We start from the raw sequence: 127,157 nt of genomic DNA, 5'->3' as shown, positions 1-127,157 counted from the left end.
AAATGATGATTGTTCCTAAGTTATTATTTTTATTCCAAACCCTACCAGTGTGGATCCCACCAGCCCACATGTCAAAATGGCAAAGAAAAATTAATAAATTCACATTTCAATCAGATAGAACCTTCATTAAAAAATCCCTGCTGTATCAGCACCCAACTGTTGGAGGATGGGGACTTAAACGGCCTTGGTCCAGTATACCTAAAGGAGCGTCTCCACCCCCATCATTCTGCCCAGACACTGAGCTCCAGTCAAGGAGAAAAACAACTACCAGACTTTTAGAAGACATCTGAAGGCAGCCCTGTTTAGGGAAGCTTTTTAATGTTTAACAGACTATTGTATTTTAATATTTTGTTGGAAGCCGCCCAGATCGGTGGGGTATAAATAATAAATAATAAATTATTTATTATTATTATTATTATTATTATTATTATTAGCTATTACAATGTGTGTCAGCTTAGCAATACGATAGACCTAATGTCTGGTAATGAAGGAATGCAATAGAACAGGCATAGGCAAACTCCGGCCCTCCAAATGTTTTGGGACTACAATTCCCATCATCCCTAACTAACAGGACCAGTAGTCAGGCATGATGGGAGTTGTAGTCTCAAAACATTTGGAGGGCCGGAGCTTGCCTATGCCTGCAATAGAAGAAGTTGGAGAATGTGGAAATAGACGGTATCCCTATAAAAGTAATACCTCTTTTAAAAGATAAACTAAATTCCCTACAGAAAAACACATTTACTTACACAACTTTTAAAATTTGGACAGAATGGGCAAAGCTCTTTGTCCCAGGCACATCACCCATAATGCCAATACAGTTGCACCCAATCTTTACAAATAAATATAAAACCTATAACATAGAAGGGTGGAAAGAAAAACAATTATACTACCTGAAAGATTTTTACAAAAACGGACCGTTAATGAGATACAAACCCAATAGGGAAATCCTCAAATAACGTGACCATTAGGACATCAACTAAGGTCATTTCTAATAAACTCTGAGATTAAAACTAAAGCCAACAATTAACGTCATATGAAAAAATAAAAGAAGAAGAAGAAAAGTTTGGATTTGATATCCCGCTTTATCACTACCCGAAGGAGTCTCAAAGCAACTAACATTCTCCTTTCCCTTCTTCCCCCACAACAAACACTCTGTGACGTGAGTGGGGCTGAGAGACTTCACAGAAGCGTGACTAGCCCAAGGTCACCCAACAGCAGCATGTGGAGGAGCGGAGACGCGAACCCAGTTCCCCAGATTATGAGTCTACCGCTCTTAACCACTACACCACACTGGCAATGAAAGGATTAATATCATCCCTGTATAAATCAACTATAGAGGCATATTTCCCTCCCCAGAATAATATGAGAGAATGGGAATCAAATTGGATTTAGAAAGTGATGAAGAGGCATGGAATGGATGTAGATTAAAGCCCCGTATAAATCTATTTCAGAAATGACAAGAAAAAGCCCTCCAAATAACACACGGCTGGTATTTAACACCTAGACGCCTAGCTTATATAAAACCCAACAGCTCTTCTATGCGTTGGAGAGGGTGTCCCACTATTGGGACATACACACATATGTGGTGGGAGTGAAATTCTGGGAAAATGTCTTTGCAGAGATATCTATGATTACAAGGCAGACAGTACCTATGTCCCCGGGACTGGCATTGCTTAATTTGAACTTTCAGGACTCACCAAGAATTAGAAATAAAGATCTTATAACACATTTATTGACCGTGGTGAGAATGACCATAGCTAGAACATGGAAAACATTGCAACTGTTGACCATGGATAAGTGATATGAAGCACTCTGGCAGACAGCTTTGTTGGAAAAGCTAACATGGAAACTGCAGGTAGCAAGAGGCCAAAAGAAAAACAATAACTTCTATGCATTATGGGGCGATTTTATTGAACACACCGGTAGTGAGGCACATTGGGAAGTAGTGTTTGGGGTGGGTAACAGAGTTTGGAATTCTTGAAGTATACATTTTAACCTTTGTTGCAGCTATAATGTATTCCTTCCTTTTAATGAGATTGGAGCACATGATGCATTATTTTATGGTTTGAAATATATGTTGTAGCAAATAAACTATTTTTAAATGAATATATAATTTCTGCACAGTAGTCAAGCCTATAACATCTAGGCTTTCAATGGAATAGTGTGAAAAGGTAATTTTGTCCATCGTCCTGTTCATCCACTGACACCTTCCCACTACTGAACCTGCATGAAACAGAGCTCATATAGGAAAAGAAATTGTGGCAGCACAAAATCCTGTGTTTAAAAAGACAACACATTATGCTTCACTAGTTTTACCCTCAGTATATTAACTTTTACCATTTGCATAGAGTATGTTCAATCTCTATTTCTAAAACTACAGGCTAATGCTTGCATTTAAACTGGAGATTACACAGCATGATCATGTAATAATTGTATTCACATGAGCATCTGAAAGTGCTGCTGGCTGCTAAATCTTCAATACCTTTTAATAGATCAAGGCGACAACTACAATCACAGTACAGAGGCACACTTACGGTCATTAAGTTCACTGGTTTACAGAACACATAAAGGTAAAGGCAAAGGACCCCTGGCAGTTAAGTCCAGTCGCGAACAACTCTGGGGTTGCAGCGCTCATCTCACTTTACTGGCCGAGGGAGCCGGTGTTAATCCGCAGACAGTTTTTCCGAGTCATGTGGCCAGCATGACTAAGCCGCTTCTGGCGAAACCAGGGCAGCACACAGAAACACTGTTTACCTTCCCGTCGGAGCGGTACCTATTTATCTACTTGCACTTTGATGTGCTTTCAAACTGCTAGGTTGGCAGGAGCACATAGCTTTATGTTAAATTGTTGCCAAAGTGTGATACTTTCCTCAGTCCGAAATAGACTGATTAGTCTGTGGATCTAGGTGTGAGCATCCTTATAATAGCCTATGGAACATCTTCCTCATGGGCTGAGGCAGACCCCATCCAGATTTCTTATCTGTCTGATCATGGCTAATCCTAAACAGTAGCTGGTTTATACTACTTTTTCTGTAGCTCCCATCCCAGCAATACCCAAGCCCCAAGGTGCCAGTACATAACTAACCTTATCTGCAGTTGTAATTTATGTGGTGTAGCATTGTGTGCTATATCTGCCATCAAGGGTGCCAACTTGAATAAAATATTGGGGGGACTCAGGTAAGCCCTGCCTTGCATAATCAACCACAAGACACAATGCACATACCATCTGAATGGCAATGCCCATAAATTTGGGGGCCCTCAAATATTTTAGGGGGGGGGCAAAGGGACCTCAGTTCCTAGGAGTTGGCTCCTATGTCTGCCATTAACTTCACAAACCAACCACACTATGGGACACAGCACTGTGGGAGCTACAGCTTTCTATCTGCTCCCTGAAGATACAATGCATGTGCTTGTGTAAAACACAAGACCTCCACATTTTCTAAAACTCGCCACTTTCCTTCCTTCCTTTCTTTTGAAAACTTGCCATTAAAATATGAAAACAGAACAATGCTGCTGCAACTGAAACATCAGCCAGAGTGAAAGTAATGCCTATGGCTCATGTCCACACATCAGCACACACACACACACACACAAAACCCTTAAGAGTCAGAAGAGCAGCAGCCATTGGCTCAAATTATTCCAAAACTCTGAAAGGGAGCCAGCTCAGGCCAGGGAAAGCCTCCACTGATTATTTTGCCAAGGCTGCTTTGAGCTCATAAACATGTGATGACTGATGGGTGGCGAACCTTGGCACTCCAGATGTTTTGGAACTCCAACTCCCATCATCCCTAGCTAACAGGACCAGTGGTCAGGGATAATAGGAGTTGTAGTTCCAAAACATCTGGAGTGCCAAGGTTCGCCACCACTGGTATATAGGAACTGAGAAGTGCATCCAGGAACATAAACCCAATTTATTTTACAGAGGATAGTTCCCTATATAAATGGAGAAAAGAAGTTGGAAAAAGGTAAGGAGATTGTTGGGGGCACAATATTACCTAGAAATCTACATATTGCCATGGTAAGTTTGAGGCTCTCCATCTCACTCTTAACACATCTAACTTTCAAAAGGAAGGCAATCATTCACAGCCAATGGGCTGCGGGTGTGTTTTAGGGAAAAAAGAAGCTATAACAAAAATCGAACCTGCCAAATAATGTGAAAGTATGACAAAAGCACTTCTTAAATTGTCAAGAGATCCTATCAAATACCCTTAAGTAAGTGATGAAAATTAATACTAAAATCTGGCACCATACTACATAGCCCTCTGCCGCTGGATCAGGCTAGAGCACGAGACAACTATGAAATTTCATAATAGCAAGCCAAGCTTTGCCTAGCAGGAAACTGACTTCGCATTAGTATAGTGTATGAAAAAAGATATGTTAACCTGAAGTGTGTCAATCATAATAAAACCCTAAAGCAGTAACCTAAAACAGGCAAAAACAAGTTTTGGATTTCATTTCAAATCCACCAGAATAGCCAGGTTTGTCAAGGTTCATGAACCTCTTCTTGAAACTGGGCTCATTTTCAATAAAACTTGGACTGTTATCCAGGAAAGATGGGGCCAAGCTTGGAGTCAATTTTGAATAAAGTTCAGGTGAATCAGGAAATATTTTTGCTGTGAGGTAGAAACTGTACAAGCCTTGGAGGCTTCGCTTAGTTTCAGCCTGAACCCAATGAGTTGTTGGCAGTGTTTTCCCTTTGGTTTTTGAGTTTCAAACCTGAAAGGAAAATGGCCCGATGAACTCAAAAGCAGGCGCCAGAAAGCTAAGGGAAATTAACTCCCTACAGCAAATTATTCCCATGCAATAATTTGCATGAATCCTGCATGCAGTTTGGATAGATGTTTGGAAATAGACTTGTGAGCATTCTCTCGCATGTGGCCAACTACACACAGAATTCTTTCCTAAACTGAAATCGTGTCTGCAGGAAATTTTTGTCTTCTGTGAATTGGCCCTGAGTGAGACATCTATCTGATGACTTGTGCAGCTTTCAACCTGCTGTCATCATCTGCCTTGCATTTCATATATAAAGCTGAAAGCATGGACCCACCAGTGTCCAAACCAATTGCCATCACAATTTGACGTGCCAGAAATCACGTGGGCTTGAATAAAAAACTTCATAGTCTATAAGCTGTTGCTTAGCTGCATTCACCTTGGCTAGCCCACCAGCTGTAGCCACCTCACACTCTGATCAAAGACAGGTGTGCCTACAGACACCTGAACAGAGAGGTAAACATGGAGAGGCTGATCTATGCAGATCAGCTGAGGAGGTGGTCCTCTCCCTGCTCATCTGAGGACCGGGGAGCAGGCACTTTGAACCTCCATCAAGGCAGTGAGCACCCCAGTAATGTGTCTATTTTTTCGCCACTCCCAAAACCTGTGGGGTCCTGGGGAAGTGGAAAAACATTGCTTAGGGAGCCAGATTGGGTCCACGGTCAGGGTTAGCAACTCCTGCTATATTGTATATACAGTGGTACTTCGGATTACATACGCTTCAGGTTACACACGCTTCAGGTTACAGACTCCGCAAACCCAGAAATAGTGCTTCGGGTTAATAACTTTGCTTCAGGATGAGAACAGAAATCGTGCTCCGGCGGCGCGGAGGCAACAGGAGGCCCCATTAGCTAGTGGTGCTTCAGGTTAAGAACAGTTTCAGGTTAAGAACAGACCTCCAGAACGAATTAAGTACTTAACCGGAGGTACCACTGTATACTAATGAGAAACTCATTTTCCAAGTGCTGATCCTTATGTAGCCAAAATGCACAATTCCTGCACAAAACAGTTATCAGGTTTGGGGAAGTCTTAAGGTTTGTTGAACTATATAACAAGCTTTAGGGGAGAATCCTAAATGGGGTGCATCCAAAAACTGTTGGTGCAAAAGGAATGTTTACACACACACACACACACACACACACACACAGAGGGGGGGCGGCGGGGTATAACAGGATTCCTGGTTGCCAAGATTCAAGTTTGGGGCAAGTACTCTTTGGTGAGAGAACCCTAGCAGAGATTAAAAATCACAAAATACGCAACAAACTAAAGCATGGAAATATAGGTTGTTAGGCCTTTAAAACAGGCCTTGCAAGTTCCTTACAAAGTTTTCCACTTCCCTTAGCACGGAAAAAGACCACATTTGGTAAGATAAAAATTGGTTTACTTACAAACTTTTCAGATGTCCGGTTCATGCATCAGTCAGACAAGCTGCACAGGCAGTAAAACTTGGTTTAGTTACAAAGTGGCAAAAGCTCCTTAAATGATTGGTATAGGAGCACCAGAAATGTTTGTGAGAGCCATGCAGCTAAGCTGGAGCAAGCAGCTGAAGCCTCTTCACACAGCTGAACTCCATCAGGTAGATTTAGAGGAACAATAGGCTTGATTACTCCTTTCCTCCCAAGGTAAGGGAAGTCAACATAGCTAAGCCAGCAGGATAGGCTTACTCAGTGGTATTAACCCCTTAGTGTATTCATTAACTTAATCATGTTAGCTATATGAAGCTGGTTATCCCACAAAAACTGTCATATGAGAACTGTGCATCCTTAGTCGCCATGGATCACTGGGAGTCTGTTAAAGAAAGTCTGGAATGGAGCATTCTGCCTGGCACCCTGATCAGAAGCACTCTGCAACATTTTGTGATGATTTTACACCAGGGGTAGCCAACCTGGTGGTGTTCAGATGTTTGGAATTGCAACTCCTATTATCCCCAAGCAGTGTGTTGTCCAGGCATAGGCAAACTCAGCCCTTCAGATGTTTTGAGACTACAATTCCCATCATCCCTGACCACTGGTCCCGTTAGCTAGGGATGATGGGAGTTGTAGTCCCAAAAAACATATGGACGGCCGAGTTTGCCTATGCCTGGTGTTGTCAATTATCCGTGACGATTGGAGTTGTAGTCTAAGCCATTTGGATGGCACCAGGTTGGCAACTCCTGCTCTATACCAGATAAAAGGGAGAAAAATCAATTGTTACTGAGATCATTTTCAGTGACAGTTCCATGACCACTGCAACATCATCTTCTGGCTCTATCTCATGCACTCAAATTCCTCACTAGAGTGACATTGATTTCAATATATAGGTCAAATGTAATGTCACAAAGGCCGAAGAAAATAACTCAAAAAGATGGCACATTCCTGGCAGGGGTTGTGATATTAAAGCCAGCTGGCTGAAAATTATTGGGGGTGTGTCAGTTTCGTACAAAGTTTGCTATCTGTCATGTTTAGACGTGATGATGGCTATATATTGTGTCTTCTGAACACAATGAAGACATCTCTGTTAAGAACCAAGGTTGGTTTTTTTACTCTCTTTATGTATGCTGCTGTGCTGGTACAGTTATCATTATGGGGGTAGGCTGGGTGAATAGGATATATTTTACATCAATCAGCTTGCTTCAGATTAAAGAACACATGCATTAAAAGGGCTGATTATGTTTCACTTCTAGCAGGCGTGGTGATGACTCCATTCCCATGAAATCCCTGCTGCCAAACAACTGGGAATCAGACTAACAATCATTATTTGCTATCATAGGACAAAGTTTTCTCAAGTGTCCATTAGCCATAGGAAATGGGCCTGTCAGTTTTCGATGTTTCCTTCAAAAATATGTACTCAGCTCTCACTAAGAATGCCGGCTGGCTTCATACTGAATTGTAAGGAACCCCATCAATGAAATGATAAATCATGGTACAGAATGTATATATGATTCTATGCAAACTGTGCATTTTGAATGGAAAACCCATACAACTAACCCATCCCTACCTCATCGTTGCTTTATATGCTTCTTATCCCTATAATTGAGACCATGTGTTATTCAGCAAACAATAACTCTATTACTCATGGTTCTTGTTGGTTCATACTTTGTAATGAAAGTGATGGGAAGGAGAATAATTTCTTTTCTTTTTGGTATGTTAACAACTCTAAATTATTAGGGTGGGAAGCAAATGTCAATGGAACATGAAAGTTTTTGGTGCATTATTCGCATTTGCTCATGCTTTCAAATCCACTGTGGCTTATTAGTTCATGGGAAAGATGACAGAGAGAGAATAAAAATCAGAGAATGAATCCAGGATCAACAACTGGCTTCTATAGTAACAGAGAAAATTGGAGCGGGTGGCTGAGAGGTGGCAACATAGAACAAGGAGCTGCATATTGTGGGGAGGGAGGGGACCCAAAAAGGAGATATCCCCCTGAGAGATACACTGTCCTTTTGGCACAGTACATTCAGCAGAGAAAGTACTGTCCTGCACGTTGTTTAAAGGGCTGAGATCCTGAACCCTCTGCTTCTAAAACTGTTGCTTTTACTCTGAAATAATTCTCCCTGGACTTGAATGCTGACAGAAAAATTATCTACTAAGGAGGAATGTTTGTTCTCAATTTACTGCAAGGGAGTTCAGGCCTTGCCCATGGGCTTTTAGGGATGATGGTCTTCAACTGAAGGTTAAAAAGTCCCATAACTGTGACCCTAGATTCCCCCAAGTGATCCATCCATTGGTGCTGATGTTCCCATGGAAAAATAGAAGCTTAGGTCCTTACTAGAGAAGTGAGCAGAAACATTTCATGTGCCAGTCAAATATAGTCTCCTTTCCTTAGATTCTTCCTTGAAGGTAAGAAAACTACTGTGGGGGTTGGTGCAATATCCGGGCCATGAGTGTAAACTGGGAAGAGGATGGTTTAAATTGCCCTTCAGCTACAAATTCACTAGAATCTGGTCTTTTGACAAACCACTATTCTCTCAGATTCCCATCTAAAATAAAAGGATAATAGTAAAGGCTTGCCCTACAGGGCTTTTTTGAGAATTGCCGAAAAATTGTAAGTGTGGTGAGATATAGAAAATATAAATATTATCAAATAACAATTGAATTTAAAAATTGTTACGTAAACTGCTGTTTCTATGGAGGTGGGAGTGGTGGGAGTCCGTAGCAGAGAATCGCCACTTCCTTAGCCCTGGTAATGCAAACACTACCATCATGGATTAGGCCATAGGCCCATGTAATCTAGTAGTTTCCATTGGTACTTAGTAAGATGTATCTGGGGAACTCATAAGCAGGATATAGGTTACAGCCTTCCCCAATTCTTTGCCCTGCCTCTGGACATGAAGGTTCCATTTAGGCTAATATTAAGGCATCCCCAACACTAATTCAATGTTCTGCCAATCCCCTATAAACCATGGACCCTAACAGCTACATCAACATTATAAAAAATACGGTTTTCTTGCTATTTTGCACAGAGGATTCCACAACGTTTTTTCAGTGTGTGGAGAAAGATGGTTGCTAGCTGAAGCATTATTAACACTGAAGGATAATCACACGTTCTTGCAAATTTGAGACTCCGTTTTCAACTCCACTAACATCTATGAACGTTATATTAATTGAATTGTGGCTAACCCCAAAACCCGATCACAGCCTAATACGTAGTTATGTGGGAACTCTGGTTTCTGGAAGAATTCCCAAACTGCTTGGGTGTGTCCCATATGTCAAGAATTTGGCAGAGACAGAACAAACTCTGATGCACCATTGTCCTGTATGCTCTCTGGGACATTGCTTAGCAGCAGTGTTGAACAAAGCATGAGAATGACCTCTTGCAGCAGTCATTAAGTTGGAGAAAAGAGGTTAAAGGAAAATAAACATGCCTAGCTCTGCCAGGAACAGCCCTCAGTGCAGCTCTGACACAACTGCATTCCAGTCCATCACATATATTCCATACTACATATTTAATCTGTTCTAGCAATCCTGGATTTCATTAGACAGATGTACAAATAAATCGGTATTGTTGCAATGCAGTTTGAAATAATATGGTCAGACATTGCATGTCCAAATCTGTCAGACTGCATAGAAATACATTTTACAGAGTTAAAGGAAGTGGAGTATGTGGGTGAGGTGGTCGTTTTGGCTTCCAGAAGATTGATGACTGAACTACGGTAGTTCTGCCAACTCTAAGGGCATATTGTCAAACTAGGTTTTTATTAAATGTTTGTAAATCATCTTGACACTAATGTAAAAAGCAATTAATAATATGTATCTCAAATTTTATAGAAATAGCTGAACTGCTGTTTCCCAACTCATCCCCAACCCATTAGTTATATTCCTTATTCTTCCCTTCTTCTGTCCTCCATATGTCCACAGCCTTAGCATCTGAGTAAATTTGCTCCTCTGAGAGGTACATTTTAAACGAAATAAAATGCCAGACATCCTCTTCTGCTCCAACACACATACACACTCTTTTACACACTTACACACACACAAACACAGAGGGAGTACTGCCCCATGGGGAGGTGGTGGAATTACCAGGGTGGAGCACTTAGAGGCAAGGGTAACAGGGGGTGCTGGAGGTGTAAATGACTATTAGACTTTGAGAAGTTGGTATCACTGGATCAAGTGTATCAATTTTGTTGAATAGCTTTAATTGGATTTTGAATAAATGTTCAATTACTTGTTACTGTTTTGAATTTTATTGTTTAATCTTTCTGAGTGGGTCATGCAAACTGCTATTCTGAATAACGCTTTTCGTAGGGTGGGGGGCACTGGGGGTGAGTTTATGGAACCAAGGTGGCGGCAGCAGCCCAGAAAAGTAAGGGAACCATGGCTTTATGGCCTTCTGCTTGGCATCTAGTCAGGATGATGAAATTGCGGCTAGTTGGCAATCTTGATTTTTGCTTGACAATAAATAACTTGCCTCCCATTCAGAGGATATGGCAGATGGTCTAGGGGTGAAGGAATAAAATATGAGATCCATACCATGGCCTGTCTCTTTTTCTTCTTGGAAGTAAATGCCTATATTATCAGAAACTACCCTACAATCTGACACAAGAATGGGTTGTGGAGGTATGGTCCAAGCACAGATGGCACAGTAGGGTCTAAAGTGCATTGGCTGAATCTGACTGGCTGAAAAGGAAATGAAAAGCTTTTCATCCATCTAAGACACATGGTTATTTTGTCTTGCACAATTAGAGACAGCCTTTCCTTTTTCTTCTTTACTCTGGCTACAAATCTGTAAACCACAAAATACTCATGTTAGAAGAATCCACTGAAGTGATTTTTATGATTGTTCAGTTTTCATTATATTTTGTTTTGTCCAATTTCACCACAATCAACAGCAATCAAGAGACACATTTGCTTCACTTCAAAACATGCCAGCTTCAGTTGTTAACTGGATCATTTAGTTGCTGACATTTTTATCGTGCTGTTCCAGGATTCTTGAATTGTTTAATGTATATTGTTTTTAATTCTAATTAAGCAATAGGAAAAAACACTAATGAATCAACAAATTTTAAATGCAAACAACAGTAGCATCAATGGTCAACTGTAGCCAGGTAACTGCACACATTCTCAACTAAACCCCTTTCTAAACAGATGGGTCTTGCATGACCATCTGAAAGGACAAGGCCACTGAAAAAATTCCATTTCCCACTGCAGATGTGCCTGAATCAAGGGAAAATTTCAGAGCAGGCACTTCACAAGGCAGCTAGACTAAATAAAAATATCCAGGTATCCAGGTCTTTATTATTTTTTGTGAACCCTGTAATGATTGAGAAACCCACTGCATTATATTTTCCTAGTGCTAGAGGGGCCGCAAAATACAGTAGAGGGGCTTCTCATAAAGCGTAGCCACCAGTCTTCTACCAAGCCACTGTACTAAGTGCTTGTTAGAAGACCAAATATGGTGCATCCCAGAAGGCTCATTCATCTAGAGACCTTTCCATGCCTTGTATTCTGACATCCACATAGACTTTGCACCTTGAGGCCCCCAAGTGCACAATCTCTGCTAGGAAAATGAAAACCTAGCCATGAGAGGACCAGTGCAAGGGCAGCCTATTGAATCGTCTGGGTGCTAAAGCACAGAGGGGTCTCTGGAGAAATGGAGATACCCAGGTAGGGGAGTGAAAGCTACACTTCTGCTATGAAATATTTTACACCCTGTTCTAATCAACAGTGTCCATAATAATATGATCGTTATTATCATTATTACTATGACTTAAGACTTTAGCAAACTGTTCCCTTTTCCTTACCACTTCCACCAGCGTATAATAGTGTAATGAGGGTAAATAGTTGTGCAGCTACTTCAGATACCTGAATGGTCCACAATCATTTTTTTAAAAATAAGCAAAACCTGGGAAACACTGAACCAAAGCATTCACTTTAGTTTCACTTGGGGTCACAAATGTATGCAAGTTGAAAATGCCAGGCCTGCCAAAAAAAGCACGCTGAACTCGAACCAAAGAAAAGGACACTGTTATTCTTATGAGGAGATATTTGACGGGGCAGGAAATTGGCAGGGTCATAGAAGTTTACTTAATACTGAAGCTCATTTAACTGTCCTGAAGCCAAAACACAATGACAGCAGACACTAAGTACCTGTCTGAGTAGTTACAAGAGTCCCAGCCAATACAGAAATTGAGAAATATTCACAAGGATTCTCATAACTCTGCCATGTTTCTGTAAGTAGATTAGTTTAGCGTGCAGGGGTTGAACATATTCAATATCATGACAACACAGAAGTTAAAAGCTGGGGGTGGGGTGGTAACATTCCTCTTCATTGCAATTTTCCATTTGTGTTGAAACCCAGCAGGGGAAAGAACCCACAGGCTTCTCTCCTATGCCAGAAGTGATTGTACAAAAGGCTCAACCTTCCAAATCTTATTTCAATTATGGGCATTGTTCCCCTCCTTGACATTATGCTTTTGCCAGCTTTCACTCAACTATTGTTGCATGTTGCTTTCCATCAATGTAGTCCCATTGGGAGTTATCAATGATTAATTACATACAAAAAGATCTTTGGGGGTGGGGCGGGGGATTCCTTTGCAGAAGTGTGTGGAATGTTAAAAGAAAAGGCTTAAAGTGCCATCTAGTGGTTCATTTGCTATACTAGAAGAAACACCCAGCCTGCTACTGCTTTTGCTGCCTGTTTAGGAATGCAAAACAGTATGTCCAGCAACCAGCAGCTCACTATACATGACTAGAGGGCTACATTCAGCTGGGAGGGTCACAATCATTCATCTGGACATCATCAGCATGGACATGTTTAGTTTTATTATAATTTGTTAATTGCCTGATTCAGGGTGGCCTCTGGGCCACTTACAATCAAGCTTAAAAAATACAAAAATGTTTTGCATAACACAATAATTATTTCAATTATTGTGTTTAAAACTATACAAGTATAATCAAGCTTAGGTGCAAAGGGACAGCTTTGTAAACCAGTACTGCAGAAGAACTTCCAAGGTCTTTTAACAGCCATGCTATGACAAAGGGTAGCAGCCAGTATTAAACTAGGGCTGGGGAGGCCAAGGTTCAAATCTTCACTGTCTTACCCCATAAAAAGTTGTGTCAGATACACTATAGGAAGGGAGAACCATGTATGTCACTGTGGACTCTTTTGAGAGGCAGGATAAAAATGTATTAAAATAAAAACGCTAGTTCATAAACCTGTCCCTCTGCAGTAACCCCCCCCCCATTGTTAATCATTTGCACGTTGCCTTGAGCTAAAGATCTGTAGATGGTAATAATATTGAAAATTAGACCTAGCTATATACAATTTTGTTTCCTTTGATTCTCAGACTGCCTATGCCGGTTAAAAAGCAATGTTATCTGTTGGTTTATATTTTGTATATTTACAGTTAAGTCATGTTTTAAGTGATTTGTTTTCTCAACTCTTTACACTGTGGTGGCTCAGGATGACAAAATTAAATGCTGACATAAGTAAAATATTGCTAGGCTGCTAGTTCAAGCAGGATGCACTTGGAAGCCACTGGGAAACAAGAGCAGTTAGAAAGCTTAATAATTCTTCAGTGTTTATATTGGAAAAGTTCAGCTTGAGGTGAACTTGAAAGCATTACTTTCCCATTGAGGTAGATGGATTTTTCCCAGATCCTTCCTGGCATGGGTTCTGCAGTTTCTCTTCAGCAAAATACTAACTTTCTAAAATAGGTTTTGAAACATGAATCATAAAGCAAAATGTTTTGTCTATCAGGTAGGAATAATTTAAGATGCTTTCCTTTAGCAGTAGCTGAACAAAGGTACATGATGCTCAACAGCTAGTCTTAATTCAGAGAATCAGTTGTTGGGTTTGAAGGGACCCAAGGGTCATCTAGTCCAACCCCCTGCAATGCGGGAACTGTAACTAAATCATCCATGACAGATGGCCATCCAACCTCTGCTTAAAAACCTCCAAGGAGAGTCCACAACCTCCAAAGGGAGACTTGTTGAACAGCTCTGTCAGAAAGTTATTCCTGAGTTTTAGTCAGAATCTTCTTTCTCGTAACTTGAAGTCACGGGTTTGAGTCCTACCCTCCAGAGCAGAACAAGCTTGTTCCCCCTTCCATGTGCCAGCCCTTGACATATCTGAACATGGGTATCATATCTCCTCTTTTCCAGGCTAAACATACCCAGCCCCTTAAACTATTCCTCATAAGGCTTGGTTTCCAGACCCTTAATCATCTTGGTTGCCCTTCTTGGCACACATTCCAGCTTGTCAACATCCTTCTTAAATTGTGGTGCCCAGAACTGGACACAGTATTCCAGGTGTGGTCTGATCAAGGCAGAACAGAGTGGTACTTTTCCTCCCCATGATCTGGACACTATACTTCTAGTTTATGCAACCTAAATAACATTAGCTTTTTTTGCTGCTGCAACATGTGACCCCCTAGATCCTTTTCACATGTACTGTTAGTAAGCCAATAATTCTCAATCTGGTTCTTCCTGCCTGTGTGCAGAACATTACATTTTGTTAGCTTGGGGGCAGTTCTCCAATCTGTTAGTTATTTTGAATTCTGACTCTGTCTTCTGTGGCATTAGTTACCCCTCCCAGTTTAGCATAATCTGCAAATTTGATAATCCCCTCAATTCCTTAATCCAAGTCATTTATGAATATGTTGAACAACAGGCCCAGGACAAAACCCTACAGCATCCTATTAGTCACTTTTACCCAGGATTAGGAACCATTAATGAGTACTCTTTGGGTTTGGTCAGTTAACCAACTACAATTCTACCTAAATTACCTCTTTTAACCCACATTTTACAAGCTTCCTTGCCAGAGTATCATGGGGGACTTTGTCAAAAGCCTTACTGAAATCAAGATACATTGTGTCCACAGCATTCCCCCGATCCACTAAACTTGTAACTCCATAAAAAAAAAGGAATGAGATTTGCCTGACTTATTTTTCAGAAACCCATACTAGGTCATGATTGTAGCATCCTCTTCTGGTTATGTTAATTATCTGTTCTAGCACATTGCCTGGTATTGATGTCAAACTCACAAGTCGGTACCTGGGTCTTCTTTTCCCCCCCTTTTTGAAGATGGGGACAACATTTGCCTGCCTCCAGTCTGCAGGGACCTCACCTGTTCTCCAAAATTCTCAAAGATCATAGAAAAAGGCTCTGAGATTACATTCACAAGCTCCTTTACAGGTCCTGGAGATTGGAATTCACTTAAACTAGATGTTCCCTTACTACCTCTTTTCCTGTCTTGGGCTGCAGCTCCCGCCTTACTTCATTTATTTGGTTATCACCAGGTTGGGCATCACTTTCCTTTCGGGTGACGACAGAGGCAAAATAGGTGTTGAGTAGTTCCACCTTTTCTATCTCCCAACAGCATTTCTCCATGCAAAGACCTAACATTTACTTGTTCTTCCTCTTGCTTCTGACATAGTCGAAGAAACCTTTAATTTTTAACCTCTCTTGCAAGCCTGGACTCATTCTGAGCTTTAGACAGCCTAACCTTCACCCTGCAACTGCTGGCTACTCGTATATACTGCTCCTTTGTGATTTCCCCTTTCTTCCATTTCTTGTACATGCCCTTCTTACATCTCAGCTCATCTGTAAACTCCTTATGCAGCCACACTGGTTCTCTTAGACGCCTCCCACTTTTCTTTGTTGGAATTGTCTGCATTTAGGCCTTCAACTGATATGGAGAAAGGCAGTTTTGTTTAATTGGAAATGTGGGTTGGAAAGTCTGTTGGCACAGAAAGGGGCCATGAGTGGGATACCCCAGAGGAGACAGGGGTTGGGAACTGTTGCTAAAGTCATCTGGATATCCTGTTTTCTTTAAAAGGCATTTGGTTTAAGTGGAAATTCTAATTGCTCTCCTCACTGCTGTGTTTTGTTCATTTCATTATGAAGATGTTAATCTGCTTGTTGGAACTGTTTTATGGATTCTGTGATTGTTGAATATTGCCTCTTTTCTTAATTTTCATTTCTATTGAGATTGAATTAACAAAGTATTGGTGAAGGCAGATTATAAACACTTAATAGTCGTTTCTCAAAAAGCGAGTCAGATGGTCAGTTAAGGACCCAGACATAAATAGTATGCATTCCTAAACATATTCCTCTCAATATTTCATTCTGAGTCAAGAACTGGGTGGGAAGCATAAAATCTGATGAGCAATTTCTGTGTTGCATATTAGTTTGAGAGATGCGGATCACGTCTGTTGCACCTAGGAATAGGACCATTTATGTTGTGGTATCCCATTACGTAATAGCCTCTCTAGACGTACTGGCATCACTGTTGGCTTTTAGAATAGAGTCGTTCATATTCTAGGCATTTGCCAGGTGATCATTTTATTATTTTCTTTGCTTCTTGCTGATTTCATTTCAGTCTTTATTTTAAGTGTGATTTTATAAACTGTTTTTTTTGTTATGACTTCACTGATATTTTGTAAGTAATTCTGTGAAGAGCTTCAAGTGCCTTTTGTAGTCCTTAATAGTTTTCACTTGAAAAATTCCTCTGCGCTCTACTAGCATGATATTGACACCTACTGAACATAAGTAGGCAGAGAATAGTATGTTGTAACACATATTCAAGTTATTTTCCTTGAATAATGGTTGCAACTTCAGCAACTCTGTATGAACAGAAAGCAAGTCTACAAAAAAAAAAGTTTTATTTATACAAAAATGCTCTATACAAAAACAATGGAAATGAAATCATTTACTACAAGTAACAGCTATCCTTATTTCTGGCCAGTTGATCCAAAACCTCCTGAGCCACGTTCTGTTTCATCCAAAACCTAAAAGATAGATATGTGATTAATTTCTCAAAGTCATTGTCTCTTGTTCCACAATTTTGAAAATCATGTGACCACCACAATATATTTCATGTTTAGGTACAAAATTTAAAAAATGCAGTGGATAGTGAATGACAAACTCTTGTGCTAAAGTATAATTCAGTAGCAAGCAGGATTTAATTCCTCTCCTTCCTTTTAAAAAGAATAAATCAGCTGTGGATACAAAGTATGTGAAGTTCCTTACCTGGACTTCTTCAAGCTCAGGATAGTAGATGCGCTCACAGATCAGCTGGGCAATCCTATCCCCCTTTTTAACTTCAAAGCCAAGTAAAAAGGGTTTAAGAATTCACAGTATCAACACTTTAAGAACACTACAGTATAAATTATCCTGCAATTCTATGGCTCCTTACTAAGCATATATATTAACTCAGTACATGTGAGCTACGTAATCAAGTTTTGAATTAGCCGCCACTACGGTTGTAAACCAATGTTCTAACAGCTATACAGCCAGTTAGCATGTCTGCGTGAACCAACTATTAATTTTAGAAGAAAACGTGATTTAAAATCAGTCTGATTTAAAACCAATCTACCCTCATTCAGTCCTCCCAATCACTGACTAGACCTAAATTTGCTTAGCAATGCTGCCTGCATCCTGTTCCATCAGACTATGTCTTGAATCCATTACAGTGGTACCTCGGGTTAAGTACTTAATTCGTTCCGGAGGTCCATTCTTAACCTGAAACTGTTCTTAACCTGAAGCACCACTTTAGCTAATGGGCCTCCTGCTGCCGCTGGAGCTTGATTTCTGTTCTCATCCTGAAGCAAAGTTCTTAACCTGAGGTACTATTTCTGGGTTAGTGGAGTCTGTAACCTGAAGCGTATGTAACCTGAAGCGTATCTAACCCGAGGTACCACTCGGGTACCTCGGTACAGTCTTCATTCATCTTCAAAGTTTGGTGATCCAACTTCAATTTAATACATCACTATGTATTATTCTGATTAAATATTTAACTAGATGTATTACTGAAGTGGAGTTTTGTTTCACCACAAACTCTAACATTTTTAATAACATCTTGAGCAGTAATTTGCTGCTGTAGCTAGTGATGTTAAATTCTTGAGAATAATCTTTTGGAGAATATTCTCAATGAATGAGAATATTAGAGAATTTTCATTAGTTAATATACATGTTTAGTCATGGATAAACTTGTTCAGATGGCAATCAAAAACTGTATCTATACTTTTATTCAATGGGGCAATACAGTGAATTCACATTCTTCAAAAAATAAAAATAAAGAGACCTCAACTGTTTAAATCAAGACCACCTCACATGCAGTTACGCATAATTGTATAGGCCTAGGTACTGTATAAAGCATTAAAGCTACTTTCTGGAAAAACAAAACAAAACACTGTATGGCCAAGGGTACAGAATTGCTAAGAATAAGGTCACACCAAAATAGAAAAAGGGCTATTACATATACTTGAAATACATACGAATTAAATTGTTCATCAAATTAAATGAATAGCATTTTTAAAACTAAAATAAAAATGTTTTCTGTAGTTGACATCTCAGAACTTACAATGGTGAATGACACAATGCCCAGTAATGTAACTGGATCAAAAAAATTACTATTCATTACTTACACTGGCAATATCACAGCTTGACTTATTATTTACTATATCTTTTAAATGTGGGTTGTAAAACTGGTTCTTACATTAGAATTTACAGTTTGTGGAGAATATTCTCTGGAGAATTTTCTAGCAGAAAATATTCTCTAGAATATTCTAGCAGAGGATATTCTCACCTCACATCACTAGCTGTAACAAGAGGACTATTGAACCTGAAAACACAAAGCAATACTGTAGAGAAGTTCTGCTATTTACTTTCCCTTGGAGATGCTTCTTAAACTCCAGGAAGAATGGTCATCTTCTAAAATACAGACCAGGCTAACTGCACAACCCTAGCATATTGAAACTCCTTTTGTAAATGAATCACCAAGGCTAAAATAAGGCCGCAACCAGCTCAAAGTTTTAAACTACATTAGATCTTTCATATTGAGGACTGGAATGTTTACATGTTTCTAAAAAGGACACAATAAAAGAGAAAGCTTTTTTAAAAAACTACAAAGTTCAGGTGGATATCTACACTTCAAAGTTTAATTCTTACCTTTAAAAGGTTCCTTTCCAAAGTTAAATAGTACAACACCAACATTTCCTCTGTAATCCTCATCAATAACCCCAGCTGTAATACATAACATCAGGTAATGTAAGAAAGTAGATGTTTTTCATTATACATTTATTAAGGAATTCCACCTTTTACTTGACTGCTAGGAACACCTGAATATTGAAATAAGAAACTGATTTGGATGCAACCGGTATCACACTGAAGTGGGCTAGTTCAGATGTAACATTTATGGCTCAAGACAAGAAAGGGCACTGGGTCTGCATGCTTACCTTCATCCTTGTTGGCTAGCTTTGATGCTTCAAGGCCTAGTCTCTTTAAATCAGGCTCTCCAGATGTTGCTGGACTCCAACTTCCACCAAAGATGAGTTGCAGTCTTCCAACATCTGGAGGGCGCAGGTTTCCCACCTGCTTTAAACCACTGTTTTATGTTACACCCAAAACAGGCAATTATTGCTTAATGCCAAATTACAAACCACAATAGAAGGTGAGGGGAAGAGTTCAGGCCAGATAACTTGTTTCCAGTTTAATAAATAAAGTATTCTTTCTTTAACCAGGTTTAATACAACAGCACTGGTTCAATATCAAAACTCCAGCCTTAAACTTGCAGTTAGTTTCAAATTCTATTCTGCAGCAGCAGTGGTCATAAAGGCCATTTATAGTGTAGAATTGTTACAATTTTACTTTAAAGAGGGGCGTGAAGGGAGCCACTGCTGGCACTTCTTACATAAACAGCCTTGTCTTCTCAGTACTGTACAGTGGTACCTCCAGTTGCGGACAGGATCCGTTCTGAAGGTCCGGTCAGATCCTGAGGTTTCCGCAACCTGAGGACCGCTTCTGCACATGCAGCGAAACCCAGTAAAATACTTGCGGGTTTCCCTTGCGTGCATCCCTAAGTTTACATAACCAGAGGGTTTACGTAAACAGAGGTACGACTGTATTAATACAAATTAGCAAAAGCTACAGCAAGGGAAGTTCAGAACAAGTAGACAACTCTTTCCTATTTCCCTCTACTTGTGTCAAAGCAGCTAAAGTAGATAATAATGGGCTGCTCAAGGAATTTAACAGCAAACCAAATAAAACCATGTAACAGAATACAGATACAGTGGAACCTTGGGTTGCGAACGTGATCCATGCAGGAGGCACATTCACAACCCGCCGCGTCTGCGCACACGACGTGATTTGGCGCTTCTGCGCATGCGCCAAAACCTGGAAGTAACCCGTTCTGGTACTTCTGAGTTCGGTGCAGTCCGTAACCCGAAAACGTGCAACCCGCGGAAGTTCATTGTGGGTGTCAAGAATATTAAGGAATAAAATGAAAATCTGTACTCTCCCTGCCAGATTAACAATATACATTTTGTTGAAATCCTTCATTCCAAAACCACACACATGCAGATTATGGAAACTTCCATAATGGCTTTTTCAGAATTACAATAACCTTCAACTATTATTGCAATGACAAAGTTATGCAAATGGAATGGTCAAAATGGGGCCAAGTTAGATGTGGGTATGTAGCATAAAGTGTATTTCCCACCTCAACTCCACGTGGTCCCCTAGTAATTCAGCACTAAATTCTCTCCATTTCGTTATACCACAAATGTTGCATATAACATGTGCTTCCTTTAAGTTGAAAATGTTATGAAGTAAAACATGCCTCAGGGTCTTTGGGCACCTCATAGCCTCATGAGAGTATATGCTTCAGGGACTACCTAAAAATCACCACAGTAATGAGATTTTGCAGTATTTTGCAACTAAAGCTATGAATCTAGGGTTATGGTACACATAGCAGCATAAATGTCAAATCCATGTTAATTTCATGCTCTACTGAAACAGCTAAAGTAGTTTGTTGAAGGCTTGTGTTGAGTGGCAGTTGCAGCAGCGGTGGAAATAATATTAGAACAAGCCAGTTAAAGGTTTTATGAAGCGAACTTTTATTCCTGCAAAGTAGCATGAAGCTAAACCTCATTTGACTGAGGATGCAAACACCTAGGATAGAGATCTGATTTATTCCATCTACAAATTAGCCATATTAGATGTCTCAACTGCTTGTGAACACAGCTGTCACTTTCAACAATATATGTTTCTACTATCAAATACTAATATATGATAAAGCCATCAAGTGTTAAAAAGTGTAAGAAACAAGTGACTTACCGCCAACATCTATGAAGTGGTTTGCGGCTAAACCAGAGCGAGGAGCTAAACAAAAAGAAAGGAAAATAGTTTTTAAAAACAAAAAATCAAAACTAATTTTTTGTAAAATGTACCTCCATGGCAAGTTGTTCACATTTCACAAATATTTCCAAAATGTTTCAATTAACAGCATTATATAGTTTCTTTCAGCAATAAAATAAAACACAAAGAGAGCCAGTGTGGTGTAGTGGTTAAGAGCGGTAGTCTCGTAATCTGGGGAACCGGGTTCGCGTCTCCGCTCCTTCACATGCAGCTGCTGGGTGACCTTGGACTAGTCACACTTCTTTGAAGTCTCTCAGCCCCACTCACCTCACAGAGTGTTTGTTGTGGGGGAGGACCCACTTTGAGACTCCTTAAAGGGACTGAAAGGCGGGATATCAAATCCAAACTCCTCTTCTTCTTCTAAAATAGCTTTAATAAGAGAGCTGTCTTGCATTTAGAATAATTGTTTGCATGGCTGCACTCACACTAGTGAGCATTATTAAGTGACACATATGGACATGGCTAACTTGGTTAAGGTAGCCAGGATTAAGAAGGAACGCTCTATCCACACTTCTTGTTCAGTGTTGTGGTATCTGGTGTGGTTATTCCCAACTTCAGTAGAAACCTACATTGCTTGACAAAACCGCTACAGTACATGTTGCAATCCTTTTCAGTTAAGGTGGGGAAAAAACATTTTAGCCCATCAGTGTAGGTTTATTACTCATTTTATATAAGCAAAAAGGTACTGCAATCATACAAGGACGTTAAGCATATACAAAAATTCTTGAAGGACTGGAATACAAATGATGTGTTGAAGCAAGTTGCAACTCAAATGAGTTCACTTCTGTGCTGGTACTAAGCTCAGGACAACTACAAAAGGAAACACACACTAAATTTGCTTTCATTTATTGAAGCTAAATGCCCACTGAAATGTTTTACAGAATCACATCCCAAAACCCTGATCTGTTAATAACATGGAACCAATAAGGGAGGCAACCCTGGATTTAATCTTAAGTAGAGGTCTGGACCCTGGCAAGAGGTAAGCATTGTTGGACCAGCTAGAAATAGTGATCATGGTGCTATCACAATTCACCACTTATGTAACTGGACAAGAAGTCTTTAACTGATTTCCAAAGAGAAAATTGCATTTGCAGACCCAACAAATTTTAGGACTGGACTTTATGGGTGATTTTTGTATAATTATCAGATTTCCAAATGCAAAGCAACAAAAAAACCAGGCTTCAGATACATAAAAATTAAGGTGTTCCAAATTTAGTTTTACATAAATGAATTTATTAATATGGCTGCTAAATAAAGCTTTAAGAGAGGCTACTAAAAAGTTGCCCTAGGCTGCAAACCCGTAAGTACCTTATTTTTCCGTGTATAAAACTAGGTTTTTTTCCTTAAAAATGTCAAAAATTAGGGAGCATCTTATACACAGATACCTCTTCCCCCATTTTCTTAAATCTGAGTCCCCCAAAATACAGGGCGTCTTATACATGGGGCATCTTATAGACGGAAAAATACAGTACTTATTCAATACAAGGGACTATAGAACTAATGTACTCCTGCAGGTTTCGCAGATCATTTCCAGGAAATACTTATAGAGAATTTACATTCTTATTGCATAGTTCTCAGGAGAATAGTCTTAAGAAGCAATTTGCAAGATTAGAAGCTTTCTGTTTTGCAACTTACCTACTCGACCATAACATCCAGAAGGAAGGGCAATCTGAATGTCTGTTTTCACTACAGCCTTCCCTGAGGCAGGGATTTCAATGTCATATGCACTAGAAAAGCAAGCAAATTTATGTTATTACCAGAAGAAATACCAGCATTCAGACCAGCATTCAATTTCTAGGCATAACTAGCCAGGTGTTCTGGGAGCTCACAATGACTGAAGGGAATGGCCTTCCTCTGCCATTGGGCCCCAGAATGTGATGAATCACATGTGTCAAAATTCCCTTTTATACATCAAGGTATTTTCTATCTGGTCACTCTAGCTCTGAAAAACAAGGAATTGTATGGGCTGTAAACATTTCCGATTGGGTTGCATGGTGGAAGGTGGAGATAAGGATAGGTCCTGGGTGCAAATAAAAATTAAAATAAACTGAAGACTAAAATTGCCCTAGATAATTGCAGCATAAAGATAGTAACGCCAGGTTAGCAATCTAAAGGGGTGCTCAAGGCTACTGTTTTGCACTAAAGCCTGCCTCCAGGCACATGAAAATGAAGTCACTTTGTGCTCTACGACCACCCCATCTCAGATTAGGTGATGTGTCTCTCAGGCAGGTTTTGAGGAGTGCTTGAATTACCGGGGGGGGGGGGGGAGACCCCCCAGCTATTAGCCACCTTAAGCACCACAGTGAGGAAATGCAAAACAATACATTTAAATAATAAGTATCTTTTTGTGACAGACCCATAGCTAATGACTGCAGGAGGAAGAAACAATTTAGCCAAAATTCTAGAAATTCAGGGATGGGATTTGTTTCATTTGGAAAACCCCTACTTGTTTAAGGGTGAATTCTGGACACAATGGAGATGTAAAAGATGTGGATCATCATAAAAGATGCAGAAGGAAATGATTAATAATAGGACCCACAAACGGAAGGATGGAAGCCCAGGAGATTCCTTGGAATCTTGTTTTTATTATTTATGTTTGATATATCTTTGCCTTTGGTCAGGGCCCAGCCTGACTCCCTCCTCTGGCAACCTGCACAGAATTTTGCTTAACGGTTGCCATTAATTTGACTTTAATTAATTTTTATAATGGAATGTTTTTAGAATGTTTGATTATTTGATTGTTTGATTATTTAATTGTTGTTAGCCGCCCTGAGCCCGGCTTCGGCTGGGGAGGGCGGGATATAAATAAAATTTATTATTATTATTATTATTATTATTATTATTATTATTATTAAAATTTTAATTTGAAAAACCAAATAAAATTTTAATAAAATAATAATTATTATTATTATTTTCACCCTGCCCATCTGACTAGGTTGACCCAGCCACTCTCGGCAGCTTCCAGCATATACCAAAACATAATTAAGCATTTAAAGCTTCCCTATACAGGGCTGCCTTAGCCTGTAAAGGTAAAGGGACCCCTGACCATTAGGTCCAGTTGCGGACAAACTCTGGGGTTGCGGCACTCATCTCGCTTTATTGGCTGATGGAGCCGGCGTACATGTGGCCAGCATGACTAAGCCGCTTCTGGCGAACCAGAGCAGCGCACGGAAACGCCGTTTACCTTCCCGCTGGAGCGGTACCTATTTATCTACTTGTACTTTCACGTGCTTTCGAACTGCTAGGTTGGCAGGAGCAGGGACCAAGCAATGGAAGCTCACCCCGTTGCGGGGATTCGAACCGCTGACCTTCTGATCGGCAAGTCCTAGGCTCAGTGGTTTAACCCACAGCGCCACCTGCATCCCCTGCCTTAGCCTGATCCATCACTAATTCACCCAGTCCTCTTAAAGACACAAATAGCAGGTGTGGGGCTGAATGCACCGACTCCTGACCTTGATAAATGGGTTGTGGCAACTCTCTCTCCCCAGCCTGTTCTTAAAAGTGAAAAAGGCTCTTTCCAGGATTGTTAAAACACTGAGAAGCAAGCAAGATTCAACCACTATTTTTTAAAAAATACTGTTAAATCACTCTGAGAAGCAGGCAGAATTCTAGCACTATACATTTTATATTGTTGAACCGCTCTGAGAAGCAAGCAGGATTCAAGCACTATTTTTTTAAAAAAATATTGTTAAACCATTCTGAGAAGCAAGCAGGATTCGATGACTATATATATTTTTACATTGTTAAAGGACTCTGAGAAGCAAGCAGAATTCCAGCACTATATATTTCTTTATATTGTTAAACCGCTGGGAAGCAAGCAGGATTCGAGCACTATATATATATTTTATATTGTTAAAACCGCTGAGAAGAAAGCAGGATTCGAACCCTCTCTCTCTCTATATATATTTATCCATTGTTTAGCGGCGGCGGTGGGCCAAAGCCCTCTCCCTCACCTGTACAAGTCATAGCCCGCAGCCCGGGAGGAGCCCTTGGAAGGAGCGGACGCGTTTTCCGACAGCTTGGAGAAGCGGAGTTTCTCGCCGGGAGCCTCGCAGCCGGAGACCTTTGGCCTCTTGCTGGGGGAAGAGGCGAGGTCCGCTTCAGAACAAGGCATGTTGGGCGCGCGAAAGAGAGAGAGAGAGAGACACAAAAAGGCGGGAGAAACGGAGATAAGGAGAAGCGGTTAATCCTGAGGAGAATGAAGAAGAAAAGCCCGCGCTTTTCTCCTCCCCGCCTAACCGCCTCCCTCGCGCGCGCGAAAATTTCAACCAAAGCACCAATGGGCGCGCGAGGGGGGCGGGGCGAATGAGGGAAAAGGATGTGCCGTCAGTCACTCTTGTTTTAGAAGCAAGAGATATGGCGGGGGGGGGGGATATAGAGGAGCCCAAGCTACCCTCACATAACGACTTTCCGAGTTCGTAGTGGAACCCACCCACTTCCATTCATCCTTTTCTCCTGGATAAAGCGGAAGCTGCCCAAATTAGAAAAATGAATGGAGAAACCATTCTAGCGGAATTGTGGCGAGATAGCAGCCTGCCCTCCACCAGCAATAATAAAAAAAACCCTGCTAGCACGTTTGTAAAAGCTAAGCAGAGTCCGGTATGGGTTCGAATTGGATGGCAGCATGTTGAGATTCCTGCATTGCAAAGGGGTTCGACTAGATGACTCTTAGGAATCCCTTCCAACTCTACAGTTCTCCCCCCTTCCGCAAAAAAAGCAGCTCCATATTGGGGAGGGGGTGAGATTTGATTATTAGAATCAGGTCAAATAAATATATTCGTTTAAAACTATTGTTTTTAAAAAAGCCCACCGCCATTAGAAAGAAGACCCAAGTTAGTAAGCCTATGCACATTTTACATGGGAGGAAGTCTCCACTGAACACGATGGTGCTTACTTCCAAGTAGGCATCCATTGGCCAGTGTGGTGCAGTGGTCAGAGTGCTGGATTAAGACCAGGGAGACAGGGGCAGCGGTTTTTAATCTCTATTCAGCCACTCACTGACCTAACCTAACCTACCTTGCATGCTTGTTGTGAGGATAAAATGGGGAGCAGGCAGCTGAAGCACCTTGCATGACTTGGAGCGAAGCTTGGAAATTAATAATAATAATAATAATAATAATAATTTTTATTTATATCCCGCCCTCCCCAGCCGAAGCTGGGCTCAGGGCGACTAACAACAATAAAATAGTGCAACATTCTAAAAACATTTCATTATAAAAATTAATTAAAATCCAATTGATGGCAACCATCAAGCTTAAGTTCTGTAAAGATTGCCAAAGGAGGGAGTCAGGCTGCACCCTGACCAAAGGCCTGGTGGAACAGCTCTGCCTTGCAGGCCCTGTGGAAAGATGTCAAATCCCGCAGGTCCCTAGTCTCTTGTGACAGAGCGTTCCACCAGATTGGAGCTGCAGCTGAAAAAGCCCTGGCTCTAGTTGAGGCCAGCCTAGCCTCTCTGTGGCCTGGGACCTTCAGGATGTTTTTATCTGAAGACCATAAGTTCCTCTGTGGGACATACCAGGAGAGGCGGTCCCGTAGGTACAAGGGTCCTAGGCCGTATAGGGCTTTAAAGGTTAAAACCAGCACCTTAAACCTGATCCTGTACTCCACCGGGAGCCAGTGCAGCTGGTATAGCACCGGATGAATATGATCTCGCAGCGAAGACCCCTTAAGAAGTCTCGCTGCAGCATTCTGCACCCACTAGAGTTTCTGGGTCAGTCTCAAGGGCAGCCCCATGTAGAGCGAGTTACAATAATCCAGTCTGGAGGCGACCGTCCGTGGATCACAGTGGCTAGGTCAGGGCGAGAGAGGTAAGGAGCCAACTGCTTAGCTTGGAAGAGATGAAAAAATGCCGCCTTTGTTATAGCTGTAATCTGCACCTCCATGGAGAGGGAGGTATCAAAGATTACACCCAAACTCTTAACGGACGGTGCTGGCACTAATTGCATCCCCGCAAGAGATGGGAGTTGCCCCCTCAATCCCATATCGTCCCGTCCCGGCCAGAGGACCTCTGTCTTCGAAGGATTTAACTTCAACCGGCTCCCACGTAACCATCCAGCCACAGCTTCCAAACATCTGATCAGTGTGTCTGGGGCCGAGTCAGGATGGCCATCCATCAACAGATAGAGTTGGGTGTCATCGGCATACTGATGGCAACCCAGCCCAAAACTCCGGACAAGCTGGGTGAGGGTTGAGGAGGCGCATAAAGATGTTAAAAAGCATTGGGGAGAGTATCGTACCCTGAGGCACTCCACACACCAAGGAGTGGCACGATGACAATTCCCCCCCAAGCACCACCCTCTGTCCCCACCGGAGAGAAATGAGCGCAGCCATTGAAGGACTGTGCCCCGGATCCCCACGTCGGCTGAATGAATGCACTAAATAAATAAAATGCCCTTCCTGGCGATCAGATACCGTTTGCGCTCACATCCCACTTGCTGGCTTGCCATCTGATTGGCTGCTGTGATCCCAGGATGCTGGACTAGAATATCATGGGCCTTTGGCCTCATCCAGCAGGGCTCTTCTCTGTGTGTTTTTACATGGGTAAAAGATGCGTTGCTTGCAAGGCGCAGCCGCTTCTCAACCTAGCCTGCCTCACAGGGTTGTTGTGGAGGGTTCAACGAGGAAGGGGGAAGAGAACTATTTAACGCCACCTTGGGCTCATTTCGAGAAAAAAGTGGGAAACAAAATTGCAATGCAATGCAGTATGAAATGGAGTCCCATGCTGCTGCCCAGTTATTACAGCTACGCTATAAAAAAAACCAACTCACACAACCCCTCATTGTTTGCAATGGGGAGCTTTTTCTTCCTACATTCCTAATTTTGCAACCAGGAGAAATACAGCAAGACTAATAGATTTCTAGCGCAAACTCGTTTCTGAGTTTATTTAGGGAGCAATGACTTGGGTTTTTGGGGGGTGGAGAACAGGGGTCGAAATGAAATGAAATGTACACCTTGCACACTTCCCCCTACTTTTCCCAGGCTTATCTCTTCTCCCTCCCCCCCTTCCATGCCTAGTTAGTACGGTCCCCAAGGCTGAGGGAGCTCCTTGGTGGGAGAAACCAATTTCCCCAAAAGGAGAGGGGGAAAGGGGCGTTTCGCCCCTGCGGGTTCGGCTGGTCGACCCCTTCCTCCCGAGAGGGAATAATGGCGGCGGCGGCGGCGGCGCCCTTTCTTTCGCTTTGGCCGGCACCTCTTGACTCTTTCCCTTCTCCCGCCCCGCTCCTTACTTGCTCCTGAAGAGCAGCCGGAGGAAGCGCCCGGCCATGGCCGTCGCCTGCAGGCCCGCGTTCGGGCTTCACCGCTGACCCAGCCGTGGCGTCACCTGCCTCAGCCAAGCACATGCAACCCCTCAACCCACCGCCAGAGGGCTATGGGTTCTTTGGACTACATTTCCCATTAGCCCTTCCTCTAAGCTCTGCCCCATCCCATACTCTTGAGTTTGCTCTTTTAGTGAAAGGTTATGAGTCATGGTGTAAAGCAGGCTTCCTCAACCTCGGCCCTCCAGATGTTTTGAGACTACAATTCCCATCATCCCTGACCACTGGTCCTGCTAGCTAGGGATCATGGGAGTTGTAGGCCAAAAAACACCTGGAGGGCCGAGGTTGAGGAAGCCTGGGGTGCGTGTGTGAACTTGAAGGTGCTAAGGTTTTTTAGTTGCTATTTTGTTAATGTTGTTCATATGCTGCTTTATAGATATTAAATTCCGTATGAATTTGTTAATCATGACTTGCTGTAATAGCGATGGAAGAATTGTGTGAAGAGGTGTGGGACATAGCTGTTAATGATAAATTAACATTTATTCATCATGATTTTCGACCGGCTGATGGGAAAAGGTTAGATATGCAGAAAAAATGATTTTGAGGAGATACGGAACGTATTTGTAGAATTTGTACTGTTGAAACGGAAAGGGACCAAACCATTGCAAGAGGTGTTGAAATTTTGGAGGTTGGATAGTTACCGTGGAATGGTCTTGGTGGTGGGGTGCACATTTTTATTATTATTACTTTGTCAAAAGGAAAAGTAGTGATCAGCTTATTTTTTTAGTTGCTGTTTTGTTAATAAATTACAATACAAAAAACACTGTTATTTGTTATTTTATATAATGTATACTGTATTTGTGATGTTTTGTTATGTTTTATTATGCTATTGTTATTTATTGCTTGTAAGCCACTTTGAGATTCATTTGAATGAAAAGTGGCATAGAAGTACAATAAATAAAATAAAATAAAAACCTCTTTCGACTGCATGATGAGCTTCTAACATTGTGATCGGATTTCGCTCTCCTGCCAACCCAAATTCTTAGAAATGTCAATGAAACAAAATCATGGAATTTCAATATGTAATCCACCATTTATTAGTTACCTGTCACCATTTATTCATCGCATCGCATTGCATTGCAACCCCACCTTTCTTCCAAGGAGCTATACATAGTTTTCTTCCTTCCTGTTTCCTCCTCACGACAACCCTGTGAGGTAGGTTAGACTGGGAGGCAGTGACTGGCCCAAGGTCACCCAGTGAGCTTCTTGGATGAGTGGGGATTTGAACCCTGGTCTCCCAGGTTCTAGTCTGCTACTAACCCAGTGGTTCCCAAAGTAGGTGCCAACCCTTAATGGCGGTGCAATTATCTAGGGGAGCACAAAGTGACGGGTGCTGGAGGTGTAAATGAGTGTCTTTTAATTACCTTTCCCCCCCTAAGTGCAAAAGTTCAAAACAGGAAAAGTACTCTGACCTCTTTTAGTAGCAAACCCCAGTGTATTCAATGGGGGCTGTTTGAAAGTGTTCTTATGATTGTGGTATCTGAGCAACGTAAATAGAACTATTATAGAGCAAAATTATTTTAATTGAGAAAAGCTACCATATGCCTTTGAAGAGCATTTAAGCCATCTTAGATTATTAGCAATTTAAGATGACTGTATTATCAGCAGATACTGTTGTGAATACACCTTTAGACTTCATTTGAAATGTCACAGACTGTTTTGCATTTCTCCCCCTCCCCCCCCCCACAGGTGTATGTATTGTTGGCACCTGTCTGTTTCGAGAGACAATGAAGTGCGCCTCCGGTGCGAAGTCAAACTTTTGGAGAATCACAGCACCTGCTGTGGCTGCAGAGACCAGCAACTCGTAACTGTTACCTCCTGTGTTGTTATTGCTGCAATAGCAGCACCAAAGTGACCTCTCTGAGGTGCAAGCCTGGACAGTGTGTATGGAGGTACTGCTCAGACGACAAAATCATCCCCCTCTGCCTCACTGATGTGGTCCAAAGGAAAGCACAGTGCCAGATTCACCTATAAGCCAAAGAAGCTATAGCTTAGGGCCCCGCTCTCTTGGGGGGTCCCAAAAAATTTAAAGGAATAAACACCTGGATGTATATTTCCAAAATATAAGATAAAAAAACAAATAAAATAAAACCTACATACAGCAACAGTGTTTTGTGTTGTGTAGGCTCCTATGATGTAAGTAATGGGCTCCGCCTGCTAGCCTGCTCCCTAAAATATCACTGGTTTACTCATTTCTGTATATAGGATGCCTACATGCTGCATGGACTGGTTGCATGGCATATATTCAGCACAAAAAACAGCGATAATTTGTTGTTGACAAAGGACAGCTGAACATATAAATGGCCCCATTACCTTCAGTAGCTTAGGGCCTCATCAAACCTAAATCCAGCCCTGGGAAAGCAGAGCAATACACTTGGCACCAGCTTGGCTGGTGGCTTTAGTTGAGATCTATTTCCACCCACCCACAATTTTTTCTCACACTCTACTGGCAGGAAGCTTTCTACCAGTGTGTAGATAGATTTCAGGCAGCTTAAATGCTGCCCCACCTGTGTACCTCTTGGAGATTCCTTAACAGTCCTCAGCCAACTTTATGGTGGCTTTAGGTTTGCTTTCTTACAGTGCCACCCTAACTCCTGCCAGGCAGAGGTGGGGCTTGATGGAATGGCACAGGCAATGCCAGACCTCCAGTGCTTGTGCTGACCAGGGCAAAAAGTGATAGCCGGGGGCAAGAAATGTTCCTAGGCTGGCACAGTGAATTGGCATGGATCTAGCCTGTTGCTGTCACGGGACAGTCGCTGTCACGGGACAGCAAGAGGAGGTTAAGGGGTGATATGATAGCCATGTTCAAATATATAATATATATAATACATAGAGGAGGGAGAAAGGTTTTCTGCTGCTCCAGAGAAGCGGACACGGAGCAATGGATCCAAACTACAAGAAAGAAGATTCCACCTAAACATTAGGAAGAACTTCCTGACAGTAAGAGCTGTTCGACAGTGGAATTTGCTCCCAGGGAGTGTGGTGGAGTCTCCTTCTTTGGAGGTCTTTAAGCAAAGGCTTGACAACCATATTTCAGGAGTGCTCTGATGGTGTTTCCTGCTTGGCAGGGGGTTGGACTCGATGGCCCTTGTGGTCTCTTCCAACTCTATGATTCTATGATTCTAAGAATCTGCTGGCCACTCTAAGCAGGGATTGGAGGCTACCATTGGGGCCAAGTGCATTGGGGTACATTTGCCAGGGGAGCTTCCTTGTTGCCGATGGAGCTTCCCTGCTGGCACAGCTGGGCTGGGCTGGGCTGCATAGAGAGAAACCTCCACTCCATCCAAACCCTCTCCAACATGGCAGATTAGGGGTTTGTATTACTTACCCAGCTATCATCCATAATACACCTACAAAGGAGTAAATTCTATTGAACATGGAACAATTTCCCAGCAAACATGCACAGGATCGTACTGTTTGTCTTTAAGATGCTACAGGCCTGCAACAGGCTACCCCTCACCCGGAGTTTGATGTTAATGGTAAAACAGAAACAATACATCAAAACATGCATTGTAAAATCATTGAAGTCATATTTTAATTCACTTTAGTTGATTTCATGTTGAAATATTCAACATATTGTTGCAAGTCCAAGGAAAAAGTATTTTTTTACTAATCAGATCATACTAGAACACATTTAAAATATTTAATATCAAACTCATTTCAAGGCCCTGTGGAAATTTATCACAAATGCATTTCATTATATTCCTTGAAATTATAAATCTAGAATAATAAATGATGCTGTTCAGATGAAATCTTAGAAAATTTTAAAGTGGCATTTCATTAAATTTGACTTGAAACCTACAGAGTTGATTTAGTATGATTGACATTCATCTCTTGAAATTCATTTTAATCTAATGTAATTCTTCCCCAAATAATTTGGGGAGGAGGCGTAGCTGGATATAGCATCTGCTTTGCACCCAGAAGGTCTCATCTTAGATCTCCAGGAAAGGCTGAGAGAGACTACTATCTGAAATTGATTACAGCATCTATCTGTTGATTAGAGCGTTGTGCTGATAATGCCAAGGTTGCAGGCTCAATCCCTGAATGGAACAGCTGCATATTCCTGCATTGGAGAGGGTTGGACCAGATGATTATCAGGGTCCCTTTCAACTCTACAATTCTATCATTCTATGAAATCCAGGAGAGCTGCTGCGTCAGTATAGACAGTAATAAGCTTGATGGACCAATGATTTGACTCAATATAAGACAGCTTCTAATGTTCCTATTATATTGGTTGGAAAGGACTAGGACCACATCCAAATCTCCTACCACTGATGGAAAACAAACAACAGTGAAGGTACCTTGTTGTGGTGTGGCAACTGTACTACATGAAAAACAGGTGAGGTTAGAAGCTCTATGCGTTTCTTTTTTCACCTTAGTTTTCTCCCTGCAAATTGGTTGTTATTCCACAATCTTTGGGGTTACTGCAAGTCTGCTGAGACCTCTTCTGCATTGGTATTGCAGTTTTGGCTATGTAAGCATGAGCACAGGAAGACTCAGCTTGGTTTTTAGTGTATATAACTATATATATATATATGATTTGGATTTGCTGCCAAATGGTGACATCCAAGTGATTTTTTCAGTCGTTGAAGTGTATGTTGTAAAGTGTCAGATCCTGGGACCCTGTTGCTCTTCAGCGTTTGTAAAAATACGTTTGTGTCACTGATATGTACAAAATGCATATATTTGATTCCAGGTTTTGCTTGCTAAGAGTAGAACGTTAGCACGTTTTTGTGGTTGCCTCGGATGAGCAAAACTGGAGGCAGGTTCCTTGAGAGAATTTCTAACCAAGCCATATAGAGGTAATCAGATATAATTCCTTTTCTTGCTACTGGTAGAGTCCTGTTGAATGGAATAGGATGAAAGTATTAGTAATATTCTTCAGTAATGCAGTAATATTCCCCTCCAAATAACATATCTGAGCCTTTTCCATCCCTGAATGTCATTTGAAATGACCAGTCATTACTAAAGGGGTGCCATTTTTCGCACTTTTCTTGCTCAGATTAAAAAAAGTACACTTAAAAAGAACAATCAAATAATGGCACAAAAATCTTAGCTAAAAAGTCAACAAAAGCCTGTACAGGACATTACTTTCCTTCCCATTAACAACTTCAAATACAGGGCCTTATAGACACCAGTGAACCACTGAACCACTGTACTTTGTCCTTGAGTTCTTGCTTAGAAATTTCCTGGTAAGGTTTGCCTTGCTTTCTGAACAAATCAAAATTAAATCTGTGTCACTTACAGAACAATCAGATTAGCAGCCCTAGAATGTTCCTGAAGGAGTTCGTTCAAACGGACCTGGCGGTAGCTCTGTTTAAAAAGAAACAAAATTTACTGCAATAAAAAAAGCTGGAGGTCTTGACAGATGACTTAAAGCAGAGTTTAGTGATCATAAAAAATCCACACAGGTCAGACTTCTGTAAGTCATACTTTTTTTTTTTTTTTATAATAATTTTTATTAATTTACAACAAAGTATAACAAACAAATAAAATATGTTTCACATTTCATATTTCAGTCTCTTAGTTCTTAATTTAGACTTCCCTCAGCTTTTCCGCAAATCTTTCGTAGCCATATTTAAATTTTCGCATTTCCTTTTTTACCCATTGCCATTTAAATATATTTTTCATTCATCTGCCTTTAGACAATGTCTCTCAAATGTTCACAGTGCTCTTTTAAAACCTTCTAGCGTTATTTGTCCATCACTTAGGCTCTCCAGATATTTAACAAATTTCCCCCAGTTTTCTGTAAACTTTTGGTCTCTTAGGTACCTAATCTTTCCAGTCATCTTATCTAGTTCAGCATAGTCTAACAACTTAGACCTCCATTCTTCGAGTGTCGGCATTTCTTGTTGTTTCCACCTCTGCGCCAGTAGCATTCTTGCTGCAGTCACTGCATATTGAAAAAATTTACTGTCCTTTCTCTTAATTTCTTTTCCTAAAATACCGAGCAGAAAGATCTCTGGTTTCTTTGTAAAAGTGTACTTCAAAATCTTCTTCAATTCATTATATATCAGTTCCCAGAATTCTTTCACTCTCTTACATTCCCACCACATATGATAGAAAGAACCCACATTTTCTTTACATTTCCAACACTTATTACAAATCTTATACATTTTTGCCAGTTTTACAGGTGTTATATACCACCTGTAAAACATTTTCATCACATTCTCTTTCAGTGACATGCATGCAGTAAATTTTAAATTCTCTTTCCATAATTTTTCCCACTCTACCAGTTGTATATTATAGCCAAAGTCTCTGGCCCAATGGATCATAACCGACTTTACCTCTTCATCTTTTAAATTCCATTCTAACAGCAAATTATACATTTTTGAGAGGATTTTTACCTCCTTATTGACTATCTCAGACTGAAATGTCGAGACTTTATCTGTGTACCCCCATTCTCTTGCGTCTTTCCTAAACATCTCATTCACCTGATAATAATGCAACCAGTCATAAACATATTTTTTGACTTGTTCATATGGTTTCATCTTCCATTTTCCTCCTTCTTTCACTAGCAATTGGCTATACGTCGCCCATTCACCTCTCATATTGGTTCTTTTGACACTCATGACCTCTAATGGTGATAACCAGTGTGGTATTTTAGGTTCTAATAGGTTTTTATACCTATCCCAGACTTCTATTAATGGACCTCGGAAGATGTGGTCTCCAAAACCTTTATGTACTTTTTTCTTATCCTTCCACAAATACGCATGCCAACCAAATCTATTATCATATCCTTCTAAATCTAACAGTTCCTTATTCTCTAGTTTTATCCATTCTTTCAACCAGCAAAGACATGATGCCTCATAATATAATTTCAGATCTGGCAGGGCAAAGCCTCCTCTTTGTCTTATATCTGTTAGAAGTTTATATTGTATTCTCGGCTTTTTGCCCTGCCATATGTATCTTGAAATCATTCTTTGCCATTCTTTAAATAGACTCATCCCCTTAATTATCGGGATAGTCTGGAACAAAAATAACATTCTTGGCAACACGTTCATTTTGATTATGGAGATTCTTCCCCATAGTGAGAATTTCATTCTTGCCCACACTTCTAGGTCCTTCTTAATTGCATTCCACACTGGTATATAGTTATTTTGAAATAGGTCAATATTTTTCGGAGTTAGCCATATTCCCAGATATTTCACTTTTTTAACCGCCTCTATCTCCAATTGTTGTTGCATTATTTCGATTCCACTTTGATCCATATTCTTTACGATCATTTTGGTTTTTTTCTTATTTAGTTTAAAGCCTGCTACTTCTCCAAACTTGTCCATCTCCTCCACCACCTCCTTGGCCGTGATTGCTGGCTCTTCTATTGTTACCACCAGGTCATCTGCAAATGCTTTAATTTTGTATTCGTTTTGCCCAATCGTTACCCCTTTTATGTTTTCATTTTGTCTTATCGAATTCAGAAGAACTTCTAACACCGTTATGAATAATAATGGCGAAAGTGGGCATCCTTGTCTTGTTCCTTTAGAGATTTTCAATTCTTCTGTTATAACATTATTTATTATAAGTTTAGCTCTTTGTTCTGTATAAATTGCCTTTATTCCATTGAGGAAATCTTCACCTATTTCCATGTATTCCAGGTTTCTCAACATAAAGTCCCAAGCTATATTATCAAATGCTTTCTCTGCATCCACGAACATCATCATAGCTTGTTTATCAATCCTGACAGACAGATATTCCATTAAATTAATTACATTTCTTATGTTATCTTTCATCTGTCTGCCTGGAAGGAAACCAGCTTGATCTTTGTGGATATAGTCTCGTAATATTCTTTTCAGTCTTTTCGCAAGTATCCCTGCGAATATCTTATAGTCTGTATTCAACAATGATATCGGTCTATAATTTTTAACTTGGGTTAAGTCTGAGTCCTGTTTTGGTAAAAATGTAATAAATGCTTCTTTCCAGGTTTCCGGGATGTCTCTTTCTTTTAATATGTTGTTCATAACTTCCTTCAACGGCGGTAATACAATAGATTTCATTTCTTTGTAATATCCTGCGGTGAATCCATCTGGCCCTGGAGCTTTTCCCCTTTTCAGATCTTTTATAGCTTCCTTTATTTCCTCCTCATCTATTGGGGTATTTAACCACTGCTTTTTCTCAGTCGGGATCTTTTGCACCTTTTTCTCTTTAAGATATCTCTCGATTTTTCTCAAATTGTTTTTCTCTTTCTTCTTATATAGTCCTCTATAATAGTCCAAGAACCCCTTTCTAATCCTTTTCGGGTTGACTATCTCTTCTCCTTCCACCATAATTTTGTTTATTGTACTTTGCTCTTTCCTTTTTTTGATTTGCCATGCCAACCATTTGCCGGATTTATTCGCATGTTCAAAGTTGTTTTGTCTCAGTCTTTTAATATTCCATTCAACCTCTTTATTTATTATCATTGCAAATTGGCTTTGTAATATTTTAATGTTTTCTCTTGCCTTTGTGTTGTTCGGGTGTCTGATTAATTTCTGTTCGTTGTCCATTATTTGCTTCAAAATTTCTTTTTTCTTCTTTTCTTTGTTTTTATTCTTAATTGAATTCTGTTGAATAAAGAATCCTCTCATTACTGCTTTACTTGCGTCCCAGACAACATTTATTTTTGTCCCTTTATTACAGTTGTCCACAAAATATTCCATCAATTTCTTCTGTGCTTTTTCTGTTACTTCTTGGTCGTCTAACAGATAGTCATTCATCCTCCATCTGAAGGATCTTTCTTCATAACCTTTCAGTTCCAGTTTTATTGGACTATGGTCGGAAATCACCTTCGGTTGAATTTCAATTAGTTGGGTTCTTGGAGTAAGTTCCGTTGAGATCCAAATTTGATCAATTCTAGACATCGACTGGTTCGGTTCCGAATAATAAGTGAATTGTTTGTCTAGTGGGTGTCTTAGCCTCCAGATATCTATCAGATTCAAGTTTTTAATCATCGAAAAAAAAGATTTTGGTAGTTTCCCATCTTTGCTTACTCCTTCTCTATGTCTGTCCATTTCTAGTGAAACCACTCCATTCATATCTCCCATTATTATTATTTTTTGATCCATATATTCAAATAATTTTTCTTCCAAAATTTTGTAGAACTCAGTCTTGTTTCCATTAGGTGCATAGATCCCGACTATAATTAAATTTTCTCCTTGCCATTTGATTCTAACCGCAATTATCCTTCCGTCTTCATCCTTGAATATTTGTTGGGCTTCAATTTTGTTGTTGATGTAGATGACCACCCCTCTTTTCTTTTGTTTGTCTGAAGATATAAATTCATTTCCCAGTCTTTTGTTAGTCAGTATCTTTTTCTGTCTTCTTGCCACATGTGTTTCTTGTAAGCATATTATATCTAAGTGTTTTTTCTTCAAAAATTGTTCAATTCTGTTCCTCTTTTTTTTGTCGTTCATTCCGTTGATGTTCCAATTCCATATTTTCAACGCCATGTCTTCCAAATTTTTAATTTTAATAATTTTTTATTATTTTTACAATTTGGCTTCTTCTTCCTCTTCCTCTTCTTCTTCGTCTGTCTTCTTCTCCTTTTCTTCTTCCTCTTCCTCTTCTGATTCACCTGTTGCTCCTTCATCCACTCCTTTATCCTCTTCTTTCTCTGATTTCAACTCTTTGTATTTTCTTAGGAATTTTCCCATCTCTTCTGAACTTGTCAGTCTGTGTCTTTTGCCTTTATATGCGAATGTTATCCCTTCTGGGAATTCCCATCTAAAGTCAATCTTGTTCTTTTTCAGTGTCTGAACCAGTGATTTATAAGTATCTCTTCGTTTAAGTAGTCTAATTGGAACATCTTTGAATATGATTATATAATTCCCATTAATATTCAGTCTTTTTTCTCTATTCTTCTGCAGAATTGTATTCCTCATGTCTCTGTCTTTAAATGTAATTAGGCAATCTCCTACAAATCTTCTTGCTTTTGTTGATTTTACTCTCATTCTGAATGCATTTTGCACCGTTTTTGCCATTTCTTCAACTGGAATCTCTAACCATTGTGCTAACTCTGAAATCAGTTTATCTTTTATATTCTCTCCCTGTGTTTCTGGTACCGATCTCAATCTTAAATTCACTTCTCTCTGTCTGAGTTCATTCATAGCAATTAAGTCTTTCATGTCTTCCTGTGCTTTACTTAATTCACTCATTTCCATTTTAATTTTCTCTTCTTCCTTTCTGACATCCTTCATTTCCATCTTTGTCTTCTTCATTCCTTCCTCCAATGATTGCGTCCTTTTCACCACCTCTTTCAGTTGTCCTTTCAATTCCTTTACTGTCTCATCTATTTTTTTATCCACATTTCCAATTTTATTATCTACATTTTCTAATTTTGTTTCCAAATTATTCTGGCTTTGTTTAATATCCGCAAACATTTTTAAAATCTCTGTCTTAAACTCTGTTTCCTGTTTGGACCCCTTTCTATCCGATGGTGTCCCTTCCATCCCCTTCTTCCCCGGATTAGACATTGTATCTCAATTTATGTCCCAAAATATCAACAATTATTTCCAAACAATCAATTTAAGTCCGATGATTAAAAAACAAATTTTTTAGATTTCTAAATTTTAGTTCATCAATAATTCATCAATAGTTCATCAATTATCCATTTTCTTCTTGCCTCCAATCAGGCTAATCCTTTTTTTAAATAGAGCAGATTATAAATTAATCCTTTTTAAATAAGGCAAATTATAAATTAAAATAAATTATCTTCTTGCCTCCATTCAGGCTAATCCATTTTGAATAGAACTTCCTCTTCTTGCCTCTACTCAGGCTAATCCACTTTTGGGGCCAAAACAAATTTATAAGTCCTTCAGATTCCGGGGGCCCAGTTGGAATCAAATCAACAACTTTTTTTTTAAAAAAGACAGAAATAATCAATTCCAATTAATCAATCGGTACCACAAAGCACTTCAGAGTGGAGCCAAACGGTGAAAATTTTCCAAAAAGTCCAAAAAATGCCAATCGTGGCAGAAAGTCCAAAAAAAAGAAAAGGGAAATAAAAACAAACTGCTATTTCTTTATTCGCCACCAGAGGGTGTAGCGCATTGGAGTGACGTAGTTATCACAGCAGGTAAATTTCTTAAGAAAATTAGTAGTTAATTTAACTTATTCCCCCAAAAATAAGTCCATTAAAGATATAGTCAATTGCTTAACAGTCCCAACTTTCCAGTCCGTAAATATTGTTGCTTAACAGTCCCAACTTTCCAGTCCGTAAATATTATTAACTTTTGCCGTTTATGTTGTAGAAAATGCTTAGTAAATAGTAATGGCGGCGGGGGCTTCTCTTCCGTTCCGCAAACTGTTGTTCCGTTCAAGCGATAGAGTCACGGAAGCACCCCTTTAAAAATATTAATCCCCCTCAGTTAAACAGAAAGCCTCTTTTTTTTTTTTAATTAATATTTGTCTTCTGTTCCCCCCTTATTTTCCAATTATTTAAGGCTTTTAAAAGTTTCCCGAATATCTTATGGAGGGAAAGGAACTATGACCGCCAGGGTGACTCACTTTCCTTTGTTGTCGCTCTGCCCATAACGCTGCGTCCTTTCGATTTCGGCTGCCGGCTGAACTCGGAGAATATTAAACTTTTACTCCCCGGGACTTCCTTATTTGTTCCTTGCGCCTTATTGTTCACTCTAATTCCGGTGCCGGGTTTTCAGTAATTTTGAGAGCGAAGCGCTTCCACGGCAAGCTCGGGGCTTCGCTATTTGGAGGTAGTTAATGGCGTCCCTCGACCCGCTGGCCCGCTCCGCCGTTCTCTTCACTTCTTACGAAGCTACCTGACGGCCGGGCGAGCCGCTTCTGGTACCGCCGGGAACCTGACCTTCTGGACTCCCACCAGAGGTGCTTTTCGGGGGCTACTGCGCCCTGTAACCCCCCTGTCCCTCCAAAATAGCCTGGGATTTCCCTCCCGGAAAAATCCCCGCTTGCGACGAGATCGCGCTCCACCGGAAGTCCCTGTAAGTCATACTTGGTCTAAATTATATGGGCTGTAAATTGGGAAGCATTAGGTTTATGATTGCTTGAGGAAAACCTAAAAAAAAAAAAAAAAAAAAAAAAAACAAACCCCTGAAACATTGCATATTCCGTTGTCATTGCCATATTAATATGCACCAAAAATTATTTTTAGTCTGCTGCATAATGAAATACTGATGGCTATAAAGTATAGCTTTACTTAAGAGACATGAAACAGTGAGATTAATTTTTAAATCTCTTAAAACTCGTTTGTTGCATGTTTTCGGGTTGATGATCCTACTGAAGATCAACAATTTCCCAGTTTCCAGGGGCACCTTTTGCAGAGAATCCTTTACTTATTTGGAGGGAATATAGAATATAATCTACTTTCTCTATAGAATGCTCCCTACCCAGATGACACAGCATATTTCCTAACTAAGTTTGCCTGGGCAATGATATTGCTTGCTTCTTTTTTTTCATTTTTAATTCCCCCCCCCCCCAGTAAAAGAAAACATTTCTGCCTCTTACCCCCGCCCGCAAAAGCGATTTTATTCCATGGCTTCAACATTTCCAGTAATTTTACTTTTCTGCTTCCCATTTTGTTACATTCAATAGCTGCAGCATATCTATATCAGCAATTTACAGAGCAGCCCCATGCATGTTTATTCAGAAGCAAGCCCCGCTATATTAAATGGAATTTACTTCCAGCATAAGGGTGGATAGGATGGTGTCCTTAAACTGAATTCTCACTCCCTCTTTCCAAGGACCCTTGGAGTAACGTTGTTCTGTTAGGGACTTGAAATGTGATGCAGACAACCCATAGCCCCCTCCCCAAATTGAAGTTCCTGGGATTCTTCAGAACAGGGGACCTTTCTTAGCCCAGTAGCCCACATTCCAGCATGGGCAACCTCCCAGGCCCTTATTCCAGTGACAGGTGGGGCTACGTGTAAAAGCAAGCAGAGCAATTGATATCTGTGTCATTGTTTAGTAGATAATATTCCAGCCGTGCAAAAGGCAGAGGTTTACCACACACACACACACACACACACACACACACACACACACTGTCTCTCTATCCTCCTTCCAGGAAAACCAGAAGCATTATTACAGATCATAGGCACATTTCAGTCCAGCAGAAGCACTCAAGGAAGGTGTGGTCTGTGCAAAGGTGGGTGGCCTGCAGAGAGTCCCACAGGCCAAGTGCAGAGGCTGGGTAAAGGTAAAGGACCGCTGGATGGTTAACTCCAGTCAAAGGTGACTGTGGGGTTGTGCTCATCTCGCTTTCAGGCTGAGGGAGTCGGCGTTTGTCCACAGACAGCTTTCCGGGTCATGTGGCCAGCACGACTAAACCGCTTCTGGCGCAACAGAACACCGTGACGGAAACCAGAGCGCACAGAAATGCCTTTTACCTTCCCACCACAGTGGTACCTATTTATCTACTTGCACTGGTGTGCTTTTGAACTGCTAGGTTGGCAGAAGCTGGGACGGAGCAATGGGAGATCACCCCGTCGTGGGGATTCGAACCGCCGACCTTCTGATCGGCAAGCCCAAGAAGCTCAGTGGTTTAGACCACAGGGCCGTGTAAAAAATGGTAAATATTTCATTGCGCATATGCCCTTAGTGTAGTGGTTTATTATTGTCGATTGGAACCAGGCCATCCCGAAACATTAGAAGCAGCGTCTTTAAAGCCTGCATGCCATCTTGAGTCACCTCTGGACAGATTAATGCCATAAATAAACAATATCATCCATGTTTTGACTAGTAGCAGTGCACCTGCCTTAATTCTATACAAGGGGTTCAAATTAAATACTGCTTTCTGCCAAACTTCACCATTTGAAGAGATGCTCGCCAATTCCCTGACTGCTAATGAAGCTAGGTTCTCTTTTTCCTTTGTGACCTACCAGATTTGCCTTATTGTTCTCAGGTAGTGCTTGTGCACAATTTTCCTTCTCGACTCGCCATCCCACAATGTCAAAAGTAATGGCAGGTATTGCTCTTTACCTTTTCCTTGACTGCTTCCAGCTCTGCATCAGTGATTTTCCACGGTGCCTCTCTCTTTAATTTCTCAGCAGTTGTTAAATCTTTGCAGCTTTCATGAAGGCGGTATGGTTCAATCATCTCTTCAAAGAATTTCCAGCTGGAACAGAAATTATAAAGGAGGCATCACAGCGGGACTCTAACTCATTATTTCACAGATATACCTTAGAATGGGATAGACTCTGTTGGCTTTGGAATTGTGGCTGAATTTCATTCAAAATCTTTAGACTTCAGGCATCAGATTTTATGCTCCGTTATATATGAGCAGCTTCATTGTGGAAACACCTTGTCTAGACAGGTCTGCATTTGTCACTGCTAAGCTTTTTATCTATCTTAACTGTAAAATAAAACATAGCAGCAAAGTATACTACATTCATTTCTGTGTACACAAGAAGAAAACAAGAGTTTTCTCTTTTCCTTGTTTTGACTCCTGTTGTTTGGCTGTATTACTAAAACCAGGCATAGGCAAACTTCGGCCCTCCAGGTGTTTGGGACTACAATTCCCATCATCCCTAGCTAACAGGACCAGTGGTCAGGGATGATAGGAATTGTAATCCCTAACATCTGGAAGGCCGGAGTTTGCCTATGCCTGCTAAAATTGTGGAGGAAGCAACAACAACAACAACAAAAAGGTGGGGGGGGGGAGGCCACAATCCAGCATTTGGGCTACGTATCAATGTGCATCTAATTCTGTCTTGAATTGCGACTATAGTTTGTCAATAATAGCTTTTCAGAGATATGAAACTGGCATGTGAAGTCACAAGTCATTATGCCACAGGTATTGATTCTTAGTGTCCTGCCATGGTCTCTGGTTAAATTAGTTTGTCAGATTTTCATTACACTCAGATTTGTACCATGGTAGAGCCCAAACAAGCCCAGTGCAGCAGAACATGGGTGTAGTTTGCTATTACTGTAACGTCCAGTGCATGTGACAGGACAGAAGGCCCTACTTTCAAACTGCTAGGTTGGTAGGAGCAGGGACCAAGTAACGGGAGCTCACCCCGTTGCGGGGATTCGAACTGCCGACCTTCTGATTGGCAAACCCTAGGCTCTGTGGTTTAACCCACAGCACCACCCGCATCCCTACTCAGAACTAATCCACATTGAGTTCAATGAAGCCTACTCCCAGGTAAATGTTATAGGATTACAACATTATTATTGTTGTTGTTGTTGTTGTTTTTTAAAGCTGCTCTTACCTTTCTTTGTTTGGTTTCATATTGATATCACCAATGATGTGAATGTCAGCAAACTTTATTCTGAACTTGCTTAAAAGTGAAGCCATCCTGAAAACAAAAGGAAAGGTGTATTTTTAGCGTTGTGATTCAGAATGCTGATAAATAAATAACTAGTTAAAGAGTCAAAATATAGTAAAAGTGCATTAATTGGTACTTCTCAGTTATAGAATGTGGTGAATGTGGTAATATTTCTGGGTTAGCGGGGTCTGGAACCTGAAGCGTATGTAACCTGAGGTACCACTGTATAAGCTTTCATGTGCATGCACACTTCTTCAGATACCACACTTCTTCATGTTTTGTAACACTGAAAATATTTCCAAACTACGAGGTAAGAGGATAAAGCAGGTTTGATACTACAGTGGTACCTCAGGTTACATGCACTTCAGGTTACATATGCTTCAGGTTGCAGACTCCATTAAGCCAGAAATAGTGCTTCAGGTTAAGAACTTTGCTTCAGGATGAGAACAGAAATCGTGCTCCGGTGGCAGCGGGAGGCCCCATTAGCTAAAGTGGTGCTTCAGGTTAAGAACAGTTTCAGGTTAAGAACGGACCTGCGGAACGAATTAAGTACTTAACCCGAGGTACCACTGTACTACTAATATGTAGAATTTATATAGCGCTTCAGATAGCTCCACATATTGTCTCAGTAATTCTTAAAAGGACCCTGTAACAGGCAGTTAGGACTGATAATACAAGGTCATCAACAGAAATTTCCCTCTCTCTTTCTCCTCGCCTCATGCACAAATAATCTTTATAAGCAACGAAACCTTAAGCAGAACATTAAAGCTATACGTACATTAGCTTTTCCTCTTCCAGGCGAGTGACTTTTCCACCAGTAAAAATCCTTAATTTACAATCTTTCCATTTTTTGCGGAGGGTGAGCATGTAGGGAATTAGGAGTATTAACCCTGCATAGACAGATTTTATTAAATTAAATATATACCAAAACTAGAACAACGTGTAACAATAAAAAGCTACTTTTATTGCTGTTAAAATTGTGTTCCCCGGTTTTTTAAATTTTTCAGATAATTGGTTATTTATTTTTATTTTGCAAACCCTACCTTGACTATTCAGTCTCCCCCATGCCACCACTGTGTGATGTTCCTTTCAGCGACTTACCTCCGTCATCAAACAGCCACCACACGTCAATGGTACCTTTCCCTTGCTTTTTTTTAAACTGACTGCTGGCTTCCAGCAACCGCTGATTGAATTCCCCAACATGCATCGAAGAGATTGTGCTAATGCTGCTTTCTGAAAGGAGAGGACATACTCAGAGCCTTTCTGCACAATCACCGAAAGTGCTCCACAACACACCATCTTAGCACTTGGAAGGCAGTTAAGTACAATGGAAAATGCTTATTTAGCCTTTGAGCACTTCATGGATCATACATTTAAGTTACATAACCCAGGGGACGGAGCATGGATTTACTAGAGCGAAGTGAGTGAGAACCACCCTCTTTTGTTTTCAAATAACTTGTTGCTACTTTGAATTATGTTTGGTTAGTGTCATTCAGTTGTTCAACAGGCTGTGAGATTAGGGGCTTGAAATGTGGTGAGTTTGTTCTTTGCCCACACTGCATTTGAAGCTGCCTTTATGCGGGATGTGATACATAGATAGCAGTCAAGTACAACATTCCTTGTTTTCCTAGAATGGACATGCAAGGGGATGTTTGGTTCAGCCAGTCGGAACTTCCTGTTTCCTTCTGGGTAGGGACATACCTCTTCTTGCATGTGACTAGAGGTGGGCGTGACCGTACCTGGGCAGGTAACAAACCCACAAGACACGCAGCCCTCCTCTCTCTTTTCCATCTTCCTTTCGTTGTGTGAACTGCAGTGACTGTCAGGCTGCAGTCACTGGGATTAACCCCCCATATGGGGTAGATCCACATGTACAGTGGTGCCTCGCAAGACGAAATAAATTCGTTCCTCGAGTCTCTTCGTCTAGCGGTTTTTTCGTCTTGCGAAGCAACCCTATTAGCAGCTTAGCGGATTAGCGCTATTAGCGGTTTAGCGGCTATTAAAGGCTTAGCGGCTTAGCTGCTAAAAGGCTATTAGCGGTTTAGCGGCTTAGAAAAAGGGGGTGGGGAGCGAAAAAAAATCTCAAGACTCGCAAGACATTTTCGTCTTGCGAAGCAAGCCCATAGGGAAATTCGTCCTGCGAAGCACATCGAAAAACGGAAAACCCTTTCGTCTAGTGGGTTTTCTGTCTTGCGAGACAGAAAATGTCATGCACGTCAGGTGAAGAGATCCCTGCTCCCTCTCTGATGTGTCTTATACACAGAAAAGTACGGTACTTGACAGTTTTTGTTGCAACAGGCTAACATGGATACCCTTGGGTTCCCTTCTGAAATTGGTTCTTCGGGAAAACTAGTTGGTGACCAATAAGCTATTATGTATTTTGTCTTTCAGCTTCAGGGCTTGCCTTTTTTGGGTATAGTCTTTGTAATGTTGAGCTTGGCGGCTCTTCTGAAGTATCTCTGGATGCCGCCATTTCCTTCTTCAAATTCACTGTCCTTAATGGTAGCCTCTAGAACTTGCCTCTCCTGCTCCAGCTTCTTCAATTCCTCTGTCAAAAGAAGACAAGACTGTCAATAATAATTGCTTGTGAGTTGAGAAAGACAAATAAGATCCAGTTAGGTCTGTGGCATTTGAACCTCACTGAATGAAATTGCTTTTCATTGGCCACATTACCTTGCATTAAATAGATCCTTAAAGGTAAAGGGACCCCTGACCGTTAGGTCCAGTCATGGCCGACTCTGGGGTTGTGGCGCTCATCTTGCTTTACTGGCCGAGGGAACTGGCGTACAGCTTTCGGGTCATGTGGCCAGCATGACTAAGCCGCTTCTGGCGAACGCCATTTACCTTACCGCTGGAGCGGTACCTATTTATCTACTTGTACTTGACGTGCTTTCAAGCTGCTAGGTTAGCAGGAGCAGGGACCGAACAACGGGAGCTCACCCAGTTGCGGGGATTCGAACCGCCAACCATCTGATCGGCAAGCCCTAGGCTCTGTGGTTTAGACCACAGCACCACCCATGTCCCATAATAGATCCTTACGCAGGAACAAAAAAAAATGTTCTTCAGAGTTTCTTGTGTTGGCTTCTAAGCTCAATATGCTAATAATGCTAATGTATGCAAAGTTAAACTGAAAGCATGGTCAATGTCCAGCACAAATCTTTCATTTTTCTGTTTTGTTTCACTACATTCTGGACAAGTACTCCTGTGTAGAGATGGGAAGGAAACCTGGAAAACCCCCGGAAAAAATGGAAAAAACCAGATTGCCCCCCGGTTTTTCCAAAGCTGTTCTTTCCGGAAAAATTGAAAAAAAACCAGTTTGACATAGTTTGAATATTCCACACACACACCCCCCCCCCATTTTTCTGGGAAAAATGGCTTTGGGGGGAAAGGGGGGGAAACTGGGTCCCTCCCCCAATTTTACCATTCCCCCCCCCCCAGGCCTTCCCATCTGTACTACAGTGGAAAGGGATTTGGGCTACAATCCTATACGCACTTATTTGGGACTAAACCCCACTGAGCTCCATGGGAATCACTTCTGAACAAACAGATACAGGAATGAGCTGTTTGCAAAGTAATGCTGTGAATAAGGTGATACAGAAAGTATACCTAGTTCCACAGAAAGGACAGTGGCAGAAATATAATTTCCTTTCAATTACATTCCCATGTAAATATATGGTTTTGGCATGATTATGACCACTTTCATATTTCATCAAAATTAAAACACAGGTGAAGTAAAGACTGTCCTTTTTAAAAAAAAGAAGTTGTAGTTGAATGTGAACAGACCAATTTTTTTTACCCATTTCCAGTCTTCTACATAAATTTACTCTAGATCTGTTCAGAATGTTGGGAGTTCTTTGTTTAAGATTCTGTTGTAATTTATTGTTCCTCTTATCTTCTTTTTCTTATTTCAGTTTCTTAGCATTTGGAGTGTTTTACTCTAATGGTACAGAATTGATACCTGCTATTATTTCATTGTAATCTTCTAGGATGTATCTCAGATTAGTAACAAAAAACCAACATATCAGCTAGTTTCCTCACTATTTTTAAGCAAGAGATTATAACAGGTAGTTCCTCTGGAGACAAGCCAATGAATAGAACATTGTTCTGTCCTGAATTCTAGCCACGCAGATCACGGGATTATTTGGCTGAAAAAAAGGTTTGATTTTCTATATACACAGCAAACAAATCAGCTGTATTTGTCCCTCTGTCCCAGTTTGATAAGAGAGAGATTTGTGTGCGTACAGAGTAAGACCCACCTTAAATACTTCACTTAGACCATTAATATTTGTGGGTGGATTCTGAGCAATTTGAGGATAGAAACTGTGGCTAGAAATGAGGAGAGGCAGCAGGTGGCAGCAGAGAGTTGCAATTTTGCATTATGATTGCAACCAAATATTGATTTCAAGCTAATCCTTGAAGATCAGCGATGGGAATCTCGTTGCTCTCCAGATATCTGCAGATTGAAACTATCTTCAGCCTTTGCCAGCATGGCCATTGGTCAGGGATGGCTGAAGTTGCAGTCCAGCCACACCTGGAGCTTCACAGGTTCCTCATCTTAATATTTCCCTGCCCTGCTCTTAATATTTTTTGGGGGATCTTTCCCTTCTGGAAACCCTCTGGAATGAAAGGCAAGACCAACTGATTTTAAAAAAGGTAAAAGACCCCTGGACGGTTAAGTCCAGTCATTGGCGACTATGGGGTTGCAGCACTCATCTCGCTTTCAGGCTAAGGGAGCCGGCTTTTGTTCACAGACAGCTTTCCGGGTCATGTGGCCAGCAGGACTAAACTGCTTCTGGCGCTACGGAACACTGTGACGGAAACCAGAGTGCTGAAGGACTGTCTCTTTAAAGCCCTTTGCTTGTCTATGGGGCAGGTTCAAGGAGTGCAGTTTGAGAGGAGTAATCTGGGCTGAGAATGATGTAGGAACCTGGAGCTGAAACTCCAGTAGACTAGGGTAGTTGGCTCTAGCGACCTGTCCATGGTGCTGAAAGCCTTGTAACTTTGTGTCCTTGTTCACCAGGTCTGGATCTCAGATTATATTCCTCTGCCAACCTGCCATTCTATCCTTCACCTTCCAACATTCTCATCCCAGGGGTCTTGATCATGGATTGGGATACGTTTGCATGTTCATTTCCTGTTTTTACTAACTGTTCCTGGCCACTTCTGGGATCTTACCCAGCTGTCTGTGGGCTTATCCCACAGATGATGATGATGATGATGATGATGATAATAATATATCTCATTTATACCCTGCGGGTGTAAATACCAGCACAGGTGGTGCTGTGGTCTAAACCACAGAGCCTAGGACTTGCCGATCAGAAGGTTGGTGGTTCGAATCCCTGCGACGGGGTGAGCTTCCGTTGCTTAGTCCCTGCTCCTGCCAACCTAACAGTTCGAAAGCATGTCAAAGTGCAAGTAGATAAATAGGTACTGCTCCGGCGGGAAGGTAAACGGTGTTTCCATGTGCTGCTCTGGTTCACCAAAAGCGGCTTAGTCATGCTGGCCACATGACCCAGAAGCTGTACGCCGGCTCCCTCGGCCAGTAAAACGAGATGAGCGCCGCAACCCCAGAGTCATCCACGACTGGACGTAATGGTCAGGGGTCCCTTTACCTTTACGCTGCCCATCTGGATGGGTTTCCCTAGCCACTCTGAGTGGCTCCCAACAGAATATTAAAAACATGATAAAACATCAAACATTAAAAACTTCCCTAAACAGGGCTGCCTTCAGATGTCTTCTAAAAATCAGATAGTTGTTTATTTCCCTGGTGTCTGATGGGAGGGCATTCCACCGGGCAGGTGCCACCACGGAGAAGGCCCTGTGCCTGGTTCTCTGTAACCTCACTTCTCTCAGGGAGGGAACCGCCAGAAGCCCCTCGGAGCTGGACCTCAGTGTTGGGGCTGAACGATAGCCTGCCAGTTCTGATGTGAGAATTTCCTCAAGCACAGGAACATCTGTTTTCTAAATGGGGAGTGCTTTGAACATACAGTGAAAATTGCTGTGCACCTGGGGAGTATTCACCTACTATTACTTGGTGATCTGAATCCTGACAAGATTCCCCCCCCCCCCAAATTGAGTGCTATCTACTGAAATCCTTTCTCTGACAATTCTATGGGGACAGCACAGCTTTCTAGCCCATTGATTATCATCCCCTCCTCCACTTTTATGTCTAGATTTCCATTTGATTTCTTTTATCGCAAATATGGGGCATAAAATCCGCCAATAATTATACACATCTTAAGAGTTCCCAATCTCCAGAGAAGATAATTAACCAAATCAATGGCCATGCCATAAAAGTAATTGAGCTGGTGCGTTTGGAAACTAGTGGAATTGTTAAGGAAATGTGCTTGTTTACAGGAATAATGCCTCTAGCGCAAGAATTTTGTGAAGTTCAGTTCATTAAGCCAGTGTGGTGTAGTGGTTAGAGCGATGGACTTGTAATCTGGTGAACTGGGTTCGATTCCCCACTCCTCCACATGCAGCTGCTGGCTGACCTTGGGCCAGTCACACTTCTCTGAAGTCTCACAGCCTCACTCACCTCACAGAGTGTTTGTTGTGGGGGAGGAGGAAGGGAAAGGAGAAAGTTAGCCGCTTTGAGACTCCTTTGGGTAGTGATAAAGCAGGATATCAAATCCAAACATACCTTGAACCAGGAGGACTTGCGATATGTCAAACCCTTGGCTTATTCGAGCAACAACCACACCAAAGTCAAAGTCAAATGCATCGCTGGAACAAAATATAAATGTATATATGCATATAAATTGTTTTAACACAGCATTGGAACAGTGACAGTTTACTTGGACATTTTTCACAAGCAGTATGAGAAACAAATGGATTTCTAAAGTTAGAAAGTCCATTTTGAATCCTCCCCCCACTCTCTCCTTTAACCATCAACAGTGCTTTGATTTCCCAGCTTTTTGGATTCTGATATATAGAATATATGAAGGAGCATTGCAAACATTGGATTAGCACTTGTAACATAATTTGATAAAGGGTATTGAAAAAGGAGATTTAATAGATTGGATAAAAGTATTTAGTCGCAGAAAAGAGAAGAGAAAATGATTGGAAACCAGGGAGAGGAGTGGGGGGGGGGGGAGTCCATAGGTCGGAAGAACCCCTATAAAGATATTGAATTCATTATGGATTAATGCAAATAATATTGTATGCTAAAAAAATTCTAAAATAAAATATATTAAAAAAGATTCTGACCAGTTCCAGCTCCCAAAATCACTGCCATAGCCACCTATAGAATTCCTGCTTCTATCCTTAACTGAACTATGTTTAAACCTCTACAAGACCTTATGCAGTTCTTTTGTGAGTGTATGTTAGCACAAAGGGTGTGAGCTGGTTTCCAGTAACAACACCAGGAAAAAAACACCGGGGATAGGGCACAGAAGTGGCAAAGTATATTTCTAGGTGTGCAAGAAATAAAAATAACAGTACAGTAGTACCTTGGTTCTCAAACACCTTGGAACTCCAACCCCGAAAACACAGAAGTAAGTGTTCCGGTTTTTGAACATTTTTCAGAAGCCGAACGTCTGATGCGGTTGTCGGCTATTGTTTCTGGGGCGCCTGCACCAATCAGAACCTGTGTTTGTTTTTTGAACATCTCAGAAGTCAAACAGACTTCTGGAAAGGGCTAACTTTGGTGCTTTTGTTTTTGCTATTTATTTTGCGTTTTTGTTTTTGAGGCCTTTTTGCTTAATTTGTTTTTGTGACTGTGTGGAACCCAGTTCAGCTACTGGTTGATTGATTGTGTGACTGGAAATGGATAAAAGCCCCCCCATCCAAACAATGACTCATCAGTGCAGGTAAGAATTTTTTTTTTTTTAATTTTTATCATCTACAATACTATCTTATTTATTTTATAGTACAGTGCATTGATTATTGCTTTCATTTTATGGATCAATAGTCTCGTTAAATAGTAAAATTCATGTTTAATTCTGTTTTAGGGGTTGTTTTTAAAAGTCTGGAACGGATTAATCCATTTTGCATTACTTTCTATGGGAAAGCAAGCCTTGGTTTTGGAACGCTTTGGTTTTGGAATGGAATTCTGGAACGGATTAAGTTTGAGAACCAAGGTACCACTGTAGTAGATGCAGAAGGAAGATGTTGCTTTAAAATCACTGTTTCCCATGGGTTTTTTTAAAATCCACAAGTGGAAATATCTCCTCTGCATTTTCCTGCCAGTGAAAAAGCTCCATCAGTTGGGGTTTTTTTGGGAGGGGAGAGCAGGAGGGGGGGAAATTATGCAGTTTATCTGTTCCTGCCACTCGTCTGCTTGGGCTCTGTATGCCCAGGTTGTTCGGGGTTAAAAAACAAATGAAGCAAAATGCAGATGAAAGAATATTGGCAGTCCCTGCAACCTGTAGTTTGAGCCATGGAGGGAAGCACAAAGTAGATTTTGCTTGAGATAAATGCCTAATCAAGTTATTTTGCTGTCAGCCATATGGCTCTTTCACGGAGAAACCTTCCTATTTCTTTTCCTTTTCTTAAAAAAATAACTTTTATTAAATTCCAAATTTTACATTTCAAATTAAGCCAATGAAGTCAATGAATGTACGGCAGAATAAAAGAAACCTTCCTATTTCAAGGCATGTGTAGGTTAACAAATTTAAAATAGTTTGAAACCAGCTTAATGGTCACGGTTAATTCCAAGAACTTCAGGAATTGTAATTTTGTGAAGTAGGCAATAACTCTATGCTGGCCGTCCTATGCTATTGGTGAAATTGCAGTCTATAGGATTCTTTTATTGGGAGCCATGGCAGTTAAATAGTTTTGAAACAGGCTTAAAATTTGTAGTGTGGCCATCAAAATACATGCTTTTAATGGCAAGCATGATGACTCTTTTGCTCTGCACACCAATATGCATGTGAAGGAGAAACTGGTTTGAGGTTGTAGTCCTAAACATCTCATGTTGTTGGCTGGGGAGGCAGTGTAGGACATAATGTTATAATGTGTGTTTTCTGCCACGTTGCAGGTCCCAGTTTTGACCAACCAGGTGGGAAAGCTGTTACCAGTAGCTGTTACCACTAGAAGCAGCTTAGTCATGCTGGCCACATGACCCGGAAGCTGTACGCTGGCTCCCTCGGCCAATAAAGCAAGATAAGCGCCGCAACCCCGGAGTTGGCCACGACTGGACCGGTCAGGGGTCCCTTTACCTTACCTCACTGTGTGGTCCAGTGCTTGAAACTGGAATCCTCAAGTTTGATGGTGTCTATATTTGTTGTGACACTATTCCAGTGAATCTCAAACTTGGGTCTACAGCTGTTTTGGGACTACAACTCCCATCATCCCTGACCACTGGTCCTGCAAGCTATGGATGATGGGAGTTGTAGTCCCACAACAGCTGCAGACCCATGTCTGAGAAACACTGCACTATTATTGAGAGATGGCAAACAGTTCCAGTTGTGCCCCAAAGCAACATGCTAAATTCTTCAACTTACTGTACGACACCCATGTAATTTTCAACTTCTACTGCGGTGGCTTCTTTCCAGTCCTTTTTAAATCCAAGCACCAAAGTATTGGGTCTCATCCTGCCCAAGCCGGAGGCCTAGCAATATTAAGAAGCAGTGTTTAACAAGATGCATGTGCAAGGTTCATCCAAAATGAGAAATAATGGCAAAAGATAACTGAAGTAATGTTCTGGAGGGATTTGAGATTAAATTACATTTGGTGAGTGTCCTTCATGCTTGTACCCAAGCAGCACATATAAAGATTAGCTCTAAATCATCTCGGCTGTAAATGGTTTTTAGATGACAGAAATGTAGCTTTGCTAAATTAGCATACATTTGCATTTTTTTCTGATGCCTGCTCATTAAAACGATTTAATAATTTAAGATCAACGGAGTTTTCATGTTACTGTTCATGTGCTCATTTTTAACATGATAGCACCAGGTTTGCAGCAGCACCCATTATGAAAGCATGGCATGAGATTCCTGTAAAGAGTTCTAGTATCTAAGACTAGATCCTTTTATTCAGGTCCTTTTATTTAATTTACTGGTGCAGTCCTAAATACAATTACTTGCAAGTCCTATTGAGCACAGCAGGACTTACTTTGAACTTGCTGAATCAGGCTGCAGGATTCCTAGCATCCTAGGAAATAATTCACACCTAGCTGAGCACATTTAGGGGGCCAGGATTTGTGCGTTATTGTCTGGAAGTCCACTCCACTTCACCGTGGGGAGGAGTTGCGGTGGACCATGTGGCTACCCACTCTGCTCCAGGAGCGGGCATTGCCCAGAGGATCCTGGCCACGTCAGCAACCAGCCAGCCAATCTGCTGGCTGGGGGCATGGGTGGGCATGGCTGGGACCCATTTAAATGGAGGTGCAAGCCAGAGAGCTCCAGGAAATGTTTAAAAGGCTAGCTGAGAATGTCAGATCTTTGATGCCCCTAAATGCATAAGTTATTTAACCTTATGTGCTGAAACTGGCAACATCTGATGGAAACCAAAGCATGGCTCTCTACAATCAAGGCCTGGCTGAAAGTCCACTATAGAACAACATTTAACTCCTTCTTAACCTCTATGCTTGAAGAATGCATCTCATCCAGATGTATAGAGCAGGGACGTCCAACTCCCAAGAGACTGCGATCTACTCACAAAAAACTGGCAGTGATCTCCCCCTTTTTGGGGGGCGGGGGTCAGGTCATAGTTGATTAGCTTTTTTTAGGGAAGAAAGTCAAAATTGTTGACCTTTTTTGGGGGATCAACCAGTTGATCACGGTTGGCCAGGTGGACATCCCTGGTATAGAGCAATTCATGACAAAATCCATAGTTTGGCCATTGCTCTCTAAAGCCTTGAAGCATGTGACGAAAATCACATATTCCAATTAATCAAGCAGCGGCTCTATGACCATGACAGTGCTTGCTACCTCATACTCTGAGATCTTGTTCTCCAGAGTTCTCCTTAGGTGTCACAACATCCTACGGAACCTGTACCAAATACCTAAAGAATTTACTACTCCCGTCCCATTGAAGAGCCTTTATGCTCGCGAGATTAAATACTTTCCCTTCTGCAGTGACTAAAGGCGGATTCTCACATACTCCATATCAAGCCTGTTTGCATGCCTGCAACCAAGAAGCACCAGATTCAATGGACCACATTCTCTTAGATTGCTCTCTACACAGTAGACCTCACCATCTGATGCTGAGCAAAATGTTGGATCTCCAGCCCACAACTCCGAGAAGAAGCTAAATGAGGTTCTCCTGGCAGATTGGGACAAAGATACCACTGCTCTGGTAGCATCCTTTTTAGCCACAATTTTACCCAAGGGTTCCCAACGGACTATCCCTTCGGGAAATAGACTGAGCATAGCAGAATATCTAAGTGCACATGACCACAGTGTGACTCTTTAACTCTCGACAGCTTCACCCTTGTCCCTTTAATTATCCCAATGATTTGAAACGTTTTATATTGTGATGCCAATAAAGGTATTTGATTTGAATGTAACATTCAGTTCCATACAGAGACAAAGAAGATGAGCGTTATTATCATTTCATCTATTAGATTTCACCTGTGGTGCTGCTGTGTATTTAACAGCTCACCTGGTAGCTATAGGTAGCCAGAAATTCCATGCAAGCGAGTAAGAGGGCTCACAGAGGAAGGATAGATCGTTACATCCCTGAAACAAATACGTGCTCTTCCAAGCCAGTATTCCCAGCATGTTCTCATTTCTGTCTCAGTGATGTCTTCGGTGGCTTGGTAATGTACGCAGAACGGGAGATGATCTACAAGGATGTGCTTTATGGGGAGCTGGCTTCAGGCACCAGGCCCATTGGCAGACGAAATCTGCATTATAAAGATGTCTGCAAACATGGCACGAAGGCTGGCAGCATTAACCCCACTATGTGGGAATCCCTTGCAGACGTCTGCAGTGTATGGAGACAGACAGACAGATTGTGTATACACAGCAGTAACCAGAGGAGAATGACTGCTGGGGGGGAGTGCAGAGTGAAAAAACACCATGGTGTGTCTGTAACAGTGAAACCAGATGCCTTCATTTGTTAGGGCTGCCATATGTCCGGGCTTTCCAGTGAATTGGGCTGCAAAAATGGCGTCTGGGTGGATATATCTTTTTGCTGAATTGGATTTTCACTTTGGGGGATATGGCAACCCTATCATCTGCCCCATCTGCAATAAAACATGTCTTTCCCATATTGGTCTCTACAGCCACAGCAGGCGCTGTGACTCTCCAATGGAGAGTTTATCCTCAATGGCACACTCTTCCATTGTCTCTCAAGACAGACAGATGTCAACATTGAGTCTGCACGAGCTGCAGAGGAAGGAAAGGGTCTTTCCTTAACAATTGGCATGGAAGTGCAGCTAGGGAATGGGGAGGAGAGATAACATTCTTCTGAAGTCATCTTTTAAAGTGTGGGGGGAACAAATGACTCCATCCCTCCTCCACAAGTCTACTTGACTGTAGGTACTTAAGAGGCTAGTAAACAATATATCAGTGCTGGCTGTGGAGGAGCAAGCCAGTGGAAAATTAAACAAAATTGCAGGCTATTAACTTTTGTGGGATGTAATCCACTGGGAGCAGTCAAATACAACATTCCTGGTTTTGCTAGAGTGGACATGCAAGGGAATGTTTGGTCCAGCCAGTCGAAACTTCCTGTTCCTCCTGGCCTGGAGCATCCTTCCTTTTGCATGTGACTAGTAGGTGGGCCTGACCTTTCCAGACCTGGTAAAATGCCAAGTCATGTAGCCACCTCCCTTCTTTTTTGTCCTGCCTGCCTCCTGCTTCACCTGGACTGTCAGCCAGAAGTCCCTAGGTTATTGCCCGCATGGGGTAAACCTGTTTGTACATATTTGCAACTTTAAACCTAAAGCCTGCCTTCAGGGATCATGCTGTGCTCTGCCTGATCGTGACTAAAACTACTTTTTGTTACTTATGAACAAGACTGTTGTGTCTTTATTCTTTTAGGAGGGATCAAAGGGGTCTTAACTGGAATAATAGAACATATCTCAATCTGGGCAAGCCAGATTGAATTGCTTATTATCTTATGAGACTCACATGAGTCTGCAACCAGCTTATTGCTGTGTAAAGCCAGTGTGGTATAGTAGTTAAGAGCTGTAGTCTCGTAATCTGGGGAACTGGGTTCGTGTCTCCGCTCCTCCACATGCAGCTGCTGGGTGACCTTGGGCTAGTCACACTTCTTTGAAGTCTCTCAGCCCCACTCACCTCACAGAGTGTTTGTTGTGTGGGAGGAAGGGAAAGGAGAATGTTAGCCGCTCTGAGACTCCTTAAAGGGAGTGAAAGGCGGGATATCAAATCCAAACTCTTCTTCTTCTTCTAAAGGGGAAATGCACTCTGCTGTATAAAGAAACTTTCTAGTGCGAGTTAGGAAGGATAATATTAATCAATATATCCTCTCCTGTCACCCACAACATCCTCACAACTTTAGCCTGCTGATATGTTTGGAGATCTAGGATTATGTTGAAGACTAGTTCACAACGTGCATGTTTATCCTTTGAAGACTGCACCATCAACTAATGACTTGGATACCATCACAGATCTTACATTCCAGATAAAACTTTAAGGTCTTGTTTGTGTTTGTAGCCACTGCAATATATGTTGGGGCCTCACTTGTTCCTTTTCTCGATATAAACATCTGCCACACAATGTGGATAAGATAAAGAAACTGTTGCTGTATGACAAATGAATTGCAGCATGATGTTATAACACACAAAATATTAGATGTAATGCAATAGAACTTGTTTGGGTAGTCTCAGGCGTTTGTGAGACATCCTTAAGGCATCTCCATTTACTACAGGGCCATTTAATATGGCATTGATTAGTTTCTTTCATAGCTGCATAGCCTGGACCCAGAATTATTTCTGAAGTAAGCCATAATACAGAGAGAAAGAGAAAGAGAGAGAGAAGGAGGGGGGTGCCTCCAGGATTCACTCTGCCTTTACAAGACGTTATCCACATCTACACAAGCATTCTTCACAAATAAAGAGAAATTCTTCACCTAACGGAGGCTGCTTTGAAGTCATGCTCATTGCATGTGCAGTGCAAATAAAGAGCTTACTTGGAGGAGACTTTTGACTCCATCTCTAAAGCTGTCGGCTGCCACTGCAGCATAAAAGGCTTTCCTTTTGTTCTTTGTCAGCCAGGCCTGCTTGGTTGCCATGCCGCTGTTCATCTCTGTAACGCACAGCTTGCGTGGGCCCTGCGTGACACAATAATATATTAGGGAGAGGACTTTGTATTATGCATCGCACAATAGCGCAATTTTGAAGGAGTAACTGAATCTGCTCTGCGAGGGGGGATGGAAGGAATGTCAAGGAAGGGGGAAAAAAAAACACACACACACATTTCCACAAAGGTTCTGCAGAGATTCAACCTTTTGAAATGAAACCTGCTGCCAACATCACTCATTTTCTATTTCAAGGAGGGGGTAAGCCTGTTAACACCACTTAGGTATAGTGAGAGCTGACAGAAACAAGTATGAAAATATAATTTGAGAAGAGGGCCCCGTAGCTCTTTGACAAGGGGCAGGAAATAGCATGGGGTTAACTCCGTTAACAATCTAATGATCTACATTCTGGAAATAATTGTTTTCAATTGGCAAACCACTTTTTTTTTAACATAGTGTTTATGCAGTAAAGTTCACAAGTTGGCATTTGGTGGGGGGCATGGCAGCCTGTTTTAGGAATGGTGAGTGCCAAGTGGTGAGTGCCAACACAACAGCTAGTTCACAAGTCCATTCATCGAGTGCTGGACTAGGGACTCAGACATCAGGGCTCAAATCCCCTCTCAACTATGAACTTCGGTGAACTTGGGCCAGTCACTTTCTCTTAGCCTGACCTACCTCACAGGGGTGTTGTGAGGATAACATGGGGAGGAGGAGAAGCATATATGCTACCTTGAACTCCTTCAAGGAAAAAATGGGATATAAATCAAATAAATAACAACAACAAAGTCAGTTCCCAGCAGCCTTGTTCTGTAAAAGATAAACATGTGCTCATCAAGCCCAGTTGCAGCTGGCTATGACTAAAAGCTTCAGGTGAATATTGCATTACTTTCCCCAGCTTCTAAGGAAGACAGGGAAGTCCTACAAAAAGCACCACTTGGGGCTGCATGACCTTTTTGCAATGGGCCTTAAATACATGCCAGGTTCCTTGACTGTTAGTTCCATTCTTAAATTCAGAATAAGGCAAATTGGATAATTTGCCATTGGAATAACTGGTTTGCAACATAGATTTTGACTATAAATTCTTTTTTCAGGTACAGCGTAAGTAGTATTCTTTACACGGGAATTGGGCTGGTGTTTTTTTTTAAAGACACCCAAGTACCGTATTTTTCATTCTATAAGACGCACTTTTCCCTCTTCAAAAATTAAGGGGAAATGTGTGTGCGTCTTATGGAGCGGATGCAGGCTCCTGGGCTTCAGCGATAGCAACGCGAAGCCTCTGAAGCGCAGAGGGAGAGCTCCCCCGGCGCTCCGGAGGCTTCACGTTGCTTTCGCTGAAGCCGCCTGAAGCCCCTGGAGTGCAGTGGGAACTCCCGCTGCGCTCCGGAGGCTTCAGGCAGCTATCCGCAAGCCTTCGGAGTGCAGCAGGAGTTCCCACTGCGCTCCAAAGGCTTGCGGATAGCCACCTGAAGCCTGGAGAACGAGAGGGATCCCTCTTGCTTTCCAGGCTTCGCTTCGCTGGAGAGTTTCCCCTCTCTGTGCAGCGCCCCTTCAGCGAAGCGGGAGGAGAAATGGAAGGGGCTCCGTTTCTCCTGCCGCTTCGCCGAAGGGGCGCTGAGCAGAGAGGGGGAGAATTTTTCCCCCCTGTTCTCCCCCTCCTATGGTCCGGTGCGTCCTATAGAGCGAAAAATACGGTAAGTGTAATTGTGCAGTCTTTCTGGGCATGATGGGAGTCCTGCTTGCAGAATACCCCTGTTTCATCTCTCTCTCCTTTTCGCAGTTACACATCTCAGAAGTTCATCGTGTCACATTTTTTATTTAGCCAAGGAAACTAAGCTTGCATTAAATCTCTAAAGAAGGAAGGAACCAGCTAAAATGCTTACACTAGCACAGCATGCTTATGTTAAATGTTGGTAGAAATAAAAATATATCAACACCCCCCAAAAAACCCGCTTGCTGATCTGAAACTCTTATAAATCCTAATTATGTGTCCCCACTGGAATAAGCAATAAAACTTCCATTGGCTTCAGCTGTGTAGGTCAGCTGGGTGGAGCAAGAGCATCTAGCTCCCGCTTTGGACTGTGCAACAATCCTACCCTGTTTTAATTATTTAGGAACAATCTCATGAAAAAGAGCATCTCATGAAACTTGCTGAAACTGCCCTGCTATTTGAACTTGAGTCTAATATCTGTGAAAACAACAACAAGTACCACACTAGTCTCCAAAACAGATGGCTATTGACCTTTTCTTTATTCCAGAGTGTATTCTAAAATTAGGAAAATTTAGCATTTAAGCCCGCATCATATAAAACCCATCTTGACTTACTAACCCCGTTTGGGGCTCTCTGGGGTTGAGCGGTCTTTTTCTGAAGCATTCAAATATGCTTTGTTTGTGGTTCATGGTTGTATTTAGTTAAATAGTTTGTTCGCTTTGTATATTGTCTCGGACATTGGTCATGAAAGCTCCTTTGTGAGGCCCTTGTCAAGAAGGTAAGATTGCAATATTTTCAACAAACCAAATTGAAATTAAAAATATACCTGTAGGCTATTTGACATGCCCTTGTTGGCAGGTGCTTGCCATACATCAGGAAAATTCAGGTGTAAAAATGGTGTCGGGGGGGGGGGGGGATTTTGCCGAATCGGCAAAATGTCAGGGAAAACCCGGATGTATGGCAACGTATGGCAACACATTGGAAAAAGCAGCGGAATCATCTCAAAAAGCTTAAAATAACTATTTTTGGGGTAGGTTTCTCCCCAAAAGCTCAACAATGCAAGTTTGCTCCCCCCAAAAACTTAACAATTTTTGAAATATGGCAACACTATCCACACAGCAAGCACTTCATGCACAGCAATTGGACTGGGACTGTGCTTCTGCAAACTACCAACGATAATGTTTTGTGACAGTGTGGGGGCAACCCACATCACGAACATATGGACACAGGAAGCTGCCTTATACTAGTCAGGTGATTGGTCCATCTAGCTCAGTACAATGGTACCTCGAGTTACAAATGCCTCAGGTTACAAATGCTTCAGGTTACAAACTCCACTAACCCGGAAGTAGTACCTCAGTTTAAGAACTTTACCTCAGGATGAGAACAGAAATTGCGCGGTGGTGGCAGCAGGAGGCCCCATTAGCTAAAGTGGTACCTCAGGTTAAGAATGGTTTCAGGTTAAGAACGGACCTAAGTTCGTAACTAGAGGTACCACTGTACTGTCTATGAGAATGGCAGCAACTCCAGGGTTTGAGACAGGATATCCCCAGGCCTACCTGGAGATGCATCTGTGTGCAGAGCAGATGCTGTCTCCAAGCCTCTGATTAAGACCTAAATTTCCACCCAGAGCAGCTCCCATTTCAAGTTGACTTCATGGGGGCAGCCATTTTCTGTAAAGCACTCCTTAGCACACGTTGATTGAGCTTACCGTGTATACTTCACAACAGATGCAGAGACCATTGTTCTTTGTGAATGAATGTGCAATGTCTAGCAAAGCTGGTCTCGTCATGGGTTCTCCAGTTAATACTATGCACTGAGGCCTGTGAAGGTGGAAAGAGGTACATTAAGTTTGGTGGTGCATACATGCTCAGCAACCACTCACATCCAGCAGAGACCTTACCTGAAGTTTTTCACATGATCATCCACCGTAGTTAATTCCAATGCAGAGTCAATGGCATTAATATAGTATACCGCCTGTGATGATGAACCCCAATTTACATCTGTTGTGGATAAAAAAATATTTCATATTGTATCATCATTCATTTTTTCCAGCCATCCTTTCTTGACAACCATGGGAAGAGCTTGAGTTTTGTATGTAGGATGGTGAACAAATTCAGTGCATTTACTTTAAAGAAACTTCTAATAGCAGAACACTTTTTAAAAAGAGAACATCTTTGCTTTCTAGCAGATCTTTCTACTTAGTGTGGTTTACTGTAGTTCAAGGAATGATTTTAAAGAACAAGCCTGTGCATGACTACTCAGAAGTAACTCCCACTGACATTCACAGGTAAGTGTGAATACGTTGCAAACCATGCAGTACTTAAGGAAAAGACAGGGGGAGAGAGTGAATTGGAATAGCAGTGACCAGAACACTGAGGCTACCATGTCACTAGCTAAGAAGCCACCTTGGCTTTCTTGTTTTGAGCCTGTTACCATAGCACCTGAGCGCACAGAACCAGAGCCAGGATCTGAGGCACCTAATGTGTCACATAGTACCCTGCTAGTCCAAGAGCACAGGGAGTGTGCCAAGCAGGAAATCGTGGAATAAAGGAGAAGGATTGGCCATTTAGGAGCCTCTAGTTCTCCAAATAGGGATGTTGGTGGCACTGTGGGTTAAACCACAAAGCCTAGGGCTTGCCGATCAGAAGGTCAGCGGTTCGAATTCCCGCAACAGGTTGAGCTCCCGTTGTTCGGTCCCTGCTCCTGCCAGCCTAGCAGTTCGAAAGCAGATCAAAGTGCAAGTAGATAAATAGGTACTGCTCTGGCGGGAAGGTAAACAGCGTTTCCGTGCGCTGCTCTGGCTTGCCAGAAAGCGGCTTAGTCATGCCAGCCACATGACCCGGAAGCTGTACGCCGGCTCCCTCAGCCAGTAAAGTGAGATGAGCGCCAGAACCCCAGAGTTGTCCGCAACTGGACCTAACGGTCAGGGGTCCCTTTACCTTTACTTTTAATTATCCAAAAGGTGTAAAGCTTAGGACAGGTCCTTTACTAAATTTACCATATATCCTGCCCTTATGCCCAAAGGAGTCAAGGTAGCTCACTAGGAGCTCTCCATGGTGCTGCAGCAACCAACTTGCCTTGCCCCGTGACTCCCAGAGGCAAAGAACAGAACATCCGCCTTTTACTGTACAGTGGGTTCAAGATACGGGTTGGCTGCCAGTCCCAGACCCAATCACCTTACTGTTGCATAGCATGAGGAGTGATTTATCTGGAAAGAAAGCTTCACGGCAGGTTCACCTCCAGGATATTATAAACAGTATTATTATAATATAGTTATGTTTACCTTGGCAGGACTTAAGGCTGCTTACAACATGCATATAGAAAATTTATAAAAACCATACCCATAATTATAATAAAAACAGCACAGCAGCAGCCCTTTCATTAAAAGCAGTCAGTTCCCAAAAGCTTATTGGAGCAAGAAAGTCTTCACCTGCCAGCGGAAGGACTTACAGACTCAAGCAAGCCAATTCATCCTGAATTTTCTGTTCCTTTTTTTAAAACATTGCATGGCAGAGCCACCCTCATCCATAGAATTAATTGCTATATTCATGCCATTTGCCTGCGTTGATAGTGCCATTATATAATTTAGTCAATAGGAGGCACTGTAATTAATTGCATCTTAGTGGAGTTGGGCGTTTCTTCTCCCTGCTGTGTTCTTATTAGAAAAATAGGGACAATGAAGTTCTTCTTTAGCTTCCTAACTGGGTTTTTCCTCCAAGCCTTCCACGACACTGCCTGATTTTCAGAGTCTTTAGACCCTCCTACCACCTGAGGCAGAAGTAAGAGCCATCAATAAAAAACAACGAAGGCATTCGGGATTTTAGCCGAGCTGTGATTGGGGAGGAGAATGTCTCCTGTTTCCCTAAGGTGAACAAAAGGAAGAAGCACAATCAGAAATTCTTAGCTTTAGCATTCACTCTGAACGCAGAAGTTTGTTTTTCAGTCAATGAACTATGTTAGTCCCGACTTTTCTTATCACTGCCTCCCAAATTCTGCAGCTCCTGGAAGCTCATAGGTAATAGATATAGCTATACAGGTTAATTACAGGTTAAATACAGATATAGATACAGATAGATAAATTCTGATTACCTAGGAGAGTCCCATAAGTATGCAGAAAAATCTTGTTTTTGAGTGGCCTCAGATTGATGTTGCTTTCAGACTATGAGGCACTCAACTACCTAATTTCATTTGTAAAGGAAATGGGGGGATGTTTGTGTGTGTGTGTGAGAGAGAGAGTGTGTGTGTGTGTAGTGATGGCTTTCCATTTGCTTTTCGTGTTTTGTGTGACCCTGACACATGACAGTAGTATTTCCGTGATAGCTAGAAATATGTTGTTTTTACAGGAAAACAGAGACTCGTGGAAATTATCGCAGGTCTGAAAAAGAAGTATTAGAAGCAACCACCATCATCTATTATTTATCTTGCAAATACATACTTATTCAGACAGAAGGGGGGTTTTTTTGCCCTTTGTTCATTTGGATAAGTGCTTTTGTACTGTACATTTTGTGAAAATGTAGCACAAAGACTTCTAGGTTAAAAGCACAAAGAGAACAGGTGGTTTTAGCTGATGTGTTGCTCTGCAAAGGAAGAGCTGTGCTGTCCTGTTCATAAAAGCCTCATTTGTTTAAAGACACAGTTTTTCAGAAGCTGATGAACTGTCTCCTTGAGGAGACAGAAAGTGTCAGATGAAAGTGTCAGCAGCCACCCGGCAGATAGGATTAGGAATCTGAAATAGGATTGAATAATATTACCAAGTATTTTTTGGAATACATGTTTCTGTGTGTGTGTGTGTGTGTGTTTCTACTGGGGCTGGATTAAACGCACATAAGGAAGAGCAGGAGAATGGAGGCAGATTAGGGGAAAATTTAAAGCTGTATCATCCTTTTATATTCTAAAGTATATATCTGCTTGGGACGCGGGTGGCGCTGCGGGTTAAACCACAGAGCCTAGGACTTGCCGATCAGAAGGTCGGCGGTTCGAATCCCTGTGACGGGCTGAGCTCCTGTTGCTTGGTTCCTGCTCCTGCCAACCTAGCAGTTTGAAAGCACGTCAAAGTGCAAGTAGATAAATAGGTACCACTCCAGCGGGAATGTAAACGGCGTTTCCGTGCGCTGCTCTGGTTCGCCAGAAGAGGCTCAGTCATGCTGGCCACATGACCCGGAAGCTGTATGCCGGCTCCATCGGCCAATAAAGCGAGATGAGCGCTGCAACCCAGAGTCGGTCACGACTGGACCTAATGGTCAGGAGTCCTTTATATATCTGCTTATAATTATCTTGAAATTATGGCAACAAGTTCATATATTTAAACATGGACCTGCCTCAGTCTCGTAGAAGGGAGTAGAGAGTCTATTTTTTATAGCAAAAAGAGTAGTTGTGAAACATTTCAACAGTAAACAAGATTCTCTAATTATGGGGATCTCATTTTGACACAAGACTTTATCATCCTTGAGTTTTACACACCAGATCCCCCCCCCCCGTCTTCCATTCTTAAGCATTATCTCTCTTATTTTTCCGCCCTGCCTTACCTGGCTTCTTGTACGTCACGTAAATATAAAGAAAGAGCTCGACAGCGTACGTGATGACAGCTGCCCACCAGTTGATGACGAACATGACTCCACAACACAGAATCGCTCCGAAAAGGGACACCCACATGTTGTAATACCTGAAAGCAGGTCTCCAACCTGCAGAAATCACAAATGGACTAAGTCAATATTAAGAAAGGCCAAGAAAATGGAAACTGTACCTACGAGATTAATGGTCTTGTTTGTTTATTAAATTTATGTATTGTGTTTGCATGAGGACATGCCCTTACTCCCCAAGTTGTTATTGTAGAGTGTGAAATAGCAAGAGTGCAAGTCTTGTTTAGGGACACGGGTGGCGCTGTGGGTTAAACCACAGAGCCTAGGACTTGCTGATCAGAAGGTCGGCGGTTCGAATCCTCGCGACGGGGTGAGCTCCCGTTGCTTGGTCCCTGCTCCTGCCAACCTAGCAGTTTGAAAGCATGTCAAAGTGCAAGTAGATAAATAGGTACCGCTCTGGCGGGAAGGTAAACAGCATTTCCGTGCGCTGCTCTGGTTCGACAGAAGCGGCTTAGTCATGCTGGCCACATGACCTGGAAGCTGTACACCGGCTCCTTCGGCCAATAAAGCGAGATGAGCGCCGCAACCCCGGAGTCGGTCACGGCTGGACCTAATGGTCAGGGGTCCCTTTACCCTTTAAGTCTTGTTTGTTGTGCTTGCCAATGGAAAGAACTGCTAGCAGAACACATGTGCAGCTGTAGGAGGAAATATACTTTGAGGTTGTTCCTAGAGATGTCATCCACTCTATTACAGTGGTACCTTGGTTCTTGAACTTAATCCATTCTGGGAGTCCATTCGACTCCTGAATCTGTTCGAAAACCAAGGCGCAGCTTCTGATTGGCTGCCGGAGCTTCCTGCACTCAATCAGAAACTGCAGAAGCCGCATCAGATGTCTGGCTTCCGAAAAACATTCACAAACCGGAACACTCACTTCCGGGTTTTCGGCATTCGGGAGCCAATTTGTTTGACAACTAAGCCGTTCAAGAACCAAGGTACAACTGTATACTTAAAAAATAAAAAATAAAAATCAATTGGTGTCAAACTATATTTGCATAGTTTTGTAATTACAGTGGTACCTCGGGTTACATACGCTTCAGGTTACAGACTCCGCTAACCCAGAAATAGTGCTTCATGTTAAGAACTTTGCTTCAGGATGAGAAGAGAAATCGTGTTCCGGCGGCGCAGCGGCAGCAGGAGGCCCCATTAGCTAAAGTGGTGCTTCAGGTTAAGAACAGTTTCAGGTTAAGAACGGACCTCCGGAACAAATTAAGTACTTAACCCGAGGTACCACTGTACTTAATCCGTTCTGGGAGTCCATTCAACTCCCGAAACCATTTGAAAGCCAAGGTGCAGCTTCTGATTGGCTGCAGAAGCTTCACTGGAAGCCGCATCGGACTTTCGGCTTCCGAAAAACATTTGCAAACCGGAACACTCACTTCTGGGTTTGCGGCATCCGGGAGCCTATTTGTTTGGGAGCCAAGCTATTCGAGTACCAAGGTACCAGTGTACCAATAGCATTTGGAGGATATATAGTAATTGGTCCTGGGGTTCTTGCCGGGCTGGGCCCAGTCTGCAATTGTTTTGCTCTGCAGATAATTAGGGGAAGCCTGTCTTTTCAAACCTGCACTCTGATCAGGCAGCAGCATGAGCACTGATGGGAACAGAGTTAAGATATATATTTATGCCACCACTGTGGTTTCACCCATGCTGGAAAGATGAGAGCTTGTTTCTCTGCAGCTGAAATAAATGTCTCCATGTGGTATAACAAGCGATTTGCAGCTTGTCTGTGACTAAAAGGGAAGTAGAGCTGTAAGCTCTGGCTTTCGCTGAATTGGCAAGGAGAGGATGCAAGTAAAGGGCACACTTTATTTATTTCCTTTGTGGTGGATCACTATTATAACAGCCACTGAAAAAGAAAATCTGAGTGACGGCCTTTTCTTCTAAAAATGATATGTAGCTGCCATTTATTAAACAGGTCTTATGGAATAGCATTGTGGTATGTCAAAAAGGCACCGATATTGAGGTTTGGCAATATGCAAAGCATATACATTTAACTGATACATTTTTAATGGATAATTTCTCAACTAAAAACTTAACAGTAAAAAAAGAAGAAGATAAAATCAACTAATGGAAGATAAAGTCATAATGTATTAAACTTAAAACAACTGTATTGAACTTAAAAGTTCAATCTCTTTCTTGCACCTTCGGATTGGATAATTTCCTCCACCTTTCTTTGATTTGCAGTGGGCTGTGACAATCCACACCTCCTCCAATCTTTACAAGACTAGACTTTAGTCTTAAAAACTAGAGAGAAAGAGAGAGAGAGAGAGAGAGAGAGAGAGAGAGAGAGAGAGAGAACACTAGCCCTTTCTCTCATTTTCCCTTTTTCTTTCTTCAGCTTTCAAGTCTCAGTTCACAAAAATTAAGAGGACATTTTGTTTTGGCATATGTGGATATAATTAGAGAAACCAGAATTTTTTTTTAAAACCCCAGGTTTCCCCCCGTTTCCCCCCCAAAGCTGTTTTTTTCTAGAAAAATTGAAAGAAAGAAAAAACAGTTTGATATCGTTTGAATATTCCACCCCCCAATATTTCCAGGGGGGGGGAAATGCTTTGGGAAAAAATGGAAAAAACCTGTCCCTCCATTTTTCCGTCCCCCCCCCCCCGGACTTTTCCAGGCCTCTAGAGATGTACCAAAAACCATATGAGAAAAGTTTATATAACTTGTTGCCTACCATCCAATGCTGTTCACCAGCTTGTAGGATAATCTTCCCAGTGTTTAATAAACTAATTTTGTTGACTGGATTTAGTGGGGTAACGTCTTGAATACAAAACTTTAATTTATTTTCTTTTAAGATATTTTGTTTAGCACCTTTGACGGAGAAGCATGGTTAAATAATAAACTGAGGGGAATGTGGGCTGTTGTGGCCGTGTTTCACTTGGTAGACCACAAGTTGTTCAACCTCGGTATTCCCTTTCTGTCTTCTTAGTCATTTCTATCAATCTAAATAAATTGAATAGATGTCCACTAAAGCTTATCTCACAATATATCAGGTTAGGCTATAAAGCAGTGGGATGTTTTTCTTCTAAAGTAGTGAAATATTTTGTCTTCAGCAAATGCAATACAAATCTGCCAGAAGTTCTTTTTAAGAAGGAAAACGATTGTTGCAATTTATACACAAATAATAATAAAAAAAACCACAACGGTGAATTTCTGGGCTATCTTCCCACAAACTCAGGTTACTTGCCTACACCGGGGACTTCTATACATTATTTTGGAAATTGGCTAAAGTGTGCAATACAGGCAATAAGTTGCCGTCATAATGTTAGTGTCAGGACCACTTTCTCCTAACAGCACAATGGTTTGAAATACGACATACATGATAGATAGAGCAGAAAATAGAAAATGAAACACGAACCTGGAGATTTTGCATACGATGCATGGAAACAAGAGAAATTGATAAGCGCGTACGAAGCCAGGAAGAAGTTGGAGATGATGGGAGCAATGGTGTTCAGCTCAGCTGTAGGGGGAAAAGAATCACAAACTAGATGTTAGCTGTGCAGGTATCTGAAGAGAGTCGGTTTTAGATATTGGGGTCTATCAAGTTGATGAAATGGCAAAATTAGCTGGGAAGCTCAGGAATCAAGAAGAGCAGAAATTTAAAAAAAAATGGGAAATGTTTATAATGTACAGTGGTACCTCGGGTTACATAGGCTTCAGGTTGCATACACTTCAGTTTACAGACTCCACTAACCCAGAAATATTACCTCAGGTTAAGAACTTTGCTTCAGGATGAGAACAGAAATCGTGCTCCGGCGGCGCTGCGGCAGCAGGAGGCCCCGTTAGCTAAAGTGGTACCTCAGGTTAAGAACAGTTTCAGGTTAAGAACGGACCTCTGGAAAGAATTAAGTACTTAACCCGAGGTACCACTGTATATACAAAATCATTGTAAACAGGTCAAAACATCAGCAGGATTTAAAATACACTTGTAATGTAACAGAATGTTTAGATAACTTAGGAAGATGAAAAATTGGAGAAGTATTGATATGCAGTTGAAAATAGAATCAAAAGGACCCATGGATGGGATGGGGCGAAGTCGGGAGATTAAGAGCAATCTTGATATTTGGATTTTGTACTTTTTTTATGTATGTCTATTTTCTTTTTTTCTTTTTTCTTTTTCTCTCTTTTTGAAAATCAAATAAAAATATTATATACATATAAAATAGATATTGGAGTCTGCTAACTGGGACTGCTGGAAGCTGGAGGCCAGTTTTCCCATTCTCAAGGGCCACAGTTTTCCCGTTCTTGGGATAAGGTGTGTAAAGAATGGACAATTCCATTCATTATCTGCTTTTTCGTCTTCGGAAAAACTCCAGTACACTAGGTATCTTGGCGGTGGAAATTACTTTCTTTTCTTATATTGAAGGTGTATCTACCCTAGACCATGTTAACTGTCATGACTTCACCCAAACCATTATGGGAATGGTTGTTTGCTGAGAATTTGCTCCCTTAAGGTGTGCATTATTGCAGCTTTCCCTAACTGGTGGCCTTCAGACATTTTGGACTCCCAGGCAGCATGGCCAAGGGTAAGGGATGGTGGAAGCTGCGGCCCAATAATATTTGGAATACATTTGGTTGGGCAAGGCTACATAACTGAATTAACAAAGTGCATTAGTGCAATGTCTGGTGTGTCTTCAATGTCTTCTTACACACACACACTTTCCTGCATATCCCTTGAGAAATGTTCAGGAGGGTTGCTTCACAGCAGCACGCAAAGGAACTACATACCAGTTTAGAAACTACTGTATTGTTATGATATTTGATGAATTTAACAGCAATAATATTTGATGAATAAATTTAACAGCAGTAAATGTGTACATATGTGTGTGTATAATAATATTTGATGAATAAATTTAACAGCAGTAAATGCGTACATATGTGTGTGTACACACACACACACATTGTGTATTTTACGTATATTTTTATTTTGGGGATTTTTTTTTTAAAAAGGTGAAACATGAATAAATCATGATTAAACTCTGAATCTGGGGCAGAAATATTTTGTACCAGAGTTAGTTTTACATCCAATGCAGTCCCTCCAAATGCCCCTATTTTCCAGGGACGTCCCTGATTCCGGTTTGTGATTTGATCCCAGAATGTCCCACTTTTCCTTAGGATGTCCCTATTTTCATTGGATAAATGTTGGAGGGCATGGAGTCAGATGACTCCCGAGCCGTCTGAAGGCAATCCTGTACAGTCATACCTTGGTTCTCGAACGCCTTGCGAGTCTAACGTTTTGGCTCCCGAACGCTGCAACCCGGAAGTGAGTGTTCCGGTTTGCGAACATTTTCTGGAAGCCAAGCATCTGACACAGCTACTGCGGCTTCCGATTGAGTGCAGGAAGCTCCTGCAGCCAATCAGAAGCCACGTCTTGGTTTTTGAATGTTTTCGGAAGTTGAACGGATTTCTGGAATGGATTCCATTCAAGAACCAAGGTACAACTGTATAGGGAAGTTTTTTAAAAAAATGTTTAATGTTTTATTACGTTTTTATGTAAGTTGGAGGCTGCCCAGAGCAGCTGGGACAACCCAGTAAGATGTGTGGGGTATAAATAGTAAAATCATTATTATGGAATGGGACGTCCCTATTTTCATCGGAGAAATGTTGGAGGGATGACAATGCATTTCTTAAATACGTAAGGATTGTCAAGGCTTTTTTTTGTTTTGTTAGCATTCTCCTTAGAAGAGAGTTGACATGGGGTGCACCTAGATCAAAAAGCCTCTTTTGTGCAGTGACAAAGCATCATGTATTCAAAATAGGAAGCCAGGTACAAAATGAAACATTACAAGCTGGGATCGGTTATGATCAAATGAGAAGGATTGCAGCTGAAATCTCCCAGGAATCAGTACTGTGAACCTGATATGAAGGCAAGTTGAATTCGCTGTGCTAATGGTTTGGAACAGTAGGCCTTTGATTTGTGTAGACAGGTTTTTCAAAAACGAGACTTATGCTACATTGGGGAAAGTGCCTTGAAGGGCAATCGCTTGATTTCTTAAGGTATTGAGCTCCTTGAGGAAACTGCAGATACTGAGCGACTTTGACATCAAACAAAACCTTTACGAGAACAAAAAACTTCCTTGGGTTCACTTGTTTCACTCTATTCAGCTGCCTGCCTGCCTGCTATTCCTGTTGGATAATGGGGATTTTGCCGCTGTCTGAATTCCTACTTGTCTTAGGCACCCTAGGCCTTTAAAGCTCTATTATGCAAGCCTTATTTATCTAAAATGAGATGGATCTGCGACTTTTCAGTATATGTCCAATGGAGTCTTTGTGTCCTCATTTCCCTAGCCCAATTATGTTTACTGGTCTCTCCATTAGGATATATCCAGTGCTTTTCCCCTCAAAAAATGTTTAGGGGTGCTCTCATTTTGACTCAAGAAAATCACCATTTTATAGTTCAAATCGGGGGAAATAAATACAGTAAATGGACAAAAGTACAAAGATTCACAAAATGTTTAGGGGTATGCATCCCCCGGCGTCCCCCCCCCCTGAGAAAAAGCACTGGATGTATCTGCTCACAAACCAGCAGAAGATTATTTTGTGCTGTCTGAAGCAACTCTGGTACATCACCAGTAGGTGATAACCAAGGACAGAGCTGGGGAACATGCGCTTGGACTTGCTTGTCAGAAAGTGGTGATGTAGGTTATGACCTGGTTCTTACAAGTGTGGAACAGGTGTGGCACCTGTAGAAGCGACAGTTCCACCGATTGAAGTGGTCAGGTGGGTGCATGTGGCGTTAAGATGTTCAAAGTGGTAACGTTGTGCATTAAATGTATGTTGTGAACGTGGCTTAAGAAAGGACTTTAGCAGGCTAATCTCAAGCAGTTCTCCTGACTTTGATCAAAGCTCTGAGCAGAATATGCGTTAGCAATCAATGTCAACAAAAAAATGTATGCCCTTCCTTTTTATACGTATGCCTTTTCCTTGCAATAGGTGGTGATTCTGTTTGTTTGCTTGTTTAGCCTAACAGTTGAAATAGCATTTTCTAGTGGTGGGGTTGTGAACAAATTATTTTTTTTTGGGGGGGGGGGGATATTTAAACCAAAATTTGTGAAAAAAATGGAAGCCTTTCTTCTAACGCATTTTGACAATTGACATTCCAAATGATAAGAGGAGGGTTTTCTCATATGCAACAACAGCAGCGAGAATGCCGACTGCTAAAAATTGGAAGGGGGAGAAAATCCCTATGAAGGAAGAATGGCAAATTAAACTATGTGAATACTTGGAACTAGCAAAAATGACAGAGGTAATCAGGAATCAATCAAACAAAATTTTTTTAAGGGAGCGGGATTGTTACAGAAGGTATTTGGGAAAACATTGTTCCCAAACAAAAACTTTAATGTGTTCCGATTAAAATTTGCCAATAAAGATAACAGATATATAATGTATACTATGTAAGATAAGTGATTTAAAGGAAAATAAGGACATAGCCATAAAGATAATGAAGAAGTAAGGAGCCGCAATGAGGTGGAGGGAAGTCATATTCAAAGAATCTAAGACTTTAAGGCTTAAGAATTAATGTGACAGTATTATTAGATGTCGAATTATTTTGGTTATTTTTGTGTGTAATTTAATCTGTCTTGAAGAAAGAATGGAAAATCTGAACAATTAATTAAACTAAAAACTCAACAAAGAATATATATATATATATATATATATATATATATATATATATATATGAATAAAATAGCATTTTATGATATGGTTCCAAAGGAGGTTTAGGGTTGATAAAGGGCAGGGGGCGCTATTAGTGAAAAAGTGCTATTTGTGATATACGCACCTATAAGAATAAAGGCCATGGCAATGATGAACGTCAGAACGTATCCTCTAATTGGCTCGTTGTTTTTGCCATATCCTTTGGCGAAGAAGTGGAGCGCTCGGTAGATGTTATCCTTGCAGAGAGCCTGTCAAAAGAGCAGAACTTAGTTCAGAAAGGTAGGGTTGGGTTTGTTGAATGCAACAGAAAAGTTACAGTGGTACCTCGGGTTAAGTATTTAATTCGTCCCGGAGGTCCGTTCTTAACCTGAAACTGTTCTTAACCTGAAGCACCACTTTAGCTAATGGGGCCTCCCGCTACCACTGCACTGCTGGAGCACGATTTCTGTTCTCATCCTGAAGCAAAGTTCTTAACTTGAGGCACTATTTCTGGGTTAGCGGAGTCTGTAACCTGAAGCGTATGTAACCTGAAGCGTATGTAACCCGAGGTACCACTGTACTTCAAATGTGAAATGTAAAACACAGGGATGGGTGGGAGGGATAGATGACACATTAACTCCAGCACTGCCCTTTCCTGGGAGCCAGCATAATTGGTTTCAGAAATTGCCATGGTATGGGATGCAACTATGCAGCAATGGCAAAAGCACACTGTTCTGGTAATGTAAAAATTGGCTCTCAATTTCATCACAGTGGGGTGGGAAGCCTACATCTTTTCCAAGAGTGCCTTATTGTAAACCTGGATCTGGCTGGCCATCAAATAGGTACAGCATCTGTTCAAGTTGTTCAGCCCGCAACAACTGCCATGTGGCAACCATTCATTGCCCTAACTCTGTGTATCAGACCCAGCTGGTTCAGTGTTGTGGCAGCCAAGGATATGGGCAGGAAGCTTTTTTAAAAAAAAGTTGTGCAAGGCATTCTCATGCATGTGGACCAACTGATTACACAAAAACAAAGAACAAGAGAGATTGTGCTTTTGGCCTTACCTGGAAAACCTTGGGCGCGCTAACAAGCGAAGTGAGGGCTGATGACAGGGTTGCAGAAAATATTCCGGCAGTGATTAAAGGACCAAAACCTGAAACCATGCTCATGACCTTTTTGTGGGGGGAAACACACACACATGAAAGCTGTGAAGCTCATGTAAGCAAGGGTTCAAACACAACATCCCAATGTTTCCTGTTGCCGCATTGATGGTAATATATGTTAAAGGTAAAAGGTAAAGGGACCCCTGACCATTAGGTCCAGTCGTGACCAACTCTGGGGTTGCGGCGCTCATCTCGCCTTACTGGCCAAGGGAGCCGGTGTACAGCTTCCAGGTCATGAGGCCAGCATGACTAAGCTGCTTCTGGTGAACCAGAGCAGCGCACGGAAACGCCGTTTACCTTCCCGCCGGAGTGGTACCTATTTATCTACTTGCACTTTTGACGTGCTTTCTAACTGATAGGTTGGCAGGAACAGGGACCGAGCAACGGGAGCTCACCCCATCGTGGGGATTCGAACCACTGACCTTCTGATCAGCAAGTCCTAGGCTCTGTGGTTTAACCCACAGCACCACCCACGTCCTTCCCTATATGTTAGTACTACCCTTTCCAACCTCTTCTTCTCTATTATCTTTTAAGTCACCCATTAAAAACTCAATGCGTCTGTACCCAGCACAGCAAATTAACTGTGGTTGTCAAGAAAACCATTTTCCTGGTAATGGAGAAGACTGTTCTGTAATTCAGGCCTGCCCTGCTCTCACTGAAGCCATAGGCAATATTTTTATCTCTTTTGCAAATGGTGCCATTCAGAAACAGCATCATATTAAGAACGAGATGTTCCAAGGAACAAGTCTGCTACATTTTAAAGAGTCAGTGATCTCCATGTCCTCTAGATAGAAGCCTTCATGTAATAATATCAAACCCAGACTTTATTCTTCAGATATTGAAAGATGGCATGTGCCAATAGATTAAGGGACAGTTTCTATCAGCAACTTTTCAGAAGCAGTTCTGTACCTGTTTAAGGTGCAGAGCTCTTCAGGTTATCTTTGCCACGCTACTAACTGGAGAACCAAAATGGCAGATAGATAATTTAACTTTGGTTAGACCAATATTTGATGGAGGTGTAAAGAATTACTAAGTGTGTGTTTCTAATACATATATTTTAAATTGTTTAAAAGAATGAGCTTCCAGGCTCACACAATGGTTCATGTAGTGGCTTGTCTTTATGTTCTGCATCATTTAGAATGTAATTTAGCAGTACACAGGTAGGTCCATTGCTCTGCTTTGCATCTATTCAGAACCTAAACTTGTGAGGAACCTTGCCTTTTCCCATTCAATTCAGATGAGGTGGCAGGTCTTAGGAAAGTTAATTGAAAAATTGAGTTTTTATGGCATTGTCCCAAAAAATGGCAACAATTTTGGGGTCTTCCTAAAAAAAGTTCAACAACCTTTGGGGTGTCCTGTTACTTTTTGAAGTATGGCAACCCAGGCATCCTTTTGCACAAGCACAATTACACCCCCCCCAATTGCAGTGAGTTGAGAAGCTGTGGGGAGCATGAGATTCTGTGTACAAATTGGAACTCCTCTGGGTGCATATCTAATACAATCTGTGGTGGGACAAAGGTGCTCATCTGATTTGCTGCTGCTGCTTACCTGGAGGGGCAAGGCAGTGAGCAGGGCGATGTGGTGCAAACTCACCAGTGGTGCCAATCTGGTGCTTCTGCTTGTGCATTTGCACCACAATGCCCTCCCCTCCCCAAACCTCCCCTTCTCAGCAAGGAATAGCATCTCCCCTCCCAGGAAGTCAGGTAAGTGCCTTTGCCCCACCCTGCCATCTCCTCCTGATAGTTACAACAACCTCCTGAAGCCATGCAGTAAGTCTGCAATCCTAAACACACTTATAAGCAACTGGTCCCCATTTGGAAAAAGTGAGGTTTACTTCTTAGTGAAGATGCATGATACTGTGTTGTGAAGCTCTTTCTAGGTGGTGCATAATTGGAACTCTTTTGAACCTCGAAATTATTCACTGACCCATAATCACATGTCTGGGTTTTGCACTACATTCTGCTAGTTCATGCATAGTCCAGAGAGGGTGAGCCTTTCTGGTTCTAGTTAGAAACATCCTGGGCCATGATCATTAGAGCCTTTACAAACCATCCAATATTGAATGTTGCTAAGGAATCTAGGCAGCTGTCTTAGGCCAGGTCAGACTATCTGTCAATCTAGGCTTTTATTATCTATTCTGCTGTTATCATCAACTCTGCAATTATATGATTCTGATGTGGGTGGCGCTGTGGGTTAAACCACAGAGCCTAGGACTTGCTGATCAGAAGGTCGGCGGTTCGAATCCTCGCGACGGGGTGAGTTCCCGTTTCTCGGTCCCTGCTCCTGCCAACCTAGCAGTTTGAAAGCACGTCAAAGTGCAAGTAGATAAATAGGTACCGCTCCGGCGGGAAGGTAAACGGTATTTCTGTGCACTGCTCTGGTTCGCCAGAAGTGGCTTAGTCATGCTGGCCACTTGACCCGGAAGCTGTACACCAGCTCCCTCGGCCAATAAAATGAGATAGCGCCGCAACCCCAGAGTCGGCCATGACTGGACCTAATGGTCAGGGGTCCCTTTACCTTTACCTTTATGATTTTATACCACTACTAGCTGTACATTTCTATCCCACCTTTGCTCCAAGGAGGTCAAGGTGGCACACGTGGTTCTGTCCTCTCTCCATTTTACTTTCCCAACAACCCTGCGAGGTAAGTTATGCTGAGACATAATGACTGGCCCAAGGCATCCCAGGGAGCTCCATGGCTAAGAGGGGATTTCTGCCACCCTGGCTCTCATATGCTACAGTTCTGCTTCCTGACCTTTTAGGTAAGCTGGTATGTAAAACACTGTCCAGGTATGTTAATTGCCACATCAACAGCAGAATGGATTGACTCTCATTTCAGGTCATGTATCTTAGCTGGGGTGTTAATAGAGATATTGCAAAACCACACAATACACTCTGCTGTGTGGTTACGCTTGTGTTCGTTTGTGTTATTATATATATAGTATGCAGCTTTCTGGGTTGTACAACACACATATGATTATACCAATTGCATAATTAGAGCTCTTTTGAACCTGGAAATTATTCATCAGCCCATAATCACATGTCTGGGTTTTACAGCTGGAGAAATCATAGCCCAGGGCACAAGCAGATGATCCATTGCAATTCATTCCGGAAACAACTGTATCATTGACGTTCCCCGTAGCATCACGTACGACACAAGCAGCTGTGGAAACAACAGCATATTATTATTTCCCTCCCTTGTGACAGGGGGAGAATACTTTCACCGTGCCGCGTAGATCTTCAATTGCTTAATGCTTTCCCACCTCTATCATCTTGGGGCGGTAGGGTGCCGTTTCCTTCTGATCACTGTGAATAATGCCACTATTCATTAAAGCGGCGTTATTACTGCTCTACGTTTTGTGCTCAAGCCCAGTGTACATTCAACAAATTAGGACATGTGTGAAATTTGGAAATGCCCAGTGCCTGACCCACACGGGTTTACTTAACCTTAAGTGGCATTTTCAGAACCTGAAAGGTAGTGGGGATCGTAGACTTATGAGACAGAAGATTGTGAGAATGATAGAAAGTTCTATCATGTAGCATGTTCTGCTATACTTTAAAAATAGTGCAGATAGCTTGCCCTCATGCCACTAATTTCACAAAGCAACTATAATGGGCTCCAGGTATCAGATACACAACCTAATGAGAACATAACAGCATCCGAAGTTCCCTGCTGGATCAGGCCAGGGCAACATCCTGTTCTCACAGTGGCCGACAAGATGCCCATGGGAAGCCTGCAAGTGGGATCCAGGTGCAATAGCACCCTTCTCTCCTGTGGTTTCCAGCAACTGGTATTCAGAAGACTGTCTCCAACAGTGGAGCATAGTCATTGTGGTCAGCAGCCACTGAATGTCTCATGGAGCCAATGTGAGCTCAGTCTTCAGAGCCCTCTTCAGGCATGGAAAGGAGATGGGAGTGCACAGCATCTCACCTTCCAATAGGCAGTGTAAAGACTCTGGATTGGCTGGGTCAGGTAGATTCCAGGAGCCTGGCCTTCTGACCTTGGCTGTCACCCTCATGCCCTGCTTAGTAGAGGTAAAGGGACCCCTGACCATCAGGTCCAGTCATGACCGACTCTGGGGTTGCAGTGCTCATCTTGCTTTATTGCCCAAGGGAGCCAGCGTACAGCTTCTGGTTCATGTGGCCAGCATGACTAAGCCGCTTCTGGCAAACCAGAGCAGCGCACGGAAACGCCGTTTACCTTCCCACCAGAGCGGTACCTATTTATCTACTTGCACTTTGATGTGCTTTCGAACTGCTAGGTTGGCAGGAGCAAGGACCGAGCAACGGGAGCTCACCCCGTCGCAGGGATTCGAACCACCGACCTTCTAATCGGCAAGTCCTAGGCTCTGTGGTTTAACCTACAGCGCCACCCGCATCCCACTCATGTCTTGCTTGGATGGCTTTAAAAGAGGATTAGGCAAATTCATGGAGGAGATGGCTATCAGTGGCTGCTAACCATGATTGCTATGTTCAAGTTCCACTGTCAGAGGCAGTATGCATCAGAATACCAATTGCTGGAAACTACAGGGAAAGGTGGAGAGCGTTATTGCACTCAGGTTCTGCTTGCGAGCTTCCCACAGGCATCTGTCTGGCCACTGTGTGAACAGGACGCTAGATTAGATGGGCCTTTGATCTGATCCAGCAATGCTCTTCTTACTTATGTCTGGTCAACAGAGCAGGGACTCCTGCTAGCTGCTCTACAGGCTGCAGCTCAAACCACCAGCATTAACAGGGAAGACTTGTAAGCTGGAAGACTTTTATCCCAAGACTGGATTCAAATACAGCTGCTCTCAGTTCTTCCTGGCTGTGCAAGTAGCCAGCTGATCCGGCCTTGTGGAAAATTATCTTCCCTCCTTTCAAAGATGGCAATCAGCTAGTCCTTGAGAAAACCAGAACCGGTTTCTCTTGTCTTATCAACACATCTGATTGCCCTAATGGCAGTGATGCAAACAGGAAGAGGCAAGATGAAGGAGAACTGTTCTTTGACAGTATTTTTCCTAACTCGTTCTGATGGCGCTTGTAGTTTTCCGTAAGCCAAGCTCTCCATATGATGAAGTCACAAGTTCAACACAGTGGAATAGTTCAACTCCTTGAAATTTTCCTAGAAAAGTAGCCTCTTTAGCTATTTGTGAATCCATAGTTGATCCAATTCTATGCAGTGAAATGAGGAATGTTGTTTTCAAGTTTGTGTTTTTACTTACGAATAGACATCTGTTTTACTATATAGAAAATCCATAAGATAAACAAATAATGAGGGTAAGTGATGATCTGAGCACAAGACTTTAAACGTACCTAAGACTATTAATTACTTTGGATTAGAATGCAAACATATGCTTCTTATTTACCTGCACAGATTGCTACACCTACATAAGCAATCGTTGTAACCAGAATGGCCAGCATTGTTCCTTTGGGTATAGCAGCTTGTGGATCCTAGAATATTACAATAGAAAGACTGCAATGAATAGTCATTAAATACACACACACACACACACACACACACACAGGGTTGCATATCCTCTGCATGTTTGCGTTCACAAACAATTCTGTTACAGAATTTAAGTACTTTTAAAAAAAAAAATATGTTACTTGTCCTTGGGATAATGTGACAATAAGTCTAAAATTGTGTAGGTAATTTGGAGATTTTGTGCAGGGATGTTTTATATGGACATGGTTAATGTGCTGTTTAATGGGCATAGTTGAGCATAATTAGGGGAAGGGCAGTAGCTCAGCTGCAGAACATCTGCTTTGCATGCAGAAGGTCCCATGTTTCCAGTGGTGTAATGGTTCAGCGCATCTGGCTGTTAACCAGAAGGTTGGTGGTTCAAGCCTACCCCGGCAGTGCTTTTTTTCTAAAAAAATATTTAGGAGTACTCTCATTTTGACTCAAGAAAATCACCATTTTATAGTTCAAACTGGGGAAAATAAATACAATAAATGGACAAAAATACAAGGATTCACAAAATGTTTAGGGGTATGTGTACCCATGCGTACCCCTAGGAAAAAAGCACTGGTACTAGGACTGGGCAGTTTCAGCTTCCAAGCTTTTTGACTCTGGCGTAAACTACAAACCAATCATTTTTAAGAAACCCAAGTGAGATTTCCTACCTGAAAGCCTGCCAGTCAGTGTAGACAACACTGAGATAGATGGACCAGTGGCCCGACTCATAAAAAGGCAACTTCTTATGCTCTTCCTATGTTTCCTGCACTGAGTGGATTTAATGAAAACTGGGGCTGGGGGGAATAGAGGTCAAAAAGGGAAGCCCACCAACTTCCTCCCAAGCCATGCAGGTAACATATTTTGTATGTTTAGATTACCTAAACACTGATGGAAACCTGGCACTGCCTAAAAGCAGTAAGGCATAAGGATACGTGCGGAAATGACATTCAGATTTCCACCCGCATTTTTGCTCCCCATGTTGCTACCCGCGTGACTTAACTTGAAAGGTTGTAAGTCCTGTATTTGTCAATGTGGGCTGCAGTTTCCGGAGTCAACATGTGACTGTAAGAATCAACCGCTTTCATCATTTAATAGAAAGGCGCCCAGATGCCGTTCCCTAAAGGCTTAGAATGCAGAAGCACAAAGAGTGGGAAAATGTATTTATAACCAAATAGGAGTAAAATAAAAAAGGGGGGGCGAAATGGCTTGCATCTTAGATGTTTCTGTGCTTGCACCAAAAAAACTTTTACAGTATATGATACTAGGCAAGTGCTAGCTAGTTAGCTCTTCATGCAAATCACCTTGTAGTAATGTAAAACATAGCTGTGTGAAGGACAAGCCTGAAATAAAAGGACTGATCCTTTTGCTAAGCCTAACCCAAGCCACTTTGGAGAAAGAAACACTGCATTTCCCTCTAGGGCCTCCAGTTGTAAATTTGAAGTCCGCCGCATGTAGAGTTTTTATGAATTAGCAAAGCTGTGGTAATAGGAATTACATAGCTCATTTCGATGTGCAGTACCCTGATAATGGGTCCATTAATATTCTGCTTCTAGAGTTAGTGAAGTGGCCTTTTAAATTTCATAGTCCGTTTCTGGAAGACAAATGTAGTTAAATCTGTGTAGCTGGCTGTTTCTTCAGACAATACAAGTGGGGTGCTTAGCTTAGAGGGTCCAGAAATATGTGCAGAAATTGTCTGCTTTGCACCTCTGCCCTGAATTGTTTGTGGGAAAGCCAGACAACATTTGCTATTTATTGAACGCTCATTCTGGTTTGTTTGTGGAGAGGTTAGATGACATTGTGTCAATGAAGTGTTATCCTACACTCCCCAGTGGCATTTTCCCATCACTTTCCTTATCACAAAAAAGTCTCGTCATTGGGGGAAGTGGGTTTGTTGCACATGAGCTCCAAATCAACACTAATTGTGCATTTTCCAGCATGTGACTAGAAGCGGCTGGAGGATGGATGGTGACTAACAGATTGAGGTTGAATCCTGACAAGACAGAAGTACTGGTTAGGGGGGACGGGGCAGGCAGGTGTGGAGGACTCCCTGGTCCTGAATGGGGTAACTGTGCCCCAGAGAGACCGGGTGTGCAGCCTGGGAGTCATTTTGGACTCACAGCTGTCCATGGAGGTGCAGGTCAATTCTGTGTCCAGGGCAGCCATCTGGTACACAGGCTGAGACCCTACCTGCCCGCAAACTGTCTCAACAAAGTAGTGCAGGCTCTAGTTATCTCCCACTTGGACTATGGCAATGCACTCTATGTGGGACTACCTTTGAAGGTGAACCGGAAACTACAACTAATCCAGAATGTGGCAGCCAGACTGGTGACTGGGAGTGGCTGCCGAGACCACATAGCACCAGTCCTGAAAGACCTACATTGGTTCCCAGTACGTTTCCGAGCACAATTCAAAGTGTTGGTGCTGACCTTTAAAGCCCTAAACAGCCTTGGCCCAGTATACCTGAAGGAGCATCTCCACCCCCCCATCATTCTGCCCAGACACTGAGGTCCAGCTCCAAGGGCCTTCTGGCGGTTTCCTCACTGCGAGAAGTGAAGCTACAGGAAACCAGGCAGAGGCCCTTCTCGGTAGTGGCTCCCACCCTGTGGAACGCCCTCCCATCAGATGTCAAGGAAATAAACAACTATCTGACTTTTAGAAGACATCTGAAGGCAGCCCTGTTTAGGGAAGTTTTTAATGTTTGATTTTATTTTTAATATTCTGTTGGGAGCCACCCAGAGCTGCTGGGGAAATCCAGCCAGATGGGTGGGGTATAAGTAATAAAATTATTATTAGTGTTTTTATTATTCTATCCCTCCTGAAAATAGTAGTGGTGAGGAAACAGCCCTAAGTTCCAAAGGTGTTGTACCCATTTTGCCAGGAAGCATGCAAGCGGAAGTTCTAGATGTTGGACATTCTAGATGTTGCAACTCAGCTTGCAGAACAGGGGCTTGTGCCTACCTCCAAGTCTCCAGAGATATTGGCTCCTGCAAGAATTCCAGTGGCTGCAGGGAAAAAAATGGCAAACACAGAGAAAAACCCTTCGTCGCCTCTGAAATCTGGTCCGAAGTTTTCTGCAAATATGGAGGCTGCAAAGGCAAAGTGAAAAATCACAGTGAAGTTTCGAGGCTGTGTCACTGACTGATATTCTATATCTTGCAGAACCCCCTTTCGGTCTCTGTCTTGTATATTGGGCAGGGGGGACATTTGGCCCTCCAGACTGAATGGTTTATGTCTTGTATTTCTATGCCGCTTTTCATTCAAATGGATCTCAAAGCGGCTTACAACCAATAAATAACCATAACATAATAAAAACATAATAGCACATCGCGAATACAGCATACATCATATAAAATAATTAAGAAATTATCAATAAAACAGTTGCAATCTATTAAAAAAAAACTTAACAAAACAGCAACTATACAATAAGCTAAACCTCACAATCATGGCAAGTCATGTGATTAACAAATCGATGCAGCATTTAGAATCTATAAAACAATTTTAAAAACATTAACAAAATAGGAATTAAAATATAAGCTAGGCCCTAAGATGTTAAAGGGACGCGGGTGGCGCTGTGGGTTAAACCACAGAGCCTAGGACTTGCCGATCAGAAGGTGGCGGTTCGAATCCCTGCGACGGGGTGAGCTCCCGTTGCTCGGTCCCAGCTCCTGCCAACCTAGCAGTTCGAAAGCACATCAAAGTGCAAGTAGATAAATAGGTACCGCTCCAGCGGGAAGGTAAACGGCGTTTCCGTGCGCTGCTCTGGTTTGCCAGAAGCGGCTTAGTCATGCTGGCCACATGACCCGGAAGCTGTACGCCGGCTCCCTCGGCCAATAAAGTGAGATGAGCGCCGCAACCCCAGAGTCGGTCATGACTGGACCTAATGGTCAGGGGTCCCTTTACCTTTTAAGATGTTTAGTTCAGATGTTGCGGAACTAAAACAATGAGCTGATGGTAGTTCGGTAACATTTGGGGGGCCTAAGTTTCCCCTCCCATGTGGTATAAGAAGTCTAGGCTCCCCTGATTCATTGAGAAGCCACGATTTGTGGTGGTATGTGGCATAGGGGGAGGAACAGCAGACTTCACTCTGTGTGGCTGAGCATGTTTCGGTATGCATCGCCTAGCTGCTGGGGCTGCCGAGTCTACTTAGGAAGAAGATCTAATTTGTCTATGGCCAGGAAGTCACCTAGCTATGGCTCTGCATATGTCCACAAGCAAAAATGACCAAGACCGCCTGCCGCATAGATCCTCCTGATTGGATAAGAGTCTGAAAACTTCCTGTGCAGTCATCATGTAATGGAAATTTGTATTTAGTCTGCATCTATAAAATATGACGTTTTTCTAAGTGTTAAAGTTAAAGGGACCCCTGACCATTAGGTCCAATAGTGGCCGACTCTGGGGTTGCGGCGCTCATCTTGCTTTATTGGCCGAGGGAGCCGGCGTACAGCTTCCGGGTCATGTGGCCAGCATGACTAAGCAGCTTCTGGCAAACCAGAGCAGTGCACGGAAACGCCATTTACCTTCCCGCTGGAGCAGTACCTGTTTATCTACTTGTACTTTGACGTGCTTTCGAACTGCTAGGTGGGCAGGAGCAGGGACTGAAGAACGGGAGCTCACCCCGTCACGGGGATTCGAACCGCCGACCTTCTGATCCGCAAGTCCTAGGCTCTGTGGTTTAACCCACAGCGCCACCTGCATCCCTCTGTTGAGGCTATTATTGATTATTTTTGTCATGGAAAATTTAATTGCTTTATTCTCTTTGTAAACTGCTCTGAAGATTTTTTTTACAATCAAGTAAATATATATTTTATGAAATAAAATACATGGATAAATTTGCTGGTGGTTGGTTTGTGCATTGCACAATCTAGAGGCCTAGATGCAATGCAGTAGGCACCAGGTTGTCACTGATGAACACAGAGGCAGGTAAATAAAATGCAAAAGCACAGCTGGTTATTGTTTTCAAGTCAGTTACTTGGGTGCAAGCTTATGCCCAGTATATAGGTAAAGGTAAAGGTAAAGGTAAAAGACCCCTGGACAGTTAAGTCCAGTCAAAGGTGACTTTACCTTTACCCAGTATACAGAATATGCCTCATGCAATTACTTTATGTAAGATGCTAATATAGTCCCTGGGATACTGCCAGGGAGACAAAGTCCATCATGACTCCACGTCGTCTCCGGACATCCATTGATCTCCCGTAGACACGCAGTATCATCAATTAGCGACACGAGCTCCAGAAATAGCTTGCCACATTCCAGAGCCAATGCACACTCTATCAGCAGATAACGCACAGCGAAAGATGCACCCAGGAGAGCATTATTTACAAGTTTATTTCTGCGTTGATCAGAACAAAGAAAAACATGACTGCCTGCTTCAGTGTTCCGGCAGAGAGAGAGAAGAAAACAAAGACACAACAGAAACATCCTGTGAAACAGGAAATGCACAGGCTGTGACACAAACATCCTGCTCCCTTTTAAGGTGGAACGGAAATATCCTAACAGTATGTCAGTACTCAGTACTGTTTGCTGCAGGAGCTCTGCTTTTCTGCTGAAAAAGAAACACTTGCCTTGATAATTGAAAAAACCTCTAGCCTTCTTCTCATTGTTGCTTGGAATGACGGTTCCAATGAAGAAATTTGCAATAGCAGCAAGAAGGATAAATAGAAGAATAACTTGGGCCTGTAAAGCCAAGTTAAGAAATTATTTTTGGTAGAGGACTTGCGTTCAACATTTGCTTTTCATAAGCTACTTCATGATATTTGTACAGCTTAAAAAAGTTGGGAGCCAAAACACTAAAAAGAGAGTTAGTCACATTTTTAAAAGTCTCATTAATTTCAGTAGGTGCTAAGGATGAGGAATATTTTCAGCAGCGTGGCACAAAGAGTCTCTCCCATACTCAACTCTTTGACTTCCTGGCTGGTAATTGCAAAGGCTGGCACAAGTAACAGGAAGTGGGAATCTGTGATTTGCATACCCTCCAATATTTCTTCAATGAAAATAGGGACGTCGCATTCCATAATGATAATTTTACTATTTATAACCCACACATCTTACTGGATTGCCCCTGTCACTCTGGGCAGCTTCCAACATATATAAAAACACAATTTAACATTATAAAAAAACTTTCCTATACAGGATTGCCTTCAGATGGCTTGGAAGTCAAATAACTCCATACCTTCCAACATTCATCCAAAGAAAATAGGGACATCCTACCATTCCTGCCAACATTTCTCTAGTGAAAATAGGAACATCCTAAGGAAAAGTGGGACATTTGGGGATCAAATCAGAAACCAGGGTGGCTTCTCTAAATGAGGGACATCCCTGAAAAATAGGTGTAATGATTTCTGGCAGGAAAGCAAGTCCTGATAAGAAGTAATGACTCTGGCAATTTTATGTATGTTTATTTACAGAAAGACACATCCAGAGCCCGGCTTCTCGCCTGCTCACATTTACATTTGTTGGTCAGTCTGAAGTTTTGCCCGTCCCACAGCAGGAAGGACACCAGACTACCACCTTTCCCCTCTTGCCCTTTTGTTGCCTTCTGATTTTATCCAGATGCCTAGAACGGGGACTGAAAGGCTCCCCCTCCTCCCCACTTTCACTTGACACAGACTCAGACCTCTGCTTATCTGCTGGTTGCCTAGCAACACTCTGGCCGCCTTCCAACTCTCCCTCTCCTTGAGAGCTAATAGAGCCTTCTCCGGAAAGGGGGGTCGAACTGCGCTTGCTCGATTCTGTCAGCTAGTTCTCATCTGCAGAGTCAGTCCCTCGTTCACTTAGTTCAATCTCTGAGTCTAACTCATCCCCTGTGCTCTGGGGGGCCACATCTCTACTCCTCGTAGCAAGTGGTAGCTGTGCGGTGTGTGTTTGTGATCTGGAATGAGGCTGTGGTGTGGGAGAGGAGCCTGGAGCCTTTCCCCAATCACCCTCTCAAAGCTGCTCCTTGCCCCATCATGGGAAAGGGACAGCACCTAAGTTTATCCCAATCAAATAAACAACTCCAACCACGGATCCCTGCCATGTGGTCTAGCTAGTCTGATTAGATGTTTCAATGCATTGAAACAAGCAGCACTAAAATGAATGGTGGTGCATAAGAACATAGCCAAATGCCTGTCGGAAGCATGTACCCAACAGCAGTCTCCCCTCCTTCTGTTTATAGCAACTGGTATTCAAAGGCAGTGGATCTAGAACATAGCATTCACGGCAAATAGATGTTGATAGCCTTCACTAATCTAATTTTAAAGCTATTCAAGTTGGTTGCCATCATTGCTTCCAGTGGCAGTGAGTTCCACAGTTTAACTACGCACTGCACAGAGAAATATTTTCTTTTCTCTATCCTGAATCTTCTGATGCTCGGCTTCATTGGATTGACAGGAGTTCTAGCATTATGAGAAAGGGAGAAAAACATCCCAGGCATAGGCAAACTCTGGCCCTCCAGATGTTTGGGACTACAACTCCCATCATCCCTAGCTAACAGGACCAGTGGTCAGGGATGGTGAGAATTGTAGTCCCAAACATCTGGAGGGCTGGAGTTTACCTATGCCTGTCCTACCCCCTTCTCTATAAAATTCTATCATGTTATGTCTTCCTCTCCTTTTCTCTAAACCGAAAAGTCCCAATGCTGCAACCTTTCCTGTTGTCCCTTTGTGCATTTTTCTACCACATTCCTTTTCATTGGGTGGAGGTTTGCTTGTGTGTGTGTGTGCGCGTGTGTGCATGCGCTACTTCGGTTCTTGAACGTCTCCGTTGACAAACATTTCGGAACCCGGATGCCGAAAACCCAGAAGTCAATGTTTCTGTTTTTGAGTGAGCCTTGGAAGTCAAACATCCTGCTGAAATGGAATACTCAGGATGAAACAGTAAAATCCGCTATGATTAAATGGGCACAAGATGTTGGTCATAATATAATGATGGCTGACTGGGAACAGTTATGGACCACTGGTATGAAATTCATGGCATCTAATGCCTTAAGAGAGAATATTATGAAAATGATATACAGGTGGTACATGACACCAGTCAAGCTAGCAAAAATCTATCATTTGCCTGATAATAAGTGTTGGAAATGTAAAGAAACTGAAGGCACTTTTTTTCACCTTTGGTGGACGTGCCCAAGGATTAAGACCTTCTGGGAAATGATCTATAATGAAATGAAAAGGGTGTTTAAATACACCTTCCCGAAGAAACCAGAGGCCTTTCTCCTGGGCATGGTCGGCCAACAGGTGCGAAAGAAGGATAGAACCTTTTTTATGTATGCCACAACAGCAGCAAGAATACTTATTGCACAGTATTGGAAGACACAAGAACTACCCACCCTGGAAGAATGGCAGATGAAGGTGATGGACTACATGGAATGGCAGAAATGACCGGCAGAATCAGAGACCAGGGAGAAGAGACGGTGGAAGAAGATTGGAAAAAATTTAAAGAATATCTACAGAAATATTATAAGATCAATGAATGTTAGATGACATCGGATTGAATGTAAAAGGTTATTAGTAATAAAGTGGTGAAGGAGCATAGAGATTTCAAAGGTCAAAAGTTGTAAAGATTAAAAGGTTTAATATATAAAGACATCAGGGAGATTAAGAGATATCAGTATTAAGATATTAAGAATAAGATAAAGATTGGTTTAAGATAGAGGGAAGGGATTTGCTGATCAAATACAAGATCTGGAATACAGTGAGGGGAGGCGTGGGGAAGTCTGGGAAATAAGTAAATGCAAGGAATATTATGAAGTTGGAATTGTTTTTATTTGTTTTCTCTCTCTCTCTTTTCTTTTTTGCATTGTTGTTTTTTGTTGTTTTATACTTTTGTATTTTTGTATTCTTTTGCTGTTGTTCTCTTATTTATGTAAAAACTCCAATAAAAAATATTATAAAAAAAGGAAGTCAAACATCTTCCACTGATTTTCTCAATGAATTTGCAGAGAGCCCTTTGCGCCTCGGTTTCTGAACGTTTCGAAAGTCAAATGGTCTTCCAGAACGGATTACATTCAAGAACCGAGGTACCACTCTGTGTGTGTGTGTGTGTGTGTGCGCATATGTATGTGTGTGTGTGCGCGCACACACACATATCTTTGATATTGGATGGGGTATTTGTGCATTTTGTACCTATATCTTAGTAAAAACGGGCCGTCGACACAAGACTCTGCAGCAAAACCACCTTGGCTTCCACAAAATCTGAGCATTCGCCTTCTCTAAACAGCTTTAATATTGAGAATGTTTTACCTTGGCTTCCCATTCCATACCCGCCACAGAAATGCCCAAAAGAAGGACTACTGTTATAGCACCAATTATTCGGATGTCGTTGGTTGCATCAACCATGATTGCGTTGCTGTTCTGGGGGGAGGAAAGAGTGAGAAAGAAATGATTAAGGATATAGTTTCTGCAAGATAGTTTCTGGCAGCAACATAAAGCAGAAGGCAATGACTAAAGAGGGATTCTGTACATTCCATGGGTAATGAGCCCTGAGTTTCACATTTCTTATGACGGTTGAGCCTCTGTCGTCAAGGTTATTGGCTTGCTAATTAGAACCCTAATTCCCTTTAGTAATTTCGGAACTCTTAACAGCCCTGTAAGAAACATTTCTTTGACCTGGTAGTAGTGGAGGAAAAGCTTATAAATTAGAATTTATGACACATTTAGGGAGTTCTAATTCATGAATAAGGTTGCCGCTTAACACATTTATTAGACCTATGATCGTTATTTATTTTTTTAAAAAAGTTGTTAGCCAAGGTTCCCTTGCATAACCGCATGTAAAGTCTTGCCAGCACGTACCTTGAGCAGCTCCACGACGGTTTCTGCAAATCCAACGACGTACATGGCTACTGCCACGGCATTGGCAAAGGCAAAGATTAGACCAATGGAGCCCCCAAACTCAGGTCCTAAACTTCTGGAGATGAGGTAGTAAGCGCCACCTGTCAACACAGAAAAGAGATTCTTTGAGCACATTAACAGAGCTGCCCAAGAAATTTGGGGCTCCCCAGTTAGCGCCACATATACAAAGGATCTCCTGCCTAGTTGCAGAGGGTACAACTCCTATATTGCACACTCTCCATTGTATGCGATTGGAGATTTCAACCTTGGGCATCATCAGCTATGATGTTGCAAAGGATCCTGGGAGTATCTCTCGGGTTACAAGCTGCTTTGTTGCCCCCTTCCTAAGAGTATTGCTGCCCCATACTAATGCAACTCAAGCTGTTGGGCTAGTTCTACATGTGACACCCAGGGATGGGGACAGTGGCGTAGCGTGGGGGGTGCAGGGGGGGCCGGCCGCACCCGGCGCAACATCTGGGGGTTAGGGTTAGGGGGCGCAAATCCACGGGTTAGGGGGTGCAAATTACTTGCCTTGCCCCGGGTGCTGACAACCCACGCTACGCCACTGGATGGGGAAGCTGTTTTTGGACTCCAGATGTTTTTGAACTTCAGTTCCCAGCAGCCCCAAGCAAGCTATCCCGTGGTCAAGCATGATGGGAGTGGTAGTCTGACAAGAACTGAAGGGTCTTTGATTCCCCTGCCCTAAAACAACTTATCCAGATTGTAACCTTGTGGGTTATATAAGCTTGCTGCTTTCTCAGTCTGTCAAACAATATATAGTTCTGAAACTAAGGAACTATATATTTCTTAACTTTCTTTCTCTCTCTTTTAATCCATCTTCTATCACTCTCTCTTTCTCTCTCTCTTTTCACCTTTTTTCTTCCTTTGCCTCTGGATCTATGTTTTTTATTTTACATAGATTAGTGTTTTAGTCTGGACAAAAAAGACCTTTGATAATAATATTGATTTTTAAAAAATATAAAATCCAATAAAATTTATTAAAAAATAGAACCAAACAACAATATATATTTCTATTTAGGCAACAGCTAAAGTCCTGAAGTAATACTAAGAATAATAAGAATAATGATGATGATGATGATAATTTATACCCCGCCCATCTGGCTGGGTTTCCCCAGCCACTCTGGGCGGCTCCCAACAGAAATAATAATAATAATAATAATAATAATAATAATAATAATAATAATAATGCAATACAGCACCAGACATTAAAAACTTCCCTAAACAGGGCTGCCTTCAGATGTCTTCTAAAAGTCAGATAGTTGTTTATTTCCTTGACATCTGATGGGAGGGCGTTCCACAGGGCGGGTGCCACTACCGAGAAGGCCCTCTGCCTAGTTCAGGGCCTTTGAAGTCTTAAGGTTTTTTTCCAAATGAATGTACAGTGGTACCTCGGGTTACATACGCTTCAGATTACAGACTCCACTAACCCAGAAATAGTGCTTCAGGTTAAGAACTTTGCTTCAGGATGAGAACAGAAATCGTTCTCTGGCGGTGCGGCAGCAGCAGGAGGCCCCATTAGCTAAAGTGGTGCTTCAGGTTAAGAACAGTTTCAGGTTAAGAACGGACCTCCGAAATGAATTAAGTACTTAACCCGAGGTACCACTGTATTTAGGATTGAGTTGGGGGGACCAGGACTGCAGAAATCAAAGTCTAAAGCCTCACTCAGCCATGGAGCTCACTTAGTGGCTGTAGGACAGTTACTATCCAATAGCCCAGCCTAGGAAGATATTTTGCCCTCTGGATATATTGGACTACAACCCCCATCCTTCTGACCATTGACCATGTTGGCTGAGCATGATGGAAGTTGTGGACATGAAAACCTGGAGGGCACCATGTTGGCTACCCCTGACCTAGCCTGCCCCTCAGTGTTGTTGTGAGGGTGAAGTGTTGCACAGCTAATCACGAGTGTGCTCCCTGGAATTCCTTGGACAGGTAAAAGTGTAATAATAAGGTGAACAAACCTGTACTGTCCCAAAGGCTTCCCCAACCACATTGCAATCCAATCAAAATATCCCGTGAGAACTAACTTTCTGCAGACAACAGATTTAAACCACCAAGCTTCTTGCAAATGTGCAAAAACAAATGCTAAAACTGAAGACAACCTCTCACCTGGTATTGTGGGTGGACATACCAAAATCCAAGACCGGAAGACGTGGAGAAATATGGATCTGGAGCCTGAAAAGCTGCATGCACTACTCTGATGATTAGGCAATAGTACAAGAACCGGTTTCTAATATTTGCATCCAGCCTAGCCAGTCCTGAGGCTGCATAGGTAAAATGTAAAGGACCCCTGGACGGTTAAGTCCAGTCAAAGGCGACTATGGGCTTGTGGCGCTCATCTTGCTTTCAGGCCGAGGTAGCCGGCGTTTATCCACTGACAGCTTTATGGGTCATGTCGCCAGCAGGACTAAACTGCTTCTGGTGCAACAGGACACTGTGATATGGAAGCCAGAGCGCACAGATATGCTGTTTAACTTCCCTCCGCAATGGTACCTCTTTAGCTACTTGCACTGGCGTGCTTTTGAACTGCTAGGTTGGCAGGAGCTGGGACAGAGCAACGGGAGCTCACCCCGTTGCGGGGATTCGAACTGCCAACCTTCTGATCGGCAAGCCCAAGAGGCTCAATGGTTTAGACCACAGCGCCACCCGCGTCCCACTTGAGGCTGCATATTACAAGGATCATTGCTATGCACTCCCCTCTTTTTATGTAATTGCAATCATACTTGGTAAAAGGATTTTGGCCTTTCGCAGGCATACCTAGTACATAGATCAATCTATTTGGAATGCACTCCCACCGGAGGCAGTGATGGCCACCAACCTAGGTAGCTTTAAAAGAAGATTAGACAAATTCCTGAAGTTATCAATGACTATCAGTAACTACTCGCTGCAATGGCTATGTTCTACCTCCACTGTCAGAGGCAGCCATGCTTCTGGGATACCAGCTTCTGGGAATCACAAGTGGGCAGGGTGCTTTGGCAGCCAGGTCGTGCTTGCCAGTTTCCCGTAGGCATTGGGTTGACCACTGTGAGATCATCATGCTGGACCAGATGTGTTTTCAGCCTGATACAGCAGGCTCTTCTTATGTTCCTATCTATTTTTTATTGTAGTTACTCATAGTGTTCACCAGTGAGGAAACTTCTAGGGAAGAGCTCTTGTCAGATTACTATTATTAAAGCCAATGATTTGGCTAGAAATGTGGTTGCTCCTCAGGAATAATCACATGTGGTCTGAAACATGGGGAACATGGAGAATGACATCCCCATCCATCTTCTCTGAAATGGCACACCTGGGATTTCCATATGTAAATATTCTTCATAGGGATTTTCTGCATCTGCTTTGTAGAATCACCAAATAATGGATTCAGAAAGAGTCAGGAGACCCAATAAGATAAACCCTTGGTTTGCAGCTTGCAAACCAGGATTATCTCCTAGTGCCAGTCCGATTCATAGGAATCCTCATGAGCAGGTACTTTGTGGAAAGGCACCTGCTGAATAAATAGATACTTTAAGTACAGATACTTTAAGTACATGCACCTTTCCTGCTTGGCAGGGGGTTGGACTCGATGGCCCTTGTGGTCTCTTCCAACTCTATGATTCTATGATTCTACCTCCTTCGAATAACTTTCTCTGCTTCTGAACAGCTACAGAGTTGGGAATGTTGTCCTAATATCAACCTGCCTTTCTATAAGGCAAACATTTTGACTGCTAGTTTCAATAAATATGGTGAAATTACCCTCTCATCTAATTTGGCTCTCCTAAATATCCTAAATATTGGTCTTTTTCTCTAGGTTAGGCTAACCAATTAACATCAAGTAACGACCCTGCCTCTTCTCATCCAAGCTGTCTCCCATGCTTCAGTTGAGTCCTTGATACTTAGTCATTTAACTCCAATTTATTTGACTTGGATGGGCCAGCACAGTTATCACTTTTCCAGAGATACCTATAGTCTTCATTTGAAACACAAAATTGACTCACCTCCTCTTACCACTCCATTTGTACATATGGCAGACATGGAGATACCTGTTAAAGTTGTAACTACCACACTCAGGCAAATAACTACGACTCCAAGACCTGAAAAAATCCCAGAAAAGATGTTTGACCCTTGGTCATATAATTCATGCTAATTATATATATATATATATATAAAAGAAACCACCGTTTTCTAGTAAGAAGCCACCATCATTCATGGAGAGGGAAGAGGTCTGACTGGCTCTGTTAAATACCTGGAATTCATGTCATCAAGATAAAGAGTAAGACCCTGGACATTGGTGGAGCGTGCCAGAACTAATCCATGTTCTCAAGAGACTTTGTAAGTTAAGGGAGTAAGAAACAAGTTAATGAATCCAGTGATCTCCACGAAGTTTTACATCTTTAAGCAATCTGGATTGCCATGTCCACTGAAGAAAACCTGCAATGTTCTGAATACATTTTTAAAAAAAATGAAAGAGAAAAAGAACGAAAGCATCTCCAGGAAAATAAGATGATTCTGTTTCTCCATCGGTCTCAGACAGGATCATCTGACCTTTGTGAACTGAACGTTTTGATTCAGGAAAAAGATTAAGAATCAGTAAATTATAGTGTCTCAATACTGCTGATTATACTACTCACCTTCTGTTTCCTTTGAGTCTACTGTCCACTGTGCTGTTATTTTAGGTTGAGGAACCCTTTGACTTGTCTAATAGTAAGACAATACATGGGGAACTATTTCTGAACACCAAGAGTAAGAGGGCTGGGGAGAAACATCCTAAATATATTTTTTTACCTCCACGGACAAAACCATTAGTTGCTATTGCAGAAGTTGATAAGCCAGTAATAGAGGTGACCATGGTGGCAAGGAGGATAATGATAACTCCAAGACCTGTCAGCAATGAAAAGATGAAAAATGTAACTTGTGGCTCATAACTCACTACAATTGTTATTTAAAGTAGTAGAGAAATCAGACTTTGTCTTTCACTGGTAAAACCACTTCATTATTATAGCTATATGAATAGCTGTTTCCTCTCTCTTCCTCATTTTAGTTATGTACGTAAGACTATATAAGCCAGAGTAGTGCATGCTCTAGTTATATCATGCTTGGACTACGGCAATGCGCTCTACGTGGGACTACCTTTGAAGGTGACCCAGAAACTATAACTAATCCAGAATGCGGCAGCTAGACTGGTGACTGGGAGTGGCCGCTGAGACCATATGACACTGGTCCTGAAAGATCTACATTGGCTCTCAGTATGTTTCCGAGCACAATTCAAAGTGTTGGTGCTGACCTTTAAAGCCCTAAACTGCCTTAGCCCAGTATACCTGAAGGAGCATCTCCACCCCCATCATTCTGCCCAGACACTGAGGTCCAGCTCCGAGGGCCTTCTGGAGGTTCCCTCACTGCAAGAAGTGAAGCTACAGGGAACCAGGCAGAGGGCCTTCTCGGTGGTGGTGCCCACCCTGTGGAACGCCCTCCCATCAGATATCAAGGAAATAAACAACTATCTGACTTTTAGAAGGCATCTGAAGGCAGATCTGTTTAGGGAAGTTTTTAATGCCTGATGTTTTATTGTGTTTTTAAAATTCTGTTGGAAGCCACCCAGAGTGGCTGGTATAAATATTATTATTATTATTATTATTATTATTATTATTATTATTAACAACCTTCATTGGCTCCCAGTATGTTTCCGAGCACAATTCAAAGTGTTAATGCTGACCTTTAAACCCCTAAATGTCCTCAGGGTATAAACAAATTGTTGTTGTTATTTTAGGAATCAGATCCTCTTAATGTTCTGTATAGCACTTGGCAAATTTTGGTTAAATAACCATATTGTAATCAACGGGAGCAGCAGTAGGAGACAAAGCATGGGGCCTGTATCCAACTAATTGGGCACATGGAAAAACCTACATGACTGCATTGGAACTTCTCTCTCCCCTCATGTGCCCCCTACACCACCCCCAGCTCTGTTCTGGGGGGTTGGAGAAACCACCAGAGCAAACTTTGGGGTGCACTGGAGGAGAAGATGGAGAGGAAGTTATGTTGTACTCATATAAGTTACTCTATGTGAGCCTTGATTTAGTTGGCTACAAGCCTGAGTACCTGCGTTTGTTCACATTAACAACAGCTTTGCTTCACTTATCTGCCTGCTCCATCTGTTGTCTCCTCCTCTGTCAACATATTGATTGCAAGCTGCTTCCAGACTTCTCTTGCCTTCATGTTACTCAGCAACATGTGGCATCTGTTGATCATATTTTAATAACTAATACCGTAAAGTGGTACCTCAGGTTACAGATACTGGAAGTATCTTTGGAGATTATATTCCAGTATTAGCTCTGTTCTGGCTGTTCTTGGACAGCTAGATGTGTGCAGGACTAGTCAGTGAAAACTTTTATTGCTTATGGCTAAAGGCCTTTGCAAAGATTAAACAAGCTCAAACAAAACACATTTTTTAAAAAATATTGAAAGTACTGTATATGCATATTAAATAAAGATACAGTGGTACCTCGGGTTACATACGCTTCAGGTTACATACACTTCAGGTTATAGACTCCGCTAACCCAGAAATAGTACGTCAGGTTAAGAACTTTGCTTCAGGATGAGAACAGAAATCGTGCTCCGGCGGCATGGCGGCGGCAGGAGGCCCCATTAGCTAAAATGGTGCTTCAGGTTAAGAACAGTTTCAGGTTAAGAACGGACCTCCGGAACGAATTAAATTCTTAACCCGAGGTACCACTGTACTTTTCCATGTGCAAGACACCCCCACGTATAAGATGACTCCTATTTTTTTTGAACCCAAAATTAAGAAAACAAAACCCTAAAATAGAAGTGAAAAGCTGGATGATCTGCGGTGGCGGCGGCAGAAGCAAAGTGCAGAAGCAGTGGACACCACAAACTCCCCCTCGGCGGCAGCTGTGGCAGTGGCGGCGGAGAAGGAGGCTCCCAGGGAGGATGTTGAGGAAGCGCCAGGGGAACGGAATGCCCATTTTGCTCTGGGCCATGCCATCGAGCAAACTGAGCTGAGGAAGGGGGTGAGCTGGCTTGGGGAAGGGTGGGAGTTTGAGAGGGGAAGAGGAAAAAAAAGAAAGAAGGGCAAGGAGAGAGGTAGCTGAGGCAGCTCCTGTGGTTGAGTCGGTGGAGGCTTCAGGAGGCAAGCCAGTCGCTGGCATGCAGCCCGGAGGGGGAGGAGAAAGGGGGGAACATAGCTGTCAAGTGTCACTTATTTGAAGGGACAGTCCTTCATTCCAGCGCCATGTCCCGCTGCTGTCCCTTATTGATGGCTGTCCCTTAAATGTCCCTTAAATTATGTCCCTTAAATTTCAAAGGAAGCAGCTCCTCTCCCTCCCTCCCTCCCTGCCGGCCAGGGAGGAGGGAGGCTCCAACTGTGTTGCTTGTCTGTGTTGCTCACCAAATAAGAAGTCTAAGAATGACTGGGGAGTGGAGCTTGCATGCCTTGTGTGTGGCTAGTTAATGCAAGCTGAGGGGGTTTTTGAATGCTGGACGCCATTTTGTTGCACGTGCTGCTGCAAACTTTGCAGTGCAAAGCCAGGCCGGGGAGCCATCTTAAGTTGAGGCAGCATAGGCCTCGTGGTGCATGTGATTCAGATTCTATTCAGTTGAACCTCTGGTTACAAAGTTGGTTGGACAGTGTTCTCGAAGCTACCCAGCATGAATTTGACCAGACTGCAGGAGGACAGGAAGACTGGAGTGCCTGGAACAGGTGAGGCTGCAGGTCCCTTATTTGTAAGTTGACAGCTATGGGGGGGAAGGCAGCAGGAGGAACCGCCTCAGCCTGCCCGAGCCAAAATCCTGGACTTATGTTTCAGGGATCAGCAAACTTTTTCAGCCATGGGCGGGTCCACACTTTCTCAGACCTTGTGGGGGTCCGGACTATATTTTGCGGAGGGGGGGGGAGGTATGAGCCAATTCCTATGCCCCACAAATAACCCAGAGATGCATTTTAAATAAAAGCACACCTTCTACTCCTGTAAAAACACCAGGCAGGTCCCACAAATAACCCAGAGATGCATTTTAAATAAAAGGACACATTCTACTCATGTAAAAACACGCTGATTCCCAGACCGTTCGTGGGCTGGATTCAGAAGGCAATTGGGCAGCATCCGGCCCCGGGCCTTAGTTTGCCTACCCATGGCTTAAATATTTAAAAAATCCCCCCAGATGCCCATGTTCTGTGTACAAGACGACCCCCATTTTTTTACTATTTTTATAAAGTGAAAAACTTCGTTTTATACACGGAAAAATACAGTAATTTTGTGGCTCTGGTAGCAGTAATTTCTCCACAGTGCAGTAGCCTGCTTCAGAATGGGACAAACCATTTTAAAGTCCCAATCAAAGCAATGCAGTGTTAATAAATGAGCCACATCTGGATCATACTATTCGTTATCTCCCTATGCGCAGGAGGGAGCAAGATTGTGCATCTCTCCCACCCAGCACATCCCTCCAGGAACCTGCCCCCATCATTCCTAGACATCCATACCTAGACATTATGTTTGAAGAGGCGCAGACAATCCAATGCATGCAAAACCAAATTACATCAACAACAACCACCCCACAATTTGGGAACTGACCACGTGATTTGGGCTTATGTACAAAGTGGATTGGGGGGACGCGGGTAGCACTGTGGGTAAAAGCCTCAGCGCCTAGGGCTTGCCGATTGAAAGGTCGGCGGTTCGAATCCCCGTGGCGGGGTGCGCTCCCGTTGCTTGGTCCCAGCGCCTGCCAACCTAGCAGTTCGAAAGCACTCTCGGGTGCAAGTAGATAAATAGGGACTGCTTACTGCCGGGAAGGTAAACGGCGTTCCCGTGTGCTGCGCTGGCTCGCCAGATGCAGCTTTGTCACGCTGGCCACGTGACCCGGAAGTGTCTCCGGACAGCGCTGGCCCCCGGCCTCTTGAGTGAGATGGGCGCACAACCCTAGAGTCTGTTAAGACTGGCCCGTACGGGCAGGGGTACCTTTACCACAGTGGATTTAGATGTGTACAAAATATTCAAATGCTATAACCACACATAGGTGTCTGGGAGCATCTGCAGCAAGATAGACACATTTGGTGATGAGGCAGCACAGGGACAAGATTGGGGAGCATATCACCCAAATTCTGAATACTAGCAAATTATACTTTTGGAATTAAATTTGGGGCGGCGGAAGCAGAGCCATTGTGGTAGCTCTTGTTACAAAGTAACGCCAAGCTCTGATTAAAGTTTAGATTAAAAACCCCAGTTGTAAGGGCATTAAATAACATTAAAATGAATGGCTCTTGCCCGTGGCTATTTTCATACCTCGGAACAAAGTAATGCTTCTTGATAATGGCAATAAGTTACTAAACTACCCTTAAAAAAGGAACTAATTTTGCATGAAACCCCTGAGCAAAGTCTTGGCAATGTTAAGATGTGGAGTTTTCATGGCAAGGCATATACTTATATGTGCTTCCAGCTGCAAGGCCTCATTTGGTATGCATCATAAAACCGGCAAGCACCCTTTTGTCAGGCACAGTGCCAGGTGCAAACATGTAATGCTGTGGAGAGGGAGAAAACTTCCCGTCTCCCCTTCATTTATTCCAGCAAGTTTCCTGCCAAGCCATTCTCCTCTAAATAGCAAAAGTACTTTCGCTGTGTGATCCTGTACATGCCTGCTTAGAAACAAGTTCCACTGAGTTCAGTGGGACTTACTCCCAGGTAAGCATGAAATCAGCCCTGAGTGCTCACTGGAAGGACAGATCCTGAAGCTGAGGCTCCAATACATTAGCCACCTCACGAGAAGAGAGGACTCCCTGGAAAAGACTCTGAAGATTGAGGGCACAAGGAGAATGTGGTCACTAGTTCAAAAAGGTTGGCGACCATATCCATAGTGAAACAAACCCCTAGGAACCTCTTCCTCCTCATTCATTCATTTATTAACAAGATGTATATACCAATTATGTATGGCAGTAAGAGCTGGACCATAAAGAAGATTGATCACTGAAGAATGGATGCTTTTGAATTCTGGTGCTGGAGGAGACTCTTGAGAGTCCCATGGACTGCAAGAAGATCAAACCTATTCATTCTTAAGGAAATCAGCCCTGAGTGTTCACTGGAAGGACAGATCGTGAAGCTGAGGCTCCAATACTTTGGCCACCTCATGAGACGAAGACTCCCTGGGAAAGACTCTGATGTTGGGAAAGATGGAGGGCACAAGGAGAAGGGGACGACAGAGGACAAGGTGGTTGGACAGTGTTCTCGAAGCTATCAGCATGAGTTTGACCAAACTGTGGGAGGCAGTGGAAGACAGGAGTGCCTGGCATGCTCTGGTCCATGGGGTCACAAAGAGTCGGACACGACTAAACAACAACAAAGCATGCACAGGATTAAACCTTAAGCCTAATTGCAGAGTCCCCCCCCCCCCCATATAGCTCAAATACACATCCAGAAATCCTTATTCCAACAAAATGCCTTTGGAGCGAAAGTCCCATCTGCAGTATACATCTAGAGCAATATCATTTAAATGGCCATGGCTTCCTGCAATGAATCCTGGGAACTGTAGTTTGTTAAGGGTGCTGAGAGTTCTTAGGAGAACTCTGTTCCCTTCACAGAGCTATGATTCAGAGAATTCTTCCTCCTTAGAATTGCCTTCAGTGATCTCAATGGGGGGTGGGGTGGAGAGGATGGGGGCAAAATTATTTGTTGGCTCTGGCTCCATCTTTCAGTGGCTCTGCTCCACCAACTGTTGGTACTCCTGTCTTGCACCCTACTAGTCCCAACACCACCAGCCACCACTGGGTACAATCCTTAGCCATAATCCCAGTGCAGCTGGTGTTCATGTTCAGAAACAACAACAACTCAGTTATGTGTGGAGAAGCCTTCCCCGTCACTGCTGTCTCCCAATCATCTCAGAATCTAGCATTCATCCAAATGTTTTGGCTCCTGAACGCCGCAAACCCAGAAGTGAGTGTTCTGGTTTGCGAACGTTCTTTTGGAACCCTATCGTCCAATGAGGCTTCCACGGCTTCCGATTGGCTGCAGGAAGCTCCTGCAGCCAATCGGAAGCCACGCCTTAGTTTTTGAACGTTTTCAGAAGTCGAATGGACTTCCGGAATGGATTCCATTCAAAACCAAGGCACGACTGTACTTAGGTATACTTTCTGCTCCCTGTAGGTAGACAACTTATAAATGTCTTTGCTCCAACTGGCTTGTTCACATCCACACAGCTTTTGCCTTTTTTACTAAAAAAAATGAAAAAAAAGGTTCATTTTCACCAGGAGTACTTGCCATCTGAGCGCAACTGAACTGCGTGTTTTCTAAAGAAAACAGATTTCACTGTAGGGGTTCCAGCCCCTTAGGAGTAAAATACAGTGTGTACATCGTCAACAAGACTCAGGCTGCAAAAGTCCATCTGACATCATCTTCATTTTATCAGGAAGTTGTGTGTCAATTAGATACTGTTTGAAGTTTACTTGCAGTGATTTTGAGGTGGCTGGGCTTAATATTCCCAGTGCTTTTTTTCGGGGGGGACACAGGGGTATGCATACCCCTAAACATTTTGTGAATCTTTGTCCATTTACTGTATTTATTTTCCCCAATTTGAGCTATAAAATGATGATTTTCTTGAATCAAAATGAGATTACCCCTAAACATTTTTTTAGAAAAAAAGCACCGATTATTCCTGTTATTTTGCAAGTCTGTAGGATGGTGTTGTTCCCCCAACAGTGATGTTATTTCCCCGCTAAACATGAAGGCAGCTGTTGTTGACAGGAAACACCCTGCATCAGCTCCTCATAATTTTTTTTCTGCGATAGATTGCACAACAATGAGCAGATAGTCTCACACACGTCATACATACTGATTGTGATTCTCAGATTTCGGTTCAGTCCATTAAAAACACACTGTCTAGTTAACATGTGTTTTAGTGATACGCCTTTTAGAAGCAATGTTTTGCAAATTCTCTTGCAGAAATGGGCCATATAAAAAGACATTGCATTTACCTTTTCTACCATCTGCAAAAAAAGAAACGGCGTTCTTTCAATCGATAGTATCCTGTGTTAGCGCTGCTGTTGTTGGAACTCCATCTAAAATGACCCAACATTCCTTCTACAACTGCAGTGCAAAATGTGCTTTGGTTTCAGGGAGAGATGGACCAGAGCATTTGATGCTAATGGCAGCTTGCCTCCTAGAGCAAATAGCAGCTTGGTATTCATCAGCTTGGTATTCATTGGTATTCATTCATTCATTCATCAAAAGGGACGCGGGTGGCACTGTGGGTTAAACCACAGAGTCTAGGACTTGCCGATCAGAAGGTCGGCAGTTCGAATCCCCGCAACAGGGTGAGCTCCCGTTGCTCGGTCCCTGCTCCTGCCAACCTAGCAGCTCGAAAGCATGTCACTGCTAGTAGATAAATAGGTACTGCTCTGGCAGGAAGGTAAACGGCGTTTCCGTGCGCTGCTCTGGTTCGCCAGAAGCGGCTTAGTCGTGCTGGCCACATGACCCGGAAGCTGTATGCTGGCTGCCTCGGCCAGTAAAGCAAGATGAGCACCGCAACCCCAGAGTCGGTGATGACTAGACCTAATGGTCAGAGGTCCCTTTACCTTTAGCTTTACTATTCATCAGAAGCACCTTGCAATGGGAAGATAAGCTTCTAAACCCACCCCACCCTGGTGTTTCGAAAGGGGAGTCTAAATGCCCTAGTAAAGGGCCTTTCTCTATATGTGAAGTCTGAGTTGGCCACACCTATTCCCAGTATGCAGCCCCCAGAGGACTGACCAAGGGTGAATGCAGCTCTCAGGCCACAGGAGATCTGCCCCCTCCCTATAGGGGCTGCATCAGTAATAATGTACAGCCATATATGTACCGCCGGAGCATTGGTTTTTTTTTGGGGGGGGGGAGTTGCTGCTGGAGGGGGTTTGCTGCTGCTATTGCAGTTGGTTTTTGTAGCTTTATTTTAGATTGTGTGTGATTTATGTGGAAATTGTTCGGTTTGGTTACATTTTTTTTAATGTTTGATTTCTTGTGTATTTTTTAAATAAATTTATTAGAATATAAAGAAGAACTCAGAGCTTCTTATCAAATCTCTTTTCCCCTTCTAAGCTAAAACAGTAATCTAAGTATCTTATCAAAAGGAAAAAAGAGAAGAAAAAGAGCAAGAAGGAAAAAGGAAAAAGAGAAGAATATAAATATAATAAAGAAATAGTTTGGTTTCATATTTTTTATGTTTTATTTATTGTTTATGTTGTGGTTATGTATTTTTTTCATGTTGTAAGCCTCCTTGAGCATAGTTTGAACTGTGGAAAGGTGGCGTAGAAATAAAATTATATATGTATGTATGTATGTATGTATGTATGAAAGTGCCTCTGCCCGATTAAAGGAAAATCAAAACATACATTGAATGCATACATTGTCGACTATGTGTTACACTTGTTTAAGCTGCTTAGAGCAGATCAGTTTGTTGTTGTTGGTGGTGGTGGTGTTATTTATATGCCATCCATCCGACTGGGTTCCCCCAGCCACTCTGGGCGACTTCCAACAAACTAAATCACAATATGAAAATAAATCAAACATGTAAACTTCCCTGAACAGGGCTGCCTTCAGATGCCTTAGTTTCATACACCTACCTGGTTAATACAGGGTGGGTACCAAACACTCCATGCTCTTCATTATAATTGTATATGTTGTTTTTCCTTTGGGCACACATATGGAATGATAGTGTAGACCAGTGGATCTGAAACTTTGTGTTATTAGGCTACTCTTTCCATATTGACCTCTGCCTGGAGCAACTAGGCTTCTGGGGGAGTCTCTTAGGAACCTCACTGCTATAGACCCAGGCTGAATATATCTTCTACTTTTACGGCACATTTAAATCACACTGCCTTCCCCAAGAACACTGAGCACTGCAGTTTGTTAAAGGTAATGGGCATTGTAGCTCCTTAAGGGGTAAACCTTTGAGGGGAAATTTGTGCTTTGATTATCGTCTTCCAAAGCAACTACTTTACAGTCATACCTCGGGTTACAGATGCTTCAGGTTGCGTTTTTTTGGGTTACGGACCGTCGAAACCTGGAAGTACCAGAACTGGTTACTTCTGGGTTTTGGTGGTCGTGCATGTGCAGAAGCGCTAAATCGTGCTTTGCACATGCGCAGAAGCACCGAATTGCAACCCGTGTGTGCGCAGACGTGCCGCTGCAGGTTGCGGACGCTGTGGGTTGCGAACGTGCATCCCACACGGATCACATCCGCAACCCAAGCGTCCGCTGTATTCCGAACTTAAAAATGGAAAGCGCAGTGCTGGTGGTCAACAAAAGATCTTTACAGACTCTCTCAAGGCAAATCTTTAAAAATGTCATATAAGCACAGACAACTGGGAAACACTGGCCTGTGAGCGCTCCGGTTGGAGAACAGCCTTTACCAAAGGTGTCATGGGCTTTGACGACGCTCGAACTCAGGATGCAATGGAGAAACGTGCTAAGAAGAAGGCACGCTTGGCAAACCCTCACCGTGATCAACTTCTGCCCGGAAACCAATGTCCCCACTGTGGAAGGATGTGTGGATCCAGAATTGTCGTCCACAGCCACTTACGGACTCACTGTTAAAACCATGTTCATGGAAGACGATCTGACTCGGCTACAAGTGATCACCAAAGAAGAAGAAGAAAGGTACAGGGTGTACTGAGCCCCCTTTTCCACGAATAGGAGTAACCCTGTTTCTAGACTGCATTGCTTCAGACTTCAAAGGGTGTGGGTTTTACAGTATATGATGGATTGCTGCCCCACAAAAGGTGAGGAAACAATCCAACACAGGGAAAACTTGATGTAAGAAGAATGGTTCTCGCCTTTCCCTCTCGCTGATGCGGTAGTTTTCTATAAGCTGTGATTTATTTGCTTTTCAGGCCGAAGCATTCGGCCATGTGATTTCCCCACCTGCAATTTGGAATGGGACATGTACAGTCCAGAAATGGGTGGATGGCCTCCGTTTGCTGTTTGTGAGAACCAGACTCTTAAAAAGCTCCTAAAAATAGTCAAATAATTCCAAATGTATGGCTTTAAAGATGCAGTGCCAAACTGTAAGGTACGTACTTTTCATTTATATACAGTGCTTGCCATCAACACAGTACTGAATATTAGATTGACACAAGAAGCTGCTTTTGGAATAGACAAGGTTTTTGTCTGAAAAGCTAGATGAAGGTATGATAAGTAAATCCTGCTCCATAATCTGATGGTTGGCACATTAGGTTATTAGTCCTGATTGATTTCATAGAGTTGTATACAATGCTAGCCTTTCTCAGAGTAGGCCCATCAAAGTTAATGGGCATGACAAACTACATTAATGTCAAAGTAGGATTTAGTTTGAGACAAAGCATAATTTTGAAAGTATTCACATGTCTGTTCCTTTTAAAGATAGCAATTTACACAAAATAGTTTTTTTTCATAATTATAAAAAAGATGTTAAACAAATGTGTACCATTATACCCATTCACACTTTAGTTTAAATGCTAATCATCTTTGTTGGAAATTTCTCCTGTTTCTCCTTCATATAGTGGAAAAATATACTTTCAGAAATACGTACCAATTCCAGCTTGACCTACAATCCAGGAGAGTCGGATGAAGAGCATCACCCCCCAGATATTCAGCATGCATCTCACCTAAATTATAAACAAAGACAATTGCATCACCATGTAATTGCAGAATGCAAGAGTTTTCCGTGTATAAAAATCACCTATGGCTTTGAAGACTATGATCAGTTCAGTGAAAATGTTTAACAAGGCTATGAGACAAAACAGTCAAATGTAAAAGTGGTCATAACACAACAAACAACAGCAATGACCAGTGGCCCTTCATGTAATAATAATAATAATAATAATAATAATAATAATAATAATTTTTTATTTATACCCCGCCCTCCCCAGCCAAGGCCGGGCTCAGAGCGGCTTACAAGCAATAATAAAAACAAGATGAATGATTACAACTTAAAAACAAAAGTAAAATACAACATTAAAATAATGGAACATTAAAATATTAAAATGTAGCCTTATCGCAGGAGGAGAAGGAAAAGAAAAAAGAAAGAGAGGGAGGGAGGGAATCAAATTGGCTCCAAGCCAAAGGCCAGGCGGAACAACTCTGTCTTACAGGCCCTGCGGAAAGAAAGCACGTCACCAGAAAGGAGATTCTGACTAAAAACCAGGAAGAACTTTCTGACAGCAAGGGCTGTTCAACAGTGGAATGGGCTTCCTCAGAAGGTGGTGGCATCTCCTTCCTTGGAGGCTTTTAAGCAGAGGTTGGGTGGCCATCTGTCATAGATGCTTTAGTCGAGATTCCTGCATCACAAGAGGTTAGCCTAGATGACCCTAGGGGTCTCTTCTAGGATATATATTTTGCTTACCAGGACTCCTTTCACCCATCCAAATTTCACAAAGCCTCCTTTGGTTTCTTCTTCCTTGTTGGATTCCGCTTCTTCTGTATTGTCATCTGCCTTGGCGAATTTGTCAACTGAACCAGAAGTCACCGCAATGTTCTAAACAACGACAAAAATTATTTTAAAAGGTATTTAGCATGATTGTCTTTCAGATGAAAGGAACGGGAGCGTGTCTAGCCTGTGGTTCCACAGGAAATATGCAGAATGTGTGAGCAGGGATACAGCAATCTGAAAATCTCAGTTTTCCCCCTTTTAAAAGAAAACAAGGGTCTGGCATTTATGTGAAGATATGGACAATGCCAGCTGCAAATAAGACACCAAAGCAAATGAGATTTTCAGTGGTTGGAGGTTGCGCTTCAGGACCTGGATAGCTCCCTTCTGTAATTAGCAAAACTATAACAAATCGTGCAAAATAGGAGAAAACAAGCAAATCTCCAGCTTTCCCCCTCGCATGGAATACAACATCGTTCTGCCAAGGCATGGCAAGACTTTTTCTCTACATATCATTTTCTCATTTCATTAGGGACTTGAAAGAGACAGAATCTTGGATGGTGTGAATTTTCTAGATATATTCATATATCCATGGCCTCTAAAAATTCTCCATGCTATTTTTGGTGGCAAATTTTGAGTGTTGTGTGTGTGTGTGTGTGTTTCATGGTATTTTCTACAGAGGAGGACAAGAATTCTCAAACAGCTCAGGAACAGCTTGAAAGCATATGGGGCTGTATGCAGTGTTCTCTGTCTGCTAGTCCAAGGACTCTTGTGCTAACGGACAGGTGAATTTTAATGTTGTGCAACAGAGGAATCCACTGTGACAGTTGTGCCAATGGAAACTCATTGTGCATTTGAATGCTTTATTTATTTTACAACAAAGTCACCAGCAACCTGCTTATGTGTTCATTGGCGCAAAGCATTTTGCTACTGAAATAAGAATACGGCCGAGTGACTTTAACTTAGTGCTGCATGGGACACGTTACATTAAAGAAACTGTGTATATATATATATAAATTTGGTATCAACCCTATGCTAACTGATAAACAGGATCTATTGTTTTACATCAGTGGGCTTCATATTTTTAAACCTTAGGACCCTTCCCACTATGGAATTATCCATGAAGCAGTTCCTGCAATCCAGAGCTCTACAGCTTTCCCCCTGACATGCTTATTATCTGTATATTATATGAAGCTCCACCTGAACAGTTACTACATTACTGAGAACTAGATCTTTGTGTTAAGCTGATTGCAAGCTGCTTCTTTTTTTTTAAGCCTTGCTTTATTACATAAAATCATGGGTGCTTATTTATATACATAGAAAGAAAGTTGGGGATTTAGGTCCCACTGAATTTAATTAACCCAGCTCACAGCTAAGCATACAAGATTTCAATGTTATGCATGCATACCTGGCAGTGGGCCCCATTGAAGACGACGAAGAAGAAGAGTTTGGATTTGATATCCTGCCTTTCACTCCCTTTAAGGAGTCTCAAAGTGGCTAAGATTCTCCTTTCCCTTCCTCCCCCACAACAAACACTCTGTGAGGTGAGTGGGGCTGAGAGACTTCAGAGAAGTGTGACTGGCCCAAGGTCACCCAGCAGCTGCATGTGGAGGAGCGGAGACGCGAACCCGGTTCCCCAGATTACGAGACTACCGCTCTTAACCACTACACCACACTGGCTCTCTTGAGCAGGGATACCCAATATAGTGCCATCCAGATGTGGACTACAACTCCCATCGGTCCCAACCAGGGTGGTCAATGGTCAAGAATGATGGGAGTTGTATTCCACAATATCAAGATCTCTGCCCCTGCCATTAAATATAGACTTCCATCTGAGTAAATATGAATTGGATTGAGCTACAAGTATGGTCATTCTTAATACTCTCTCAGTTGAGGCTATACGGGTTATGTTACCAATAACTCTTCAAAAGAACAAAAGAGATTATCTGTCTTTTCTTTCTTTGACATACCTTTGCCAGCTGTTCGTGAATATCCATCAGACTTGGTCTGTTAATTTTGACCCCACTGACACTGCCAGTGTTTCGGTAGTAACCAATCTTAGGCACGGCATCCATTGTATTATGACCAAATGTTTTCAGGTAATACGTGTTGCTGTGGGTATCATAAGGGTGAAAATTCCCATCTGTTTTCGCGGCATCTCCGTTTTGAAAGAAATTGTCATATAATTCTCTGTTTTCAGGCCTGTAGCCGACTCGGAGTCTATTATTGACATCGTCTGCAAAAGAAGTCTCTTCGTAGCGTTGTGAGTCGGGATCGCCTTGAGATTGTACTGTATTGTCATGGCTTTCATTAATGACATTGACCTGAAATCTGTTTGGACATGGGTCCAAAAATACATTTGGAGAATTATTCATAGACATATTTATGGGCAACAGATATTTTAGTCACGGATCTTACTGCTTCTTTGTCGTCAGATTCCCAGACTGCTGTGGTGTGCAGATGATCCCGGTGTCTCTCATTCAGTAATTGCTTCCGCCAACACTCTTACTCTTAAAATGATAATGTGCAACTCTGTCAACCAACAAAGAAAAAACAAGCAATATTTTAAATTAGCTGATTTCTTCCCAGCCATCAAACCTGGTGTCTTACCATTTATTTTTATTTTTAAAATATCAAATCTATGCACTACCTTTCAACAGACAGCTGTGAGAATGGTTTGCAAGACAGAATAAGACATCAGGGAAAGTGTAAGATCCAATAGGATTCAAAGCAGCAGGAAAATTCATGCTGAAGGTTCCAGAGAGCGAATGCCTGGAACATAATTACTTGACCAGAGAACTGTGATGCAAAATTCTGTAAGGAAGGTGTGTGTGTGTGTGTGTGTGTGTGTAACTGCTGCTGGCAGGAGCCCAACAGCAGAACAGAAAAGCCCCAAAATGGGGGGAAGAAGGGGCTGAGCCAGCCTGCAATCTCCTTAGTTGGGCATTTGACCTGATGTAGGCCTGATTGACTGCAAGAAGATCAAACCTATCCATTCTTAAGGAAATCAGCCCTGAGTGCTCACTGGAAGGACAGATCCTGAAGCTGAGGCTCCAATACTTTGGCCACCTCATGAGAAGATAAGACTCCCTGGAAAAGACCCTAACGTTGGGAAAGATGGAGGGCACAAGGAGAAGGGGACGACATGGTTGGACAGTGTTGTCGAGGCTACCGGCATGGGTTTGACCAAGCTGCAGGGGGCAGTGGAAGGCAGGAGTGCCTGGGGTGATCTGGTCCATGGGGTCACGAAGAGTCGGACACGACTAAACGACTAAACAACAACAACAACAACATGCCTGATTGCTTTGCAAGTTCCAAGCTGGTGCAATGATTTGCCTACCCTCAGCTTTTGCCCTGTCCAGTGTGCACTACAACTGTGGTTAGGATTGCACCTTTAGTGTTTCGTTGTTATACTGCAAGGGCTGTTTTAAATGGTTAATTTATCACCTTCCTCTATGGTTGCCATATTTCAAAAAGTGAAAATCCGTACAGAAAACTGTTGAGCTCCCCCCCCCCTTTTTTTTTTTTGCAAAATCTCAAAAATAAAAAATAAAACAATGAAGTTTTTGAGCTATTTGTAAGGGAAATCGGCAAAAAAACCACTGCTGATTTTCACTTGGACACCGTTTCCGACAGCCGATTGCCGGCTTACTGGGGTAAAGGTGGGGTATAAATGTTTTAAGGAAATAAATAAAAATAATTCAGTGGAGCTGATCTTCCCTTGGGGAGGAATGGGGCACCACAAGAGGAGACCCTCTACTGACTTTGGGGAAGGGCGTAGCTCAGTGGTGGTAGAGCAATTGCCTTGCATGCAGAAGGCCTTAGGTTCAATTCTTGACTTACAGGGAACCAGGCAGAGAGCCTTCTCGGTAGTGGCACCTGCCCTGTGGAACACCCTCCCACCAGATGTCAAAGAGAAAACCAACTTCCAGACTTTTAGAAGACATCTGAAGGCAGCCCTGTTTAGGGAAACTTTTAATGTTTGATAGGTTATTGTATTTTAATATTCTGTTGAAACCTGCCCAGAGTGGCTGGGGAAACCCAGCCAGATGGGCAGGGTATAAATAATAAAATATTATTATTATTATTATTGGCATCTCCTAGGTTCCCATGACCTGCCATCCACTTCACTTTGGGCAGCAGGCCCTCTGAAGACAATCGGAACACATGGGCAGGTTGATGTCAGATTGAGAACAGGCATTCCATCAGGCGCCAGACTCCGAAGGTGAATAGGGCTTGGGAAGTTAAGTACCAGCATGTCGACACGTACTCAGAAATGAACCATGTCAGCACATCTCATTAAATGCATGTCCCACCCCAAAGCTGAGCTTGTGTCCTCACAAGACCTATAACTGCACTGGCTGCCAATTAGCTCCTGGGCTAAATTCTTAGGGCTGCCATTTGTCTAGAATTTCCTGGACATAGCCGGGATTCGGCAGCTGGAAACAGTATCCGGGCTGAAACCTCTGAAATGTCAGGGGAAATCCGGACGTATGGCAACCCATATTGGAAGTGTAGGTTTTGCCGAATTTCCTTAAAAATAGCTTTTTAAAAAATAGATTTTGCAAAAGCTCAAGAACTTTGCCCTTTTTATATTCAGTTGATCACTGTGCCCTACAGATAGCATCTTATCAGAAGGTCCATTCTGCATGATACAAGGACTGGCACCTACCCTCTGCAATTTCTTCCTCTTAAAAATCAGATAGGTGCTGCCTCTGTTGTGTTTTTGGTGCCTACCAAAAACCTTTCTGTTCCAACAAGCCTTTTAAGTACAGTACCTCGGGTTAAGAACTTAATTCGTTCCGGAGGTCCGTTCATAACCTGAAACTGTTCTTAACCTGAAGCACCACTTTAGCTAATGGGGCCTCCCGCTGCCACTGTGCCGCCGGAGCACGATTTCTGTTCTTATCCTGAAGCAAAGTTCTTAACCTGAGGTACTATTTCTGGGTTAGCGGAGTCTGTAACTTGAAGTGTCTGTAACCCAAGGTACAGTGGTACCTCTGGATGCGAACGGGATCCGTTCCGGAGCCCCGTTCACATCCTGAAGCGAACGCAACCCACGTCCGCGCGTCTGCGCGTCTCGATTTGCCACTTCCACGCATGCGCGGGATGTCATTTTGACTGTCTGTGCATGCACGAGCGGCGAAACCCAGAAGTAGCGCACTTCATTACTTCTAGGTCGCCATGGAGCGCAACCCAAAAATACTCATCCTGAAGCTACTTCAACCCGAGATATGACTGTACCACTGTTGACAACTTTCCCAGTCTGCCTCTGTATCGGAATTGGGGTTTTTTATGTTTTAAAGATGTCTTTATTGTTTTATCACATTTGCATTTGCCACCCTGGGTTCCTTTAGGAGGAAAGGCATGGCATACATTTAGTAAATGGATACCATCTAGCAGTTTGTTCAGAGCTGGTTCAAAATGATAACACAACTGTGGGAGGGTGATGCAGGAGTCTTGAGTTCTGCCCAGGGACTGCTTACAACTGACATATTTACTTCTCACTTTTCACATAAGACTCAAACAAGCTTACAGTTAACGTAGTAAAACTGCAAATATGGGATAAAGTTTTTTAAAATAATAATAATTCAAAGCTTTGCCAGCTGGCTCTGACCAAGGCACAAGGCAAGGAGAAAATTGGGTAAGTTCAAAGTGAATTGAATTTACTTCTATCCCTATTCCTAGTTTCATAAGCGGGAGGAGGGGGGAAACCTGAGAGGAGGAGAGGAAGAAGAAGAAGAAGAAGAAGAAGAAGAAGAAGAAGAAGAAGAAGAAGAAGAAGAAGAAGAGGAGTTTGGATTTGATATCCCGCCTTTCACTCCCCTTCAGGAGTCTCAAAGCGGCTAACATTCTCCTTTCCCTTCCTCCCCCACAACAAACACTCTGTGAGGTGAGTGGGGCTGAGAGACTTCAAAGAAGTGTGACTAGCCCAAGGTCACCCAGCAGCTGCGTGTGGAGAAGCGGAGACGCGAACCCGGTTCCCCAGATTACAAGACTACCGCTCTTAACCACTACACCACACTGGCACACTGGAGGTGGGTGAGTGGGAGGGTAAATGAGTATTTAAAGCAGAAAAGTAGCAGGCAGGACCAAAATGCTGAACCCTCAGAGAAAAACAATTATGCAATGGGGGTTGAGGATGTGGAGTCAGGGAAGAGTTGTGCACTTGCAACCCACCTGCTACATATCCACTTTAAACCCAACCATTCTTGCCACTTTGGCAAGGGCCCAGGTTCTAACTTCAGAAAACACATTTTGGTACTTGTTTATTTTTCAGTGATATGCAAAGCTCGCCTCGAGCAGACACAATCCAACCCAAAATTAAGCACATTAAGGCTCATTGAATTTAATTGGCTCAAATATGCCTAGTTATACTGCAAATTTTGGATGCCTGTGTGCTTGCAAACATCAATCAGGGTGCCACAGCCAAAGATATTGGTGCTCTTCCAAACAATTTGATATAATCTGGAAGTATCTTTGGAGATTATATTCCAGTATTAGCTCTGTTCTGGCTGTTCTTGGACAGCTAGATGTGTGCAGGACTAGTCAATGAAAACTTTTATTGCTTATGGCTAAAGGCCTTTGCAAAGATTAAACAAGCTCAAACAAAACACATTTTTTAAAAAATATTGAAAGTACTGTATATGCATATTAAATAAAGATACAGTGGTACCTCGGGTTACATACGCTTCAGGTTACATACGCTTCAGGTTACAGACTCCGCTAACCCAGAAATAGTGCTTCAGGTTAAGAACTTTGCTTCAGGATGAGAACAGAAATCGTGCTCTGGCGGCACGGTGGCAGCGGGAGGCCCCATTAGCTAAAGTGGTGCTTCAGGTTAAGAACAGTTTCAGGTTAAGAACAGGCCTCCGGAACGAATTAAGTACTTAACCCAAGGTACCACTGTATTGCATGATATTGCATGCTACCATCTTTTAAACAGACAATATTTGCAACTTAACCTGGCAATTCCATTCGTCAATCAGTGGGGCGGAAAAAGGAACAACATTAAAGATCTTGCACCTGCTTTCTTTCTTTCTTTCTTTCTTTCTTTCTTTCTTTCTTTCTTTCTTTCTACTAATACAACACACACATGCTCCTGGGGACAGATCAAAATAGAAAGCTTTCCCCCGCCTCTAGATTCTCTTTATGCACAGATTTCTGTTCACGTTTCCCTTCTTGGCACTGTGCTGATGAAAAGTCCAAGGCAATATCGATCGCACAATATCTACAGACGGTGTTTTATTCAATTCCGTCTCTCAAAATGCTGAATATATCATCTGTGATTCATTCAAGTTGCATTTATCGTTGCATTGTTGGGATTTACTTTTTTAGGAGAAAATCTGGGCCGTCGTTTCTCTCTCTCTATTTGTTGCGGACAAAGATTTCGCAACATGAACAATTCATCCAAATTATGACTGAGTCGTAACCCTGGTGGGGAATGAAATAATAATTTTAAAAAGCTTACCTTTTACAAATGATATTGGAGAGGATGTTGGTATTGTCAGGGATCGGTCTGCTTAAGCTGTCTACCTTTAGGCATCTCCAAAATATCAAATGTTTATACTGTGCAAGTCCTCTCTTTAAACCAACCAGCAGTTATTTTCTTATTTTCTAATGTACCTTGCCCATGGTGTCCTTTCCCACCACAAAAATGCTTCAGTGGCCGGGTTCTTTCTTCTATATAGAACACCGAGGGTACCAGCCAATCCCTGAATTTGAAACAGAAGGTGCGTGTCCAGAGGAACATTTCAGCTTTTTAAATATTAGCTAGTAATGAGCCCATTAATTCTTGGGCGGAAGGAGTCAGATCTGGCCCTCAGCTCTCCCTGAATGTCAGTGGACCCAGTGAAGGTGATTTAGGTACTCTTCAAGATCTTGACCTCTGCTCTCTTGAGTTCATAAACTATGTTTGCAATTGTAAATGCACTCACAGAAATATGCACAGGGCTGTTTCGGACCATATTCCCAGCCAGTCATGTGCTACTGAAATAATGACTATGTAGCAATGTTTAAAAGTAATTAAATATTCATGCCAATACGTTGGATTTTTTTTATTTATACCCTTGAAGCTTAGGAAGGTCATTCTTTCACTTTAGGCACTGGGCGTGATTCAGCAAAAATTAGTTGTGAGTATGGCAACCTGTTTCTTGGTAAAAATGGACATTTGAAGATAACACTCACTAGATTATCCTATCTAAGAAGTTAAAAACTGTTCGAGGGTGACAGCAAAAGAACAAAACCTTACGCTATCTTTATCCTGAAGAAAACACAGGATTCTTACTATCACCACGCCATCCTTTAACATCTAAGTGCTGCCATTCATTTGATTTTGGGCGGTTATATAAGAATGCAAAATGATTCTTTTAAAGCCATCCAAGTTGGTGACCATCATCGTGGGAATGAATTCCATAGTTTATATGGTGTGTGAAGAAGTACTTTGGGGGGGGGGGGTCTGCCCTGAAGCATGGAGAAAAGACTCAGTCAGTCACGCACCCCTACCCCCACTGTGGATGGGATACAGTGGATATAAATACAGAGGATACTCAGAGTAGATCTATTGAAATCAAGGCTTCTTTGTTGTGTTCATTAATTTATATGGGGCTACTACTCCAAGTAAGACTTAATTGAATACCACCCATGGAATCTGGAAATGTGTGGAAGATAGCTATCCTGATTAAAGTGGAATGAGGAGGAAAATAGGCAGAAAGCATCCATGTAGAAGTACCTGACAACAGTGGCGTAGCGTGGGTTGTCAGCACCCGGGGCAAGACAAGTAATTTGCGCGCCCTAACCCGGGGCAAGGCAAGTAATTTGCGCCCCCCCCCCACTGCACTGTCCCTCCCCCAGATAGTCCCTCGCTCTCTCTCCGCACCGCACCGCACCGCACGCCTGGCACCCCCCCCTCGACAGTGGGCGGCGACCCCGCGGCTCGGATCGGATTCGCACAGCCAGCACTGCAGTGAGAGAGAGTGAGTGAGCCAGGTAGGGGCAGAGAGCTGCGAGCGCGCCCCCCCCCATGTTGCGCCCGGTGCGGCCGCCCCCCTGCACCCCCCACGCTATGCCACTGCCTGACAAACGATCAAATCACTGATGGGGCACCTGTGACCTTCCAGACTTTAATGGACAACTCCCATCATACTTTGCTGAATTCCATTCAGCGCCTGCTGAAGACATTCTCATTCAGATAAGGCTACCCAGATCTTTATAAAGTTTGTAGGAGTTTTGATTTGTTTTATTCTATTTTATTGTGATAATTTTATTGTTTTATCGTTTTTTCATAAACCACTTTGAGCCCCCCCCCTCAGTCATGTGGTATATAAATTTCCATGAAATATAAACAAACAAATAAAATCCCTGACCATTGGTCATGCTTGATGGGACTGGTGGGAGTTGGGAGTCCAACAACTCCCGATGAACCACAGTTGCAACAAATGTTAGGTGGCCCTTTGGCCTGATACAACAAGATAGTTCTTGTGTGCTTGAACTGTTGGCTCTTTTAGTTTGTGCATTTGATAGCTCACTATAGGTTTACAAGCTTTAGCCCAATGAAAGTGGGAGAAAAACAAACCAACTGGGGGAAAATTGTGGTATGAAGAGTTGTCGACTCAGGCAGTGGCGTAGCGTGGGTTGTCAGCACCCGGGGCAAGGCAAGTAATTTGCGCCCCCTAACCCGGGGCAAGGCAAGTAATTTGTGCCCCCCCCCGCTGCACTGTCCCTCCCCCAGATAGTCCCTCGCTCTCTCTCCGCACCGCACCGCACGCCTGGCACCCTCCCCTCCACAGTGGGCGGCGACCCGGCGGCTCGGATTGGATTCGCACAGCCAGCACTGCAGTGAGAGAGAGTGAGTGAGCCAGGTAGGGGCAGAGAGCTGCGAGTGTGAGTGCCCCCCCCAGGATGTTGCGCCCGGTGCGGCTGGCCCCCCCTGCACCCCCCACGCTACGCCACTCGACTCAGGAAGTTATGGGGCATGCACTAACTGGAAACGAAGCAGTGTGTCCACCCCAAAATGAAACCGGCCAAGCCCAGGGTGCTGGCTGCTTAAATGAGCGAGGGGCGGATCCAAGGGAAGCCCACTCCCAGCTTCATTGGCTCCGCCCCCTGCACAGCCCAAGCTGTAGCCTGCATCTCCATTTTCCAAAGCAGGGTCCAGCCAGGTTGAATTCTCCCATCGGGGCCCCAGTGACGCCTCCTGCATCCCGCAGTGTCGCCACACGCGAAAGGGTGAGCGGGCTTGCAGGCACAAACAGTATTCAAAATGGGATTCCATATAACTGCCCTGATACCATTGTGAGAACAAATGATCGTGAATGTACAATAAAAAAGGAAGAGACTGAATTTATTGTATTCACTGGAATACTTCCAAAAAATATTGTCAGTCTGGAGGCAAACTGACTCTCTTAAATGTCACACTGTGTCTCATGAAGGCCTCCAGAAGGAATGTTCCCTAGTCCTGCTAGATCATTCTCACACGCTGCACTGTTACCTCCATTGTATTCCTATTTCCTGCAGCAATTGAACCCGCTCCTCTCTTTGGACTTTGGCTTTCACGTTCCCAGCTTTCCCTTTAAGATCCAGCGCAGCCTGAGTGGCATTTTCGTTTAGCCAACAGACCCCGCAATTCCCTTGGTTGTCATTTGTCTAGATTATAAGGCAAATGGCACAATATGAAATTATAGAGATGAATGAATGGTCTGTCTGTGCCGATTGGCTTTATCTCAGCGGGCTCTCCGAGCACCTCTTTAACAAGAGTGACAAGGCTGAGATGAAATTTTGATTCCAGCATTTCTTAAAAATGGAATTGAACAGCTGTCAAATATTGTCACTCTCGTTCTCGCTGTATGAGCTAAGAGGTGACCTTGAGGCGCAACTAGTTACTGCCTCTTCTTTGTGTCTTCTTTGAGCTTTTTCACGTAGTCTTCATTGTGTGAGACAGTAAGCAGAAGTAAGGACCGCTCCAAGCTAGGCCCTTCTAGGTGTTCCTGGGTCAGAAGGAGGGCTCTCAACACCTCTGGGTGCCCTGAAGGAGAGAGATAAAGATGGGGCGGGGGGTGTTGATCCTCTTCTCTCCCCAGCCCCATAAAAGCAAACTCTTGATTAGTTCCATCTCTCTCTGTGCCTGGCCTAGGAATGTCTGCAGTGGCGTAGCGTGGGTTGTCAGCACCCGGGGCAAGGCAAGTAATTTGCGCCCCCTAACCCGGGGCAAGGCAAGTAATTTGCGCCCCCCCCCGCTGCACTGTCCCTCCCTCAGATACTCCCTCACTCTCTCTCCACACCGCACCGCACCGCACGCCTGGCACCCTCCCCTCCACAGTGGGCGGCAACCCGGCGGCTCGGATCGGATTCGCACAGCCAGCACTGCAGTGAGAGAGAGTGAGTGAGCCAGGTAGGGGCAGAGAGCTGCGAGTGCAAGCGTCCCCCCCAGATGTTGCGCCCGGTGCGGCTGGCCCCCCCTGCACCCACCACTCTACGCCACTGAATGTCTGGTCTTCAAGGCTAAAATCAAGGCGCTATAATTTTCTGTTCAGGTTGGACTTGCAAATCTTGACCATGCTTTAAATCAGGGGTCAGCAAACTTTTTCAGCAGGGGGCCGGTCCACACTCCCTCAGATCTTGTGGGGGGCCGGACTATATTTTGGGTGGGAAAAAATAATGAACGAATTCCTATGCCCCACAAATAACCCAGAGATGCATTTTAAATAAAAGCACACATTCTACTCATGTAAAAACACGCTGATTCCCAGACCGTCCGCGGGCCGGATTCAGAAGGCGATTGGGCCGCATCTGGCCCCCGGGCCTTAGTTTGCCTACCCATGCTTTAAATGTCCTCATTCCTCACAACTTCTTTTTCATTTGCACAATTATTGGCACACCTTTGCACACTTCGTTCTTACCTGCACACAGTGCTTCCCCCCCCCTTAAAAAAATGTTTAGGGGTACTCTCATTTTTCCTACTCATATTGAAATACTGCCCCTCAATGAAGCCAAGCTTAGATTCACAAAATGTTTAGGGGTATGTGTACCCCTGCGTATCCCCCAGAAAAAATGAACTGCCTGCACAGTAGCATGCCAAAGCAGAAACTATGTGAAAATGATTATGAATCTGCAACAAAGCCTTTATTTAACAAAACAAAGCAAAAATGCCACCCCCATGTCTTCAAAACATAGGGGTCTGTTACAAATGCATCCTTACTAAGGAATTCCAGGGCCCCTTCCCCACCCCTCCACCCCAAATGAAAAAACACACATAAGAATTAAGGCAGGGTAATTTGTTTTTGGAGTATTTCATGCAAGCGCATATTCAAACGTCCCCTTATCCAGCCCTTCCACCTCATCCTCCCACGTGGAGGATGGCATACTGCTATAAGGGTCTAATAAGATTTTGAAGCATCTGATAATCAGAAGTCCCAAAAAGACACACAGGATCCCCACGAAGGCAAAGCCGGTTTTTTGTTCCAGAGTGAGGGGAAAGGTGGACACCTCGTTGACACTCATGCTCAATGACGCGTTGTTGCAGTAGTTACTGCTCATCTCTGGGCTTCACATCCTGCTGGGCTTTCGAGATTTTCACTTCTTCGCCTGCGAACAAAAACAGGAGGCATATTTTGGTTGTAGAGATAGCATTAGGCTGCTGCCTGAATCCAAGACTGTCCCTGCAAAATTGGAGAAAGTCTGCTACAGTAGTGAGTGAGCTGCTTTAGTTTAATGGCTAAAAGTGTGATTTGGGAAGTTCCTACTTTAAGTATAACACCAGCCGTAAGCAAGCTGTAAGGGATGCGGGTGGCACTGTGGTCTAAACCACTGAGCCTCTTGGGAATGTCAATCAGAAGGTTGGCGGTTCGAATCCCCAGCACCTATTGCTCTGTCCCGGCTCCTGCCAACCTAGCAGTTTGAAAGCACACCAGTGCAAGTAGATAAATAGGTACCGTTGTGGCGGGAAGGTAAACGGCATCTCCATGCACTCTGGTTTCTGTCACAGTGTTCTGTTGCACCAGAAGCAGTCTAGTCATGCTGGCCACATGACCCGGAAAGCTGTCTGTGGACAAATGCCAGCTCCTTCAGCCTGAAAGCAAGATGAGCACCGCAACCCCATAGTTGCCTTTGACTGGACTTAACCGTCCAAAGGTCCTTTACCTTTTTTATTTTTACTATCCCGGTATCCCACTATCCTTATACAAGGTCAGACATTTTGTTCATCTAACCCAATACTGTTTGCTCTGACTGGCAGCTGTTCTCTAGGGGCTCCAACAGGGTCTCAATTATTTGCCATCTGATCCTTTTAACTGAGGCGTAAAGGATTGCTGTGACAACCTTCTGCATCCACTGTGTCACTGGGCTAAGGTCCCTGCCTCTTATCCTTAGCCTGCTTACAGTCCCAAATATCTGCAATGCAAGAATGATGACAATAGTCTGTCTTGCATGGAAATTGTCTCAACAACTTCTCCTGGGCTATTGGGTTGTTGTTTTTATTTTTATTAGGTATTTTGTGGTTTTATATCTTGATTTTATTCTGTGAACCGTCCTGAGACCCCCCGGGTATAGGGCGGTATAAAAATTCAGCAAACAAACAAACAAACAACAACAATGTATGCCTTGTATTTTGAACACTCAAAAAAGCTTTATAGAAGTTAAAACATTATTATTATTATTACCATGTTTGCCAGCATGCAGGTCATAAAACAATTTCTTCATTTAGATTTTTTTTTTAAGTGAAAGAACTAGTTACATAGTGAAATCACCAAAGCAAGTTAAAAGTTTATGTATTGTAACTGATAAATGGTACCTGATGCATTGATATAAGGCACACTTCCAGGCTTTCCTGAAGTTTGAACAGCTGTAGAGACATCAAAAAAAGGTTAAATCATTGAGCTGTTTTAGTTGTGGTGCAAACAGGCAAGTGCTGAATTGAATTCAGGTCTCTTTCAGAAGGAATGAGGTAGCTACTAGCTGGCATGTTTTCTATATCAGAGCAAGAACACACAATAATACTGTAGCAAACAGAAAAGGGGAGATTTGAAAATGCAGTTTTATGTCTGAATGTTTTATTCGACTTTTATGGGCCCACCTAAAGTGCATGTGTGTGTGTGTGTGTGTGTGTGTGTGTTGTGGATTGTATCCAGTGTCACTTAATGTTATACCTGTTCTGCTGGCAAAATGTATGGACCAGCAGAATGCGGCTGCACAAGAAATTGCACAAGCACGTTGCTGGTAACTTCCTTTGCAATATAGATTGTACAATCTGCTGTGAAATTAGTTTCTGCTAGTGCAATTCTTTCGTTGGATTCCTCTGTTGTGCAAATTGAAAACTCACCTGTCTGCTAGCGCAAGACAGATTTGCATGCAAAGTGGATGTTCTGTCACTGAACCACAGTTTACAAACCACCTTGGCTGTCTCTTAGTGCAGACCCAGGTCATCAAGCTTGAGTTGATGCTATAGTTGCCAGCCACCACAAACCACCATTGTCAGGGTTGGCAGCAACACCAGCAGCAATGATAATATTTTATTCTCCTGCTAATTATGCTGCTTCAAATGTGCATTTTGTATTTGACTTCCTTTGGTAACGTTTTGTTTTGAAATCTTCAAGATAGTATTTTAGTTTCCTGTTAATTATGTTGCTTTGAATGTATACTTGACTTTCTTCGGTAATGTTTTATTCTGGATTGTTTTATTTGATGCTTTATTGTAGGCTGTAAAGTGCTTTGAGATATTTTTCAACAACATATAAAGCGGTATAGAAATGAAATTAACAACAACGGCTCTTCCAACTTAACCTGGGGCTTAGCTACATTAGTAAAAAACAACAACACACGTGTTTTGAATGTGTTATAAACAAGCATCACCAGATGGCGATGTAGAGCAAAAAACTTTTCTATGCGATTTTACATAGTGTTTTTTTTCCTTTTCTGTTGTTATAACGATTTAATTTCTGACTTATATATAGCATCTCTCTCTCCCTTCCCCTATGTGTAGATCCACCTTTGGGTAGTCAATGGATAGCCAACAAAGCTGAATGTTGGGAGATTGGGGACAGGCTAAATAAAGGACTTCTTTGTGCGGTACATAGCTAAACTATGAAACTCCCTTCCATGGGAGGCACTGATTGCCACCAATTTGGATGGCTTTAAAAGAGGTTTAGGCAAATTCCAGGAGGAGAAGGTTATCAATGGCTACTAACCCTGATGGCTGTATTCTACCTTCACTGTTGAAACAGTATGCTTCTGAATACCACTTGCTGGAACCTGCAGATCCTGCTACAGGCATCTGGTTGACCACTGTGAGAACAGGATCCTGCACTGACTTCATCCAGCAGGACTCTTCCTATGCGTTGCCATGCACAGGCTTGTTAATATATCGCTGTCCACATATAGTGAGCAGGTTAACACAGGAGAAAATAAGGTTTTAAAAGCAACAGCTGAAGAAACCAATCCTTGAAAGACTTACCCAGATCTCTTCGAGAAAGGAGATGAAAAAGGGATGGGAATATTTCATCAGAGCTATAATCATATTTCATCATCTACTTTAGTTTCAAAGACTGGATTGGAAATGAGAATTCGTGACTGTGAAGGTCAAAAGCAGCCACTGTACTCCTTGTTCCGGTCCACTGCTATCTGATAGCCTGATTTGTTTTTATTTTTATTTAAAGGATCGCTTTATGGACCTTTCCAGAGAATAAAAATGGAAATGCAGACCTCCCTCCTTGGCTGGGCTAGTGTAAACGACATGAACTGAGAGATCCCCAGCTGGAAATCACAGGCTGAAATCCTAACCCCACTTACCTGGGAGTAAGTCCAACTGGATTCAGTGGGACTTCTGAGTAGGCATGGTTAGGATGACTGAATAGGCAAACAACTATTTCTCACCGCCAGAACCAGCACACTACTCTACAATCTGTACATATAGGCCTGCTTTGCAGCGATGCTGTAAGGATTTCTATGGTAAATGGGTACCAAGTGCTTTGAATTAAATGCTTACAAGAAAATGTCATATGGATCATTATCATTGTTATAAATAGCAATGCCCCCATCCCATCATCAATAGTGCTACAGGCTTTTCTCACATAACCAAACAGGGTGGGGTTGCCCTATCTCAATGTGGTGTGTTCCAGTGCCGAAGCCAAGGAGTGCACAACTTCGCACAAGTCTGCAATCTTATGGACCCTTTTCCATGAGAAAGCCCTATTGAACACAGTGAGGCTTGCTTCTGAGTAAAGATGCACAGCAGTGCACTGCAAAGTTGTTATTGGCATGGCCACACCTAATGACACTCACACAGCTTTGTTTGTTTCTTATGCCAATCATCAATGGCAGGCAATACCCTCACTGGGGGGAAAAAGGTGTGTTTTCCCATTGATAGCTGTGCCTTGAGCAGTATTGAGGTAATGCAATACCTTTGCAACCCAAATACTACTTGAAGGAAAGATGCCTAGATCTCCAGCGGCAAATAAGTGGCAACTGTGCATTTATTGCAATTGCACATATTTTGGAATGGCTCTAAGATGACACATATCTTTTATGTAGAATAGTTAAGATCCAACATCAATAGGGTGCTAAAATGTGGGTGTTGCCACTGTGCTGTTTGGGGTGTGGACTGGGGGTGGAAAAAATCTGTCAATTCTGGTTCTCCCAGTTTCTAATTTTTCCATTCATAGATTCATTTCTCTAGATTTGTGCAGCAAATTGTGATTTTTTAAAAAAAATCCTCACAAAAATTTATCAGCATTTTGGTGCGAATTTCTCCGAATATGCACATTTTTGTATACAGTTTTGACTAACACACACATTTTTTGCAAGCATTTTTCCTAATAGAAAGCATTTTTGTATGTCATTTTTTACCAACATATTATTCCTTATGCACATTTCCCCTATAATATGCAATTTTTTAATAATGAAAAGCCTGGTTAGTTGGAGAGCCGCATTGCAAAATTTGGATATGTGGAAACTTCAAAGGATGGTGGTGTCTCAGTTCTCATATTGTTTCAGAAAGTAGAAATTTGATAGATTCCCTTTTAAATGTGAACAGAATCAAATTCCTCCCTCATCCCTTGTGTGGACAGCCATCTTGCAGATTTGGCCTTTATGGTACTCCTGTAAGGTATTGCCTGGCTTTTGCAATTTTTTTTCTTTGCCACTTTGGAGCAACAGCAGGTTGCCTCCGAGCCAACAAACACGAACAACCGAAATCTTACCTTGCAGAGAAGGCAACACTTTCCTTTTGGAATGCATAATACATAACACTAATGAACTATATTTCCTTGATGAGAGATCTCGTCTAGTACGTTCACCAACCGCTGTCTATGCCCTAATAATACTTGCCTTTTGTGGGCAGCGGAAGGAGATTGTGTGTCGCTGGGGTACCTGCTAGCGTCAGTGTGGCTAGACTGGCTTGTTAACATGCTAGTACAGTATGCATACATATACTGAACAGGTTAACGCAGCAGCATGTACATTTTTAAAAACAAGCCAGTCCTCGGTTGCATCTGAAGCCTCGTGGGATATGACTCCCTCTGGTTGCAAAGGGAAGCCCACTGCAACCAGCACCAGGACTTGTTGTCGAGTAAATATGTTAGGGACCTGGGCTGCTCAACACCCACTAAAAATCCTTCAGCATCCAGCAGGCTTTCCTATCCCCTCTGCAAATAGCACCCTTGATTTAGGTGCTCTATGCACAAAAGCAAAATGAGATCTCCGGCAATCCCCCTCCCACCTTCGGCTGCTAGACATTACCTGGTCATAACAAGAGAGAGGTAGCAAGCAGAGGCAGCAACAACCGAGTCTTGGGCGTCGTTGCCAGGGAAGAAACCGACACTGCCCAGCTAACCAAGGTCAATGCCATCCTGTTGCATTAAGTCCAGCCGGAGAGCCATGGCAGATGGATGCCTCACCCATCCTCGTTTCCTCGCTAGATGTCAAAGCAACACACAGCCTTCCCCCCTCCGCCGCCACCCACCCACCCACCCCGCACAAAACAGCCCACTCACCCCCGTCCGAGTCAGACATCCTGAGAGTACAAACCCTTTTCCTCCTTATCCTGTGTCCCCATGCTAACGACCTGCCGAAGTTTCAAGGTCTCAGAAAGAGGATCAGGTCCCAAACTGTCAGGGAGCCCTGCGAGGATTTCGGGGGCTCCCGCCCAACGTGAGCATCGCCAGGGCTCCGGCTACATCTAACCACATTAGCATCCGAGAATCTGGACTCGGCTATGGGCGTTCCTTCAGCCGGGTTAGATGCCTCTGGGTGGGGTGGGGTAGGGTCCTTTCCTGAGCACACACACACGCACCGCTGGCAAGTACCTGGGGATGCTCAAGAGGTTTTAATTTGATGGTGAGGGGCGTGGGGTGGAGTGGAAATGTGAGGGGAGGTGGTGGGCAATATGAAAGCTGGATTATCATGCAGCCAAGGCTCCCCCTCTCTTCCCCACCATCCAGATTGATCTGAAGTTCCTGCAAAACACTACGTGCGAGGCATTAGCAAATCTGCTATGCTCTCCCAGCTGCTGCAGCGACGGCAGACTGGGTCCTATTTGCTTGCAATCCTCCTTGCAAAGCTTGTTGTTCGGAAATGTGCATCTCTGGGGAAGCGGTTTCTCGGCAGCTTCTAGGCACCTGGGGAGAAAACCAGGCGGCGATGGGGGTTGTTATTTATGGGCAGGGAGAAAAAGCCGTCCAGCGGGGGGAGGGGAGGGAGGCGCGTGGGAGTTCCCCACTTTTCATGCTGGCTGCCAAGTCAACAAATATTGGGGAGGGGGTTTGAAATGGACAAGGCGCAAAGTTGGAGGATGCCGATCTCTCGCTCCTCTCCCAAGGGTGTGCTTTTTCTCCCCTCAATCAAATGCAAATTATTTAACTTTTTGTTTTATTTAAAGCAAGCTGCAGTAGCTTCCCGGGGGTCGATTTGAGTGTGTTGGGCAAGAACTGAGTTGAATGCACAGACAGACAGCTCGATCGATCAAGCAAGCACGCAAGCAATGGCCCGCCGATCTACTGTGGTGGGATGGGTAGGTGGGATTGGATTTATTTATTTTTTACTTCGCATTTCGCCTGGGTTGCTCCGTTGTGGGGAACAGCCATGTTGTACGGAATCCGGCGTGTGCCAAATGTTTCCCGTTGTACGAAAGGCGTGATGGATTGGCGTGTGAAGCCCCTCCCCCTTCCCCGGTGATTTCGAATCTATTGTAAATGCAACCTACAAAAGTCAGATAAGAGGCTGTTTTCCCTATTAACTTCAGTGGGAAGCGGATTTTCCCTTTTGGCGCCTCCCTTGCTGAAAAAAGGAATCCTTCCAGGAATTTATGAGAGCCAGGAGGTTGTTTCCAGATTCTGTCCTGAAACTTACATGCAGCTGGCAACAAAATGAGAGAATCATTCACTTGAATAGTTAAAAACAACACCAGCACCCAAATATTTGATTTGATTTTACCTTATGGGGCGCATCGTTATTTGCAGCTAAGCAAGGAGCAAGGGAAACACTCCATAAAGTTGATTTATATATTAACATGAATAAACACCAGGCACAATTTTAAACGATAATTTAATCTCCACAGTATCCTCGTAGCTCAACCACCCATTGGGGAAACATTTGCTGGAATTGTGTGGCATTGCTAATGCGCCGGATGAAATTACAGACCCATCCGTCATATTTATCTGCTATTAATTCTGCATCAAGTCATTTGCTATGGCTGCTAAGAATTGGTTGAGAAAACACAGACCTCCAGTTCCTGTGGGAATTCTAGATAACAGCTTATACCAATCTTATATCCATGATTATGAGAACCAAGAAGAGTATCAGAATAAGAATTTGATTTCAACACAAAGTTTTACTTGTGTGTGTATAGTAAGGGAGAAAATTGATGACTTTATGTTTTGCTAAATTTTAGGTTAACTTGTTTTCAGTTTTGGGGATTTTCAGTGAATATTTTATATTTTTATGGAAACCACATGGAGCTTTTGATGAATAAACGGTATATTGTTGTTTAGTCATTTAGTCGTGTCCGACTCTTCGTGACCCCATGAACCAGAGCATGCCAGGCCCTCCTGTCTTCCACTGCCTCCCGCAGTTTGGTCAAACTTATGCTGTTAGCTTCGAGAACACTGTCCAACCATCTCGTCCTCTGTTGTCCCCTTCTCCTTGTGCCCTCAATCTTTCCCAGCGTCAGGGTCTTTTCCAGGGAGTCTTCTCATGAGGTGGCCAAAGTATTGGGTGTGCTAACCACAAAATGGCATAGCTTAACACAAAATGGCTGTGACAGGGAGTGTGGTATAACACGAAATTAAAGAGACAATCACCCCTGACAACCTTACGCTTACCATGGGAAGTCAGCTAGATCCTGCTGGTCCTGCTTCTGTGCATTTTAACACACCGATGCTGTTGGTGTGTGTAATAACAACGGGGAGCATTCCTAGGTTGTTGGCATCCATCCGTCTCAGGAGACAATGGAAGTATGTGCCTTCAGGGGTAAAGTCAAATTACTGGAGAGTTATGGTGCTTGTGGTACCTATTTATCTACTTGCACTGGTGTGTTTTCAAACTGCTACGTTGGCAGGAGCTGGGACAGAGCAACGGGAACTCACCCCGTTGTGCAGATTTGAACCACCAACCTTCTGATCAGCAAGCCCAAGAGGCTCAGTGGTTTAGACCACAGCGCCACCAATGGAGCCATAGGGGTGGAGTGTGGGCAGGATATGGATAGAAATGGGCTTGATTCCTAATTACTTAATAGAATTTATTAATTAATTTTTTTTGCCATATTTTTCACCTTGTCTTGTCTTACAGAAAAAAAACATACAATGTGCAAAATGTAAACCACAAATGAAACACCAGAGATTAAAACATCAGAACAGCATTTGTGGTGCTTTAAATGTCTTTGTGATGGAACCATGTAACTAATCAGATTTCACTACATGACACCATCACAGAAACAGAATGTGATCAAGAGTCTTTACCCTCACTCTGTACAGGTGGACATTTTGCTCCTGGAGTCCTAGTTTGTGCTTGCACACACACAAAAATGAAAGGAACGTTTTCCAGCTTGCAAAACCTTTTGCAAATAGTGTTTCCATTTCATTTGCATTCATCTTATAACCAACCTTTTCTGTGTTGGCATAAGCACCACTTTATTTGTGAGCAGCAAATAACTTCTCTGCTTGACAAATATTCACCAAGATTCAGCAAAATGCTATGCAGTGGGAACAGCGTTGAGTAGTGTGACGTCCTAGTGTGCTTCAGCATGCCACCCCAGTCTTGGTGCGGTGCAAGATTCCAGGGGTTCCAGGCACTCACCCAGGGCGTTTCCTTTGGAATGAGGCACAGCAGAGACTGTGGTGTC

General features: G+C 42.7%; 3 protein-coding genes across 8 annotated transcripts; all 3 read right to left on the bottom strand.

The window, feature by feature from the left end:
* Positions 1–16,838: 16,838 nt before the first annotated feature.
* Positions 16,839–26,475, bottom strand: DUT (deoxyuridine triphosphatase). The gene is made up of 6 exons (XM_083412351.1): positions 25,343–26,475; positions 23,025–23,116; positions 21,309–21,353; positions 19,143–19,217; positions 17,223–17,293; positions 16,839–16,981 (listed from the first exon to the last, which is right to left on the bottom strand). Exons 1-6 carry the CDS (start codon positions 25,501–25,503, stop codon positions 16,925–16,927), a joined length of 501 nt encoding a protein of 166 aa, XP_083268477.1. The 5' UTR covers positions 25,504–26,475; the 3' UTR covers positions 16,839–16,924.
* Positions 26,476–32,214: 5,739 nt separating this feature from the next.
* On the bottom strand, positions 32,215–108,341 carry SLC12A1 (solute carrier family 12 member 1). Of its 2 annotated transcripts, XM_083411909.1 has the most exons (27): positions 107,803–108,341; positions 105,809–105,940; positions 104,996–105,071; positions 94,244–94,339; positions 93,457–93,552; positions 89,423–89,562; positions 88,874–88,984; positions 85,217–85,328; positions 82,614–82,741; positions 79,564–79,648; positions 77,227–77,378; positions 74,118–74,225; positions 73,199–73,322; positions 68,777–68,878; positions 65,305–65,460; positions 61,680–61,779; positions 61,488–61,599; positions 57,964–58,104; positions 53,370–53,476; positions 50,567–50,649; positions 46,328–46,471; positions 45,025–45,156; positions 44,702–44,813; positions 43,867–43,953; positions 42,635–42,770; positions 33,951–34,018; positions 32,215–33,547 (listed from the first exon to the last, which is right to left on the bottom strand). In XM_083411909.1, the coding sequence occupies exons 1-27, from the start codon at positions 108,211–108,213 to the stop codon at positions 33,412–33,414; spliced, it is 3,387 nt and encodes a 1,128-aa protein (XP_083268035.1). In that variant the 5' UTR covers positions 108,214–108,341; the 3' UTR covers positions 32,215–33,411. The 2 variants fall into 2 exon arrangements, with proteins under 2 accessions (XP_083268035.1, XP_083268034.1); XM_083411908.1 differs by lacking the exon at positions 94,244–94,339 and having other exon boundaries at positions 107,803–108,340.
* Positions 108,342–117,930: 9,589 nt separating this feature from the next.
* Positions 117,931–124,420, bottom strand: CTXN2 (cortexin 2). Of its 5 annotated transcripts, none has more exons than XM_083412365.1 (3): positions 124,126–124,420; positions 119,619–119,669; positions 117,931–118,414 (listed from the first exon to the last, which is right to left on the bottom strand). In XM_083412365.1, exon 3 carries the CDS (start codon positions 118,364–118,366, stop codon positions 118,121–118,123), a length of 246 nt encoding a protein of 81 aa, XP_083268491.1. In that variant the 5' UTR covers positions 118,367–118,414; positions 119,619–119,669; positions 124,126–124,420; the 3' UTR covers positions 117,931–118,120. The 5 variants fall into 5 exon arrangements, with proteins under 5 accessions (XP_083268491.1, XP_083268490.1, XP_083268488.1 ...); XM_083412364.1 differs by lacking the exon at positions 124,126–124,420 and adding an exon at positions 123,814–124,093; XM_083412362.1 differs by lacking the exon at positions 124,126–124,420 and adding an exon at positions 123,848–124,092.
* Positions 124,421–127,157: the final 2,737 nt, after the last annotated feature.

This window comes from Podarcis tiliguerta (genome assembly GCF_965153285.1).
Source record: "Podarcis tiliguerta genome assembly, chromosome: 14".
NCBI classification, from domain to species: Eukaryota; Metazoa; Chordata; class Lepidosauria; order Squamata; family Lacertidae; genus Podarcis; species Podarcis tiliguerta.
The sequence above is the reverse complement of the archived record's forward strand: the minus strand, read 5'-3'. Positions and strand labels throughout refer to the sequence as shown.

Excerpts from the sequence above, each read along its gene's own strand:
- DUT (XM_083412351.1), bottom strand. The coding sequence starts at position 25,503 with ATGCCTTGTTCTGAAGCGGACCTCGCCTCTTCCCCCAGCAAGAGGCCA. Across the intron at positions 19,218-21,308 it reads CCACTTCATAGATGTTGGCG|CTGGGGTTATTGATGAGGAT; the intron begins GTAAGTCACTTG and ends TATGTATTACAG. Across the intron at positions 17,294-19,142 it reads TGGAAAGGAACCTTTTAAAG|TTAAAAAGGGGGATAGGATT; the intron begins GTAAGAATTAAA and ends TTGGCTTTGAAG.
- SLC12A1 (XM_083411909.1), bottom strand. The coding sequence starts at position 108,213 with ATGTCTATGAATAATTCTCCAAATGTATTTTTGGACCCATGTCCAAAC. Across the intron at positions 74,226-77,226 it reads GGCTGATGAATAATTTCCAG|GTCATGAGCATGGTTTCAGG; the intron begins GTTCAAAAGAGC and ends CCCCACAAAAAG. Across the intron at positions 34,019-42,634 it reads TGGAAGCAGTCAAGGAAAAG|AGCTACCGCCAGGTCCGTTT; the intron begins GTAAAGAGCAAT and ends CTTTTTAAACAG.
- CTXN2 (XM_083412365.1), bottom strand. The coding sequence starts at position 118,366 with ATGAGCAGTAACTACTGCAACAACGCGTCATTGAGCATGAGTGTCAAC.